This window comes from Botryllus schlosseri, chromosome 13, assembly GCF_051294905.1.
Source record: "Botryllus schlosseri isolate E-star chromosome 13, Bs_hap1, whole genome shotgun sequence".
Lineage (NCBI taxonomy): Eukaryota > Metazoa > Chordata > Ascidiacea > Stolidobranchia > Styelidae > Botryllus > Botryllus schlosseri.
This window is the reverse complement of record NC_137248.1, coordinates 7056174-7178069: the sequence shown is the minus strand read 5'-3', so window position 1 is coordinate 7178069 and position 121896 is coordinate 7056174. Positions and strand designations below refer to the sequence as shown.

Here is a 121896-nt window from a genome sequence, read left to right as displayed (position 1 = left end):
TCTGGTGAAAGGAGATAGTTGAGCTGACATGCGACTCCGCAGTTCATAATCACTTTGAGGAAGTTGGTTTTGAGAGTTTCTGGACAGCAAACTTTTGACTTTATATCATCGCTCTTATCGGTCTAATTATGGTAAGATCTCCAAATATAGCTACGCGGTATTTGTTACTGTTAAGACCGAAGGATCAGGAAATGATAGAAGTTGACAGAGGATTACATTGTTCATTCGCAGGAATTGCACCCCAAACGAAGGATATAGTCGAAAGGAAGCAGCGGTATCAGCTATCCCGCCGTACATGTCTTCAACACGGCTATGTGACGTATCCGCGTCGTCAATTCCGCGCCAACCGCTTCGTTGCCTGGACGAATCCAGATCGTTGGTTTAGGTTAGGCCTAAATGTGGCCGTTAATTGTGGCCACGATATATTCGCAGCCAGTCTCCTCGGTCCTTACTATACCATAGGCAAGGGGCCGGGAACCTATGGCTCGCGAGCGATATATCGCTCTTTTGTTGACATAATATGGCTCTTTGATAAATTACAAATTCGCTTCTTATTTATCAACAGTGCGGATTTTCTTTGTGTAAATTTCCAAAACGGTGGAATTATCATCTTTTTGGTAACCGAGACAAGTATCTGTAGCGTAAAAAAGTGGCATATCAGCGGTTAGGGGTTCGGAAGTACCAATTTCGAAATCTAAAAATTTGTGCCAAATATAGTACGGTAATGAAAAATCCTAATTTCAGGTAGCTTGCTCGCTACGCCGCTAGAATGCACGGTCGTAGGTATAGCGCAAGGTTATGTTACCGCCGAAGAATTTGAAAATTTAGTGGCAAACTCAACCAAATGATATCAGTTAACAACTGGTCTTCCCCGCTGATTTTTTTCCGATTTCGAGCAGTTGATTGAACAGCGCGTCACCGCCAGTAAAATATATGGATACCCGCGCGCGTGGTGCACGAATTCACGAACCCTGCATCTAGGATAAAGTGTCAGGTGCTCAATTGTCATTATTCATTGCGCCAGATGCTTAATCAGCGCATCAGTGTTTACGCAGAAAATATGGTGCATATACGACAAATCCCATGCAGTTAACTTTGTTTTTTCTACTTCAATGACGTCACTGGTCGCGATTATGGCGTACGACTTGACATCGATGTATGGCTCTCTGGGAGTTGCAATTAAAAATATGGGATCAATAGGGCTCTTTTTTCCGAAAATATTACCAACCCCTGCCATAAGATCGAAATTCCAGAAGACTAAATAATTGTTAATTTAATAATTGTCTGGATCATTGCGAGATCACGTTGACTGTATTTGTTGTAATCATCGTACATGGAACATAGGATTAAGTCGAAAACTGGAAATCTCAATGAGTTGCGCGCGTAAGAATTTATAGTGAGTGCAATTGTATGCTATCAACAGAATGTATTATATCCCCGCAGGATGGTAGCTTAGGCAATTGACTAGTGACCACTGAGTCATATCGCAAGAGCGAAGCTAATACGTACTACGATATCGAATCCGATCAATTCGAATATGCCATATCGTAAAATCGCACTATCCGATTTATCTCCCTTCGACGACTTTTACAACCATGCAAACAGACATATTTTTGTACACTTTCGGAAACCAGGAAAGATATTGTAGAGAGAATAAATTATACTATATTATGTGATTCAATTCATTGGCAACAACTAGCTTTCTTATAAAACATGGACGCTTCGCTAGCTACAGGTTTTTTACACTATATGTACAGCCCAAATGTACGTTTGTACAACGTTCACGATCTCAAACAAGACATCCAAGCCTGACGAAAAGTGAATACAGCCGGCTCACAGAGCGCAGGGCGTCACCCCCACTCTGTTTGCTACGACCGAAACATCGACCAGAGCAAACACAGACGCCGAGTAAATTTTTCAGCATTTGTATAACCTTCAATATCGTATACGAGAGAGAACTGATAGCTCTGGATAAAGCATGGAGTTCAATCCGGCGACCATAAATGCCGATCAAATAGGAGCGATTTCAGCATTATATTTTGAGCAATGTAATCGGTATAATCTGACTACAATATATATTTTAAAGTTCGACACTAGTTTTATAAGTGTATTCGTATTGCGAAATTATTGGATATGGTGACAGTTTGATCATTTGAGGTGTCCTGACTCGAAGAATGCCAGGTTCTATAGTTTAGACTCGATTTTAGTGTGCTTCTGGTGTCCTCACAAAATAGTTTTCAAATTTTCGGTATTACGGCAAGAGCAGCTTTCACTTAATGCCAGTTTGAGGAAGGTTGGGTCACCAGCCCATTAGCCAGTGAGCTATAACATACTCCCAATGGCTTGGTCGACAAATCAGTCATCCTCTACAGGCGACAGATTGATATGTGCCTCACCCAGTGTTTTTCAATGCAGGGTTATGTTCCATCAGCAGAACTAATCAATGAGTAATTATATCCGTTACATATATAACACTTTAATGTAAATAGCGTTATCCATACTGGAAGTTAGAATATATATTCTAACATATCTTCCCTTACATAGACGACATTCAGGAATACAGTTAACAACCAACAAACATGAGCCAACCATGTTTATACTTGCGCAAGGTGCATTCGGAGATAAAGCTCGGCTCTACGCGGCCCCAATTCGAGATTTCAGTTGCTGCATTCGAACGATAAACATGCACATTGAATCATGTTGGTCGTACAAATGTTTGATATTGACCGTTCATAAATACATTGAACAAATATTTATTAATGACCATCAACATACATCGATGTAGCGCGACCTTCAGTAACGTTCAACGCAACCAAGTCAATATACCAACAAAAACTGACCGTGTGACGGAAAAATGTGGTTGTTACTGCCATATTGAATCATACACGCCGCCGATTTTTGAGAAATTAGTTGGTAATCATAACAATTTCACCGCTCATTCGAAAGGAATTTGTGTATTTCAAAAGTTGATAATAGTTGTCGTAACAGAAGCGTTCCTTCGATATCAGCCGCGAATGTTTGCCTGCGATGATGATCACTAAAAGTAAACCGAAGGGATTTGTAGGACGCGTCGGTGCGGTGCGGTGTGCTTACATACGACGACGAGACGCAAACAAACGATCAATAGTATAGTACATGGGCAATTGGGCATAGTGACATTATTCCCGTGTCCGTAAATCCCGGATTTGTAGGTTAACTAAATTGTATTTTTACACTGATGTCTTCCATAATGGAAGATATGCGATGAGTATACAGCCCATTGGAAGAATATCATCGATATCCGGCATGCTCATAAAAAACGAACAGTGTGAGAGGACATACGCACGTAGGCTACATTATACGGAATAGGTTATTTTGCGGTTATAACGATACCTTTATATATTTCAATGATATACACTTGATTGCAGATACCGCAGCTTCTACCTTCAACCAAGCCAGTGCAAATTGCACTCGAGAATCTATTTTGTTGCGGCATATCCCCTATATCAGCCGTGGGACTGCGGAGATTTTTTAATGCTGCGTGCCACATCATTTGAATAATATTTCATGCAGGGCTAATTTTTATAAATTTACACTTCAACATCACGCAGGAAGTAACAACATGATACGGGGTAACCGATTTTTTACTGGAAGGAGATGTAATCGAGATGTTATCAAGTCACAGATTAAAATAAGTTGCTGAATGTGTGACAATACGCATGGTGGCACGGACGTTTGAAGTCACCTATCGTTTGTTGGAGATAATATGATTATAAATCACCAATATGTCATTTATAGAAGCATTCATATGTCATATTGTATACTTTCGAACTCAATTCAAGCAATGTCGCTCAGACAGTGGTTGCCCAATTGTCAAAATCCATTGGTGAAACACCACAACAGTAACCCCGAGAGCTTCTTCGCAATCTAGAAGTCCACCAAGCAAGATTTGTAATGTCATGCGAGTAACAACATTGCAAACTATGTTGCCAAAACTATAATAGGCTCGCATCATAGAAGCAGTAGCTAAGGCACTTCAATGTAATTAGTAATGACCCAATGTAGTATGTTTGATGAAATTCCAATCATAATAAACCATACGATAAAGCCATAAAGTTGAATATACTCGCGACATTATTGTGGGGTTCTTTTGAGAAGACCTAATGGTAAGTTGGTAAGTTACTTGGCATCACTCACACAAGACGAAACTGAATTAAAATTAGGTTTGTCGCGACGGAAGGTCATCTGGATTGGCGTTTCTTCCAAATAAGCATTATTTTCACTATGGGCTGCTTTCGGTCCGCTATCCGCAAGTTGAACACCTAAGTCCTAAAGCATACTTGTGTTAACTTTTTCGGTAGAACGAGAATCTTTCTAGTCAGGTTGTATCTTGTACGCGATCACCGCACGAAAGCGTAAAGTGTTATGCCCGTGTAATACGTTTCGAAATCATTGTTGCAATGAACGTCGTTAAGTCAGCGACAGAATCAGATAATGCCCAGTACATGTACATGAGGAAATGAGGGTGAAGGCACCATCGATCCACTTGGACGACAGAGATACCAAGGAAACGCAAGGTTATCTATTCAGCATCATCATTTCTTCTATACGCAATCCACGTGCGTGTGATGATTGCCAAGCAAGGAAGCCGCAGATACCAGTTTTAGGATAAGACTGTTTTCTGATCCAGCCGATGATTGAGCCCATGACCTACCGGGCAAGAAGTTGGATCTTCCATAATTACGCTATCTCGTCACATCGTCAAAAGGAACACGGATATAGTCTATAATAGACAAATCCAAATAACAATGAGTTCCCTCTTTTCAGAAACAGATAAAGTATACCGAGCGCAATAAAATACCATTAGCTGTAGCTATTTGACCACGAACTTATTCGAGTCATTGGAGATCTACCGTCCGAAATGAACGGAAGACTTTTCATTTTCGGAAGTTTACTGCTCTTAAGCTTGCACGAAATTGCCGATGGTAGAAAAAGAAGACGAAAATCACATACTAAGGACCTCTCCAGGAATTCGGTGTTATCAGATGACCCGCTTGTCAATATGCCAGTGCTGGCCGCAATAGGAAATTGCACATGCAAATGCTGCGGAGAAAAGAAGCTTGGTGAGAATTTCATAATACTTTTAAAATATCAGTAACCCGCACGAACTGATATATTATTTCATTAAAAACATGAAGAGTTGTGAGAAGTAAGCAGTTTAGTATACTTAGGTGTACGATTGTGGTTGTGGTCCTAATAATAAAGGCTTTTTGGTTTAACATGAATATTGCCATCATTTCATTACCCTTCATTGGCGGTGTCAGAAAACCTATCGCTACAAAGGAATGCAGCTTTCATGCGTCCCGCCACGGGATGCGCCTCATAACCACACGCAACATAAGCAAAAGTTCAACTTCCTCTTTTTTTGAAGTATTACAAAGTTTTGAACCTCCCTATACATAATTCTTGGACACGCTGCGTGACCGCATTAACCATTTCAATATTTAAAAAAATATCAACTGATGCAATGTCTCCTTATGTTTTGCAGAGGAGAAAACACTATGCGGAAATGATATCATCGTCGCTGTCGACAGCAGTGCTTGTTTTAGGGACCACCATCGGCGAATGAAGCAATTCCTTCAAAAGATGGTTAAGGAGATCCACGGGAGAGACGACTTCCAGTTTGGTGTAAACAATACCCGACTGGCTATCATGCAGGTATGGCACAACACAGTGGTAGATGACTATTAATACAATTCAAATGCATGAGTCATGATGTCAATGTACAAAAATATGCGGGTATACCCAGACAATATCTAGGTCAGCGGTTCTCAACTGGGGGTCCGCGAAGCAATTTCAGGGGGTCCGCGAGACCTCTAAATTTTTAGAATGGTTGATAACCTAATTTTTATTTTATTTTTTTTAATTTGAGAAAGCATGAGGCAGTTTCGCACCACAACTGCTAAAACCTCATGACTCATATCATCATAATAATCGTCTGACATGAACTATCGTAGTGTCGAAATTCATTTTCATTGCCAATTTTCCAATAACCTGCTAATAGAAACATATTGCTGTTTAGAGACGCTTTGTTGGGGTTTATGGAAAAAATAAAAATATGGAGATAGTAACGTCAATCAGGGTGATTTCGTAATGTCTGCGAAACCTTCTCGATTTGAAGTTGTCAGTCTTATCAAATTAGTGAACAGTGGCTTGAAATAAAAATTTCCAAAGCATTTCCCTAATTTGTCCCATTGCCGGAATTGAAACCTCGCCACCAAACCCATTATATCCTCTAATATACAGAACCACTATTTGAACAGCTTCTTGGAGGTACAGAACTTCAATATACCATTGAATAGTATATTCATATTGAAATGAACCCGAATATTTTCGGCTGACATTCGTCATAAATTGGACAATGATATACCAGCTCTTAAAGCTTGGCTATCAGATTTGGTACATTCTTATTGCGGATGCCCTATCGACAAGGCTGGTTTTTTGATGAACAAGGAGTGTTTCGTTGCTATCAAAGCATCACGCTTCAACCCCGTCATTCATATCACCAGTTATATTGGTATGCAGCCTTGTCTTGTTAATGTTTAATTGTTCATGGTCGAAAATGTTTCCTCGTAAATATATATATGTAAACCCAAACAGAACAAGTCGTTTCATGACAGTCTTTCTCAGGTTGGAAAACTTGGATCCATTCTTTGGCGCATAAAATTTGTCTATACTTTTAGATTAGGATTTCACTTTGACGGTAGAAACTCTCTGCGGGTCGATCAAAATGCCGTCGCGGGCCGAATCCGACCCGCGGCCCGTATGTTGCCCGTCCCTGCGCTAGATGCTGGGCGTGATATGTTCATAAAATATATGTTTTCTCAATTTCGTGCCATAAATGTTGCGACCACACCAAAAGTATCTTCGGAAGCGTTATGCGTTAATATTGCATTAGCCTCCATCTATCTTTGCGGAAATGGTTTCCGGCACTCCTCGTTCATATCAAAACGAAGACGCGGATTTTCAAGATACGACCACGTACTTCAAGAAATACAGCAGCAAAATTAATAAAATAATAAAAGGCTACCAATTTCTACATAAATAGCATCATGTTATTTCAAGAATAATTATTATTTTGCTGTTTATCACAAGCCTACAGTTCATATTTGCACAAAACAGATGAAGGTTGCACCATAATAGAGTTAAAATTTAAGTAAAACTTGAGGGGGTCCGCGAGAGTCCGTGACGGTCAAAAGGGGTCCGCGAAGCCAAAAAGGTTGAGAACCACTGATCTAGGTCTTGTGGTACGTTTGATATTCAAAAAGCACATACTTTTGTCATCTAATAATGAACAAACTGCCACTGATTTCAATCCACATAGAGCAAGTCTGATACCATTACCACCGCACTCAGTGTGATCGGCTACCATGACCATGATTTTGGAAAATGTTTGGATAAAATGACATGGGGTTAGAGTACCAAAAAGGCCAAGTAACATTATTGGGTCGTCTCACATTCCCAACAGGCAATATTGTGTAGGGCGCAGCGGTAAAGATTTATAATTTACCGCAATCATTTGGCATGCAGTAATATATCGCTGTCAACGCGGGCTACAATTACTAAACCGATTGCAGATATAAATCAATTCCGATTGGCAAACTCGGAACATTCTATTTTAAATTTATATGTCAGGATTACAGCGTCGAAGGGGAAGACCCTAACACAAAGATTCCGAATCAACAACTGCTCGAGAATGCGTTTATTAGCGTCACCGTTTATATTTTTAGTATCTGGAAAGTCTTCCTATGAATTTGAATATTGCAAACCTTCACAGTTCAGCAGTACGCAAGTGTTTCCCGTGTCATTGAACGCTTTCGAGAATTACCAGAACCCACCTGACAGCAGAGAGCTGAAGGACGAAATTAGTGAGAAAATTGAACAACTTGCCTTTCTCGGGCAAGGAGCCTATTTGCATAAGGGTAAGTACAGTGTTGATACCTATTACCTATGTTTCATAGAACATGAATGAATGCAATTACACAACTTCAGTGTCTTGACTCTGTCACCCTAGTAAAAATTAGGGTAATTCGACGACTCAAAAACGAAGTACCATTCTAACACTGAGGAGCACCTGAAACATTGATTTCGTCAGCCTTAGTACCCAAAATCGCTTAGAGCGTCATGACTCACAAAATTTTGTCTCCATTATGGTTGTCCATATTTTTGAAAATGCAAAAGGTTAAGTTTATTTTCGATTAATTTGAAAATTCAAACCTAAATATCACCCCCTTGCGGTTTACAGCTGACCCTATCGTAGTTTTTATTTCTCTGAATACATTTGAAAAATCTATTTTGAAGTCACCATATCGTATCGGGGATTTCCTAATGTCTCTGTGACCAACTCTAATGATATTTTCTAAATTATATCATTAATTCACTATTCGAATGTCAATTAGTTGCCATTATAGTTCGGTGTACATGTACAGTACATATCTTTGGGACCACGGCAATGACATCGACTACGGTACTCCAACAATATTCTGCTACACGAGACTATCATATTACGAATGCAATTCCGGAATACCAACGCCAGATTAAGACTTGGGGTCAATTTCGCATGATTTTGTTGGTCTGCAGCGACCGGGGCATCAAACTATTTTCATCCAGTGCACGTCAGCATTATAGCTGTCCCCAAGTGACCAGCAGGTCTGATTTTCCTTTCAATTCAAGCATTAAAATCACACTTTGGAATCGCAAAAATCAAATACTCTCGATTCAGAATCCAAAAAATCCAGGCGTTAGATTTTGCTCAGTCATTATTATTAATGATAACATAATATCGCAAATTGTATTAGGAAATGAAAATATGCTAGGAAAACTGTTTCACCACAGCACTTTTGAAACGTAATCCATTATTAAATCTGTTCGCATTAGCTCTGGACGCCACATACGACCACTTCGTCGAGGCGTTCCCTCGTCCTTTCGATCATATCAACGGGAAGAGAATGAACAGGGTGCGTATAGCTTCCACTGTATAAACGTAAAGTCCCTTTATTTTCTATCATTCTACTTAAAGACAGTGATAGTGCTAACTAACGGCAAGAGTCACCCGGATGTTTCGACTGATGACGTACAGGCATCTTGGAGACGTCTACGGGATAACGGAATCAAAGTTCTGCCGGTTTCTGTAACTAGACAGTGCTAGTACGTATAACAAGTTTTACAAGTTTCAGAATAATAGATATGCAAGCGCGGCTCGTGATTGTTGTCGCGGTGAAGCAGCTCCCGCTGCGACAACATGAAATTTGATATCGTGCAAGCTTACGCCATAAGCAACTCGTGTGATCCGAATTATTTGTCCTAGTTTTTATTATCCAAAAGTGTGGTTAGAATTTCCGAAGTGGTGCGACTATACCACAGCGATGATTTGACATGTAAAAATCATTTTCCGTTGTTTAGATTAAAAATACTCCGTACAATTATTAATAATAAATTCTTGTAAGTAGAATAAATGTCCAAATAAGAACCGATTCCACGGGCAACGATAGAACGTCCCAAGGAATCATATGGCATCTCCATATGCTCGATAGCACGAATGCAGAGATTGGCGACTGAACAAATTGTTCAGATACCCACGCGGAAACATAGATTTGAAGTACTGGATTTGATTTCGATAGTATTTCCAGTATTGCAGCAAACAATACGTTCATATTGTCATATTCCACTGGAAGCTTTTCGACTGGCTCTCTTCAGCAGTGAACGCCAGTAAATGAGGTTAACCAAGTTCGAAATATAGAAAGAATTTTGTCGTTGTGACGTAATAATGACAAGTACACAAGTCGCGAACGGCAGTAAACAGTGCACGGTTACGGTACAGCACACACGAAATCAGCTGTAAAACAGCCGAATGACAAAACAACACTAATGGAAGACGTATTGTTTGCTGCAATATTGAAGTTCTGTACTTCGAAAAGCCTATTTCCAATATTGAATATAATTCGCGATATCACATTCGGAATTGGCTTGAACTGAACATATAGAACTACTAATGTTTCTAAGCAGGTGACGGAAAGAGTGGATTTGATTTGGAGTTGGTGTTAGTTGAGTCCTGGATTCGGATTAGAATTTTCCATCGAGAACATGATTTGAGTTGATCCACTCATAATTAGAAGAGAGAGTATAATCATCAGGTGTTCGGTCGGCATCAAATAGAACAAGAGCTGCTCCGGGAATCGGAGACAGGTTTCATGTGCCGTACACTTGTTTCATTAAGCAAGATTGACACAGATCGTGCTTTTGGGACACGTTCTCAATGTGGTGCGGTCAGTATTAACGAAAGTCTATGAAATTCCCAGTAGCCCACTTTGGCTATCGCACTGCCATCAGTAGCCGCCGAAAGTGTCCGTTAGGTTTCGCTACCGCGTCTGACCTCAGCGATGCAGCGCGTCCGAGCCGCCCCGTAAATTTATTATTACACGCGCATCGAGCTCGGAGAAAGGGTTGCCCTTGACTCATGCCCTAAGGCTTGAATCAGAACATACAAAGGCCACGAATTCTGCCATTGGCAAACAGTTGTTGGATAATCCTGTTTGTGCGAAAACTTTTCGAAGAGATTTCACGTCTTCACTTGTGTCGTGTGCCTTGATTGGGGTCGACTTTTACCAACATACCAACAGAAGGAGTTCGTGTACTATCTAAAATAAGTAAATCGAGCTTATTCAGCGAACTCTTCGCCCCGATTATTCAAAATTACAAGACGGTGGCGTCATAGTTGGTGGTATGATTGTTTATATGCAATGTTGCTGATGATTAGGCCTACCCCTGACGAGTTTCAGCCTAAAATATTCGTGTTTACTTCAATATGAATAAGCAAAGCATTCACAAAAGGCGTGGCGCGTGTTTCTATATAACTACGCCTGGCTATCTGGCATGAATGTGTTGTACAACATTACTACAGTCGCATAATGGCCTAACTAATCTAACGCAAATATAATCCTTGCAAACAAGATAATCATCAAAGCCGGACATTATTCAAAGTATTTTAGTACCACTCACATATAGCCGCCGTGTAAATAGCATAGTACGGTCACTAGGGCTCTTCAAAAATGACTTTTTTTCTCAAATCGTACTGGCTACTTGATAAAATTGTTAGGTTACCTAATTTAAGCCTACACACAAAATTTGGTTCAATTCCAGCCAGTAACCGCTTTGCTACAGGAGAAGTAAGTTTCTATTTATTATATAAAAATAAATAACAAAAAATTTGAAGATTTTCTGTTCACCCGATGAAAGTGTTAAGCTGTCTATAGAAACGATGCTCACCAAATTTGGTTCAATTCCAACCAGTGGAAGCGGAGTTATTGCCGTCGAAAAATTTCGATTTGAATAAAATAGTATTTACGGTGACCGATTCTTTGTTTATTTATTATAGTTGTGCTCACCGTAAATACTATTTTATTCAAATCCAAATTTTTCGACGGCAATAACTCCGCTTCCACTGGTTGGAATTGAACCAAATTTGGTGAGCATCGTTTCTATAGACAGCCTAACACTTTCATGGGGTGAACAGAAAATTTTCATATTTTTTGTTATTTATTTTTATATAATAAATAGAAACTTACTTCCCCTGTAGCAAAGCGGTTACTGGCTGGAATTGAACCAAATTTTGTGTGTAGGCTTAAATTAGGTAACCTGACAATTTTATCAAGTAGCCAGTACGATTTGAGAAAAAAAGTCATTTTTGAAGAGCCCTAACGGTCACTCCCAGCACTGCGTGATTAATGATCATTCCAAGCCACGAAGTAAGCACTGGGAGTGATCGACTGCACTGCATCCTCGAGTGTCGAGAAATGACAGTCGTTCACGTCCCATACAGCTCAGAGACACGATCCACTATTGCGCACACCCAATGGCCAATACAAAGAGCACCCACGTAACAATACATTTCCTTTCGTAGCACTCAATCTTCTGAGTGGGAGGAGGGGTTATGTCCAGATGTAGAAATCCTGAAAATTCTTGGCGAAGATGCGTATTCCAACGGCGAAGATTTCTTACCAATGAGATCAAGTGGAACGGTATCTACGGTAGTAACAGAGGCAACGGTAAGCAATCGCGTCAATGCAGAGATGCATGGCATATTAAATGGTATTTTTATTATGGAAGTATTTTAAATTTGATATAATTGTTAACCGGTTCAACAACGACATCAGAATCACTACAATTATCCCCACACAATTTCATAAAACTAAGTTTCCATATCACAAGGTATACAAATATGCAGTGGGTAAAAGAAAGCAATATCGAGACTCAGAATAACTCTGCGATACACGCTGCAATATATAAATTAGCGACCGTGCACACACCTTGGTATACTCGTAACTTCAATTAGCGATGCTCTGCCTCAAGTGATGAGTAGATAGTTATCTCATAAGGCTCCAAATTACTGGTGCGTTATGAGTATAAGATGCGAAACGATACCCAACGGTTCATTTATGTTTATGGAATTGCCAGCAATAGCAATATTTTTTAAAATGACTGCCCCAGAAAAACTGGCGCAATCCCGTATTACTTGGCGTAGTCAATGCATTAATACACTGCCAAAACGATCTCAACTGAAATGCGCGAAAACGGCAATTGCTGTAGCTATATTGAATTTATTGTGGTGAATAATAGGGTCATGCGTTGGTCATAGTCAGGTGTGTTAGGTAGACCTGAATCATCTGGTTTTTTCAATTTTTCGTGGAATTCAACCATTTGTATAGCATTTTATAATTCGAACTGGAGTAAGCCTACCCGCTATACACATTCGGGATTGCCAGAGTCGAAGTTTTGAAATTGCGAGACTCGTTTCAAATATTCCTATAACTCATATTATCATCAGCCAACCGTTTGACTTTATCACTCACCAAATCGTGAAACTTCTTTTGCAGAAAGTAAGTTGATGCGGATTCGGAAACTAAAGGATGGGTTCGAATATTTTCGTTTTGAATTAATATATGACAGTTTAATGAATTGCGCTCATGCAGTATATTTAATTTTAGTACCTTTCAATGAGAACGCGCTATAGGCTGATAACTTTTTTAAATGCTGCCCTTTTCTGAATACAGTTTCCTCTTCGAAATTGAATCCATATTAAGTCGAGGTACAGCCAACGGAAGGGATTGATCGCTCTTCAAGGGCATACAGATGACTGGGTATTTCTATTTATATGTTACGGGTGAAAATACTAGCCCATAGACATCGACATTAATAGCGAGTAGAATACAGTCTATATGGGTATAGGGCGAATTGATTGATAAAGTGATAATATATCATCTAGCTAGCAAGACGACGTCCAGTCTCATTCTGCGGACTATTGCTATTTCACATTGGTATGGGAATCATGAAGTATAGCCAATATGTCATAACGTATGCATTGATTTTGTAAGTTGACAAATCGTATGGATATATGATTTCTTCTAGTGTCAAAGTGAAGTTAATTCTGCGAGAGTTGACCCATGCAACACATGCAACTGTAGCTGTGAGGTAATACACATACCATATTGAGATTCGATACTTTAAGATTAACAAAATTCCGATTCGCAGCTTCCGGTTGGTCCCAGGGGGCGTCCTGGACCGGGCGGCGTAAAGGGAGATACTATCCAGGTTAGTATATATGACAGAGATATGAGACAACAGAACGATTATTAAGCATACCAGATATCAATTTTATACATATCAAGATAGATCTATAGTATTATCGTTGATTTTAAGGGGGTGAAAGGAGACCTTGGGCCGAAAGGTAAAGATGGAGATGAAGGGCCGCGGGGACGTCAGGTGAGATGACCTATAAACTGAATCACTAGATATAACAAGTTTATCACCAATCCTATACATACATACAATTGCCCTATATGATGAAAGCACTGATGATATTCAACTAATATACTGTTCCTTTGTAGGGTATTGCAGGACTTAAGGTATACGAATGATGATGACGTAAATCTGTAAACCATCTCAACGTGAAGTGACATTTTACAGGGCGGTAAAGGGGACGTAGGTCCGCAAGGAATTAAGGTAATAGGGAACGAATTTGATATAGTGCTGTAACTGGTGCGCATAAGTTTATCGCTATCTTTCAGGGAGACGTCGGGCCTGAAGGAGTCGATGGAGTTAGGGTAAGCAATCACACATCTAACTATAGGATTTATTCAAAGGAATAGCTGGAAGAGATTTCTGTCATATTCTAGCAGTAATATTGCAAATGTAATCCATCGTAATAGATTACTCGATGCGAGTTGAAATATATGCGTCAAATAAATTGGGTTAAAACATTACTTGGAAATGCTAATAAATTACCCAGTAACAAGGAATCCAAGCTTATTTCTGCGTATAGTCGACTTCGAGTAACATAGATTTGGTGGAGTTTCAATAAAACTATAATATCCCGATCAATTACAGGGCGCTACTGGAGAACCAGGAGAACGGGGTCCTGTCGTAAGTTGAAATATCTAAATAGCAATACAGAAATAGAAAAGAGTTCTCAATTTTCAGGGTGAAGTTGGACCCGAGGGGCCACCGGGCAACAGGGGAGAAAAGGTAGCAGTCCTGCAAATATCTAAGACATTGTATGATAAGGATTTATTTGCAGGGATCGACCGGAGACAAAGGTGAAATTGGAGAATGGGGGGAAACCGGTGATCAAGTAGATATTCATGTCATTGTTTCTTATGGCGCACTTTCAAAGTTAAGTTTGACAGGGATTAAAAGGCGATACTGGAGATGACGGAAACATTGTTAGTATACCTATGAGTGTATGTTATCTTGTGAAACACGTCTAATTTATGAACTTATTTTTCCAGGGTCCTGAAGGTCCACCAGGTCCCAAGGGTAGCCCCGGAATCGGAATCAAGGTGAGATCACCATATAATATAGAACGTGTAGACCTATTTATAAATATTTTCTAGATGTATAAATATGACGTAGGCAATGTAGCAGTTCCAGACTGCGATGTTGCCACTTTACAATAATAAAGTTACTTTCCGAGAAGACAATAAGGGCGTAGCTTGATCTTACATTTTTGTGATGGCAAGGCCCATTTTGATATCACCGATTTTATCGCGTTTTTGGCCTGTCGTTTAGGTCGTGGCTTGCAATCACGGAGTTGTAGTCAAACGACACTCCGAATGCACAAGTATAAATGGCATTGTACCCCCCTAACCAATCATCATTCTTATGATTACTCCTATGGTAATCGCCCAAACAGGGTACGGACTTTGCGTAACGTGGCTTCTGAAATCCCGCATAACTCTTGTATGGCCGTTCGCGGTTCCACACACCTCGCAAAACACAATCATCTAATCCCCGCATCCACGAACTCAGTTTGCGTGATTGTTTTTTTCCCACTATGTCGAGGAATGAATATAGCTGTGATAACGAAACGATTATTATGGGCCAGTGTCAAATAATTCTTAACGTAATTTCGGTAAATGGGATTGGCTACTACATAAAGTGGAGAAATGATTTTTATTATGCAAGCTACGCGTATGTCTCGAACATACTGAAATTGAGATGTCAGAACATTCAATCCAATGATACCATCAGTTCACGCAACTCTTCCATTATGTCCATAGGGATATATATATATATCCCTGATTATGTCCAACGATTTCAAGGCCGGCATTTTAGGCCGACTCCAAAGATTAATGAGCTGTGCTAAATCCTCAACGCATTACGATTCGTTGTGGTATAGTGCACTATAGGAAATCTGATATTCGATAATATTAAATTTCAATTATGGGTATTTTAATTTTACAATTATACGACCTGCAGAAGTACCTTAAATCTACACCAAAAACACTTCCGTCCGAGTTTAATGCACACCATTTTCAACGCAATACGACTTATAACCCTGCTGGACCACTTGGTTACTTCAGCATACGTCCAGTTCTTAAATAATCGAAATTATTTTCGTTGTTGTAAGCCGTAGGTTATCATCATAGGCGTAGCCGGGGGACAATAGACATCATTCCACCCCCACCCCTTTCGACTTGTACATTTTAACTCCATGCGTGTCCCTACCTCTCATCAGAGTCGGCTGAAAAGCTTGATGCAGCCTACACAAATCCGATAATATGAATATATGTTTTGAGGGACGAACAACATAAGAAGTATAACTAAACTTTCACTTAGCCTACGATTTTCCAAATAGCTCTCTGTCCAAGCTCAGAATGCTCCTGTGGCTCACTGGTTGAGAACCCCTGAGCTTGATAGATGACATAAAAATTCGCGATGATTCTACTAACATCAGTGAAAGCAAATTAGACAACGAGTGACAGCAATATATTTTCACCGACGACGTTAAAAGTCGTTCACTGGAACTGATCAGTATCGATATGCCAATAAAATGATTCTTCGGATGTATACGTAACAGTGCCAACACCTCACGTAACATACACATTTTGAACTCGATGATATTGGTATTGATAGACGTCAAAGTTGTGCACAGGAATGGAACGAAATACATGACGATAAAATGCGCCTATTAGAATAAGTATGCCTGGATAATGTTGTTGTCTTTGAAGTGAACCCTGTTGATATTAAGAACTTGGTAAATAAAGCGAATCCATAGTGTACATCAGTGGTCGGGAACCTATGGCTCGCGAGTCATATATGGCTTTTTTGGGTATAAGATATGGCTCTTTGCCGAATATTTATTTTTGTACTGAATTGATCAATATTGCAGCAATTTGATTAGCAAATTTCCATCACGGCGAAAATGATTATTCTCGTGGCAGTATAAGCATGTCTCTTAGAAATAGAGACAACGCTGTCTTCGGGTTTCGGGGCTCGTACCTCCTCTTTTCAAACTTCTTAAATATAGGTTACTGTCGCGCAGGCGACCAATATCACTCGCAAATTTGATGTATCCGGCTCGAAATTTTGGATTGGACGACACGTGCATTGATCAAAGAATATAGCAGACATGACGACGCCCATGTAAAAACGCAGTTTTCAAATACACATTGTCTTCCTGATTTACGGCGCGAAATGAACTGTGGACGTGATATTCACAATTACAAACAACCCAATAGCTATACACGTTCTTGATTGCTAAGTAGCGCTGTGGTACCGGTGATAAAATGCAACGCTGCGCAACGTTGTATAGGTTACTGTCGAATACATTGAGAATTGAGAAGTCGATCAGTATTTAGATTTTCGGAATCAGTGCGACAGTTACATTCGATTGATATCAGTTTTCATAAACTCTAAGCTGTTTATGACGATGTGCGTTATCTATGGTGAGGTCTGGCCCGTGTGTGCCTTTTACCTCTCATCTCGCGGCTCATTTTCTAATAATATATGCAAATTGTGTGATTTGGGAAAAAAATTCATGAACAATTGAACATCGATAGAAAATACCAGTACTTGAAGGTTTCGTTATTCTCTTTGACTTATCCTGACGACAGGTGAGGCACTGCCTCACTTGCCTCCCCTGACCCCATGCCACTGATGTATACAGCTAGGTGTGGGTAGGCATATACTGCTGTAGAGACCATGTTTGGCTCCACCTACGCATGTGATCATGGATTCTCGCATTTAAAAGGAGCATCACGACGAACCTACGATATCGTAACTTAAATTTCGCGTGCTCAACTCAGGCAACCAGCACGAGTTTTACGGAGAAAATGTGACGCACGCGACGAATCCCATGTAGTGAATTCAAATAAGTGGTACTATGACGTTACGAATTTTCAATTGTGACGTAACTGTTGATTGACATGTATGGCTCTTTGGAAGTTAAAATGAAAAAATAGGGCCAATATGGCTCTTCGGACAAAAAAGGTTCCCGACCACGGGTGTAGGCTACATTATAGTCATCAATTTAATACAGATAAGATATTATGTATTTTTATCTTAAGGGATCTATTGGAGACGCGGGCGAAAAGGGAGTTCGGGTAATCTTTTATGCTATTTATGTTATAGCATCACTTCTCTAATGAAGCTATTTTATAGGGAGATGATGGGGAAATTGGCGAACCAGGATCTGAGGTAATCCTCTGCGAATTTCCGCAAAGGCAGTATATATCTTATCGATTACGTTTAATCCATGACAGGGCCCCAAGGGAAGAAGGGGATTATGTGGAAAGCCTGGTCCGGCTGGTCCTGAGGTAATATATTCCGTCATAGAAACAAGCTTTGGCGTTATTATAAATTTTTATTCAGATTTCTACATTTTATATCGAGTTAGTAGAGCTAATAAGCTATATATGTTTGCACATTTTACTTCAGGGTGAGCTGGGAGCGCCGGGGATTGATGGAGCAGCTGGAAGAATTGTGAAGTGCCGAACACTAGCAAGCCCGACGCGCGAGTATATCTAAATTTTCTCTTACAGGGTGCAACTGGCATTCGGGGACCCCAAGGTGCACAAGGTGCTCCAGGAATGAAAGGTGCAAAAGGAGAACTGGGGAGGGATGGGGAAGTAGGTGCGAACGGGCCGCGCGGTCCGGTTGGCAGCCGAGGTGATCAGGTATATTTGAGCGCAGTAGCTTAATATACATCTTCAACGCAAGTAGAAATGGTACGAATACCTGAAGTTTCGGTTTGCCTGAACACGAAATTTTATATATAAGGTTACTTGCGAACACGACGTCATGTGACGTCACAAAGCGAATTCAGCCACTTTTTTTCCTTTCAGTCTGTGCCGCTATCAGTAGCAGCAAACTTTTGAGCTCGCGGGCCGCATTGATCATCTGAATCCATTCGCGGGCCGCACTATATAAGATTGGGATCATAATCCAAAACGCAATATTGATATTTGATTATATAGTGAGGACACGGAGATAATATATGTGTGCTTATTTAAAACAAACCAGACATAGCTTTGATGATATCGTACACGCGTCAGAAACATATAGTGGCAAGATTTCATAGGCTGCCGACCCTTTTTTCGGAAACTTTGCCCCTATTTAGGCCTCCTTTTGTCCGATTCAATGATTGTTCCATGACGTAACCTTGCGTCCCAATCTAATTTAAATTTTCGCTACGCCCATGGGGTAGCTTTGTGGCTGAAACTCCTTCCAGTGTTCCTAGTTCTAAATGCCCTAAACCTGCATTAATGTAGGTATATATTTAAAACTGTGATTGTTTCGTGCCAGGCGTGAATTCACAATAGTAAAACCCATTTTCACCATGTGCGTGGAATGACAGTCTGGGAGATCTTGTCAAATAACGCCTACTTGAAAATACATTAATGCCCCTAATATTGATGCTGCGGCCCCCGACGCTATCAAAAACTAGGAATTTGGCCCGCGAGCACATTTGAGTTTAAGACCTCTACTTTATTTGATGGGACATTGCCGACTGACATCCACACATATCGTAAAAAATCGATGTTCTATTGTAATATCCCGATCTGGCACGAAAAGATCACATTCCGAAAAATTTGAATAATTTTTTTTTTACTTCGCATAATTGGTCAAAATGAGGGGATATAGACAACATGCCAGAATACGAATCCATCATGACATCATGAAATTAAGTCACTAAACCTTCTAGCGGCACCTCCGAATAAATTCAGGTCACAAATATCGAAATGGAATAATCAGGTGCGAGGCGTAATGGTGACCAATCTCGATACGATAAAAACCACTCTTCAACATATTTTATAGCTACAGTTCCAATATGAGATTTCTGTTTTCACACCTACGCCTTTAATCTAATGGCATATCAGATTTATAGCGCAGTGGCTTTTTTAACCTGGTATTTTGACGAGTAATCGGTTCAATGGAAACAATGGACCACCGGACATCATTGCATGATGCTAAGTGTGATGTTAGATGACCGGCCATGTTCCAAAAAACGTTTACAGAAAAAACAAAAACCCTTATTCTGCTCATACAGAGAACGAATCTACCTAAGGGACACGCGAATCGTTTTTTATAAGCGCATCACTGAAATAATTAAAACTGGATTGTCCTATCTGAAATCACACTAGTGATCCGAATTATGTCAATCTCGTTGAGGATTTCTGTGATGTTTAGCAGTTGCAACCTTTCAACCTGCGGGGGACCTTGAGATCGGGATGTCGCGCCAGAACTTAAACATAAAAAAGATATAGGATGTATATACCTTAGAAAAGTGGTTCTCAAACTTTTTAAGACACGCCACCCCACCCCCTTATCATGCTGGTAAGAGAGTTCGCTCCCCCCTTATCGTGATATCACAAAACGCAACCAGGATGCTAGCAAACCTAGCGGATAGTTATATGGCATGGAAAGTTACGACTGTGGATGAGAGATTTTCAAATTTTAAATTCAGATTAAAAATACAGAGCAACAAGTATTGATGGATGTAGATCGCGCGCATCTTCAGATGCTTTCACCCCCTCCCCCCCCCCACCCCCCCACCCCCCCCCCCCCACCCCACCCCCAGGGGGGTGCGCCCTCGGCTTGAGAACCACTGCCTTAGAATCATCATGGCGAAATATAAAAATTTAATCAAGTCCCAGCATTAATTCGATTTCTAGTACGCATTTTATCAATATTTTAAATAATTTTCTTTAGACTCTCGCGGGCCGCGCAGAACGGTGTGGAGGGCCGCATGCGGCCCGCGGGCCGTAGTTTGCCCACCCCTGGTATAAAGTATTCCCGTAGTCATAATCAGGGCACATTTGACGTCAATCGAAATAGCGGTTGTTACATTATCAGTAATGACAAACTCAGACACAAAGCCACGAAAGAAGCTCATGATCTCAATGTAGCCTCTTTCCGAGCCAAGTACGCAGAGATGACGGAGACGAGTCTAAATATTCCGGAACTGGAATAATGGGTTATGCGAAGTGAAATTCACGATAGCTAATAAAATGCTCCATTATTATGCTAGATCTAACTTAAATCACCGTGATGCGAAGTTAAAATTCAAGGAATTGTCATCAGACGCATGTCCAGATTACTTGCAGCTCTGGTATTTGACAATAAATGTCTACAGTGCAGAATCCTCCAGGGTTCACATACTGTGAACGGAACGTTCGCACTATCCATACGCATAAGCATTGTCGGATATTCGAAATCATTTTTTTTTTAAATATAGAATCATTGTGCGTCATTTTTCTCTGTAAGTCCGTTTTTATGGGAGAATTATAATATATAACACTAAATAATCTGACATCTTACAGGGTAGGACAGGACCGCCGGGACAGAACGGCTTGGACTCGCAAGTTCGCGGACCCACAGGGCGGGAAGGTCCGAGAGGTCCTAAGGTAAATTGAGAAAGTCCTCGGTAATCATCGACAGAAACTATTATTATATCACCAGGGTCTACGCGGACTCCATGGGCCCGATGGATTTGATGGATTGCAAGGAAGTCCTGGACAACAAGGGCTGAGGGTGAGTAACAAATATACCGGTAAATCAGTTCGTCCTATTTAGATGATCGAATTATACATGAAGAAATAATGGTGATTACCAGCGTTCGCCGATCTCGGTATTGTTTCACCGGTTTCCCTTTTCTAATCAATGAAGATAAAGAGTCTTTCGGCCTATACCGGGTGCACGGTCAGTGGTCGGCAATCTGCATTATGATTTGACTGAACGTTTATGCCGGATGCCCCGACCGCAACACGACAAATTCGCCCTGGATAGGTCGGTTTTACTCACCATTGGCTGAGTTCTGGGGATCCATCGACGGGATGCAAACCCATGTTCTCCGGTTTGCGATACCAGCCATTTCAAAATTAATTCTCAGTTATTCTGTCCCTTGGACCAACATTATTGACAGATTTTCTCACAAAACCTGTGTTTTCTCTGCATGCTGCACTTTAAAGCAATGCCGTGCGCGATCGACAAGCAGCTATATAACTGAATATCCGAAAATCACGGAAGTTTCTTTAAAAGCCCATAATCTTCACTGAATTTACACAACGCATCAAGCAATAGACATAATTTCACCGATGTGCACATTACTATTTTGACAGGGTCAGTATGGAGTAAAAGGGGAGCAAGGAACGGTTAATCTTGATTTATTGCGTCCAGCTCTGGTTGAAATAATAAGGGAACTTCTTCCTGGAGGTACTTTCAGATGATACTTGGCGACTAACCGCACGACTACATAGTATTCTTGTAGGCTGCATCGTAAAGTCTATATGACTCCCCTGTCTCCTGTAATATATAGTAAGTCAGTTTCAGTTTACCGCGAGATTAATTAAATTCACAAGGCTGCTAGAAATGCGAAAGGTACAACAATGCGGTAACTATATGTCTTGCAATACCTATTTATCTTGCGGCACTGTTCAGCATTCCCAATGGCACCGCGAATGAGAACCACCACCGTGTATAGTAATAGCAATTTACCGTATTGCATAACATGCATAATGCTACTATTCATGTAACTTAGCAACACGTCTATTTGTATTTTCAGACTGCGGTAAGCTCGTTTTTGACTCAAAGTCGTGTTTGCGAATGATCTGTACGTCAGCAAGAATGGGATGGATGTACCAAGAATTTCCCAAATGTCACTGGATGATTTTACAGCTTTACATAGTCATAGTTAGTTTGGTGCAGGGTTGGGCAAACAACCGCCCGCGGGCCGCATGCGACCCGCAACACCGTTTTGTGCGGCCGTGAAAGTAGCAAGAAACGTGTTAAAAACATTAACAAAATGAGTATTAAAAAATTCAATTACTGCAGAGACTTGAATAATTTTTTTTCATATATTTCAACTTGATAATTATAAGATATATGCGCGATAGCCCGACCCCAGAGCCCACGCATTTTGAAAGGTTTCAACTACTAAACATCACAGAAAATGATTACGGAACGACAGTTCGGATCACGAGTGTGATTTTAGATTGGCCACAGAAAGTTCATCAAGTTTATTACAGTGCTGTACTGCGAAAACCGATTCGCGTGTGTGTTAGGTATTGATTTCTTCTCTGTATGTGTGGAAGTATTTATATTGATATTGATATTATCTGTAGAAGGGTGTCTGAAGCTAACATGGTTATGGTTATGATACAGTCAACATTGTGTGTCCAGGAGTTAAACCAAAAGTAGATTCAGCAAATCTATGAAAAGATCGCTGTTCACAGATTCAAATTCCCATCCTGTTCTAAGAATTGGAACAACCGACTTTCATCCCTAGTTTTGACAAATGGATTATTGAGGTCTACCAGCTTACAAAACCTCGTCAATGCTTCTGATCATGTTCTTCACCACATAATCAAATATCAATATAGCGTTTTGTTTTATAATCCCGGTGTTATATAGTTCGGCCTGCGAATGGATTCATATGTTGAATGCGGCCCGCGAGCTAGAAAGTTTGTCAACCCCTGGTTTGGAGGCATAGCAACCGTCAAATGAAACATTTCTGCTTGTGTGCGCACGCATACGTCCCGACTGGTTACAGATATAACTTGCGTGTTAAGCAAATCCATATATGCCTAGAGCTGTAGTATAGGCTATATTTTGTTTTCTAACCTGACAGGAATCCATACGAACGATAGTAAAAACATCTTGAAATTGAGATTAATATATACATCCGGATAACATGACCCTGTTGAAGGAGTAGTGACGATAGTACCCTCTGTTTCCCTTGAAAATTTGAACACCAAATAATGAAATGGAGGATATTACTCAAAGTGAGCTGAATGAGCCCATATTTCTGCTGGCGCGCGGGCTTGCCTGAAATTGCCTTTTCAATTCATCGTATGTACTATTCTGTTTTACATGACGAATTTAGCGACAGGACCTGATGATATAGCGGACGTCTGCCAAGAAAGCCCCATCGACCTCGTGTTTCTAATCGACGGAAGCGATTCGATCGACCGTGACGATTTCAAAGAAGTGCAAAACTGGATTCTGAAAACAGTGGACGGCTTCAACCCCGGGAGCCGGCGGCAAAAGCTTCAAGTCGACGTAGTGCAATTCTCCGAACAAGTCAAAACTGAAGTACCCCAAGTAGTGGTTGTTGAATCGTCAGAAGAAATTAGACCCGCCGTAGAAGGCATCGATCAGATGCGTTCCGGTACGAAAACATACAACGGACTGAGATACATTAACGACGTTATCACCCCGACCACACGAGACAACTCTTACAAAATCTTGGTGACCATGAGCGACGGAGACGCGAGCGAAGAGCCAGATCAAGGGGCAATTGATTTGGCCCGAAGCAATTTCGATTTGATGCTGGCTGTCGGTATCGGAGACAAGGTGAATGAAGATCAACTTCAAGATTTCGCTTACAAGACAAATCTGATTTCCGTGGATGAATTCGCCTCCCTCAGCGGTGCTATTGAGGAGATTGTAGAAGCAACTTGTCGACACATTGGAGAAAACGAAAAAGGTAACTGACTTCTGAAAAGAACTAGCGGCAACACGAGTCAGAGTCCGAGACGCGACCCAATAAAATAAATACTTAATTAATTATTCTAATTTTATACTCGTTACACTCCACCAAGTGAAGACACCACATGTATAAACATAATGGATATTGCTCGACGTGAGTAAATACATAAAATCACCAAATTAGGCATAACATTTTAATTATCACACAGTCTCCAAAGTGGCGGAATGCGTGTCAATTAAACTTACAACATTTTCAAGCATCCATCAAATTTGGATATCGACAACACGAAGGCGTTTAGTGAATTGTTCAACTAAATTTAAATAACAATAGAAAACATTGCCTATGTATATTAGTATATCCCGATAATCATTCATGTAATTTTATTGAATTCACTGCGATTTTCGGACTTTCAAAGTCGAACTGTACATATCCAATAAGATTCGCATCATGACTATATAGCAGTATGAGGGGTCTTTTGTGATTGAACGCCAATTTATAAGCATCGAGTAATTGATTAATCATATACATGGCTAATTAATTCATCGCCGACCGCTGTATTTATTTATACCCAAGCCATGACCATGATCACATACCCATCGTCATCACATTATTTGGAAATCTGACTGATCAAGCGATACATGCAATGTCAACAAAATCCAAAGATCCGAAACTTTTTGTTGCTCAGTTGTATTTTACTTCCAGAGGAATCGGAGTCGTCCTCTGGAGAGGAGGATAGCGATGACTGGTCGGACTATATTGACCTGGGGGAGGAAGAAGATACAGAACTGCCTTAAATTAGTCTTGTGAGGTTTTGCCCGCGGCATTAGGCGCATCCACATGGATACGCCGTTCCAAGTCTAAAGAGCCTTACACAACTATATCTAGTGCATATTTACAAGAAGTGGCATTTCCCGCATTCACTCGTGTGTATGATATACTATTGCGTTAAGTTTTTTCCAAATTGAGTTGACATAACTTCTTACAATTAATGTTCACGAACCGCCTCAAACAATAGATGTATTATGAGCAAGCTATACCAAACCTACAGTCTCCACTAGCCTTATTTAAGTGGTCAAAAGTACATATACGATATATTATAATACTGATGTTTGATCTAATGACTGTAGATGCGTCGTTGCTCTTGTTATAAAGCATTGGTACATATATTACAAATCATTTCCATTCTAAGAAGCGCTATTTGCAGGTTCGTGTATACAACAAATAGGCATGATGCGGTTGAAATTGGTGATCTACGGTTAGAATAAAACTAGACAGATTGATCAAAACTGCGTACAAATAGGTGGTTTTGACATGCAAATCTTTTTTCACTATGAGCGGGTATATTATATATAGGTTACACGTTACAGTTCATGTGCTCTGAAAATAATAAATGATGCTCGGAAAGTACTCTCTGCGTTCTTATTCTGAAAGCGTTGGCTATTAGAAAGACCGCGTTCTAAATACTATACGTGGTATCTACACTGAAGAAAAGGCACCCTTCTTACCGCAATAGTCTAAGTATCGAATCTTATGCCCAAATGCAAGGTTATTCAAAGTATGTATTTTGAAATCTTATGACGATTAAGGCTTTGCAAAATATAGTACCAAAATCGTTAAATCGAGTATACCATATGTACAGGAAGAAAGACCTAGCAAACATGTTTAAACCTTTGATACTAACACAAAAACCGAAAATATTTACCATTTGATAACGAATAATTAAGATACGATATCATCTGAAAATTCGATGTGTCAAACACAACATCTTCATAGATTTCGTGCTGATGTACGATTGCACAAAGCATATGCGAAGAAACTTAGATGCTGTGGCATGGCGAATCAAAGTTCCGACTTCCGAGGGACCCCAGGCAGAACGAAATACTCTTACGAAAAGATATTCCTCTTAAAAATGATACTATAATATAGTCCAATATGGTCGTAGTTTCGAGATTACAAATGACGACTATCACAACTTGATTTAATTCCAGTAGGCTACTCAAATCCTCCCGCCCAGCCTGCCGTAATTGCGACTCAGCGACGGCTTACCGACAAGGTAGCGTAATGGTGAAGCGTTCGGCTTCTTGATTGGCAGGTCGTGGGTTCGATCCCCGGCCGGGTCAGACCAAAGACATGATTAGTAACACTGGTGTCTATGACTTCCCTGCTTGGTGCTCATGCATTACTGGGATAGCATGGAGGGGCGGTGCAAGACTTAGAAAGCCGTAAAGGCTATATCTGCACTTCCTTGTCCAGCGGCATATGCACATTAGGGCTCTTCAAAAATGACTTTTTTTCTCAAATCGTACTGGCTACTTGATAAAATGGTTAGGTTATCTAATTTAAGCCTACACACAAAATTTGGATCAATTCCAGCCAGAAACCGCTTTGCTACTGGAGAAGAAAGTTTATATTTATTATATAAAAATAAATAATAAAAAATTTGCTGTTCACCCCATGAAAGTGTTAGGCTGTCTATAGAAACGATGCTCACCAAATTTGGTTCAATTCCAACCAGTGGAAGCGGGGATATTGCCGTCGAACAAATTTGGATTTGAATTAAATAGTATTTACGGTGAGCACAGCTATAATAAATAAACAAAAAATCGGTCACCGTAAATACTATTTTATTCAAATCCAAATTTTTCGACGGCAATAACTCTGCTTCCACTGGTTGGAATTGAACCAAATTTGGTGAGCATCGTTTCTATAGACCGCCTAACACTTTCATGGGGTGAATAGAAAATTTCAAATTTTGTATTTAGTTTTATATAATAAATAGAAACTTTCTTCTCCTGTAGCAAAGCGGTTACTGGTTGGAATTGATCCAAATTTTGAGTGTAGGCTTAAATTAGGTAACCTAACAATGTTATCAAGTAGCCAGTACGATTTGTGAAAAAAGTCATTTTTGAAGAGCCCTAATGCACATCATGCACTCATGGTATGCATATGCACAGATCGTGTCTATGTGTATCATGGGTCGGTGTATATGCCGCAAAAAGACATCAAGAACAAAAAAACTACGTCCTTTCCTTTCCTTATGATATGTGGTCTGTATGAGTCACTTGGCCTTGCGCTGATACATGTCAGATTGTCAGTGCATTCGGGTGGGACAAAATCCTCGGGCTGCAACTAGAGAAAATATTCGTCGCATGGGGGCAACATTAAGGGATCGGCAATTAGGCATATCATCTATTCTTCTCCGCCACCCGAGGTTGTAGCTGGTTTTACCGGGGTTTTCTGTTTTGTCTAGACATGATACGTAACAAACCTCGTGACTCCCCGCCTACTGTCAATGTTTTCCCGAGATGACATTTTGGTCGAGTATGTTATTTATGCATTCATGCAAGTAAAACGTATTAATCAGCGGAATACACCCATTCCTGTCTAGGTTCAACATATTCGTATGAACCTGTGCTTCCTTTAATGAACATAATCAACCGACGGCCGGCTTCTACAATTAGAACCGCTCCTGTGCAAGGTACTTGACAACAAAACAGTGATGGCTCAGGACACCGCAATGGCTGTCCGCGACGTGAAATCCCCAAACAGTCAATTGAACATGGATATTTGGCATACAGGCAGTCCATTATGACTGTGCGCTGGGATGAGGTCGTATCCATACGTATTCGTAGTGCAGCCGTGAATAGCAGAGATCTTGAACACCCATGCCACATTGGTATACATGGGCAATGCGATGATCCACATTTTGTACTATAGTACCTAAGTGTTTATAATGTAGACTTGCAAATATCGTTCACCTCGAGCTATTACCGTATTTTGTTTCCATGCTGACCTTCAGTTGAGTGAACTAATAGCTGTAGATGATAAATATACACAGAAAAAAGGGTTAACAAACTAATAGATCATCAATATCATACGGTAAAATGCAGCACTCAAGTTAAAATAATGGTGTGCAGTGTAAAAATGAAATACGAATGCAAGGTAAAAATCAAAACGTAACACACTGTCGAAAAATTAGAATAAAAAAAACGAGCGACTGGCTTTTCATACGGAGTGCCCATGAAAGAGAATATGGAGTTATTGGCCCTCACTCTGGAAAGTAATCAATCCAAAGGACGATCCACAAATCGCTTTCAGATGCTTTTCGGTAAGCATCAATATTAATGGTCCCAAAGTAAAACACCGAATATCATTTCTTTCAAGGTCGCAGAACGCAATAACGAATTACGAGACGCACTTAACAGGATCGGACGACAGTTCGCTAATAGCTTATTACAGAGAGTAATATCTATATCTCATAGGGCAATCCAGATGTAGTTCTCCCAGTAGGTTTTACAAGAACAGATACAGAGTTTGATTTGCGTTTTATTCTTCTATATCACTTGAGAAATCATTGGATAATTGGATACATGGAATCGGGTGAGCTTTGATATTACTATTAAATCGACGGTATGACGTAATTTTGGCATCCACCCAGCACTATGATTAGAGAAAAGCTACAAGTTGTTTTGGTTCAGTATTTATAATCGATACGTATCTCGTTATCTGCATATGCTTACAGTTACACGGGTGCAGGAACAAAGTATTATACCAAGAACTGGCTGCGAAGACTTAGAGTAACTTATCGATAATTAGGGTACTTTTCGAGTTCGAAGGAAAATGTTGTGAATCCTACTAAGCCCTATCAGTTCGGCTTTGTTCAGTGAATGGCATATTGACTAATGGCCATCAACCCATTTTTTATTGACAGGAAACACTGTGATGATTGTCATCGCAGCATTGTCAGTAGCTTGGATCCAAGTGTTCAAAGTGTCAGCAACGGTTGAACGTTGCCAACAAAATAACTCTGACGCTAATTTCGTGAACAACGGGTGAGTCGAGTATACCCGTGCAAGCAATCATGCACGCAGCTAAGTGGTTGAAAAGCTGTACCAGTGTACCAGCTACGTAACAATGGATCTGTGACATCATGTCATTCTCAGTAAAGTGCCTAAAAAGCAATGCCTACCAGCCTTTCCAAATTTTGATTCTGCCTACGCCTAATCAGTAGGTATCTGATTATAATTATAACCGAATTAGGGTGAATGACGCAATCAGACGATGCATTCCCGATGTGTTTGGAATGCTAAATTTCAAAGTTGCTGACCAGGGTTGAGAGTTATATTTGGTCATAACCTGGTCTGTTTGCATACTGCACATAATCTTACATATTACCTATATGCTTAATCGCTTATATACTAGGCCTACATATAAGCATGCATGATATGGTTCTACTTTTATGTGACAACAACAATATTTCAACGGTTACAGGTACGAAGGTATCGTCATACGCATTGCAGAAGATGTCCCAGAAGATTACACATTGGTAAACGACCTACAAAAGCTTCTGGTGAACATGTCCGAGACTTTATTCTACGCCACAAAGTAATGAATTATTTGATTTCACAAGCATTCCTCTGATTATATTCCACGATAGTGCGAATTCTACCATACCGACGATCGTTGCACAGAGCCGGTAGCTTGTGTGATATTAATCGCATAAATTGGATTTTACATCTAGGCGCAGAGCGTTTATAAGGCAAGTGGACGTGTTACTTCCCCGCTCATGGGGTAAGCCTCCAAATGAAATGTCGAACATCACAAAATATGCCACCACGGCATTCTCCGGCGTCAAGGGCGACATCAAAGTTTACCACCGCTCTCCCAAGTATAAACCCATACTGCAAATGGAGGTAGCAATGTTTTTGATAGACGTTTCCATAAACAGATCTGAAGACGAGGAGATATTCTGGACTCCTGGAGATGACGTGGCCTACATAGACCCGCCTTACGTAATCAAACCCACGCCGTGCGGATACGCGGGACAGTATTTAAGACTCACTCCCGAGTTCATACGCTTCGTCAACGACAAGAGCGTGACGGACGTCTACGGTGACCAGGGCAAAATAATGCTGAGACAATGGGCGAAACTGCGTTGGGGGGTTTACGACGAAATTCCACCTGACGGACTAAAATCCCATTTTTATCGCCATACTGATCTGACAATAAGCCCTGTATCGTGTTCACGAGCGATTCCAGGTTAGATTCTCTTATGATGATAATTACGAACCATGTAAGTAACAGCGTCGTTTGAAGTTTGGAAATGCATAACGTATTTAGATAATGACAGTATATATAGATTATTATTGATTGCTTCATTCATTTAGAATAACCCCATACATGATAAGAAGATATATATATAGGAGCTTATTGGAGCTTTTCATTTAGTGATCTTTTGATAATTATATTTGAAATTTGGATATTGGCAGGCATTCGGGGTGTTTTATTCTTTCGTGCCTCACTTGCAAGGTGTACAATTGTACATTATTCATATTCTACCGCACATCACATCCAATATGTCAGAGAAAACCAGTAGCCAACTCCGATTTGACGCAATATCACAGCGGATAGCATCACAACAATACCGAGGTCTACTGAATGGACTGTATAAATTGGTTGTCCATTATGACATTGTTTTTAGCGATATTATCTTACTATGTAAAACCTGGCCTTCCGTTGCATCAATATTAAAACTAACCCGAGCGAAATATTGGATGTGCTGCTGTTTATAAATACTTAATGATATTTTCGCAGGTAAAAGAATTAATTCCGGAAAATTAACGAGGCACTGCTCCTCGGAAGAAGCGCTTCAGGATCAAGAATGTGTCTTTGAACCAAGCCAGACCACTGCCGACGGGAATACATTCGCTTCGTTAATGCATAGGTTGAACATTATGGTAGTGAACACCATAATAGTACTGTTTATGGAAATATTGTGCTATTTTCTAGGTCTGACAGACACTATATTCAACATTTCTGCGACAATGCGAACTCGGAAATACCGGTCGAGATGCAACACAATGACGAGGCTCCTACGATTCATAATCTACATTGCCAAGGTTGAGTACATTATAGAGCTACTAATGAGCGAGTCGATCAGACAAGACGATGGCATAGTATGATCGTATGATACACCAAGTTGCGGTAAAAAGATTATATGTTTGCACTGACATGCGTTTCATACAACATTCAAAAGACGAGGAGTCACATTTAGGCAGGAAACTATACAATCACCAATACCTACCGAGAGGCGGTGGTGCGAAAATCAACTGCTATAAGATTTGATTCTACTAACAGACAGTATAGCAGGTAGGGTTGCATTTAAATCAAAAACCAATTTAAAACAAACATTTTTAATACGAGACCCTAATTTAAAACATGTTTTTTTTAATCCATGGCGTCACTAATATTCTATTGTGACGTCATAGTGGATTTGCATTGACAATTGTAAATATAGCTTCTTTGACAAAATAGTTGTACTATTAATGTCGAACCGACTATTTTGAGGGTTCCAACCATCCCATATTGATATATACGTCGGCTATATCGGGTGGTAATTGTTCGCATAAGCTCACACAACATGTTTTTTGTAAAGTATTCAAACAATTATGGCATAATTTTACAACTTGAAACAAACATTTTTCAACGCCTTTATTTAAAACACTGTTTAAACATGTTTCAAATAAAGTGTTTTAAAAAACCGTCTGTTTTAAATGCAATCCTAATAGCAGGGGTGTCAAACTCGTGGCCAGTTACATCGTTTCAACAGGCTATCAAGAGGATTGGCAGTTTCAAAATATCAAGTTCAAGAACGCCTGAGCGATACTATACCGTGCCTCAAGTGCTCATGGACTTGTTTGTACCTGTGATATGATCTTCATACGTTACACCTTTAATATTTCTGGCCTGGCAAAAGCAGCCAATATGTTTACGTGGCCCCCAGCGCTACGCAATGATTACATCATACACTAAAATCAGGAGAACTTGCCAGTTCATGCTAGAAAGAACCACGAATATAAAATCGAAGCACAAACTTTATGAACATCCCACTGGGGAGTTGTATGCCATATGAATAACAAACAATAAATAATTTCGACAGGAAAAAGCATTTGGGAAGTAATGAGAGAACACGCCGACTTCAAGCAAGGAAACAACCCTTCTCTGCCAGAGGATTATTTTTTGCCTCCGGTTCAAATCAACTTAATCCGAAACCCAGTAAGGTACGAAGATTGAACAGATATGCACGATTTCAGGACACAACGTCCGTGCGACTATACCGTAAATCTTACATATTGTGTTACCTATAGGGAAATAATATATTATGAGAAGTGATGAAAAGGAAATCATCAATATTCTCAATCTCTCCAATATTAAGGAACTATATATTATTACACTGCCGCGTGTCTTCCAGCTAATGATAGATGTATTTTGTCATAAAATGTTTGCTTCTTCTCAGTAGATCGATCGACTGACTATGTTGGCATTGCATTACAGACGCATTGTGATGGTTCTCGACACATCAACAAGTATGAGAAAATTTGAGCGTCTGACACTACTTCGACAAGCGGCAAGTCAGTTCATTGATACCGTCCCTGAAAAATCCTGGATCGGTATCGTTTCCTTCAACGTGTAAGTAGCATTTTGAAACATTGGGCCGGTTGTTATTTCGTGGGCTATCATCAAAGCGATAATGCGCCGGTGCTGCTGGCATCAGTCCAATATATTGCAGTTCGAAAACTATATCCGTATATTTATTTTAGGGAAGCTCAGGTTTTGTCGACACTGACTGAGATCAATTCAGACGAAGATCGCACATTGCTAAAGAAACGATTGCCTTCCCTTACATCACAAGGTAGGTATATACTTATGTAATTCCATCGTTAGCCTCAAACGCAATCTATAACATCCCAGGGAAGCGATAGAGGAAGGCTAATCTGAAAATAAAAGCACGTAAAAGTTCGTTCCATATTTATATCCCATCCGTTTCCATCCGGTCACACTATCCTGTTTCACTATGTAAAGCTGGCCTACGCCAAGTAAATGGCAGTGTCGAATGTTACTATCGAACGGAAACTCCCGTTTTCCCATTGTTAGGCCACGCTTGACTACTTCTAGACATTTTGGTCAATCGCAGCAATTAGCCGTTGGTGAGATGCCATATCACACTTATAGACACTAGACTAGGGTTACCATATTTTGGAAATCTGAAAAGAGGACACTTTTTCACAAAATTTTCAAACTTGCCAAACCGGAGGAAAATCCGGAAAAAGTGGTAAATTTTTCGGTTGACTAAAAAAAGGTCAACTTCACGGCCCAGTGCCCAAAATACAGTTTTCCTTCCACATTATCAGGTGGTTGACTAAAAAAAGGCAAACTTTCCGGCTCAGCTCCCGAAATACCCGCCTGGGCGTTACTTCGGCGCCGATTTACGGCATCTCAGTCGAATTTCGCCGTCAATTTGACCAAAATTCTCAAAAAAGAAGACAAAATCTCAAAAAAGAGGACAGAAGGGCGTCCTCCGATGACACTTACAAAAAAGAGGACGCATCCTCTTAAAAGAGGACGTATGGTAACCCTCCACTAGATTTTGATGACGAAATTACCAATAAAATCATTTAGTGGTCATCTTTTGACTTGCTACAACGTTAGATCCTAGTCACATTCGGCAATGGCAGTTAATATGGCACAATGATTGAGTACTCAAATCCGAGTTGGGTATCAATTGTAATGTTTCGAGTCTAGCAGTACGAATTGATATTTTTGAGTACCGAGATTCTACGCCCTTCACACTGAGCTATTTATCAACGAGAACTATAGTTTTTACGTGAAAGCCTCGAAAACTAGATGGACAGTCAAAAACATGTTGCACAGGCCCATGAATATTCATGTAAACGACATCCCTGTCTAGTGATCTACCCGTAGCATATGATCACAACGCACATTGAAATAGTCAGCCTTGGTCAAGAAAGACAAATTTCATTTTGATGAATTGATGATTTTGATACTGGCTGTCATTATTTTCTTCGTGACAGCAAAACTGGAACATTTATTAGAACTTTATCATCATTAATACTGCTCTGACGTCGGGGTCTGGGCTCTTTCACAAATTCCAAATTTACCACTTGGTTCGTTGCTTATTTTACAATATTGATTAGTGCGGGCGTTACATAGGCCAAAAATATCCCAAAATGTCAACAAAAGATCACGAAAGACGTGACATTTTGACCGAAAAGACGGGTATTTCGGATGTCGGGTGTGAAAATGACCTTTTTTGGTCAGCACCAATCACATAAGGTGAAAGCGGGTAATTCGGGAGTCAAATCGAAAAAAACGATATCTTTTGTACTGATAATTAGCTGTGAAAATTTAAATGTCAAGTCAAAGTCAAACACATTTACTGGTTCAATATAGTAACTTTTGCAGCCTGTGAAAAGTGTCCTCCTTTCGAGTTCCCAAAATATTGTAACCTTAGTGTTGTGGCTCTTTTGAAATTATAATTTAAAATTCAGGCTCAGTATGGCTCTTTTTTCGAAAAAGTTTCCCGACCCCTGTAACACACGGTACTCGAATATTGCACTCGACTTGAAGCTTAATATGCTTGACTCAAGTCAAATCACTAGGGTACTCGATTTCGCACAGCCCTATATTTTCAATACAATCCTAACCACGCAAGAAACAGTGAATTGTTGAATGCAAGATGGCACAGATCAGAAATCCACAATTTGGACTTTTGCTACAGGTACCAGCATCGGCAGCGGCATCAGAAAAGGTCTGCAGCTCCTCGAGAGAACATCATCGAAGTATATGTCAGGACCGGGCGGCACTCTCCTGGTGCTAAGCGATGGAAAGGAACATAACAGACCAAAGATCACCGACGTCATGAATAACGTAAATATATACGTACATCAATACATTTACTGTATGGTGCCAACTGCACAGTACAGGCATCTGCAAGACTATATTTCAGTAACTACCGTATATTGAGTTCCGTAACTCCAAGAGTCTCCTCAATTTCAGTAACAGTGAAACCAGAATAGAAGACATGACTGTATTAGTGAAAGGCCTCCAGTTATGATTTAGAAGAGCTACGATTGAATAAGCATTGTAGATAACATGCGTAGATACAGTCCATTAGATGACAAATTGAGGCACCAAATCATTAACGGAGAGAGGTAAAATTTAACCTCACAATCACGAGGACCACGCTCAACTATACACGAGTAGTTCATGAAGCTCTCGCGACTTAACGAACCAAAGCATTTTTCGGACTTGAGACAGACGCTTACCTTGATAGCAATGCTCATTGCCCTTAAGACAATATAAAATGTTTAGATCCTGGAATCTGGCGTCCGGATAAATACCATCGCATTCGGCAGTCAAGTCTCCGCCGATCTTGAAACGTTGGCAACCGCCACAGGAGGATCGTCTTATTTCGCTAGTTCCGGAGATTTCGCAAACAACAACGAGCTTCGAGCGGCATTTCTTGCCACAATCGAAAACGATGAAGGTATGTCACATTGGCAATGTCATATTTAACACAAAACCAAAACCGAAGAGAGGCAATATCGAATGATATGAAGCTTCGCCGTGAATTTGTCATCTGAGGCATCGTTTCGTTTTCGTTTCATGTGATGGATTGTATATAACTAAATATGTAAACTGTAGGGAGAAAATATATTGTGGCACTCCCTTGTAAGCTTCCTATGAGCATTTCAACTGTGTGTGGCATTTGAGGGATATAGTGAACGATTGTCTTCCAGATGGCACTATAATGGTTTCGAGCGCATCTATCAGAATTCAGCCGGGAACGACCTCCGGCCACGTGTTTATCATTGACGAAAAAATCGGGAGGCAAACCCGCATTACCGTGCTCTACACGAATTCTGTGGCACCAAAGGTAGGCTTACAGCATGGGCGAAGATATATAATATATCATTGTGTATAAAATATTGCAAAAGGTTGGCTTGCAAAGGCCGGAAGGCGTTATCGTGTGGGAAGATGATATTGACGCAAATGTCACCGACCCATCGATCCAATTTTCGTGGGATGGGGAATTTTCAACAAAAGTAATCAAATACGACGAGGATATGGAGGTATTGTCTGAAAGCATTGTAGTATTGATCAGTAGCCAATACTATACATCTTCCACTGACGAAAGACGAATGTATGCATGGATTTGACTTTATGAATACATTCAAACATGCCCTTATCTCATTCAAGAAGTTTACAGAGCGTACACATGTACAGTAGGTTACACGTACACTGTACATTTGTACAGTGATTGAAGGAACCATGCAGGTGCAATTACGATTACATACGGTGAGTACATGGCGATTTATTGCCGAATAATTACAGACAGGCGAGTGGAAGGTGGTCATCGCAAACCCTGCACTCCTAGACCCGATGACAGTCGACATAACCGTATTCTCGAGGCCAACAAGCAACAACGAAGGCTTGGTACTATCACCAGCGCTCTTGTGCAGACAAATCAATTTTACGGGCAGCGAGAACATCGTCATTTACGCACACCTGGGACTGGGTAAGTGCCGCCTTTTAAAATCAATACTTCACACCTTTTAAACCTCCAAAGTAATTGCAATTATGAATTTACACCGACAGACGCGTGATTAATAATGGAAGCATCGCGAAGTCCGGAACATCAACAGCTTTAACACTTTTCATAAATATTGAATAAAAGACGTACCGCACTTCTCTAGAACTTTCAACGACCGGACGGCTGCACAACGTTACGTAACTAACACCTTATAAACATATTGTTTGTCGTCAGTTACAAAATGTCTATGCGTTAACACTCCTAAGAGACGCATGGTACTATTCGATTTTCTGCAATAGCCAATGAATTCAGTTGGCTCCCTACAGTAGTCTTAAAGCATGTATTATGTCGATGAAGAATTTTATTACAAATGTATGCTATCTATTAGAGCAGTGATTCTCAACCGGGGGTCCGCGAAGCATTTTCAGGGGGTCCGCGAGACCTTTTTGTAAAGTGATTGATAACCTAATAAGTAATAATTTAAATTAGTGGAAGCTTGATAAAGTTTCGTTTCACAATTGCTAAAACTGGAGGACTCGCATTTATTAGAATGGTCGTCTGAGATAAAATATCCTACAGTGCAAACTCATTTTAATTGCCAAATTGCCAATAGCATATTAATACAAACATATTGCTGCTTAGGACCGTTTCGTTGGGGTCGTTTAAAATGGAAATTCCTGATTTTTTCACATACTCTATGTCCCAATGAAGGGATTGAAACCTCGCCATGAAATCAATTTTCTACTGTGATATAGGCCTACGTAACCACTATTCCAATATAATTTCAAGATGAGAAGCCAGATAGAAATGACTAGGCTGAACGTTATTAAAAACTGTTTCTCAATTTCGGTTCCATATATGCTGTGAACGTAGAAAAGGGTGTCGTCGGAAGTTGTTCGCGTGAATATTACATTCGTCAGCCCCTACTTTACGGAAATATTTTCGGCACTCGTTCACATCAAATCGAAGACGCTGATTTTGAAGACATTAAATGCAGCAGCAAAAATCGCTTCGAAATAATAAAAGTCTATACCCAATTTCTACATATAATATGATGTTATTTTCACGAAAATTCATTTTGTGACTGTTTGTCACTAGCCCACAGTTTATATTTGCACAGGACAAATGACGGTTGTTCTAAAATTGAGCTAATTTTGAACGAAAACTTGAGCGGGTCCGCGCGGTCCGTGACAGTCCAAAAGAGGTCCGCGAAGACAAAAATGTTGAGAACCACTGTATTAGAGATTTGCATAAATATTTTCGACAGTCATGGGATGTTACTGAGAACAGTTGCGAAGTATAGCCATACAGGAAGTCACTGGTCAATAATGAAGTACTATTACTTTTTCGAGGTACTAAAGTGTAGGTTGTGCCTACTTGCACTATTTAGTCAAGTGGTTATGATATTAGACTAAAACAGTTACTCCTACGCGAACTATATATACCTTTGACGATAATTTCACACCTTTCCCTTTCTACTTTCATCCGAAGTAGTTTGACATGTAATGAAATCGCTATTACTACTTGAGCAGCAACACTGACTACTTTGACCTCTGAGTACCGCATCGTACCGCAATATCCCAACTGAAACATGACTACTTGGGCATTGGTTCTTATATGAAGAAGCGCATGATGAAAAATTGTGATGTGAGACATTGTCAGAATGAAACAATACGGTGCAGCAGTGTACAGGTACACACACAACTTCAGTGTTGCCAGCCAACAACTGCTGCTATTAAACGCTCTTCATCCATTCTTGGCAAGCCACTTAGTAGGGAGAGACACATACTACTCGAGAATGTAGGAAAGTATCTGACGTTGTACGACAACAAATTGCAATTATTTCTACCATAATGCGTGATGTATCTACTGGTATTCTTCATAGGTCCGGATTTCGTTGAAAGAAAGTTTTTTTTCATGTAAAAATTTGTCAGTTTTGAAGTCAAAAAGTTTTTTCTGGCCTAACTACTTCGTAAAGACAGACAGTTCCTACGAGAAATTAAGATAAGTAGTACAATTCTAACATTCTGTGCGAAAACACCTAATTTACATACACGAGGGCAAAACTTTTTCAAAATTAAGTTAAGGTCGATAAATGTCAAAATTTGATTTTTTAGGTCAGAATCTTCCGTTTTTAGGTAAAAAAAATCGCCCAACCTATTATATATAGATACGACTTCAAATTACAGGTGAATTCGCCGTGATCGATGCCGAAGTTCAGGCAACTGTGACAAGACCTTTGACGCGGTCTGGTACGTACGATACGTCTTCGCTAGCTTTAAAGGACGACGGCAGAGGAGCAGATGTGATAGCTAACGATGGCGTTTATTCCGGATATTTCACCAGTTTCACTCTGGAAGGACGATACAACGTGAAGGTATAAAGGAGTGATCCACAAACAGCGTCCACTATAGAGTGTCGCCACAGATTTCGAGATTTGCCGCCAGTCTTTTTGGAATTTTGGAAAATAACCGTATAAATATTTAAAATATGGCGTGCAGACAAGCATCTGTGACATTAAAGCGCTATAACCGCCTCAATAGCTGATAAATAAACACATGTTTGTCAACATTCCAACCTCGATACAGTCGTATATGTTCGTATAAACAAGCAAGAAAATCCATCGCAATAACACGTGAAAATAAAATTTTAAATCAACTTTTCTTCTGCTAAAGATTGGAAACCATTGGTATAAAGTGTTTGTGTACAATTCTGTAGAAACGAATCGTTTAATTTTACACCACAGGTCAACGCCTCTAGCACTGGAATGGCACGGATTGCTCCAAACTACATCTTGGGCATTGGCCGCCTCAGGGAACCTTCCATTACAATAGACACAAAGAATATGACCTCGACCAGGTATCATGATAGCCCATTGGTAAATTTAATATCGATACAACGCTACGTATGCGTTCTAGTCGAACCAACGTTGCCGGAAAGTCGCGGCGGAGACGATCCATAAAATTTGGATTTCTGCGCCCGTTCAGTAGAGGAAGTACACAGCAGAAGGAATTCATCGTCGAAACGGCAAAAGCGATCGTGTGTCAGGCAGGGTATGAAACGCCGAATCAATGATCGTCGTATTATGTTTCCTGAATATTTGACATGGTCCACACTGCACAAGATCAAGTCACATTACGATTGGTCACCGGAACAGTAAGGCATCCATATAACCTTCATCTAATCACTTCATGAGATGGCCAGAAAAATTGGGAAAAAAGTATATATTTTTATTAAATAAATCCAGAACTTTTTCTCTTATAGCAATGTCACTGTAGGTTGGAATGGAGCCAAAATTGGTGTTCAGCGATTTTTAGGTAACCGAACAATTTGATCAAGAAACCAGTAAAATTTGAAAAAAGCGTTATTTTTAACAGGCCTACTGGGTATCTGCCATCTCTAGGCTACAGCTATATCTTCGATATACTGTAATACTAATGATGATTTCTAACATAGTGCCCCAACGCTGATAATTTGCCGTTATATGTTTGAAATATACTGATGGTCATCAGACATACAGTGCTCACTATTTATAATCCATCATGTAGGTCGTGAGAAGTAAACGAGAATCCTAAAGAATTCTAAAGAATTCTACGAGTATAATTTTAATAATATTTACATCGTTTATTTTCAGTTATGACCACTTCCAAGACAGTTGCTACAAGCATGTCAGTTTTCCGCTTAAAACTGCCAAAGAAGCTGCCGCATTATGCGAGGCAGAAGGAGGGTATCCCGCAATAGCCAATTCACATCAAGAATATAATTACTTGCTTGCGAGTGTGAGTGGAAGTGACACTTGGTTTGGAGGCGTGGATGAGGTCAGTATTCCAATCATGACCTTTAGGAATAGTGGATAATTATAGCAAATGATGGTTTCCAGTCGCTGACTATTGATGGATCGATCCCGCACGTGCGGATTAAAAGACGGGCGGAGGATGAAGATTTGATAGCATTGGCGAATGTATTTGCGACTGAATCCTTAAGCGACGAATTTCGAAAAGTCATCGCGTCCTTTGAACCAGATTTAAAAGGTCTTAGCCGTAAAGAAATAAACGGGTACGTGAAAGAGTACACGTCGAAATATCAGACTTCTCTGAGATCGTAATTTGCCAAAAGGGCTTTCCTATACCTTTCGTGTTAATTGATTTACACGCAGGAACGTAACTGCCGCACCCAAACCTCCCAATTAAAGGGGCCGGGCTCGAAGGTGCTCAAAATTATATCGTGTAAATTAACATAAATTATGAAGTATTTCTTTAGAAAATTATGCAACATTTTCAAATTTTTCTCGCGCTGGGCGCGATTTCATGTTGACAAATTTCACGATTATTGGGTACCCTTACCCCAACAAAAAAATAAGCATGATTTATAGAAATGAGCCCTTGGGCGTCAGCCATTACCGCGCCACGACGCACCAAGACACATGAAGTTATAGGCCATGTAACATGCGACTCCGAGACGTGTGCCAGAACGATCAGCAGCAAGAAGACCTTAGCCGAAAATGACTGCCCTGGTGGTGACCGAAAACTTCGATATAGGCCTATATACATATATGTTAAAATGTCCATAGGCGCCTAAATGGCTGTCGCCGAATGTTTCTGTCCTGGCGATCTGAACCGCACACGACAAATGCCAACCAGCAGGAAAAAATTATCACCCAGTAAAGAAATATCGATTTGAAATCGTGTGCGTATTTTATTTTAGTAAGTTTGGGCGATTTCAATATCTTTTGACATAGCAGATAGGAGGTCACAAAATAGCATCATGTGACGAAGTCATTGTATCAACGGGCCTGCCCGAAGATGTTTAACTATTATTTAGGGGCCCTACATTTTCCAAGACACCTCACTCAGCTGTATTACCGGTAAATCTGAATACGCGAACAGAGAGAGGATGAAAAATTGATAGCAATACATATGCAATTTCCGATCATATTGACCGATTCAATCATGAATTATAAAAAATGTTCGGCGATATCACCCGACTCACAAAACAGTAGACACAGTGTAGCTAATAAGTAGCGGCAAAAAGCGTATATCCTGAGAGGGGGGTCTGGGGGGATAAGCCCCCAGAAGTTTGGTTTATCACCCTATTGGGGGCCCAAGACCAACGGTTTGTGGGGAAGGTGACGATGTGCTGTTACGGTCCTGTTTACATGCATTTATTTTCCCAGTGCTGAGAGGAATGTAATTCAATAGCTTACCGATCCTATATAGTATACACTTTCCTTAGTAATATCACGCTTGTATCACACTGCAATTTTATCCTCGATGTAAGACAATATAAATCTTACATGAGCAGTATATTCATACGTATGGTACAATGTCTTACAGGATTATACGAAGACTAGGCATCACATCGGAATCGCAAATTGAGTGGCTGAAACAGAGTAAACTCAATTCCTACTACCCGAACTCTGTTACAACAGTACGTCCATTTTAATGATACATGTAAGTCTAGGTCTACACATATTGACATTCATTTTCTTTGACAACTCAACAGCCCCTTATTTACGCCGCACGGAGAAAGCGAAAATCCAATGAGAGTCGGGAAGAGAGTGCTATCACGGATTCAAACGCCGGGAGATCATCAACCGCCACAACAACTATCCTTTCACATAACGTGACCCTGGCGCTGGCAATGAAGGAGCCTGACGTAATAAAACCGCAAGGATTATACCGCAGCGCACTAACATACAACTTTTCGCTGCAGAAAGTGGAGTTCGATGCGAGTGGAAACGAGGCGCAGGAGTGCTCGTGGATTTTCGATGGAAATGTATTTAGCACGTCCAGTGAAGCTTGTCGCAGACTCAAAACATTCTTCTGTGAACGCCCAAGTAAGAACCCGATTAATCATGATGACTAGGAAACTATAGCGTTTTAAAGATTATAACGGGAAAGTTTCAGACAGCCCCCGCAGTCTGATCCATTAATCCGGCCGAAAAGAAAACATTTCAATCATAAATATGTCATCGCCGAACGGACCGAAATGGCTTCTTGATCGGTAGATCATGGATTCAATTTCCGACCGGGTCATACCACAGACCTAAGCAGTAAAACGGGTATCCGTGCAGCGTTTCCGGTATAGCATGGAGGGGTAGTGCAAGACTTAGAAAGCCTTACGAGACTATTTCTGCACCTTTCTAGTCCAGCGGCAAATGCACATCATGCACTCATAGCATGCATATGCCCAGATCGTTTGTATGTATGTATCATGTATATTAGGGTTGTCCAAAATTTGGAAAATCTCAAGAATGATGGGTATCAATGTCTCATTCTATAGATTATTGATAAAAAACAACAATGAGCCTGGAATAAGCTCACAGGAACGTCGTTAAGATTTGTCGCAAAGCGTTTGAAAGTAGCTACCGACGAGTGGGCGTGCTAGCGACCATAGAACGGAATCAAGACTAGTAATCACGAAATCACGGCTCTCGATTGGCTAATCAGCTATGCTTCAGTGATCACGACGGCAGTGGCTTGCTGATCAGTTGTTAAAGGAGTCTACTAACGGCGGTGATTCTGTAAGCGCATTGTAGGTTGGTTGGCAGATAATGATTTAAGATTGATTCAGGACATGTTGAGTGACTAGATACTTGATGATGAACAAACAACAGCTACTTCACACAAACTTAAAGCATGACTGGCTTACTGTGAAGGAAACCGCCGTAGCCTACATATCTGTTTTGACCGATGGATAGCACATAACCTGCGAAGAAATATTGCAAAGGCGCTTATGCAAGTAGTGAACGAATTTCTTGTTTCAGAAGGGATGCATCATCATTGAATACAAATATAAAACTTAGCAATGACACTATACTTTGTCTGATCTTATTAGGTTCCAGTCGTGGTATATTTGAAGTCTTGAATGCCCTAAGGATTGGCTGAATCAGCCGTATATGCTGGGGACTGTCAAAGTCGTCAGTGATGCCGCACAAAGAGTTAAAAGGTATAAGCACAGAATATGCTATAGCTATAGCATTGCTATTATGCCCATTAAAAAGACAGTTTCATTGTATAGCTTAACTTAGCCTTAGAGAATTGCAGGCATGACAGAGGTGAAACGGCGAATGATTGTGCTCTTTGAGAACTAGATATAAATCCAAGAAATACCTAGTTATGGTTGCAAATACGCCAGACTGGGCGTAAGTAAAGTATATTAGTCATCGCAAACTGGTACAGCACACCATACGTGAGATGGATGCCGCACAAAATCTTATCTGCTCAGAAGATGTTATATTGGCCGACCATATAGCTTAGTGGAACCACGAAGAAATGTAACTATCGCACTGCCTCATTGCATTTTAAGCTCGTTTTACATTCCAGCATTTGTAGTGTTACAGCCGGTAATGATTCAAGATTTCTTCAGGACATGCTAAGATGTACTGTATTTTTGCTGGTCATACCAGCAATCCAGCATAGTCTGTGCTTACCTCTACACCTCTTTCTACGACCTCATTGACGACTTTGTCAACACTTACGAGTGAATTCATTTTGCTGTAAGAGTTTAATAAGTCCCCAGCATAAAACTGATTCAGCCAATCCTTAGAGCATTCAAGACTTGAGTTATACAGCACGACTGAAGCCTAATAAGATCAGACCAAGTAGTGTCATTGTTAAGCTTTATATTTGTATTCAACTATGATGCATCTCTTCTGAGACAAGAAATTCGATCGCCTCTTGCATAAGCGCCTTTGCAATATTTCTCCGCATGTTCTGTGCTATCCATCGGTCAAAACAGACATGTGTAGGCTACGGCGGTTTCCTTCACAGTAAGCCAGTCATGCTTTAAGTTTGTGTGAAGTAGCTGTTGTTTGTTCATCATCAAGTATCTAGTCACTCAACATGTCCTGAATCAATCTTAAATCATTATCTGCCAACCAACCTACAATGCGCTTACAGAACACCGCCGTTAGTAGACTCCTTTAACAACTGATCAGCAAGCCACTACCGTCGTGATCACTGAAGCATAGCCGATTAGCCAATCGAGAGCCGTGATTTCGTGATTACTAGTCTTGTTGCCGTTCTATGGTCGCTAGCACGCCCACTCGTCGGTAGCTACTTTCAAACGCTTTGCGACAAATCTTAACGACGTTCCTGTGAGCTTATTCCAGGCTCATTGTTGTTTTTTATCAATAATCTATAGAATGAGACATTGATACCCATCATTCTTGAGATTTTCCAAATTTTGGACAACCCTAATGTATATGTATATTGTACATGTATGTGTAGTGTATCACGAGTCGGTTTATATGCCGCTAAATCATCAAGGACAAAAATATAAATCGTCCTATCGTACTATCCTAATTTTGCTGGTGACTAGTAAGTACAAAACTGGTTAATCAATTCTGAAGTTATTAACAAACATCCAGTACGCGAGATGTCCTCGTATGCCTGCACAGTGGTGCCTACTAGGGATGGTGTGAACATCTAAAAGGTTCAGGTTCGTGTGAACACGAACCTTTTTGAAAGGTTCTGTGTGAAGTGAACACGAACGTGAACCTCATGACGTCACGTGACGTCATATTGCAATTCCAACCCTACATTTCAGTGGAGTGATAGCCTATATTAATGTACATGATACCTAGCGACGACTCGGGACACATAATGCCACAATGCTGAAGTACATATTGACGTTTTAAACGTCGCCAAATGTATCAACTGGGGCAATCAAATGATAAAATAATCCCATAAAATCAAAATCTTCCGTCGTTTTGCCAGCAATTTCGACGAGGACTTGCAAGGGAATACAAGGTTACGCCTTAACGGCCTATAGGCCAGACGGACAATGTATTCGGCGTCTGAGTATTTCTACGCTGATATTGAGCAGAGTGAAAATGTGTCTATGTACTTGCTAACGATATTACCCCTGTAACAAGTTACACACCAGTAGCCAACACCCCAATCGCACGGATTTGGTTTTTATGATACAATAAACAGATACATATGAAATCAAGATTGACCCCGTACGCCTGCTAGATCTTTTTACAGCAGACAACGCTGTAAATTTCATTGATTGGTTGAATAAGCATCATTGCGGATCAAGCTCACAGCAGAGAGTCAATAAATATTCACAAACGAAAAGCTGGATATTTCGCGCAAACTTTTGTAACAAAGCAAGTAATATTCTTGAGATTGTCAAGGTGCATGCTTGTCTAGTGCCAGCGCCATGCATACAGTGGCCCGCAGTTGAAATGCAATAAATTTCAACCACAGATGTTATAATGAAGTTAAAATTGTAACATATGAAAAAGGTTCACACAGCAGAACCTACCAAGGTTCGTTTGTGAACGTCAACCTCTAAATTTCCGAGGTTCACACACAGAACGCGAGCGTGAACCTTACGTTCACACCATCCCTAGTGCATACTATACAGGCCCACCATGACCATACATTGTAAAGTGTAAGTGCGCGGTGCTGCTTTTCAGAGAAAGACATTGTTCCTCCATCTCGGATCAACGACTTCCGGCTTACCCAGAACCCGAATAACTCCCAACTCGTAAATTTCTCGTGGACAGCACCGGGCGATGACGGCACAATTGGCACAGGTATCGAATAATAGGTGATATCAACATAAGTCACAATAATACAGTAATTTTACAAATTTTCGCACATGCCTCCGGTTTCGTATGTGTACGTAGAATCATTACATTTTTTGTTTTATTAGCAACGAGGTACGAAATCCGAAGCCTGCGCACTTCCAAGGCCAGAATACTTCAAAATAATTTCAAGCTAGGCGACGAAATTCTATCCGGAGCCATTCTTGAAGGAGCGGTGTTAAGTCCTAAAAATAGTGGGGCAGAGGAGGAGCTAGTAGTGAACCAAAGTAGATCATCCGGTACGTGAATGTCGAATCTATACACTCATTTCAAAATACTCACAATGACTGATGATTTCTTTGAAGTCTACATTCATGTAAGCATACACCCCCTTATCAGTTAAAAAACTACAAAATCTATTTGACTTCAATAAAGTTGTACCACATGAAATCCCAGGTTTTGCGGGATTCCGGGAAAAGATTCTTCACGGAATTCAAGCAGTATTTCCGTATCGAAAATCCATTGCTTCAGTGAGTCCTTGGACTAATCCTCTCATAAGTATCACAAATGCCGCTATAAAGTGCCACAAAGCTTAACAGTGGAGAATCGAGGTCGGGATAATCAGATAAAAACCCGGCCGGGTTCAGGATCAATGCGGTAGTAATTTAAACACATCTCGATTGTTAAGCCTGGATTCATCGGCACAAGAGCAAATCCGCAAATACGGTTTACACAAATTGATATATTCACAAGCCTGTTCAACGTTCAGTCATGGGTTTCCAATTCCACACAATATGACCAGATAAATACTATATTAATTACTAAAAATTCTCCGCCGCTTCGTATACAATTTACGATTTCACAGCACAGGAAACGTCAAGTTTCTAGTGTAATGGCCAGTCGTGGGGCATCGGTCCATGATAAATCCCTAACCGTTCATTTTCAGAATGTCCGCCGCATGCAGCAGTAGATGTAATATTGTTTGTACCTAAAAGACTCACGTCGCAAAAACAGTCATTGCCAACAGAGCGGGATGGATATGAAATGTTACTGACAAGCCTGCTGGATAGGGTCAAGATTTGTGAGTAAATGAATCGCGTGCAATTTTGGAACACACGAAGTACCAAATATATATTGCTAACCAGCTGAATACGAAGTTCAAATAACGATTGTCGTTTACGATGGCGGAGCTGGAAATGTCGTTATTCAGGACTCCATTGACAGAACAAAGATTAGAAAAGCAGCACTCAATTTCGGAGATGATTCCCTTCAAGGTCAGAGAATTAACGATGCTATCTAGGGATGGTGTGAACCTCTGAAAGGTTCAGGTTCGTGTGAACGCGAACCTTTTTGAAAGGTTCTGTGTGAACGCGAACGTGAACCTCATGACGTCACGTGACGTCATGCTAATTCCAACCCTACATTTTTGTGAAGTGATAGCCTATATTAATGTACACGATATCTAGCGACGACTCGGGCCACATAATGCCACAATGCTGAAGTACATATTAACAATTTCAACGTCGCCAAATGTATCAACCGGGCAATCAAATGATATAATAATCCTGTAAAATCAATGTCTTCCGTCGCCCAGCCAACAATTTCAACTTACCAGGGAATACAAGCTTACGCCTTAACTGTCGAGGCCAGACCGGACAATCTATTCGGCGTCTGAGTATTGCTACGTTGATATTGAGCAGAGTGTAAAACGGGTTTCTATATTTGCTACCGATATTACTCCATTAACAAGTTATGCAGCAGTAGCCAGCACCCCAATCGCACGGATTTGTTTTTTGTTTTATTTCAATAAACATATGAAATCAAGATTAACACCGTATGTCTGCTAGATTTTTTACATCAGACAACGATATCAATTTCATTGATTGGTTGAATAAGCATCGTTCACTGACTACCTAAATGTAGTGTATTTCACTCTTGGTGTTGTGTGATTGCTGGTCAACAGCAGGGATTCACAAAATAACAAAGCAACTAAAATTTTTGAGATTGTCAAGGTGGATGCTCGTTTAGTGTTTATTCTTTTATGGTGCCAGTGCCATGCATATATTGGCCCGCAGTTGAAATGCAATAAATTTCAATCAAAGATGTTATAATGAAGTGAAAATTGTAATGTATGAAAAAGGTTCACAGTGCAGAACCTACCAAGGTTCGTTTGTGAACGTGAAACTCTAAATTACTGAGGTTCACACACAGAACGCGAACGTGAACCTCACGTTCACACCATCCCTAATATACGCTGTCAAGGCGAATATATACGCTGTCAAGGCGAATATGGTGTCTATAATAAAATACCTTTATTCAAGGGAATTTGACATCAATTTTCGAAGAATTGCCAAATGCGGGTAGAGCGCGGTCCCCTAAACTATGTGTTATGATTTTATCCAATGAAGAATTGATAACTATTCCCGCACTCAAGACAGGAATCCAGTTCGTGAATGTTGTAGTTATTGGCGTTTCGATTTCCGAATCCAAGTACGCTTTTTTACCTCATTTTTGTGAAAGTATAGCCTATATCATTGAGCTTTTTGTCGAAACAGATTGGTCTCCAGCAGTGTCCGCGAACCCACATGCGAAAACGCGGTTTTTGTAAACGATTGGCGGGAGATCAATTCATCCGTGTCTGATATAGTCGAACAAATATGCAGGGCACGGACAGACGAGTATCAGGTATGCTTTTACAAAAACTTTTGCCACCATAAATACTACTTCAAAAATGATGGAAATTTCAAATTCGCTTTTTGCACTGAAATAATCAAATTTGGTGGGCAACAAGGTAAATTTGATAACAAATAGTGTTTACCAGCTCTATTACAGATGAATAAAATGAAATTTCATTTAAATCTGTCTACTGGGACATCTCAAATTTCGATATTTTGATCGTTAGATAACAACACGATAACTTTCTATCATTAAAGGCGTGGGGCATCATCGCTGTCGACGATGAGGGTCTTGAAGGCAGTGTCAGCAACATCATTTCATCGGTGATTAGGAATCAGGCAGACCATGTAACTTGCCCGATGGAGGAAGCTACGGTAAGTGTTGAAAGGTTACAAAAACGGTGATCAATAAACAAAGATCATTTGCGTCAGATATCGTACTCGATGATTTGCAGATCACTCCACTTCGCAATGCACAATGCACATGCACATGCACATACATAGGTCACAATTCATTAGCAATACTCCCTACTCTGTACAAAAGGTAATACAGGCCTATCACATGATGAATGCCTATAATTTTATTTGCGATAGAATCGTCGCTCAAATTTGTATAGTTACCTGGTGAATATCTCCGCCACAATGCACGGGCCACCGCGTCACCGATGAACAACCAATGACTGTTACGCAAGCAGATGAACGTGTAACAAAAATTATGATCTACTTCATAAGCCCCCTTTACAGTTAAATGCTGTGAAAATCTGCTGCACGATGTAAAAGAATATTCTTTCAAACCCTAGCGAAGCATCAACGCTTTCGGGAGATTTCCAGCCACTAATATTTTCCATTCTTACGGTACATTTCAAAGAAATTGCCAGCAGTCGCCGAAGGAAGCTCCTCTGTACTGGGCATTGCGATAGGCGTACCGTTAGCAGTGATAGCGGCAATCATCGGGTCCATAATGCTTTTCGGTCAAATTCGAAAATACAAACGCAAACTGGACTTGGAAAAACGACGGAAAAAAGAGGCGGTAAGTACGATACTCAAATTTACGATCATTTGTAGTAAAGGTCATGTAATCTAATACGTACGGACATTAGCAACAAGTGATCCCCAACACACGGCCCCCGAGGTAGTATTTTGCGGCCCGTGATCTGATTGGAGTTTTTGGGGAAAGCTTCGTAAAGCATTTTGAAATGCTAAAATTGATTGCAGTTTAAAAATCTTGTTGTTGTCGTTCAAAATAAGCTACTGTCTTGTGCCAAACATCACTATTCCTCGTTAGCTGACACAGCTTCGCGATGGCAATAGCATTCCATGGAGTGAGAATTAGCTGATATGAATGGGCATATTGCCTAGGCGTTCAATGGCCCATAAATTGCTGAGACCGGGAAGCTTAGAAAACGACTTGAAGCTTCGACACAAGATCACGCTTTGCGAGGATATAGTTTTCCAGCAAGTACCGTATCTGTTGCTAACCCTAATATCGATTCTTTATTCGCTGAAAAGTGTTGTCGGGTATCGTGTGCAGCTCATAGTTCAAACTAGAATGAAAGTGACGATCATGATATTTTTTGTTTCATTAAAATAGTATTTCTTTTCTGGCCCGCGATAAACCGCATGTCGTACTGACGTAATGGTATTAAAACGTGGCTGTCAAAGTGTGTTGCCTATTTTATCTCGATATAGAATTCATGCGGAACGCGACCTCTACGAATTTTGAAAAAGTAGCCCGTGACCCGTTTTGAATTGGCGACCCCTTATTTACAAGATACTATAGAGCAGATAAGTACACGACAGCTTATACTTGGGCGTAGACACGCTGCGTGCCGAATTACGGCGCACATCTGAAGGTTTCAGTTTTTGGTCATGTTTTGCCTAGAAAAATCTCGGTCTGTATGACGATTTTTAATTCTAGCAATGGAAAGACATCGAGAATGTTGGCACTTCCCGAGACAGTCAATTTCCATTAATTCGGTCGCGAGCCCGTAAGAGCGGGCTTTGTACTGTACTGCACTATATTTGTGGACACGACGGCTATAGGCAAATGCCGGCCGATAGAAATGTTCCAAATCCCCCTGCCTCAAAGTTGACTAAAATTTTAACTATTGTTAACACAGACTCAAGCCTGGCAATTTATTTTCAGGAAGAGAGCGGTCAACGAGACAGGTAAGCTCATGCGGATTCAAGGCTTGTTTTGCATTTATAGTATTCATTCAAGTGCATATAATGTAGGGTGCAACCTTTAGGTACAATAGCATAAAATAACCTGTGAGTTGAATGTAAAAACAATTCCCTGTTGGGACCGGGACCCCGCAATTGCAACAGATTAGAGCCCAGAAAGGTGTTTGATCACTGGTTGGTGGTTATATAGCCTACATATGTCGATCTCCTATATAGTATTCAAGTTATCAGGCCCCTACGCATAGAATTCCTCGAGGATATATCAAGCACTATGCATTTTAGAATGGAGCCTGGAACCCCGTTTCAAGTTCTCGTAACGACCTTTCAGAATTCACACCCTGATTTTGTAATATCCGTCACCGTCAGTTCAATTAAATAGTCCGCGACATGGAATCTAAATGATTGATTATGCATATATTTCTCGCCTCCTATATCAGCCATCTTTCCTATTTTCCTGAATTGAAACGATCGCAGGATAACTCGCTTCAACCCGAGATGAAATTATTGAAATACCATTTTACCCTGTCTAATTTATAATTTTACTCGAAATAACAAGATGCTGAAGGAATCGCTTAGGGATATGGGCAGCCAGTTATAAACATTGACAACCGAGAATGACAAATAATTGACATATCAACTATCCCTTAACCCGCTGTCACCCGCTGGCAACTCCACGCATCCACAGTGTCACGCCCGTGTATGATTCACCCGGATCGTAGGCGCCGATCTACCCCATCATGGAACCATGCGCACGCACACCAGACGCACACTAATACCATTGATATCGAAATCAAGGTATAGCTCTGATCGTGTAATGTCTATGTGTATGAGAGGTATTGATATTTATTTCTGTACAGCGAACCTTACCAATTCTTGTTAACTGCACTATTGAGTAAAATCGGCTACTTTCCATCACAGGACAAGAGGGGTGTTTACTAAATCAAACAAGACCGCTCCGATCGCATGAAGACACCGAGCAAGCGGACAGTATCGAGCAATCAAATAACACAAATGGAACTTCTTGCAAACTATATCCGACCAGGGACCCCCTCCCAAGCTTCGCAAAGTCATTGACTTGACGTGGCCGTTATAGATCAGTGGTAACTGTGTATTCATTTGTACTATGCACATCGGCTCTCCAGTTTATTGGTCATACTATACGACTTACCGCTGAACATGCAGCTTCGATTCGAGTGTAAGAGCTGAGTACCACCGATCTTCGGGATTCAAAGTTTTAAATCAACAAGAATCATCGTTTCGATACTTTCCTCCCAGCCTTGAATCGTCGATGGACGGTGTCACAGCATCCGAAAGATGTATCATAACGCATACGTATGTTCAATGTTGATGGTTCGTGGAATTGACATTGCTGTAGCGGCGATCGACCAGTTTCATTTCCATTCAGCGCTACAGTGTAGTTTGTGTGCGATTCTGACCTTTTCACGTCTTGCATATTGTAACAATGGTTCTCGAATACTCGGGTCAGGTTCAAGTACCGGCTCAGTCAAGCACCTGATTTTGCCTAAATCGATTTTAGAATCGCATACCCTCCGTGGACCGTGATTCGAATAAGCTACATAATTTTTCTATTCGCATTTATTCCCGTTTCACCTTTTGATTCTTGTATTATTGAATGCGAGTAATAACGCACAACTGTCCAACTGTCGCCCGCACCGAAGCGTATCATTTCTCTATCATTAAATGCTCATGCTCATTGGCGACAATCCGTTTGTGAGGGTCAAGCAAGGAGCTAGGTATGGTGTGAACCTCTGAAAGGTTCAGATTCTTGTGAACGCGAACGTGAACCTCGTGACGTCACGTAACGTCATATTGCTCATTCCAACCCTACATTTCAGTGATTGATATACTAACGTACGTACGTACGTACACGATAGCGACAACTCGGCCCAGATTATGACACAGTATTGAAGAACATACCGACTCTTCAACGGTCGCCAAATGTATCAACTGAAGCAATCAAATGATATAATAACCCCATAAAATCAATCTTCCGTCGCTTTGCGAACAATTTCGACGAGGAGTAAGCTTACGCCGTAACGGTCTACGCCAGAGGTCTCAAACACGCGGCCCGCGGGCCGCATGCGGCCCGCGAGATCATTTTGTGGGGCCCGCGAAGACATTTTGGAATTTCAAGTATTCGACAATATATTCAAGTATCATATATCTTTTTTAGATTTAAGAACTTAAAGTTCACTCTAAAACTACTACAAAACCGGAAATCTAAACAATTAGGCTACTTCACTATCACATCACTTCTAAAATCTACCATGCGGTGGAAGATCGCTTTTTCGTCACATTTCAGGTTCATGCTGATAAAACATTATTCATTGATGACTCGTGACTGAAAATCGTGATTTTGTTTGGTGCGACCTGTCGATTTTGGATTAACTGGGTGATAAACTGAAAATTACTCGAGTTGAGTAGGGCCAAAAGTTAAAATCTGAGAAGGACATGCGTCCCGGAATAGTGACTTGGTAATCCTACGGACGCAACAATCTATGACACTGCCATGGGGAAGAGTAATATTTCAAAAGCCCGTAGCTTGCGTTGCCCAAGGTATATAGATATCTAATCAGGTCTGTATGGAAAACATTGGTATTCTGTAGCCCCCGTGACGTATATTTGGTTACATCCTTGGTGTTGTTTGTTCTCTTTATCCATTTTATTATCGGGGGCGACTAAGGTAGTGGTACGTTCCACAGCTGTACCACCAATGGATTCTTCGGCGATTCGTCATTTCTATTCCAGGGGTTCTTAACTAGGGGTCCGTAGCCCCTTCGTGGTACGAAGCACCACATCAGGGGGTACGAGATGCATTATGGAAATAGGCCTGTATGCTGTGGAATATTTTCTGAGCCAATTTATTCAACTGGTAAATATTCTTTGCGCTACTCGCGATTTCATGTGAATGGGCTTTCTGATTTTTATATAGGTACCATCAGAAATTATGTTGAAATTATACAGGGGGCACGGGAAATCTATTTTATTCAAATATTTGAAAATGTGATTTTTTCGTGCCAAGCGTGAATAGTATAACAGTAAATTACATTTTTCATGATATTTGTGGAAGCCTGGCTGCAAGGTGCCGTCAAATAAGGCCTACTTGGATATTATACATTGAATACCCCTATTATAATAGGGCTGCGGCCCGCGGCGACATCAAAATTAGGAAATTGGCCCGCGAACCCATTTGAGTTTGAGACCTCTGGTCTACGCCATACCGGACATTGTTTTCGGCGTCTGAGTATTACTACATTGATATTGAGCAGAGCGTAGAACGGTCTTCTCCATACTTGATTCCGATATCATCCCATTAACAAGGTATACACAGGAGTAGCCAAAACCCCAATCACACGGATTTGGTTTTTATGATACAATAAACACATCAAATCAAGATGGAACCCATACACTTGTTAGATTTTTTACATTAATCTACGATGTATTCCATTGATTGGTTGAATAAGCATCATTCACTGACCATACCTACATACATGTATATCGTATTTAGCTCTTGATGTGTGATTGCGGGTGGAGCTCACAGCAGAGTCCCTAAACATTCACGAACTTAAACTGGATATTTCGAGCAAACTTTCGTAACAAAGCAAGTGAAACTTTCGAGACCGTCAAGGTGCATGTTCGTTCAGTGTTTGATTTTTTATGCTGCCAGCGCCATCCATGGAGTGGCCCGAAGATGAAATGCAAAGAATTTCAACCTAAGAGGCTATGACGTGGAAAAATGTAATATACTTAAGTTTAAAATGTTTGTGAACGTGAACCCCTAAAATTTTCAAGGTTCACACACAGAACACAAACGTGAACCATTAGCTCGGATCTATATAGACCTGTATATACAATAGGAGTCTTATTCTAGTTTCGGAATAATATATGTATTTAATATATGAGCTTGTTCATTAGTCTACGATGGAACATTATCGCAATTACAATTTCCTGGAGGCTCCGTTTTTATTTTTGATGTGTCTGAGCTAACATCTAAGCAGACAAATGTATTGCGTTTCTGTGCGAGACGCATGAGAGACTGCTTTTCGGATCGGTACGCAATATCTTTCATAGACTCTGGCCGAACACATGGCCAAGTACGCGGCGCTGGCTATAACCGACCTCAAGCATGCAATATCACAACATATTCACTATGGAATATAGATTTTAGATACGCGGTGAGATACGAAGCTTCGCGATTACTTTCGAAGTTCTCATTCGAGCAACAGAAAACATTCAACACCCCGAACAATTTCTTCCAACTCGTCACACATTAACCTTATATCTGACAACCGAAGTTCATCAAGGCAGCGCAACGGGAGACGACAGAAATGAAACTTTATGTAAACACATATATCTCATCAATTTTGAAACCAATGCACCATCAATCTCCAAGTAATAATCGTTCACACACGCTTCTCGTCGCTACCACCGCTGATATCACGAAACGTAGCGCGAAATCCAATCAATATAGGACGAAATCGAGGTGTAAACCCCCGGACGATTAGGCAGGCCACAACCCCTTCCCCAGCTAGTAATTCCAACCTGGTACCATCTTCGTTCTCGCGGGTGCTGGCAAACCAGTGGCCCGCCGCTATCTCCCTAAAGGAGGACAACAACTCAGTTCAACATGTGTATGTGTCCCGGACATGGTTGGAAGATGCGCTGGTTATCCGTGCGAAAATCGTAAGCAATGAAGCAATGTGATATATACAAGAGTGTTTGAAATATTGTCACTAACGTATACGCCAAGTCTCCAAGTCTAAATCATGCAATTAGGAATAAGCGATGTGCAAGACAACATACCGAGTATCCGCAGGCTGCACCTACCTGACATGCATCGACGTTTCCTTGCAAGTGCCCCGCACATATCATATCATCCGTGACCCGAGTTCCGTACACGTACGGCTTCGTACAGGTCTCATGAGTTATCAGTCGAACCTTTGCTTCTTGCATGACATTCGGTCTTTTACCTTAACACGTAGCAAATTTTATGAAGCGAATGCATGCATCTGTTTAACTGGCACATAGTCAAGATTCTGAAGAGTCACTAGATATTTGGCAGGACTATACCCGATCAGATATACATTTTTATGACGGGAATAAGTATCTGTATTTAATGGTCATACAGTCAAGATACGGAAGACAAATGACAGCCATTACTACTTTACTACATCCACCCCGTATCTCTAGTCTTTGCTTTTCAATACTGCAGAATAATACAAATAAATCAGGGGATCTACATCTATAGCAAAGAACCAAGAACAACAATTGTGCTAGTTCTGATCCCATACGGGGTAGAGTAGAAACTACTTAAGGGGAGCTGTAAACGACGATGGCGATTTTATGAGAGGTGCTGCTTCTTCAGATCTACATATGTGACAAAGAACAAGTGATGACATTTGTTTTAGTGCAGAGCTCGCACAAGCTCAAAACTATGTTCACGAAGTCGGAACCAGTAACGGTTATTTTGGGGACGTGTTTTCACGAAGTTGGAACCAGTAACGGTTATTTTTGGGGCGGTGTTACGAAACTCCCAACACAGTTGGTAATGTTATAATTACACGCAGACAAACGGATTCGGCGACTCGCCACATTTCAACAGGTGATATTACTAGACCAATCCCGCTTCCTCACCCATCTGATCAACGCCGAAACCCGTCACAAAGCATTCCGGTTCTTCGGTGACATTACGCAACCAATCCGAAAGAGATGGCAAGCATACGAGGTTCACTCCGAGTCCCAACTGTAAAAATTCGTAGATGGCCGAAATAATCATATATAACAGACTGGTGCAGATACGATCGTTGACACCGTGTTGGGCAAAGTAGTTAGCCATGCTGCTGCTTCTGCTTCAGTAGAAGTAAAGGAACACCGCAGAATTCTCAATTATAAGCAGGAGCATAATGTCAGAGATGTCAAAGCTACTTCAGGTTTTAGCGGAAGAAAATGGACCGTCTTGGGAGTGCCCAAGTCGGTCGTTTCTAAAAGTAGATTTGATGGAGGGGTTCGCATACTCTTCAGAAGTTTATCGAAGGTAGCCGCTATTGGAATGGCGCTTTCAATAAATCAATCACTCGTCAGGATTATATTTTCATCTGCTCGAGACATACGCACAATGTACAATGCGATGTAATGAACAGGTATAGGGGCATGCCGAACGACCAACCCAGTCGGAGACGCTTGAACTGACATCCACCTCGACTCAGTGCCCGATGTCACAGTCTTCTTCGATGTTATTCTTTCTTCGTCGGTTTTTTAGAAGCTATTTTTTGCTCTTCATCTTTGTGACCAACGCCAAATGACAAATGAGACAATACAATTAGGCATAATCTTCGAAAATATCATCAGTTACCGTGATATCATTTGATGCGGTCATGATGATTCAACTCGTAAGAGTCGCTGCTATGTTATCATAAACTACTTCCTACTTTTTAATATGTAAAGTGTGCGAACGACAAGAAGAAGTCTTAATTGCTGAACAGATAATAATTACCATGGCTTCCTTCTTCAGTTTCAGCAACGCGATATCGTTTCGGTGACTGGATTCCTCGTAATATTCATGAATGATAGTTTCGCCGACACCTACGTACTGCTCACTTTCATCAATCCTTCTTCTAGACGTGTGACTCCGTCCCAACCCCACAAAGTAATCCGTCGGCTTGTATTTCCTATAGCGGCGCGACCACCGTGCTAATTAAGCATCCAGACGCTCGATAACAACACGGTAAACCCTCTCACTTTTTATGAAAGCAATGAGCAGCAGACAGTACCCAGTCCGACTTGATAAGCGATCCGCCACAGAACGGTATGTTCCAGCTTGGTCTAAAAACTTGTACCTAAATTGAGAACTCGACTTGATTCGCGCATTTCCAACAAGTGACAATGAATTACTATTAGGACTAGGACACAACGATTAGAACGCTCGCATCCTGGCGTGGTGAGATAACATACTGGTATGATCCACAGCTGCAACACTGATGGGTTGAGGGCTCGAGCCCGACCAAGATCGTCTCCAAAACCCCTACTCAAGGGCGGAGAAGTTAGCTGATCAGGATGAATGCTAATCGTGTGATTAAATACTTTGCTAACCCGCGACGCACGAAGTTGGAAAAGCTTAAGCGCGATAATTAGTCATGGTGTCCCGAGTTTTCAATCAGTGACGTTACCTGTTGCATCATAATGCGAAAACGCGTTATTGGCTGTCAAGTCAGTTGTAAATTTATTGAATGAAACAGCACCCTGCACATAAAGCCACTGTAAAAGGTAGAATTATCATCGCGAAATGACAGTTGTGTCCACTTATTACGATTCAGAACGTATCAATATAGAATATTGATATCGCTCTGCAATGGTGGGTACATATTTGTTGATTGTTTAGTGAAGCCATTACCTAGGAGACAACCTGCACGCTCATTATCGGAAATATTTGCAGTTGCACGTAGGAATGGTACGCAGTGCACGCAGTTTCTATAAACAACTAGATATCTATAGTTTGTTAAATCATTAGATTAAAACTGTCCCGGTTTGTTAAATCATGAGATAAAACTAACTTTTTGCGCTACGATCAAGCGGTTTCCCTCATCCTAGGTTGATAAATCCTGACGAACGCGATAATCGACTTCATAGCTAATCCAACTTGATTATCTCCACCCTCAGTGTAGGGGATTTAGCTAAGCTCCTCCCCGCACACGTGATCCGCGTAAGCCATGTCTTAAAAAATCCTATAAGTGGGCTGTGGTACAAGTCGGTATTATGGGGAATCTAAATAAAAAGAATATCGGTCTGGTGTAAAATGACCAATGTAGTCGAAAATATAAGGAGTATAGAACTAACACACATTCGAATGATTGAGTAATGCGAGTCATTTCTTCCGACTAACGGAGATATGCGCCCTTCACACCAAGATATATTTTATCTTATATTGTTTTAGTAATTTCTTCCCACTTTCGAAGCCTCGAAACTTGGGTTGCTCGTTAACTAATCATCTGAAACATATCTCACGCGCGTGCGCTGTGCTGACAAAGTCTACGCTCACAGGAATCTGTGTGCCGTGCACAAAAAAAAATCCACCTGTCGTTCGAAAAAAAAAACCATCACTATATCTATCGCACTGATGTTCATCAGACCAAATTAACCATTCTGATGTACAACCTTCCATCACTAATTTGCAATCAGTAATTCGTAATCAGACGAAGCGCCACCATCTCTTTTGGTAGCAAATATATTCAAATGCGATAAAAAAAATAACTCGGGAGTCCGTCGCAGCATACGTCAATGTTTCGCCAAAATTCGGGGAAATCGAGAGTAGAGCCAAAGTGATGACCTGTTTTTTACTCGACACCACACATTACCGGAAAATGCGGGTGAATCGGGAGTCCAGCAGTGGCAACCCTATGTTACGCACTCTTGTCCAAGGGACCGCGCAGTGAGTTGGTGAGTTTGCGCAGACTCGTACTAGATTTTCCCCCTGCCTTTATATTACCTGCCACGGCCATTCGTGAAGCTGTGCGTTCCTGCCACCTACAACCCGTGCTACTGGCACCTCGAACTCTCTCGTACCACATCCGGTAGACTCCTCCGCAATGCATGGATATTTCTTCCCGCAGCTTTTCGTCTGAACCGTTTCACCCGAACACTGACCGGATAGACACCTGACAAGAGTTCGTTGACTTCAACGATTTAAATATAGGTCCCTTGGTCTGCGGTTATACTTGCGTGTTCTGATCTTTTCCCCGTCGCATTCGGAACTGCATGGCGACCATTCGCCCCACCCACTCCAATCGAACGTGCCAGTGGAGTTACTTGCCGATTCACGATAGTCCACGTAGTTCGACCCTAGACAAGACATGGATTTCACTTAATATCTTTTACCGCACTGTGAGCCCTCTCCATGAGTGAAAATATCAAAAAAGCCAAGATACAGCAACAATATTGACCGGAAATATTAGAACTAGGTATTATTTTCTACACGATTCGGGTGATTCGGTGAATTGATGCCGTAATATGTATTGCGAACAGTGCAATGCAAATCGCCGAAAAATAGCTTCAGACATGACACCTAGAAACAAACGATGCATATTTCAATTCGAAAAGTGTTGGAGCCTGTCATAATTTTTTTAGAAATCATCAACAAGAAGGCTAGAAGTCAAGAAATGATTGATGAGAAGAAGTACGTAGTCCTTAACTGACTATATTTAAGCCTACCCCAGCATATATATATGCACATTGCACTCACGCAATATTTACTGTAGGCCTATAGTAGGCCTATTCTACTGCGTAAAGAACTTTCATATGCTGAAGGAAAGAAGGAGAATGATATTCATATAATTGAACTGGGCTTTACCGGGCAGCGCCTACAATTATAGCTGGATTGCCATCGGCATGCTGCTGGCATAATTCGTGCCTTGTTCAACCCATAAGTTGGATATATATATGCGACAACGATTGATATCAGGAAATTATACCTCTTTAACCCTGCACTTATAAACCAGGCTCGATTTTTAGACCCTACACATCATTACCACATCTGTCTTCGTCAGAGTTATCCCCGCAATCGTTTTCCCCGTCACACAACCAATGCCAAGGTACGCAAAATGAGAAATGTTTGCAAATGTACTGATCCTCTCCACATCTATCAGACCCTGTAATATTGACTTGTTGCAGCGCGGTGCAGCACGGAAACTATTGTGACTGAGCTCACGATGACCACACAATTCCTCGCTTTCATCGTAATGATTAGGGCAATCAAGTATTGCATCACACTGCCACTCTGCTGGGAGGCAAGGACATGAAACTTCCGAGACCCGCGCTCCATCGCAACACGAAAAATGTGCATTATCGCATCTCGGTTCTGTTGAAGGATGCAGCAAGATAACTTTGTGATCTTGCCAAAATAGAGAGAATACACTTACTGCAATAGTGTTCATCCAATCCATACCGGCAATCTGCAACTCCGTCGCACACACGGCTTATCGGAATGAGAAATCCCACCGGGTAATCTGTACGAATAATCAAATTGAGTTGTTTAATAGCCTTAAAATCCTCTCTAAGTTAATAGCTGTGGTGAGCTTGATCCTAGGATTGATCGACTGAATTAAGATAATAACGTGGCGTATGCCAAGACAACACTCACCATAAACGCACTCGAAACAGTCAATTTCATCAGATGCGTCGGTACAATCTATAACACCGTTGCATACCCAGTTCTTCCTCAAACACGAATGGTCCCAGTAGCAGTAAAATTCGTCCGGACCGCATGTTCCCGTGGTAACCTATTTTTCACAGTACACAAGTGTTGAATGGTGGGTATCAGGAATTATTAAACTATGCTAACGCGCGTAATAATATACTGATTGTGATTATACTCACCTCCGGATGACTTCTCTGATTTTGGTCGGTAGTTCCATTACTTTCAAGAGGATCTGGCCCCGTGGAAACGAGATCATGCTGGGTTATATTGGCCAGCGCCCTATGGTTCTCGATAAAATTAAGAAGCAAGGAAATTTCTTTCTTCTCGTCTGAAAATGTTAGCGCCTATTATTTACGCTATTCAGTGCACGAGTACGAGTCTGTCATGAATGACTAGCACTTGTATATTGAACAAATGATGTTGCGGTACATACCTTCGCTAACGTCTGACGTGACAGGATACATGCAATGAACTGTCAGTAGAAAGGAAACAAAGGTGAAAGAAAATCGCGACTCGGACATGATCAGGCGATAACACAGTCACGTAATAAACATTTGAGTTGGAACGGGCTGTCGTGTGCTGAGCTGATTACGTTCAGTGAGATGGAACGGGTTGTGGCCTATGGCTCAGCAGTACATCGTGTTACAATGATGGTGAACATAACTGCACTGTATAATTGGATAGCTTAGCTTACTCTGCCAGAGTATCTTTTCTTGGAAAACATTCACATTGTTCACTGTTCAGTTCCCAACCGTTAAATCGAACGATTACAATTTCGCGTTAGTTAAATATTCGTTTAACGCACAGTTTCCTATTTGACTTACATTTTATTGTCATGAATGTGATAAAGACTATTTTCAAGTTTAATGGTTTTAATAGCTATGGTCTTCTGAGGTGATGCCTTGGTACATAACATAAACAATTTCGTAACCATTCTGAAGCAAGGTTGTGACCTGCGACGAACAATTTATTCATGATTCGACATCAGCAGTAGGCTATCCTGATGCCTAGTCGTCAATCAGATCATGTATGTTGAATGTAAATGCTGATATAGCTTATACCTTACATTCCGTCGCTGTTATGAAGTTCAGTTCGCGTTAATGAAAGCTCTTCGTCATCTAATCCAACGAGTTTCTTAGCCCCGGGCAATCTTCCCAGAGGAGACAATCTGGTTTGACTTGTCGATCAAAATCAGAGGAACGTTTCGCACAGCGTCATAGCCGGACCCGTCATAATATCTTATAGTAAGATGAAACAGACCGGCGTGTGAACTTTTTATAGCTGGTCAGTGGGAACAGGGTGGTTTATTTCAGCTTGCAGAATTCTTCTTGTTAAACATATAACAGTGATTGATCACCTTGTGCAGCAAAATTGTGATGTATTTCCAGTTTTAAAATAGTCGGTGAATAGGTTATAGGTTGAGAGCATGGCTGGTTTGATTCCTCAGCGGCTAATTTCATCAACGGCCACGGGGCCAATCGCAAGAACTCAAGGTTATCAGGTAAGTGAGACATTTTCCAACATTTTCCAACTCCCTCGCAGTCTTAGGCTAGCGTTCCATGAAAGCGTATTTTCTGCTCCAAATCAACTCTGTTGAAATGACTAATCCAAGGACACTTTCAATTATAGTTGAACAACTGATCATCCTATTATAGAAATTAAACATGGAACGGCAACGACCGATTTTGCAGCTTCGTTCCGCTTCGCTGAGGCTGGAGTGGGGAATTGTTTTACGTAAGCGACTGTAGGATTTCTGGCAATCCAAAAGCTATCTTCCCGAGCGCAGAAATTATTGAATCTGGTCTTGATGGAAAGCTACTGTTGCACCGATTCCGAAAATATAAATTAAAATAATGATCAGGCACTGATCCAACTAGAATCTGTACTCCAAGTCTGAAATATCGGCATTGTTCAGAACAATCGGGTAACGGCAACACAATGGCCATAACAATGACCCTTTGTGACTCTTCGATTGTTCGAACAATGCCAATATTTCAGATTGGAGGACGGATTCTAGGTGGATCAGTGCCTGATCATTATTTTAATTTATATTTCCGGAATCGGTGCAACAGTAGCTTTCGATCAAGACCAGATTCAATAATTTCTACGCTCGGGAAGATAGCTTTTGGATTGCCAGAAATCCTACAGTCGCTTACGCAAAACAATTCCCCACTCCAGCCTCGGCGAAGCGGAACGAAGCTGCAAAATCGGTCGTTGCCGTTCCAAGTTTAATTTCTATAATCCTATCAACTATAATAGCATAGGTGGCTGACCTTTTCGGCCAAAGGGCCACATGACCAGGACTACATCGTCATGCAGCGTTTTTACGGTCGACGGTCATCATCATGAGAACACCCATTCCGTACCAATGATCTATATGCGTACTATAGCGTACTATAGGATTCCAATCATTCCATGTCATGTACGTCGGCTATATCGGATGAAAATCGTCCGTAGGCTCATACTACATGTTCTTTGGAAAGTATTTGGCATAATTATACAACTTTAAAAAAACAACATTTTTTTAAAGACCTTTGTTGAAAACATGTTTTAAACAACGTGATATGTCTAGATATGTCTATCGTACTAGCTCATTGATGCAACTCCTCATTCTGCTCTGAACAGCTTTTCAAATCCTCAAGCCACAATGGATCAGTAATGAGCGGATTGGATAGTCTGAGGAGTGACGGAATATTGTGTGACGTGACCCTTATGGCCGAAGAGAAGAGCTTTCCAGCGCATAAAAATGTCCTGTCGTCCTGTAGCGCTTACCTCAAAAACCTATTCAGCTCCGATGGGGGCCTCACGCGAGATCACGAGGTGAGCATTTTACTTCTATTTCATCATAATCGATCATCAAATGTCAAATGTTTTTATCCTGTGAAGGTGGTTGAAGTTCGCGGCGTTAGCTCAGAAGGCCTGAATCACGTGATCAATTTTGTTTACACCTCCGAGTTGGAATTAACAATGACTAACGTGCAACAAGTACTTGCCGCCGCAGGCCACTTACAATTGAAAGAAATATTGAATTTTTGCAAGGTAAAATATTTTCACGCTGTTCAAAATTGGATTATAGATTTCGATCATTGATTGGGTCCTTTAGGGTGACCAAATATTGTATTTCAGTCGTTTCTTATGACGGAAATATCCGTCTACAACTGCGTCAACATCATTCACATTGCGGAACACTACGAGTTGAACGGAGTAGAAGATAAGGTCTATTCATTTATTGCTGAACATCTGAATGAGCTTGTCAAGACTGAGGAACTGCAGGTATCAAGTTGGCTGGAGTCCCACCACTCCCATCCTATTCATAGATATTCGTTTTAAAACATTCCAGAAACTGAATATCAATAATATGTCATTCTTACTGGATTCCTACTCTCTGAAAAACGTTTCAGAGCTTGAACTATTTGAAGCTGCAAGGCAATGGCTGCTCTTTGACTCTGACCGGTAAGTTATTGAGTCGCCGTTTGCCAAAGCCATGTATGTAGGCATTATTTACTTGGATTTAGATATAAGTGTGTGCGTCAGTTGATGGAGAAAATACATTTCCCGCTTATTCCCCCGCGGGATCTTCTTCGATATGTGAATTTCGTGGACTTCATGCGATTGGAATGCAATTATTTATTGTTAGAAGCATCTAACTACCACATGCTGCCGCACTCACAGCCAGTTTTACAATCTGTGCGCACTCAAGTAAGTAACGATTCATTCATTTCGCATAACACCGCAAAGCGCGGAGTTTCGAAAACTATCGAGTCCTAGTAAATTCGGTCCTGCACGTTTCCGTTCCATCAAGATTGAGCGATATGTTGGTCTGAATATAGGCCTAGTTGTCGCACTCACCCTCTATTTGGACTTCATTTCTCAGGCCGTCCAATCCATTGCGTTTATACAATTACGGCTTAGCACGCCATTATTATATTATTTTATAATACTAAAAAGGAATTGTGGTGCTTATCTCCGCAAACGGTCAGGGACACCACGTGCATGGTTTCAAGTGCTTTGTAAGTCAATGATGAAATCATGAGCAACACAAGCCTCTGCGCATTTTAGGTTAGATCAACTGACCAACGAATGGTCATAGTCGGCGGGGTGGACCAACACGACAGAGTATCGAATCAGTTGCTTGCAATCAACGAGGACATGTCCAAGTCCGAATTCTTGCCTCCCATGCACGAAGGTCTGTGCAGCCATTGCGTGGTCATTCTGAACAATTTCTTGTACGTTCTTGGAGGGCAGAATCTCTTTGATGAAAGAGGAACGACGGCCGTCAACACAGTAATCAGATATGATCCACGGTTAGTATGTGTTGTTGTCATTGTTGTTGGTTTTGTGATATTCATGGTGTTTTTTGGCCACAATGGTCATTTACACCAGGCCGGTATTTTTTATTATGATTCCATAGTTGTCGTATTGTACCACGGCCCTCTTCCAGGCTTTTTCAAGACACCACTTATGCGGATCAAGTTAGTGTGATGATATGTAAGTCCGAAAACGAGAGACGAGACGGATATCATTTCTCACGTGTTGATCTCTCTACTATCTATTTCAGAGGTCTCAAACACGCGGCCCGCGGGCCGCATGCGGCCCTCGAGAACATTTTGTGCGGCCCGCGACGGCATTATGAAATTTCAAGTATTCGACAATATGGTCAAGTGCCACATCTCTTTTAGATATAAAAATTCGAAGTTCACTCTGAAACTACTATAAAAACCACTGAAATTTCCACGAACTACTCTATCACATCACTTTTAAAAGCTACCATGCGGTAGAAGATCAGCTATTACATTTCTAGTTCATGATGATAAAACTTGACCCATTGCTGATTTGTGATTGAAAATTCAGATTTGGTTTGGTGCGACCTTTCGTAAAATTACTCGATTTCGGATTGACTGGGTGATTAAGAAATAAAACGGACTCGAGTTGAGTCGGGCAACCGTTAAAATTACACAAGGACTTGCGACTCGGAACGGTGACTTGGTAATCCTACGGACGCAACAATCTATGAAACTATCATGGGGAATAGTGATATATCAAAAGGTGGTAGCTTTCGTTGCGTATGGTATCTAGCTATTTTATCAGGTCAGTATGGCAACCATCGGTATTGTGAGACCCCTGTGACGTATAGTTGTAACATGCTGCTGGGTGTTGTTTGTTTTCTTTATCTATGTTATTACTGGTGACGAGTAAGTTAGTAGTACGCTCCACAGCTGTAACACCAATGAATTCATCGACGATTGGACGTTTCTATTCCAGGGGCTCTTAACCAGGGTCCGTAGACCCTTCGGGGTACGAAGCCCCACATCAGGGAGATGCATTGTGGAATTAGGCCTATATGCTGTGGAATATTTCTTGGCCAATTTATTCAACACTGGAAAATGGTCTTCGCGCTACGCGCGATTTTATGTGAATGTGCTTTCTGATTTTATTATAGGTAGGTATGTAGGCCCTACCATTAGAAATTGTGTTGAAAATGAACAGGGGCTACGAGAAATCTTATTGGAAGCACGAGGGATACGATCGCTAAAGTTCAGAAACAATGCTATTACTATAGCTCAATAATGATTATGTTTAAGTTGTTATTGACATGTTCCAGTAATAATCGGAGGCAAAATCTAATGCTGATTCATTTGACTTTGGCAATGACAGTAACAATAGCATACTTATCACGAATACATCAAAAACAGGATTGGGCTACACCGCTCAAATGCTCTGATATCAGATCAATCTACAGTAGATTTTAAAATGGTCTGCATAAAATTTTGGCACGTCAAAGGTCCACTAGCTGCAATATTACAACCCGACAGTTTGACAATGTCATGATGCATCCTCTCACATGATGTCTATAACTCATTATTTTAACAAATTATGCCCGGCACAAAACAATTTTAATAAAATATTTGAAAATGTGATTTCTTCCGTGTCAAGCGTGAATAGTACAATAATTACTAAATTATATTTTCACGATATTTGTGGAATGCCTGTCCGCAAGCTTCCGTCAAACAACAGCTATATACTTGGAAATTATACATTGAATAACCCTATTATTGATGCTGCGGCCCGCGGCGTCATCAAAAACTGGAAATTGGCCCGTGAGCACATTTGAGTTTGAGACCTCTGATCTATTTCATTCGAAAACGAGAGACCTAACGGATACCATTTCTCTCTTGCCGATCTCTCTGCGATAAATTTTATCGTAAAAACGAGAGATGTGGACGACACCAATTTATTTCTGTCGACATCTATATAGTATACTATCAACTTATTGTCCTTATCGTCTGTATGGCCTGGCCATGGCCAGTGGCCAGTCATCGAATTCACAACATCTAGTGGTAGGGCAATACAAAGATTAATAAATCATCAAAATAATACAAGAGTCATTATCGCCAAATATTGTACTGGGGCAAAATGCCGAGTAGCTAAGCTCCATTAACCCCTAATACCTAGCTACCTAACTTGTTGTCTCTTATAATAGGTTCAATATATGGATGAGAATATCGACGATGAACGACAAGCGAGCTGGATTTACGTCCAGCGTCGTTGACAACCGGATTTACGCGTTGGGAGGAGTGAACAGCGCTGGTCGGCTGTCTTCGATGGAATGCTATTCTTTGGAAGATGATAAATGGAGATACGTGGCGTCAGTACAGACCGGACTTTGCGACCACGCTCAAGCAGTCTACGGGAATTTGATTTATATTAGCGGCGGATTCAAGGAAGGCAGATTCAGCAACCAACTCCTAGCTTACAGCCCAAGGTGACGTTATACAAGTTCTTTAAACGAAACACAACTTGACAGTCGGGAATCCACGTTATGAGCAATTTTCCGGCCATTTGAACTCTTTGGAATCCATCTGCGAGCACTGAAAGCACGTATTTCCGCCATCTTGTTTCTCAAAATCGCCCACTGGGGGATGATATCGTCTAGATTGGGAACCACTGGGTTAGACTATCCGATAGCTTCAACGACCCCAGGTGAAAATGAGTTTCCCGTCCCTTCCACAATCCAACAAAAATTTAAAATGAATGTTGGATATTCGAATGATGTAATATATATTTAGACACGACACATGGCATGAACGATCATCGATGCACTACGCGCGTGGATGGCATGCGATGGTTTCATATGGAGACAATATTTTGGTGACCGGTGGAAACAGCGGTCTCACTAAAAGGGTCGACATACATGGTACGACACCAGTTTGATTACCAAACGTTCTGGACTGTACACAATATTTTCAACTTCTAGAAACTGAGATATACAATGGACTTACTGACCAATGGACGCTTGCTGCCCCGCTACCGATGCCGCATAGCGAAGGCGGCTGTGAGATATACGAAGGAAAGCTTTATCTTGTCGGTGGGTACAGCTGGGCCCAACAGAAATGCCTTAGTACAATCCAAAGATATGATCCTACAAAAGACGAATGGGAGAATGCTGGTAAGGCCTTCCATGACATATTATAATGTTCGTTATTGAAATTTATGATAAGCTTAATGTAAATGCGATATATTCCGTATGTGCTTAAGCTTGTACGTATGTATTTAGGTAATCTACCAATTGAACTCTCTGGTGTTCGACTAACGCTTGTGACGATACCATATTCCGTGTCGCCACGCAATGGTCTCGTGTCTGGAGGTCACGTACCACAATCATGGCCGCCTAAACAGGTTTGATATATTCATTCCGCTTATATATTGCTGCATGTCAATACGGGTTTCGCTTGCGCAGGACCCGCGACTTATGATGGGCGGTATGGTCGGTATGCCGCTGATGGGAATGATGGGAATGCCGCCTGGAGGCTTCCCAGGTAATCCAGGATCATCTTATCATCCGGGAATGCAACCAGTGTCCGGATTCATGGACCCGGCAGCGATGCAGGATATGAGGGAGGCGATGGCAAATATGAACTTGAATGGTGAACATGGCGGGTGAGATGTATGCTCATCACACTTCACCATTTCTGGCAAATTGTTCATAACCATTTCCAAAAATATGTATAGGCACAATCAGACTTGGACAACTAGAAAATTTTCAGCTTTTCCCAATTAGATTAGAATTATAATTAGAACTACATAATTTTTGCAAATTAGATTAGAATTAGAATTATTTGGGAAGAAGTTGGCAAGAAACTTGGGAATAGAATGAAATTGTGAATGAGAAATAAATAGGCCACTGCTAAATCAAGCTCAGTTCATATGAAATCACAGTGCGTTCCCCTAACCACGAGAATGGTGAACGTTGTACACCACGCTTGGCTCGTTTTGCACTCACCAGGGGTCACCAAGATGCGGCCGGCGATCTGATTTGTGATTTTGAAAGAACGTGAAGTAAAGCATTTTGAAATACTGAAATTGATTTTAGTTTCAAATTAGTATTATTGTTGTTGTTGTTTCAAAATAAGCTATTCGCCTGTGCCCAACAACACTAAACCGCACTAGCTGAAACGACCTCGGCCAATTACTAACGCATGCTATTATTCGTCACAATTACTACCATGATTGTAAGTACGGTGTAAGAGTAAGAAATGCGATAGTGGCTTGACACTGGATTTCCCTGCGCCAGAGGGATATTCTTGTTAACTCGCTGTAAAATGCCGCGGACTACGAGATATTTTCAGGAAAACAATAAATTAGATTAGAATTAGAATTAGAATTAGAAAATAGGACCATTTCACAAATTAGATTAGAATTAGAATTAGAGCATCGAGACATTTCGCATATTAGATTAGAATTAGATTACTCACATTTCGCTCTAATTTAGTGAAATTAGGAAACTAGAATTATCTAGTTGTCCAAGCCTGGGCATAATATCCCGTCTTCATCTTCATGCATGCGTCGATGTTTGAATTCGGCCTTAAGGAGCTAGGTAATATATGTGAGCTTCTCCAAACACTACACCCATTTCAAAACTACCATTGCAGAATAACCGTCTTTCATTTCCTCGTACATCCAAAACCGTCCGTATAACATTATAGCTGTCCGTTTCAGATTCGGCATGCCACCACAAATGAATAGATCAGATTCGCTAAAAGGGAGAGGCAATCCGTCGTTTGCTCCTCCATTCGACGGAATGAGAGATCCAAGACTGTCCAGTATGGATAGTCAGTCATTCTACAAGTAAGATCATGATGTCACAGAAGCTGATCAATATTTAGATCTCCTATTTAAGGATGTCAGTGGGTCGTAAGGTTATGGCTGATTTTCAGATATATACGGGTCACAGTCATCAGTACCGTCAGTGCCTGGAATTAGAAATGAATTAAACAAATCATCATCAAGCCGGTTGAATTATAGAAACAGTACGGACTCCTTAATTTTGTTTTCGGAATTTCCAGGGTATCAAACCAATTTCGTCGTGCTATTTCATATCACTAATGATAATATAGCGATAATATAAAATTCAATGCAATACTTGCATTCACACGACAGACTTCGCGTATGAGACCCCGATTTTAAATTTGTCCATTTCACCTTCAGTCGCCCGCGAACAGCGAGTGCGGACGAGAGCGTAACGAGAAACATCCTGCTCGCAAAGTCCGGTACCGATCCAGGAGACCTCGCGTTTGGCAAGTCCAACTCTCTCGCTCGCTCTACCGGATCCAGCGGCAAGTCCGGCAAGAGCGCCAGCTTTCGTGAACCAGTCGAAGAACCCGAATATCCTAGCGATGGTTCGAATGTGAACAGTAGAAGAATATCAAATGCCCATCAAGACGAGAGTGATGTCGATGAGAGCACGATTCGAGCATACCGGTAAAGGAACCGCAGTGAAACACAACATCTGATCGGTTGGATCATCGCCCGTTTCATTGTCGTCATACTGTTTTTGTGGATAACAAACGCTAGCCTCGATGATGTTGATGTTACTTTGATGGACGATGCGGTTTAACCTTAACACCATCTGCCCAAGCTACCAAATAGACCATTTATGACCCGAGAGTCCGTGACTCTACAGTTCAAATTATCGTGACAATACCTTTACAGTGTGCTGTCCGGTCAGAGCCAGTATAGCAGACAGTTTATTGGCACGATGAATGTGGTTATCTAAATAAAAATTGCTATGAATCTTACTTTTACGCCGCGGTTCAGTCTGTACATTCCTCATATGCACTTTCTATTCGCATTTGTGATGCTTGAGTATATATTGTCTCTATATTGAACATAGTCTGTAGTTGATGTCACACCTACACTTTGATTTGATATAATTTCTTGTTGCCCGATCGCGACATTGAATATACTGAAATACGATCGTATAAATGTTTCTGATTTATGTGCTGGAAGTACGATTCATGTGCTGGAAGTACGGGATATAGAGATTGATTACGTTCTTTCAATAGATATTGTCTCCATAACCAAATTGAGAGGTATGCCAGTGAGCCACTAATCCTACAAATAAATGAAACAATGAAAAGTTTTAAGACCCTTATGCGTCCATCTGATTACATTCTCTGTGGTATGAAATATTCAACACGAACGTATTAATTGATGATAAATGCGAACCTCAAGTTGGTAACGTGATACGAAGCAATCAATGATCATGTGGGGCAAATATGGCATCTGCTGAGAGCGCCAGACAATTAAGTAAATGAAATCGATATCGACAATAAAACCACGAAAAAAATCTCACAAAGAAACTTTGTTTCGGAACAGATGGTGCATAGCTTTCGTCATCGTCATAATAATTAAGATTGACCGATAGCAGGAAGGCCACTGTGTACCTAGCTACCATGGCATCGAGTATATTGCAGCTGTAGTTAGAGCATGGCAACGAAACTGGGTAAAAATCAGAATAAAAGTATGTAGACCTAAGTCAGATGGATGTGCAACTGATAAATCGCTACTCAAAAGATTTGGTGTTCTAAACATAGAAGATATGAGGAATCTAGAAATTGCCAAGTATATGTATTAGTTCCATTGCGGTCATTGTCCCTCAAATTTCAACGACTACTTCACCTTGGAGTCAAAAGCGCACAAGTACGGCACACGCGCGTCAACGAAGAACAACTACCATATGATCAGGACGACGCAGGCGCGGCGCGATCCCGCGGGCCGCGTGTTGGTGACCCCTGATCTCAAAGACTACTCCAAGTCGTTTCGACACCTTTCTATCTTTTCATTGTATCGCAGTTTTGTGGTGTTTTGAAATGATGAAAATATTATTAAAACTGATTGATTGATTGATTTTGAAACACCAAGATCCGAAGGTCAATGTGCCGTGTACAGTGCATAACATCATACTTTACCCAGTAATTATATGTCTAATGCTACCCGAAGATGGAGTTAGGGGATCGAGATAATATCTCATGATGTATGGAGTAATTCGGGTGCAAGCACTGTTGAATACGCAAAGTTCATCAATCGTGACGTAGATCTTATGTATTCGCCATTGACGTTTCGGGCTTGCGTGTTGTGTATTACCATCTGTATGTTATGGTCGCGCAGCGATTGGATTATAAAATTTCTCGGGTGGGATTTTGTTGCAGTTGTTCATATAAATACCGATACAGCCAACGCGCAGGTATTATCGTTGACAATTGACATCTCTATCGTACTCTTGCAGAGTCACATAATATCGCCATTAGAATTCCTTACTTTCGCATGTCATTAACCGGTGGACAGGCCATTTCGCTGTGCATTTTTTCGCAGCGCGTTTCCGAAAGTTCATGAAAAATGGATATCCACGCGACGAATAGGGAAAAATAAGTGATAAACAAAATGAGATGCCACGGTACGACAGCGAACCGTGCTGTTGCGAACGAAACCCGCTTTCGAAAATAAAGTCGAATGTATTTCATGCTATCAAATTATCAGTTTAGGTATTATCTGCATATATTATAGAAAACTATCAAACAAAGAGTATAGCTATGAAGACCGGGCATATTTTAGTGTTTTTTCTGGGATCATTCATAAAAGGTGAGAAAATGACTGTTCTGTTAGTAATTACAGGTATGAAAATCTGCGCAACAGTAGTAAGAAAATGATTAAAGAAATCCAAAACATTTATAAACACGTGATTATTTATAAGAAATTTAAATAAAGTTAAAATATAAAATTAAGTTTAAATTTATATTAAAATTATAAGTTACTTATTGATCGTTCGCGATTATTGTATCCCCGGTACTGGAACTTATCTCATCGAATAAAGAATGGGGAATGCAAGAAAGCGTTTACGTTTCTTTTACTTCAGTGATGTAGTTACTGGCCAGGCGAGAAAGGCACCTTTTCACCTCCAGAGTTTCGACTTGAACTTCTGTTTATCGCGTCACAATGCACGTTAGACGTCACATCATTGTCATACGCCCCGCCCAAATTTTTATGCTGGATACGCGCATGCGTTAACTATATACTGTTAACTATACCGTAATACATCATACATATCATTTCAGCAAGTGGCGACCCTATCGAAGCTCAATTGCTGTCGGACTTATTTTACAATTACACGCCGATGGAGAGGCCTATCAATCAACACAGAAATGCACTGAAAGTCAATTTGAAGCTGACTATACAACAGATAATTGACATCGTGAGTTTTCGTGTCTTTTGTTAAATGTAACTTTCACTACTGATTATGCTATACATTACGTAGCACTCTCTGTATTAAATCATATCAAAGCCTATACGTAGTTCACACATCTGCGTATACTTCATCATAAGCTCATGTATCGGGATCGAATTTAATGATCACCAACATTATTAACAAAGGATAGACAATTACTTGGGCGCTATTCGAATAATTCTCACTCCCTCGACTGTCTCTTTATCTCAGTCTCTCCTCTCTCACACGCCATCGCTATCATTTCATTCCATTATTCAATAATTTCGCGACAGCAAGTTACATGATTCGTAACATTGGTACTTTCGATTTCAGTGATTTGCATCACTTTGTTCAAGTTCATTTCGTAACAGTTATTTTCTCTTGTTCGCGTCGCTGTAATAACGGTGTAAATACAGGACGAAAAGAATCAGATAATGAAAGCTAACGGTTGGATGGACATGACGTGGAACAACTACAGGATGAATTGGATCCCCGAACATTACGATAATCTAACCAAAGTTAGAATTCCATACGATAGGTATGATATGAAATACGATTCGTAATTGATTGAATCGTCAATATGCGCAATTTCGACTGTAAATATTTTCCGCAGGTTTTGTAGTAGTAAAATTAGCTTCCTGCAAGCATTGTCAGTGAGGGGGTTGCCCTACATTTGAGAATGCTGCACAATGAAAACGACACTTTATCATGTTACTTTATAACCTCAAAACTAACCTTACCCTAGTAATTAACCTATCCCAACCCTAACATAACCCTAAATGTAACCCTAACCTTACCCTAGTAATTAACCTATCCCAACCCTAACATAACCCTAAATGTAACCCTAACCTAACCACAACCCCCATGCTCATGTGTCTCATATGCTCAATGCTCCTATGTCCACGGACCCAGCAAATGGTTCGCAACTTTAAAATAGCTATTATTGGAGTGACTTCATGTGATTCCATTCGACCATTATGTGAAGATCACCATGAGGTACATTGTGGTATAGTGTATATTATTTATCAGCAATGTTTGGAGTCACATTTTTAATGAATTATGCAACTTATTCGTTGACATTGTTGGACAATTTCTGGCTATGTAACGAAATTCATAATTCCATTCAACTTGTTTTTGCAGAATTTGGGTGCCTGACCTTCTGCTGTACAACAGCGCCAGCGAAAGATTCGACCCGTTCATCCATACGCACATCACTGTTGACCACAAAGGAAATAACCTGTACGTGCCACCAGGTCAGAAACTACTTTGATTCCGTTCAAAGTATTATAGCGACGAAGTCGAATGCTTCCGTTTCCATGCAGATATACATACGGTCAATACAATATCAACTAATTTTTCCATTTCATCATTATATATAGAGCTAAATAACTATTTCCATGTCGAAATTAATTTTATTATTGCCGAGTTACTGCGATTATGGCGTCTGGGATCACAATCATTAGTTCCAAGGGAAAAATTTTCACCTATACTTGTACCGTTGTCGCATTTCTAAATCATATCTGTATTTCAGCTCTTTTCGAGTCAACTTGTAAAATTGACGTGAGCAACTTTCCATTCGACCGTCAGAATTGCAGCCTCAAATTTGGGATATGGACTTATACCGGAGAATTGGTAAGACTGCGATATATGGCTTATAGTCAACCATCTACCCTATATCTACTATATATATCCATGCCATATCCATACCTGAATCATGAGAACTTTTTTATGGGCCGACAGACCATGTGAATCGTGCATGCATGTCCCAACGCGATTCGATACAAAATAATTAGGTAACGTACCATCAGACGTACACGCCTCTATGTCTTGTATAGTGCATATGTTGCTTTCAACAAAGACATACTGTAAATATAATGATATGATAACAATATTAGATCAAGTCTCGAGTTTCGATATACCGAGTTCGTGCGGGGCCTAGGATAGCCTATTCATCGTATCGTAGGCCACGGCTGGTGTATTATTCTACATTTCGTTTAATAAGCTTACCTCGTCGAAATGTCACATTTGACTTGATATGAACTTTCCCCCATTTTAGTTTCCGAATACTCATCGAATATGTGCATGAAAACACATATGATTATCTACTTTCCATCGTGATGGGCATTGAGAGCATTATAGTCACACACCGTAAAACGTTTAACTCGTCCATAGTATAAACTAAATGCATTACCTTTATTCACAAAAGGTGAATATCCTGCATCCCAGTACCAAGATAATTAATTTTTTATGAATGCATTTTGGCTCACCGTGAAACTCATTTTGCATGTTGCATATGGCCTATTGTTGCAGGTCGACTTACAATTTGAAAAGGGAAACGGAACAGATATCACTGAATACATGCCTAACGGTGAATGGAAACTGATAAGTATTGACGCTCAGCGACACTACATAGAGTAAGTTTTATACTCGGCAATTACATCTCACAGGGTATTAATATTGGAAGTATATACACGACGGACAATGCGTGAAATTGCTACAGTTTATGCTTACTGCATTGCTCAAGAAGCCTGTGGTAAACGTGATAGATTTTTTCTTTGACAGCTACAAGTGTTGTCCGGACAAGTTCGTGGATATCACTTTCTACATATGCCTTGAGCGCAGAAGCATGTTTTACATCATCAATCTCGTGCTACCCTGTATTCTCAATTCCTTGTTGACACTACTAACATTCATCCTCCCCGCACAAGCTGGAGAGAAAATAACATTGTGTAAGAATCAGTTCAGTTGAAGCATCGCTCAATGTACGCTCATTGACAGCAACTTTTTAGCAATCACGGTGCTGCTGGCTCAAATCGTTTTTATGCTTCTTGTAATGGAATCTATGCCGGCGACGTCAGATGCCACGCCATTAATCAGTGAGTATTTCCGTCTTAGCAAAGACCCGGTGGTCGTTATATCTGATTAGCGCAGTAATGCTGGATTTTTCACCTTCACACCACAGGCAAATACTTCACGTTCAGCTTATTCTATGTGTGCGCGTCTGTCGGAGGAACGGTAGTCGTACTGTCACTTCATTATTTTGTGCCAGAGATGTGGGGACCGATGTCACCTGCGGTCAGTAATTACATTATTAACGTCCTCCTGCGCTACATAATTTCATCACACGCGCGAGTTTTGTGTAGATGAGGAAATTGTGGCTTGAGTTTCTGCCGAAACTGCTGCATTTCAAGAAGCACGAGAACGGGACGTACATGGTTGCTGAAGATCCGTCGCAGAAATTGAAATGTCTCTGTAATTATGACATTAGGAAGGATCGGTATGAAGACGAGAAGCGATCTTCTCAGCAGCCTAACTATCAAGGTAGATTGAGTTGCCAGTAAAGACCGTCTCGTACCGGAATGGGTCTCTATACTAGTTGCTGACGATTACCCCTGACGAGTGTCAGCCGAAAATATTCGTGTTCATTCCAATATGATTATACTATTCAATTGCATATCGAAATGGGTCGCCAGAACAAGGTTGAAAGTATAGCCGGGTTTCTAAGATTTTCGTGGGGGGTTTGGAGTTATAGAAACAAACATTGTCGCGATTGAAACGGACGAACGTTCTCCAAATGCTTGCTAAATTTTTATGCGATATGTATAAGTGTCGGTGAAACATTGCAAACATCGTGTCGAAAAAAAGATTTGCTGACCTATCATTTCCAGTGTTGATCTCGTACACTCTTTACCAGGTCCGAAACTGCCGCACCCCAAACTTCAATTGGGGGGGCGAGCTCGAAGGGGCCCAAAATTATTTCGTAAATAAACATAAATTATAGAGTCTTTTTTGAAAATTTATGCAACTATTTCAAAAAAAATTTCGCGCTGCGATCGATTTAATGTTGTCAAACATCTTGATTATAGGGTGCCCTTCCCAACAAAATACCCATAATTAGCAGGAATGGGCTCTTCGGCGCCGGCCATTTCCGCATCAAGAAGTTATATGAAGTTAAAGACCATGAAAACACAACCTATGACTCGCAGTTATATCGCGGCTATAAATCCTACATATTATTGCGACCTTTGCGACCTACCTTCTTTATACGTCCTTACGCGCATGCATTATCTATGGATTGAAGTGTTGTATTTTATTTCTTGGTGTAAGTCAGAGGTATATATGTTCTCGTGTATCGTGTATCACGGGTGTATATTCGCACCCGTACATCACGGGGTGGTACACGGGTGTGAATATACACTTTTTCGCTAAGAGATGTATACCATAACTATATAAAAAAAATGTGTCGATTGCGCATGTGCTGCGAAATATCGCGTACCACACGAAACTCAAATAAGCGTTGATTGTGAATTTTTCGATTTTTAAATCCCAGATATACGGATGCTTCGCAATGTCCATCGTCATCTGAGATACGTAGCGCACAAGTTTGCGTCCGACGAGAAATGGGAATTTGCGAGGTTGGAATGGCAGTTTGCGGCCAGCGTTCTCGACAGGTTTGTTATCAGGAAATTACCCAACACCGTTTCGATCATTATCTGGCACTTTTTCAGTCCATACAGTACATGGTTTTCTTAAGCATAAACTGGGAATCGTAATTCATACGAATAGAGTTATAGTCGTTGGAACTAAGTTTAGATACTTATACAAACCAAAGTGGTTGATCTTTCTCTCTTTATTTCAGGCTTTGCTTTTACTTCTTCACGGTCATGGTCTTTATCGCCACCCTATCAACATTGTTCGCCGTACCCTCAATCAACAAGGGATTTTATCCGCCAACGGTAGAGGGTTACACATAAGCATTACTCGACGCTCTTATCTCATTGTGATTTATTAAATAAATAATAAAAATGAAAAGTTTTGTTCGAGCAGACAAAAATCAATTGTTGACCATTCCCTTGTGAGACGGGGTTAGCAATTCATAACGGTGTCAAGATATGAAATGTCTCGACAAAGAGATGTCTTAATAAGCACGAGGTAAACAAAGGGGGCGTACACAATTAAATGTCCGTAAATAGGTAAACAATGAAAAACTCAACACAAAGAATGGCTGTAGAAAATTTTGGTTAATGAAATATCTGGAATATGTTGCAATCTATTGGGGCTTCTTTCAATTGCGTCATGACTTTCGCGTATATTCAGAGAGTATAGGCTAACCATCGCATAGAAATCTCATGATCATTATCGCACACTATAATTTACGTTGAGCCCGATTTGGGATCACAAAAGTCAATTGCCAACTTTATTCTGTTCGAGGTATATGCATTAGCCCAATCGATATCGATCCTGGCAGAGCAGTACTGGCAGTACAGTACATACCACATATGGCAAGTAAAGTGATTAAAAAGGTGTTGAAAAACATTAATAACCACTGCTTACCATGCGCATGAAAAATATGGAGCCGATATATATAAATATATATAAACTACGGCAGGTCGATAGTTTGTATCACAATTTCAGACCGTCAAAAATCACGTCTGCTACAATTCCAGAGCAACACAGCCCGAAATCACATGTAATCACAATTGAGTGACAAAGTATGTTACTATGTGACTTCAAAATAGTCAATGAACCATTCAGGTAAGAAGCAAAGCGAAATGTTTGCAGTGAAACAAAAAATATCCAAGATTATTGGGCTCCGGATTAGTAACGACATGAAAGCGCGGTGTTGTTGTGACCCGACTCAAAGACCTCATTTTGAAGTTAGGACAACGGAGGGATCGCCTTCAACCCTATGACTGCCCAGTGCCCACGTAGAACTGATGATGGTACGAATATGCATTACATGGAGACATCACTAATTCCAAACTATATCCACTTGAGTAAAACCTATACTTGAGTACTCCGATATAATGGACCACCTCTGAGTATAAATAATTGACTATCTCAGCGAATAAAGCGGACATCGCTGTCGGATTTTGAAGATATTTTGGCAAAGGTGTGCTTCTAATCTAGTAGGTCACGATTTCATTCGATTATTAGTTTTGTGATATTATTATTCATCTTCACAATTTCTTGTCCATGATCGGATACTTATTCCGTCCACTCGACGTCGAACACGATGTATTGCGGGACCAGACACGCCGAACTTGGCGTCTCGCTCGCATTTTACGCATCGGAGTTCAACACTCCTATAGCAGCAACGATAAAAGTCAGGGCATCAATCCGATATGTTGACGCCCTTCGCAAACGGCGTGTCGTGCTTATCCGGGTCGAATTCAATCAAAGAGATATCGGGAGTTGCGATTTTCATCCAGTCGTTAAAGCTTTTCAGAAAACTGTCAACTTTTTTGTCGACCCGCACGCAGTCCTTTATGTGCATGGCTTTCTTGCTCTCCAGCGGAGTCTGTTTTTTCACCACCATCGACTCGAGGATGTGCCGACGCTGGAACGTGTTTAGAGACTGATTGCTTCTTCTGCTCGCGGCGCTGAGATTCCTAGGTTTCTTCTCTGAAATGGGAAATGGTCAAGTTCATTTCAAGCGGTAGCTTGTAACTGCATGTAATTTGGTTATTGGACAGCATCACTTATCCCATCCAGAATGTGCTAATCATTACAATGACAGTCAACGCCTTTACACTCCTGGAATATTTCATTAATGTTCTGTGTTGTAGTTCTCGGTTATTTTTAACCGAATACGTACTCGTTAACGTTTATTTTGTATAATTACTACCGTATCTTGCTTGTTCAAGTAGTACTTGATTAAGTAGTACAAGTACGCAAATAGTTCTTGTGTACCCCAAAAAGTATTAGTACTACTTTGTTACTGATCTCCTCCGACCCCTCGTACATTATTATCTCTCAACAGTGCAAAAGCATCGACCTTGTTTTACACACTCACCTGCCAGTCTTATATGATATTCGCTTAAATTTGAACCAGTAGCCCCGAATTGTAACTCTATAGGAGTCCAGCTCCATCTGCCGCTAGCAGAGTGATTTCAACTGTCGGGGCAGTGCAAGAACCACGTTCTAATCACAATTTGGGTAGAGGAGAAATATAGCAGCATGTTACAATTCTATACGACTGTACGTATAACTGATCACTTGATCAGGTTAGGGATAACTCACCAAAGGTACCCGCATACAAGGTGGGATGCTCTCCTTCCGTATTATTCGTGTCCTCCTCTAGAATATCCGGTTGGGCTGTCAGTGGAGGTCCTATTCCGTCTCGGTCGTTTTGAGGCTGCGTTCTACCTCTGAATTACGAACGATTGTCGGCTAATTATGCAATCGACTCGTATACATAGTCAGTTAGTCACTTTTATGCCATAGCGAAAGGAAATGCGATATTGGCGAGGGCATGAGGTGATATATAGCAGGGATTATCAAAGATTCCTTATATGCGTATCTGCTCCGACTTTGAGGATACAAAATTCTAGGTGACCTCGCGATAGTTATACAAAATTGATATTATTCATGAATAGTTGATTGGCATACAACTACATAGTATTAGTCAAATTATACAGGACGTAACGGAGCAGCAACGTTACGACTACAAAACCAGTCTACCAATTATTTGACTACCATAATCATACTATTTCGGAGCCCAAGATGAGATCGTGACATTCACTTTGAAAAGCAATGGAAAGTAAAATGTATCTAAACATTGAAAGCAACAAGAAATGCAATAATGAAGAAATTTAATACATGTTGATAAACTATAAACATAGCTTTAAATAGGTTCCTTGTGGTACAGAATTTGAATATTGCAACGAACAACACATTCATATTGCCAATTTATTCACTATAAGCTTTTCAACTGACCCTCGTCGGTAGTGGCCGTCAGTATAATACGGAGATTGCAATTTGCAATTCGAAATGTAAAGATGAAATAGGTAGTGTGACGTAAGAATGGTATAACAACAACAACGAGAGATTTCACAAAACGAGAGCGTTAAGCAAAAATGCAATTAGTGCAATACAAATACAATACTGCAATACAAATAAGCTATAATATATAGCCAGAGACGCAACACTAATAAAATACACGGAGAGAATAGAGTAGGTCCTTTTGCCGACAAATAATCGGTTGCTCGAGTTTTATTATAGTCGATTGAAGAACCTTTAAATGGAACAGACTACGTCCACGAGCAAGAATTGAAAATCTGTTATCGTTATACGATTTTGCACACTCTGGATGCGTAAGAAGGTGCTGATCTATTGCAGAGTTACATGCCATGGTCTGGTCACAGTCGCGCAAGAAAGGGTTACTGGTCTGCGATTGACTGTCTGAAATAGCATTGACGTCAGGTTTTCTAATCTGCTTGGGCACATGTTGGTTGATTCTTTGTTGCAAACGAAGTGAAGTACGTCCCACATACCGACTCAGTGGCACGCATAATTGTAAATAATACTACTCTGTTTTGTGGCAGGTAGTACATCCTTCTGTGTTGCAGGAAAGAGAGATTACGTGGTGAAAACAATCCTAGGTTGTACCCACATGAAACACTGACTAACAGACGACATGATTTGCTTCTCAAATCTACCAGAAACTTTACCAATCCATGGTAAATGTAAATAGACTGGATATTTACTGCATAGCATAACATAGCTTTGTACCAGTAAACTGGGTATTTCCCGTGGACTATATGCATCTTTTATATACTGTAGTAAATGCTAATGAATCCCATTACATTAATCCAAGGCTAAGCTTAGATGCTGGTTCATGAAACAAGTTTAGCAACCGTTTGTATTCAGGCAATAAATGCAGGTAGTCTAATACGATGCTCGAAGAAAATCCTGGGATTCGCCTTTATAAAGTAGAATGCAGTTATGACGGAACAGGCTACTTGTTTACAGTTTACATCAAATGTCAATTTATATCCTATGATACAGTGGTTCTTAAACTGGGGGCCTGATTTAATCTAACGTGAGCGCGAAACCTTCTGAAAGCAAGTATAGTATACATTCTTGAACTCGGAACGAGTCTGACTTGTGCTGGACCTTTGACGTGTTCTATCTCATTTTGTTTGTCATCGTTGCGTCGTACCATCCGTACATACCCAGGACCGTATAACTGACACACCCCAAACCCACCAATTGGCGAGGCGAGCTCGAAGGGGGCCCAATATTAAATGGTATGTTTAGTACGTTTGGGCAATTTCAATATCTTTTGACATAGCAGACAGGAGATCGCGAAATAGTATCAGGTAACGAAGTCATTATTAACGGGTTTTGCCCGAAGATGTTAATTGTTATTTACGGGCCCCGCGGCCACATTACCGGTAAATCTGATTACGTGAGCAGAGAGGATAACAAAATTGATAGCAATATATATGCAATTCCCGATCGGCGATCATATTGACCGATTCCATCGTGAATTAAATAAAATTTTCGCGCTGGGTGGGTTTAGTCGAAATGAGCTGACTGATTAAACCGGTGGTTCTCCAACTGGAGGCGCCCCATTGGGGGCGTGAAAGCATCTGAAGGGGGCGCGAAGCTGCGGTCAACTGAAAAAAATCGCACTGCGCGCGATTTATAGTTATTTCTCTGTGTATAGTCCGAATTTCGTAGTTGAGAATTCTCTCATCGACAGTCACTCATAACCTTCCATGCCATGAAACTGTCCGTTTGGATTGCTAGCATTCAGGTTGCATTTTGTGATATGAGGATAAGGGGGCGCGAAATTCTTCAGTATCATGAAGGGGGGCGTGTCTGAAAAAGTTAGAGAACTACTGGACGAAACAGTAGGCCTACAACAAATCTCGCCGATAAGCAGCGGCCAAAACGTACGTACACTCGTACAGTCTGATGGGGCTTGGCCCCGCAGAAGTTTAGTTTATCATCCTATAGGTGGCCCAAAACCAACGTTTTGGGGCCTGGGTGCCTGATGAAGTGCTGTTTGGGTCCTGCATATACCCGCTATAGACTACCACGCTTGATTTTAACTGATACCGTATTTCGGTCCCGCCAGAAAATAACTCTGCTTTAGACAAAACAAACAACGATTCTTATGCACTATTAGTTTAGCGATAAGGGGGGATGAACTGGACACGAAATATTTTCTATTGTCAAGTGGGGGCGTCTCAAAAAGTTTAAGAATAACTGCTGTAACAGATTACCTAAAATCGGATTATTTGTATACACCACAAAATACAAACCAATGTTTATTGTATATAGGAATAGGCATAATATCCATACTACGACGATAAGTGACATCACACCTGTTACTACTCTTTTGTCCCAACAAAACATTACTTCCAGTCTCCGGGCCTGCTGTCGAAGGCGGAGGCGGTAGGTTACTGTAACAATCACACACGTCATATTACGCTGGCACACCCCTACTCGGAATGATATTATACCAACCTGGGGTCACGTGACGGTCTTCTAGGACCTTGATCAGTCCACGTTACACGAAAACTGGGCGGGGCGTCATTTTGTACCGGTACATCTTCTGCTGTCGGCGCGGGGTTATTGTACAAGATCTCTGCCTGACTTAGGCGACCTCTTGACGGCTGACATGTACAAGAGACACGATAAACAATCTCGATTGGTATATAAACGGGATACATGATGAAAGATACAACAGGTTGCTATGCGGCATGATACATAATATACATAATTCCAAAGTAAAGATTTATCACTTTGCCAAAAGATGCTATCGGAATTGTCATGTGTAATAGTAAATAGATGTCGAGGGTTTACGCAAACGATACTACAGCAACCAGAATATGTGATCCATTACCTTTGTGAGTTTAAATTTAGAGCGATCCATTGAAATAACATTATTATGATATTACCGTCCAAACTATATATGAGGCAATATCAATTCCAGCGTTGCGTCTTCATTGACTAAATATCCTTCTTATCGTCGCTTTGTAAATCAAACAGGGTATATCTGACGTGCATTGACATGTTAACAAAAGTAAGGGTCCGCTGTATTACTAATCAACCAATCCAACTATCTGTGCAATATGCATGTGATCAATAACGTCTAAATTCTTATTGCTGCAAAAATATCACGAGGATGCCCGACCAATTATATCTTGATATCTCTGATCTAGCATTCATTGGCGAACTTCATTACACCGATCATAACTATGACTGGAAGCAGTATGGTAATGGCGTGACGGGCGTGACGGAATGCATATTGACACCGGTCGGATGATTGTACCATCAAAATATTGTCTGGTATATAAGTCCTAACTAATATACGGTAAAATATTATTAATGTGTGCGTCTGTTCACTTACCGATCTTGGGGTACCGCGATCCATTGAAGCTACGGAGGCTGGAAGGCTCAATTTGCGGGCGGTAGGCGAAACCATATGATGTCGTTCGGAATTTGGAATTCCTTTTTGATCGTAACCTGTATTTTCTCTGACGCCCTTGAGCCAAAGTTTCGTTTCTGTTATTTCCTGCTTAACCTGACGAATCGATCGCATGTGCTCCCCTTCTATCAATCTTATAGTTGCACGCAGACGCTTGTTCTCCCTAAAATTGATACTGAATGCCTTCTGAACCCGGAACGAGCTCATGGTCGCCGGGCCACCAACTCCTTTCGACATGACTGCAGCGAGTTTCGTAAACTATAGCGTAGCAATGGGAAGAGTATATTTGTTGAATATATAGATCCCCGGAATCAGTCAACACCCTATTGTATACAATACATACACAACAGATATTCCGTGTGGAACCGAAGTTAATCCGACAACCTGCCACTACGATGCGCCTATCGTCAGGTACAATACGCTAAAATATGTGTGTAATGTATCCACAATATGAGAAGCATAACAGGGCCACGATGCTATCTACCGATATCTATCAGAACTCATACATGTTTGGTCAGCGGTATCGTATTTCATTGGATGACAATAACGCGGGCTTAATAACGCGACGACTGCTACAACATGATATCTACGTTGGTTATTTCATTGTTCGTAAGCGTGCAGCCCATTCATTACTAAACTGAAACGGTTTAAGCTTTTAATACGAACGAGCGCCAATTGCTACGTAGCAATCAATTTGTTGTAGGACTTGTGCCTTCATTACGAGATGATAGCGGAGACAAACACATGAGTTTACTTTTAAAAGCTATGCCAAGTGACGACTGCCCACCAAAATGAAGAGCATTCCCTGGAAATTAATCGGTAGAACACCTAACAAAGATGTCAATCCAAACAAAGGAAACAAAAATTATATCAGCCTATTGGTGTTTAATTCTGCCCGTTTGATATGATTTGTGGGAATCGCAATATTTAGGAACATCCCGATCAAAAAAGCATAGGAAACCCTGTTATACTGGAATCCTCAAAGTATCAATTTTGGCGATTCTGAATCGACTTAGGGTTACCATATTTTGGAATCGGGAAAGGATGACACTTTTTCAAACTTACAATTCCGGAGGGAAATCTTGAAAATATGGTAAATTTTTCCCACTTCGTGGTCGGCTGACTGAAAAAAAAGGTCAACTTTTCGGCTCAGCTCCCGAAATAGCCGCCAGAACGTTACATCAGTGCTGATTTACTGTATCTCAGTCGAATTTCAACATATATTTAACAAAAATTCTCAAAAAAGAGAACAAAATCTCAAAAAGGAGGACATTTAGGCGTCCTCGGAGGACATTTTAAAAACCTGAAAAAGGAGGACAAATCCTCATGTAGGAGAACCTATTATGTTTTTAGACTGATAGAACGGGTTGCCAAATAATAACACTACTCGTCCTGCCATCTGACATTCTGTTTTTCTGCGGCAGGGTATAGGCCTACGTTACGTTCGGCGTATACCAGTTCAGGGGTTCTTGAACTTTGGGCGTGGAAGAGGGCGGCAAACCATTGTCGACAATGCGTATAAAATCAACCACAAACTGGAGCGATCTAGCAGTAGGCTACAGTGCTGGCAAAATAAATCTTTACACAAAAAAAACTACATATAAAATCTGAACAAGCTCGTAATAGCTTATCGTTCCCTCCAAAAGCATCGCGTCGCCACCAGATTTAGTAGCCTTCACCATCAGCTACTGTCTGGCACGTCAACGCAAAGCCCTTGCTCTGCCTGTCGAACGTTGTTTTACAGCTAGCTGAGTCGTAATAAGGTCGCTGAAATCTAATATTTATCCTTATTTGGAATTTTCGGCTACTTGTAAAATTTATTCATAAACTAGAGCAGGGGTGGGCAAACTACGACCCGCGGGCCGCATGCGGCCCTCCACACCGTTCTGTGCGGCCCGCGAGAGTCTACAGAAACTCATTAAAAATATTGATGAAATGCGTACTAAAAATCCAATTAATGCAGGGATTTGATTTTCAAATCTTTTTCTTAGTATATTTAACCATGATCATTCTATAAGGCAGTGGTTGTCAAACTACGGGGCACACCCCCCTGGGGGCGTGAAAGCGTCTGAAGGGGGGCGCGAAGCTGAGATCACCTGAAAAATATTTTCGCGCTCGGCGCGATTTCCTTTCCATTCATGATTATTGCTCTATAATTAGTCTGAAATTCGTATTTAAAAATCTCTCATCCAGTCATAACCTTCCGTGCCATTAAACTATCCGTTAGGTTTGCTAGCATCCTGTTGCGTTTTGTGATATGACGATAAGGGGGCGAGAAATCGTTTACCATCATAAGGGGGGCGCGTCTTGCAAAGTTTGAGAACCACTGTTCTAAGGTAAATGCTTTCTATAATATTTTATTAGTATATGTTACATTATATGTTTAATTTGCGGCGCGACTGCCGGACTCTCGAAGCCCACGCAGTTTGAAAGGTTTCAACTGCTAAACATCACAGAAATCCTAAACGAGCTTGACATAATTCGGATCACGAGTGTGATTTCAAATTGGCCACTCCAGTTTTAATTAGTTCAGTGATGTGCTTATAAAAAACGAATCGCGCGTGTCTTAGGTAGATTCGTTCTCTGCATGCGTAGAATTAGGGTTCATGTAGTAGAAGCGTGTTTGAAGCTAACATGGTTATGGTGCTGTCAGCATCGTGTGTCCTGGAACTGAACCAAAAGTGGAATTAGTAAATCTATGAGCAGCATTCTGTTCATAGATTTACTAATTTACTAATTTAATTTACTAAATTTCAATCCTGTTCAAGGAATCGGGACAACCGACTTTCATCTCTATAGTTTGACAAATTGATTGTTGAGGTCGACCAGCCTATGAAATCTCGCCACTGTTTCTGCGTGTGTACAATATCATCAAAGCGATGTTTGGATTGTTTTAAATAAGCATATATATTATCTCCATGTCCTCAGTATATAATCAAATACCAATGTTGCGTTTTGGTTTATGATGCCAATTTTATATCGTGCGGCCCGCGAATGGATTCAGATGTTCAATGCGGCCCGCGAGCTCAAAAGTTTGCCCACCCCTGCTAGAGTGATTCGAAAGAAGGTGCAAAGTAATGACGAATATCTTGCTTGGACTTTGTAAGACAAGGGATGTTATGTTACTGAGATATTGGGGTATCAAGTGTGGCAAAGCTGGTAGGCCTACCTCATATACCTGGGGTCTATTACGAATCGTCCTGGTTGCAACGCTTCAAAAACTTACCGTTCTTGGCGAAGTGGCCAGAGCCTGACTCCTATTGAGAATCATCATGTGCGTCAATAAGACCGCCGACCGTTTTAATTGGTTAATATTGTCTCTCCCCAGACCTCAATATCTCTGGAGACTCTGGCTACAACAAACACGAATTTGAACACGAGCAAATTCGAGACATGATGATTTTCTTTCATTTGCACCTTCTTTCGACCGGTCTAGTTTTTGAATGGATTTTGCAAGCTGTTCAAACTTTGTATAAATGAACCAGACATGGGGTAATCGCGATTAGTAATCGTAATCGATTACGACGATTACAGCATTTTCAAGTAATCGTAATTGCAATCGATTACATTCGAAAAAATCCCGAAGTAATCGTAATCGTAATCGACTACTTCCCATATCTAATCGATTTCTTTGGGAAAGAACGATTACTTTTTATTTTTACAAGGACTATGACATTAACTGAACATTCGTGAACAACGAACAGAGATTATATTATTATTAGTGATAGCACAAACGTCTGATTTTCAAACGCCACCGCTCATCATTATTACGTCAGAAGTATCAGCTTTGCTAGTTATTGCGTAAGAAGTATCCACACATATAGTAAATAGATATTTTTGTTGTGCAATGTACTTTGTACATTGTAGTGTAATTGTGAGAACCAGGCATATCTAGTCTGGATATCCCTGGTGAGATCACCCGCAGTGCTGTATATCAGGTTATAAATACACTCCAGACGCCACTACCTCACAGTAGCATAATAATCACCACTGTACGTATAGTTTCAAATTGTAACTTATGTATTGATGTTTGGTTATGCTTAGTTAAACGCAGTTTGACCGTTGTTGCTTGGCGATTAGTAGGCCTATGTAGCACGTACGTACACCGGACAAAGATTTTAAATTTTGTACTCATCAAATAAAACATTTCGATTTCCACAACGAAGCATTAAAAATCAACAGCTACAGCTACAGATATATATATATTGCCGTTTCTCGCAACGGCAGCTTGCAGTATCTGTATTAAGTGGAAGGCAGAAATTTATGTTCACTTTATGTTATTTTCATATGACTCTACTTGAAACGGGCGCCAATCGTTATCCCGCAATTCGTAGCTCAACATTTGAAACTATAGCCATCTGCTTATACACTATGTTAACGTGGGTTGTGGCTAGAATCAGGACCAAAACAGCAATTCGATTGACTTCTAGACAGATTGACTTCTAGAGCTGGGGGCACGTAATTCATAAATATACCATCTGTTATGTTGCTATAATTACTTCATTGTATGTTGTTAATTCGTGACCTCCAGTCTGTTATATTATCAAATGATATTGTAGTCGTTCAAACGTAGCAAATTAAAAGAAGAACTTTCGTGAGACACAGGGCCGTAACAGCACTTCGTCAGCCCCAAAAAACATTGGTCTTGGGCCTCCATATGCTGATAAACCGGACTTCTGGGAGGCTTTATTTCATGATTCAATCGGTCAATATGATTGGGAATTGCATATATATTGCTATGAATTTTTATCCTCTCTCTGCTCACGTAATCACATTTACCGGCAGAGCAGAGTGAGGTGTGTTTGAAAAGGTAGGACCACTGAATAATTATTAAACATCTTCGGGCGTATACCCGTAGGCAGGAACGAAACAGCGCTTCGTCCGGCCCCCCAAAAGACTTGGGTCTTGGGCTCCCGTATAGGGTGATAAACCGACCACCATCACGTTGTTCGCTTTTGCCACGAAATTATCTGTAGGCTACTATTTAGTGAGCAAGCGCGAAGCGCGACATTTTTCGATAGGTCATGATAAAATCGGTCAATAAGATCGGGAATTGCATATATATTGCCCTCAATTTCTTGTCCTCTCTGCTCGCGTAATCAGATTTACTATCAGAGCTGAGTGAGGTGTCTTGGAAACTGTAGGGCCCGTAAATAATAATCAAACATCTTCGGGCGGGCGGACCCGTTGGTATGACTTCGTTGCATGATGTTATTTCGTGACCTCCCGACTGCTATATCAAAAAATAAATAATCGCATAAACGTACTTAACTAAAAGACGCACACGATTTCAAATTGGTATTTCTTCACTGGCAGATAATTTTTCCCTGTGGGATGGTATTTGTCTTGTGAGGTTCAGATTGCCAAGACAGGAACATTCGGCGCCAGTCATTTAGGCGCCCATGGACAATCAAATCTATATGTATTTTGTATATATAACGAAGTTTTCGGTCAGCATAAGGGCAGTCCTTTTCGGCCAAGGTTTTCTCGCTGCCGATCGTTCTGGCACACTTTTTGGAGTCGCATGTTACATGGCCTAAAACTTTATGTCTTGGTGCATCGTGGCGCGGTAATGGTCAACGCCGATATGCCCATTTCTATATATCTTGCGTATTTTTTCTTTTTGGAAGAGTACCCAATAATCGAGATATTTGGCAATTTGAAATCGCGCCCAGCGCTAAAAAATTTTTGAAAATGCTGCCTGAATTTTCAAAAACTACTCTATAATTTATGTTAATTCACGAAATAATTTTGGGCCCCCTTCGAGCTCCGGCCCGCCCAATTGGGGGGTTTGGGGTGCGGCAGTTACGGTCTTGGTGAGACACACACACAAGTAGTCATGTCTTTATTTCTCTGTGGGTGCCCCGGATTGCATTTCTATTGTTAATTAAATCTCTCGAAAATACTCTATAATTTATGCTAATTCACGAAATACTTTTGAGTCCCCTTCGAGCTCGCTGCCCACCCTAGGTTGGGGTGCGGTAATCATTGACCTGGCAAGAATGCAAATCGTTGGGTGCGATAAATCGTCCCCTAAAAAGCTGGGCAATTGGTACATTCTGACGTAACAAGCAAATGACGCATCATTTAGGAATAAAGTTGTTATCTCAGTAGGCCTTGTCATCGCAATACATCACAATATTGTGTTCCAATATATCTTTTAAGATTAGTTCTAAGAAGCAAAATAAATGTAATCGGGAGTAATCGTGATTACTTTTCCAATGTAATCGTAATCGTAATCTACTACTTCCTGGTTTTGCTGTAATCGTAATCGTAAACGTAATCGCGACATTCAGAAGTAATCGTAATCGCAATCGATTACATTCATGAAGTAATCACCCCATGTCTGAAATGAACAACATTGTGCGATTTCACTGACCTTACTATTTAGGAAGCTGCCTTCAAAGCGACCTTACGCACGCGGAGCAACGTCCTAAGAAAGTATATAGCCAGACAGTAGCGTGTGACGTACAATGAGCGTTGTGGGGAAGCGAGGCTTCTCTCGGGATCAGTGATCTACGAGCTCGTCCAAATTTTAAATGTAAGTTCATTTTGTGCCTTCTGAAAGTAGAGATTTTGCCGATACTGTATTTAAAGCATATATTTATAGCATTTCTGGTCACAATTTCATGGTTACGTTATAAACGTGGACACAAGAAAGTGTTCGTATTTTAGGCCACGAAAACATGGTAATTGGTAACCCTATAAGCGGCCTCCATCCCACTATGCTTCAGATTAAATTCAGAAAAAATACGATGTAGCCACTAGGGATGGTGTGACCTCTGAAAGGTTCAGGTTCGTGTGAGCGCGAACCTTTTTCAAAGGTTCTGTGTAAATGCGAACCTCATGACGTCACGTGACGTAACATTGCTAATTTCAACCCTACATTTCAGTGACGTGATAGCCTATTTTAATGTACACGATACCTAGCGACGACTCGGGCCCCATAATGCCACAATGCTGAATTATATATTGATGTTTTAAACGTCGACAAATGTATGAACTGGACAATCAAATGGTATAATAATTCCATAAAATTAATATATTCCGTCGCTTTGCCAGCAATTTCGATGAGGACTTAGGAATGACGAGGGAATATAAGCTTACGCCTTAACGGTATAGGCTAGACCAGACAATGTATAGTCAGCGTCTGAGTATTGCTACGCTGCTATTGAGTAGTGTAAAACGGGTTTCTATACTAGCTAGCGGCTTACCCCATTAACATGTTATTCAGCAGTAGTAAGTAGGGTTACCATATTTTGGAAATCTGAAAAAAGGACACTTTTTCAAAATTTTCAGACTGGCAATACCGGAGGAAAATCCTGAAAAAATGGTAAATTCTTTCCACTTCGTGGTCGGTTGACTCAAACAAAAGGACTCGAGTCAAAACTATAAAAGTGAGATTGACTTGTGACTCGGGGCCTTGTGACTTGGTTACAACCCTGGAGTTCACAGTCCACATATGCCTGGTTTAACGGAGTATATTGGTATAACGCCATTTTAATAATATTCAATAGGGAGTGTTGTGGACTTACTTAATTCCCTGAAGTGAAAACCCGATAAGACCTTTGTGCAGGGCCGTAACTGCCGCACCCCAAACCCCCCAATTGGGGGGGGGCCGAGCTCGAAGGGGGCCCGAAATTATTTCGTGAATTAGCATAAATTATAGAGTATTTTTTGAAAATTTAAGCAACTTTATCAAAAAATTTTCGCGCTGGGCGCGATTTCAAGTTGCCAAGTATCTTGAATATTGGTTACTCTTCCCACAAGAAAAAATACGCAAGATTTATAGAAATGGGCATATCAGCATCGGCCATTACCTCGCCACAACGCACCAAGACGTGTAAAGTTTTAGGCCATGTTACATGCGACTGCAAGAAGTGTGCCAGAACGATTGGCAGCGAGAAAACCTTGGCCGAAAAGGACTGCCCTTATGCTGACCGAAAACTTCGTTATATATACAAAATACATGTGGGTTTAATAGTCCATAGGCGCCTAAATGACTGGCACCTAAATGTTCCTGTCTGGACAATCTAAACCTCACAAGACAAATACCACCCCGCAGGGAAAAATTATATGCCAGTGAAGAAATACCCATTTGAAATCGTGGGATCTTTTAGTTTAGTACGATTTGGCGATTGTATATTTTTGATATAGCAGACAGGAGGTCACGAAATAACATCATGTAACGAAGTCATACCAACGGGTCCAGCACCTGCCCGAAGATGTTTAATTATTATTTACGGGCTCTACATTTTCCAAGACAACACCTGACTCAGCTCTCCCAGTAAATCTGATTACGTGAGCAACTGAGTGTAGAGGACAAGAAATTGATAGCAATATATATGCAATTCCCGATCTTGTTGACCGATTTTATCTTGAATTATCGAAAATTTTCGCGCTTCGCGCTGGCTTACTACGCAATACATCTATACTTTCGTGGCAAAGTGAGCAACGTGGTGGCGGCCTGGAGGGTCGGTTTATCACCCTATGTGAACCAAAGACTCCAGTTTTTTTGGGGCCTGACGAAGTGCTGTTTCGTTCCTGCCAACGGGTATACAATACATCCGGAGATGTTTATTTATTATTGAGGGGTCCTACCCTTTCAAACACACCTGACTCTGCTCTACCGGTAAATCTGATTACGTGAACAGAGAAAGGATAAAAATTGATAGCGATATATATGCAATCCCTGATCATATTGCCCGATTCAGTCATGAATTATAGAAATTTTTCGCGCTTCGCGCGTTTAGGCGATAAAAACTGACTCACTAAACGGACACCCAATATAGACGATAAGCAGCGGTAAACAACGTACAGCCTGAGGGGGGTCTGGGGGGCGAAGTGCTGTTACGGCCCTGCCTTTGTGAGTCGTATATTTTGTCGTGTGAACGAAGATAATAATTTGGCATGTACTCTCTCGTGGCTATGAGAGACGGTCATTCATTCATGATTATTTCGCTGATTCGGAAGTCGATTGTATTGCCGTACGTGATTCAATAAAGTTACAAGTCGTGGAGACAGAAACAAAATATATTCGTCAGTGTGATCCATCGAATACGTGTGCAATAGACAGGCTTCGTGGTACGTCAGCCAACAAGGCCGTACGGCGTGGTTACGCCGGTCGTCGAACGCAAGGGAACACGCAGCGAATCGTAACCGCAACCTTCTGGAGTCAATAATACATCTTGGAGTCAGATATACAATTATAACAACTACAAACATTCGCTCTGCGTTATACCTGGCAAACCATATTGAAATATTAGTCACATAGTCAGGCTTACAGACGCAAGCATTACAAATTGAATGAAGCTTCTCAATTCCGCGTGCTGCCCGGGTTGCTACAGCACCTACTGATTTGCCACAAGTTTTACGATGGAAGCCGTTGCTACCATCTCTAGGGGAGATTAAGCCTTATTACAATTAGGTCCCGCGTAATATCCCACTGTCACTTCCATTTAATTATCCTTGGCATCTATTATCCTCTCCATGCGGGAGAGAAGTAGCCTACACAGAACCATACACTTTACTGGAAGTACACTATACATAATACACAACACATATACCTGATGCCAACAGACGAAAGAAATACCTTTATTGCAAAAACACAAGGTACCACAGACAATATCCCACATCAGCAAAAACACTACATATAAAATGAAATCACGCAGCGGAGTTTACACGCCGACAGTCACCAACAACACTACTACGTATGACCAGGACCACACAAAAAATGTCCAACCCATCAATCCACGATCTTAATGGTGAAAGTATCGCGTAGCAAACAATAGCTACAATGCGTAAGAACAGGCAAAAAAATTTTGCAGAACGATTAAAGAAACCTTGAGTAGCAGCAGATCACAGGTTAGCAACACAAATAAGCATGAAAAGCATAATGGAACACAATGAATATTAGTCAAGTTATTTGCAGCAAAAAATACATAGTGATCATGATTCAAGTTAACCTTGGTGAGCGCACCCAGCCGGCTTTTAGCAGCCGAAGCTCAAGCTCCCTGCATCACTTGCACGAAAACATCGGGAATGGTCAGACTCCACCGTTTGGGATTGGCATCATCTTCTCTTGCAACGCAGGCCTGTACGAATTTTCCGTCACACTGCTGCATCATCTCCACAAATTCTGCAGGCCAGTCATCGACATTCACAGGCGGGGTGATCACTGTTTCAAGAATTGAACAAGATTCAAAGTTTGTGCAGACTAATACTCAGGTAGTGAAATCATCTTCAAAATATATCTTTTTTCAATATAGTTTTCAATATGGATTTGCAAGTTATGTGCTTTCAATATGGAGTTGTCTGTCATAAGATCAATCACTACACGCTTTCGGCATCGTACCCACTGCCTAATTTTACCTAAAAACGGTCTTAAAAAATCAATAATTCGCTTGTAACTTTTTTCTGTTTATTTTTCAGACAAAGTTCTGGGGAAGTGAGATAGAAACATGTTGCTTCCGAATCTTTTAGGCCCAAAATCAGCATTGTAGTGTAAGCGGTGATCAATATATAGCGAAATTAGCCATTTTTGACTTGTTCGGTGAAATTGCATGACCACTGGAGGGTGCACGAGCCCAAAATTATTACAGAAATTATTTTTTTGATATTTGGCACGAAATATCAAGTGTCAATTTAGAAATTCAAAATTTTCCATTTTTCACTTTCACACGAGTAATATATCATTGAATTCAGAATTTCAACGCCTAACCAACTACTCCGCGAAGCCAGACGAGAGCAAGGCAACCGAGCGTGTATATAATTAAGAAGACAAGATAACCTTGTTGCAAAAATGGACAAGTTTTGGTTACTTCCTGATACAGTACACATCATATGTCAAGTGTGAATAAGTACGTGCCATTCACTGCGACAGAGATATCTTCTTTCAAACAAGCCATGACTGACCATCTCACCGCTTTTGCTCAACTTATTCGATCGACACTATCAATACATGGTAGAGCATTTCACCGTAAATACGCCCAAGACATATCTAAATTTCCCAACCAAGTATTTACTACACGGTTGACACAAATAGTGAAATAAAAATACGCCGGGACTCATGATAAATAATTTCGTATCGGTTCAGGATGACTTTCAACAAAACTATCTTCATGCGGCGTAAGATCAGTACCGCTTGGGACTTCTTACACCGGAAATTCAAGAAATGAAGTAGCATCAACTTACTCGTTATTTTGACCCCAAACATGCCAGGTGCCCCTGGGCGGGCTTCCGCTTTTTCAGCGTCCACTCTCTTAGCCTCAGGCGCCACAGAATCGGGCAACGCATCGTGCGAAGTCGCGCATTTGTCTCCATCGATTGTATCATTTCTTTTAGCAAAAGCTTGTTGAATCAAATATTCACCGACATCAGTCCCATCTTCCAAAAGCAGGCTAATCTCGAAGACATCATCCGCGCCCCGCCCAATAAACTTTGCCTTGCCAAGCCGCTCGATCAGATATTTCATCACGGCAATTGCATCTTCAGACCAAACGCCATCGATAGGACAGCATCCGTGCAGACTGCATTTTACGGCTTGAGATTCCATTAGAGAGTATTCATTCGGCATATTCGTAACATTCCCGCGTGGCACAACCTCTGAATTCCCATAGTCCACAAACCAAACGGTGAAGGAATCGTCCTTGTCGTCGGCAATGATTTCCGCACGATACACCTGACCGTCTGAAGAGCGTGCCAGGCAATATTCACCGACACCGCCGGATACCAGCATCTCAATCTCGGCGGTGCCATCGTTGAGTTCCGACAGCTTTATAAGGACGGCTTTCAGCTCGTCGGTGATCAATTGGCAGTAAAATTCACTAGGATCGATAGCATGAACCATGATAACATCTCCAGTTTCGCCCACGGTGGGTGACACCGGAATTATCCGTTGTACGATGTGTTCATCCGGAGTTTTCGATGTATCATTTACATTGATTATGGAATTTGAAGATCCTGTTTCGTGACGTTCACCAGTTGACGTAACGACACCCACCTCAATATCGGGTTTCTCACACTTGTTATCTTCAACCTTCTCGCTAGGCAAGAGTTTGGCAAGTTGATGCTGCACAAATAGATCAGTCAACGCAACTCCATCATCGGCGGCATATATATCCAACAAGGTACTATCTCCGTCTACGTTAAATCCGCGCACAACAGCAGCAATCTCATTGCTCATTATCGATTGCATGGCGCGTACACATTCGGAGATACTGTCGCTGTCAATCGGAGAATACCGATGCAGCCTGCCTTCCATGCCTTGAATCGGCATTTTAGAGTAATTTTCGTGAAGAATTCTCACATCATCGCAGCTGACATCCTCAACGTTTCCAAAATCCAGAAAAATAACTTTAAAAGCCTTAGCATCCGGCATCGCTTCCGAGACCTTTGCACGGTACCACCTCTCGTCAAGACGGTATCTTGCTGCGTAGACACCTCCAATCTGGATAGTACCGGGTGCTTTCGCGTCCTGCTTCGAATAGTATGAAGTCATTTCGTCACAGAATTTGTTGAATTCCGCAAAGCTGCCGGGGAGTATCTGAAACGTGAATTTCTCGGGGCTGACAACATTGGTGATTGCTATTCTCACATCTTTTCCTGCGATTAGGATCTCCGAGATTGGCAGTGTTGGCAATGCTACTGGAGGTGAAACCGTATTACTTTCTGAAGCAGACTTGCACTTTGGAGAAAGTACAGGATTTGCAATGGAATCTTGTACAGGTTCGTGATTTACTAATACCTCGGGATTTTTCTTGGGAGATACTGACTTCGGAGACGCAGCAGGTGTTGTTTTAGTCACTCGCTCTGGGGTTGATACCATTTCAGCATTACCCAAAGATTCCCTCGATGAAGGAGATGACAGTTCACAATCATCGCGCAAATTATCGACACACCAGTTAACAGTCATCCATGTACCTTCTACGGATACATATATCGTGACCGGATTAAGTCCGCTTTCTTTCGTTTCGTCGATCTCCATAGTCATGACTTCGTTTTCGCAATTCTTCAGCAGGTTTCCGCTTTCGATGTTGTAATCCGTATCTCCGAGCGTACAGCCCTTTAACTTGCAAGGAATAGCTTTCGGCGGAACGAAATATTTGCTGTCCATGGGAAGTTTGCGAAGATTCTTAGCATGTACGATCTTTGTGCGACCATCGTCCAAGAGAAACAGCCTAATTTTATCTTCCTTCGTTGCAAGAATCCTACCGCGATGACACATATTGGTGGTGTCGTCGAAGTACGCACAAAGCATATCCTTTTTGTAAGGTTCAGGGCTGATATTCGGCGAGCACGCCTCTTTCAAAGACGATTGCATCGCACACAGGATCTCCTTATCCGATTCGAGGCGAACATACAGCTCCTCCACGCTCTTAACGTGTGTCACAACGCCGTTGAATTTACCTTTCGGAATGACGATGGGTTGAATCTCCAAATCGGGACGCTTTTGCGATGCTTTGGGTTGAAATTTCTTGAATACAGACAGCAACTTCGGCGATGACTTTACAATCTGCGGGTTATCCGAGAGCGAGTTCGCGTCGCCAGCTCCAGACTTCGGCACAGCACCGAGTGACATGCGAGTCGTAAGGACAGACGTTGTCGTGGACGCTGAAGGAGGAATATTCACATTATGATTTGTAATGTCAATCTGGTCTGTTTGCTTTTCATCGGGACATATGTTCTCCTTTCCAGAGTTCGGAATTGGATCTTGCTTCTCGTTCACCACGTCGTCACCTACAAGCAAATCATTGAGAAAAGATAATTTTCCCGCAACAAGCCCGTACATTTCGACATGAGCAACAGCCGCTACCATTTTAAAAACCTTAATCTTCACGACAGGGTCCGACAGTGATTCCGTGAAAAAATCACGGATCTTAGATGGAGGAACGCAATCACCTACGAGTAGTTTGCACCGGACCGTGCGCATCGGAACAGCGGCGTAACCGGGCGTGAGAATCCTCAAATCACACATTTGCACGTTCTCAAAATTTCCAAAGTCAACATACCAAACCCTACAAGTCGACGCATCTTCAGAGACGTCCTCAACAAAGACGCGGTACCAAACTGCGTCCGTCGAAAATGGACAGGCGTAAAAGCAACCTGGTTTTACAACAGACGGGACTTCGCCGTGCCCGTCCGTATAATACTTGTGAAGCGTGTCTAACTCCGCATAATCGGGATTGTGACCACTTGTCAGGCAAACGATCAACCCGCTGTCTTCCAAATCGAGAAGTTGAACTTCCACATTGCTCCCGGCTTTGAGGGGGGAGGGAATTTCCACAGGCATGGATCGCGAAACAGATCCGTTCGATTTTGTGGGCGACACGGCCACACAAGATTTTAATTGCTGTGAAATTTCCTTAACAAAAGCCGAGTCAACCTCAACGTGCATGCCTTCGCTGCAATTACTTGCACGGTCTGGCGACTTGATTTTAGTGTTTTCGGCGACAGCCTGCTCGCTTTTGCACACCTTCTTATGCCTCAGCCAGTCCTCTTTTTGACAGCTGGAACCGCAGTAATGCACCGAGTTACATACACTACAAGCAGTGTTGCACATTTTACCGCATGTGTTACAAGCGTAAAGCGTGGACTTGGGCGCTTTATTTTGAACGGCGTTAGCAACGGGCCTTCTCAATCTCTCATCCGCTCTCTTCGCGCTATGGTCGATATTCCTTTCCACTAACTCGGACAAGTTGATTTTCGAGGCGTCAAAATCACGAGCCCCTTCTTGCTTGCTCTTTTTTGAATGCATTGCTTTTATTGTGTGCACGCCGACTTTGAAATTCCCAAACATTTCTACGGCTTTGAAAGCCTCGAGAGGTTTGGCGTATTCGATAAAGCCAGCCCGGGCGATGTACGAGCCTTTACGATCGAGTATATTAGCGTTTGTCACTTCACCGCACCGGCTGAATAAGTTGCGTAAGCCGGCGAGGGGCATGTCAGGAGGTATGCCTGTCACGTAGAGAGTGTGAGATCCGCTCATCGTGGTCACTCAATGTAAGGTATATTCCTACAAAATAGCGGTCTGAAAAACGAAATGAAGTACATACAAGGAGAGGAATGTTGGTGGCGGAAAAATTGGCAAGCGCACACATAACCACACCTCAGATTTGTTCGAAGCAGCTTCATTCGAGCGAGAGTTGTACTTGCACTGATGTCGGAAAAAAAATCGTTTCATGGAATCGTATTATAACTGGGGTTGAGCAAAATCAAATACGGTAATTCGATTTCGAGTAGAGCATCAAGCTTTTATAGCTTGTCCTTTCTATATTATTTTTTGTTTCTTCTCATTCAGCATGAATGTCTCATATTTACATTTTCTAGGCAGAGGTAGGCGTGTAGTTTGGAAGATTACTTCAAATTGTTTCCGCACTTTCAACTTTTTTCAATTTATCACAATCTTATTGTGTTTTGAAATGAAAATAATAACACAACCAACCAGAACCTGCTCCGAGTTGAGTATATGAGTAGGCCTACCATTCATTATGACAGAATAACAGTAACAATGACTTGGAAAGTTCAACTACGGTATGTGTTTTTCAGTCGTCATAAAGAAAATGATGTTGTTTGTACGAGTATTGATGTCATTCTTTTTTGTGTTTTGCATGATATAATACAATCGAGGTTTCTAGGCTCTTACAACCGTAGCAAAATATCAATATAGTATTTCTCGTTGACAAAAAACTCAGTGCCAAGAGCCTATAGATTGCTTACTTTAAAAAATCTATTCTTACTACTAAACTCAAATCATGACCGTACAATTTTCGAATCGGTGTGCTCAGCCGTAATTATAGCAGAACTGCAAAATCACCCTAGGCCCAGGCTGGGTAAAGTTTTTTTATAAGTTGGTTTCATTGATGCCTCTCCCTGTCATCGCAAACGTGGAGGTCATTGGGATTGAGCAAAATCGAGTACCGGTACCAGTGTTTGGCAATAATTGATTGTGACGTCATAAGAGAGTGGATGAATTGCCATTTCTGCCACTCCGAGTAGCTTCTTACTATACATGTTTTGGATGCTGTGATACGACAACTTAACGTTTCAAGGCTTCCAGGTTGGAAAAAACATTTCAGTGGAAAGCGACGTAAAATTTCAGCACTCGAAAATTATATCTCTAACTTTCCGACTCGGAAGTCTCGAATCATTACAATTAATAGGGCTGTAGCTGACTTGATAATCTCCCGATCTCTTCGCTACAGCCTGGGTTCTAAATTGAAATATATTTTGCTTTGTATTCATGTATCATGTATTTTCATGGAACCGAATGAATTCTCTCTCCTTAATACTTAGTTCGAATTTCATTAGCCTACGGTACTCGAATCATTGAGCGTATGAGCCCAACAGACCATTGCGGCATCAGCTATTATACGAAGAATTTCAAGCACTCAGGTTCAAGTTTATCATACTGAAACATCCTTACTGTAGTGGGCATGTTTTTTATACTAATTCTAGTTTAAAATGTCTCGTGTAGCCAATCACTCAAGCTATATAAACTGCTATACGTAAACTAAATGTTACCTAACCCTAACAAGGCTAACCATAATAATACGAAACTGTCTCGAATTAAAAAAGCAGGTGAAGCGCTCAAACGGGTTCGCGTTGCTATCTGGAGGCTTCCTGAACGAATTATTAGTAGGCATTAGGTTCAAGTCCAAGCTAACGTTGACCGACAATATGCATCCTCTGAGTTCAGAGAATGAATTCATAAAAACTGCATACCGGCGTCCAGTAAGCAAGCTGCTGCCCCTTGAAGCATGAAGTACGGCGTGTAGATCACGTGCAAAAAGATAAACGATGCTCCAGATCCGGATTTGGATGCGACTCATCACCTAGCGGATGAAAGACGGAAAACTTTTAGTGCCCAGGAGAGAGAGGGGACGAGCAGCTGAGCATGTATTTGGATTTGAAATAACCAGATTTGAAGATTTCACCCCCATTTATGGGATTGGTCTGGGGAGATAGCGTAGCGGTGAGCGTCGACACCATTCAACCAGGCGACTCGGGCGATTCCCGCCGTCGGAGGTTATTCTGAGCTCCTCGTCCACCGTGTCGACAGCGACAAAAAAAATCCTAGAAAAAAATACCCGATAAAGAAATAGCTTCTAAAACGGACTGACGAAAAAAGAATAACATCGAAGAAGACTGTGACATCGGGTACTATGACGAGGTGGATGCCAGTTCAAGAGACCCCAACGGCAGAGGTGGTCAAAGTAGTCAAGAAAGCTACTCAAGTAGAAGTAGAAGTAGAGACGAAAAAATCTACTCAAGTACGAGTAGAAGTACTTCTTTCATGAGCAACCTAAAACTACTTGAAGTAGAAGTAGAATTAACTGACTTTAAATCTACTCAAGTAAGTAAGTAGTTGTGAAAACGATCGTAATTCGTTCGCATGGACTGTCTAAAGCTGCAAATGGAGCAATGCGGTAGGTGTAGATAGCTTGATTCATATTGATGCATCCCAGGAGGTATCAATTTTTGACAGAATAATCAGTCGTCCGCATCATGGGCTGTAAATGATAGTATTGATATGGAAATGCGATACTAATCCTTTGTTTACTCGAACACCTCGTTTAGAGAATATCATGGCATGGCCCCCTCCCCCATATTATAGGACCCCTAGTTCAGTCGAAGAGCAATACGGAGAAGCTGTCTCGGATACGGCTTTAACACGTTGCGCGATTAGTATACGTTAATTAAAAATATTGCAGGTCGTGAAAAGCCATATAGTCTATAGCTATATTTTCGGAAAATACAAGGCATTAATACACTTGCTTGTATACTCCAACATGTATGTTCTCCTGACAAAAGAACTGAAACTATAATTAGAACTTAACGTATAATACTCGTGTTTGATAGAAAAATACAAATACTACTTCTGAAAAGCGGAAAATATATTTCACGTCTTTTGTCCAGAAAGTTTCAACGGTGGTCTGCTAAAACAGGTCCAAAGTTTAAAAAGTCACCAAGTCCACTTTTTCAGATTAGGACATGTCATAGACTGCTAGGTATAATAGGTAGTTGCTAGATTGCGAAACGACAGTTTCAAACGTTATGGGTACCATACTTACTGTCAGTGGCGGCTCGTCCTATAGGGCAACTGGGGCATTGCCCCACCTAAAATTCTGTTCAATAACAATTTAACCATTTATAGACGCACAGCAATCAATATATACCGAGATCACAGCGAAACCCGCGTTCTTCTTGTGCTTTCGCTTGCAAACGCCCATACATAGCGAAGTCTCTGCGAAAATCGAATTCTCTTCTGTGTTTTCGCTTTGTGAATGCCTAGCCGGGGCTTGCCCCGGTAGCGCTCATAACAAGCTTTCACTATCTATTCTCTCAAAGCCGCGCACAATAAAGAAACAGTGATTTACTCTCTCCTATTCGTAAAATGGCCGAGCTACCGGGGCAAATATGCTTGCTCGCCCGTAAGTTGTGATGTAACAATCGTATCTATATCTGAACTCGGTTACCGTAATATGCGTTGAGTCGACTTTTGATGGAATAGGTCGATTTTGACGGTGTTTCGCACCATGATATTTCTTGAAACTTGGTATGATATGTCGTGAAGGTAGTATTTAACACTGCTCCAAGTTTCAGGCTTGCTACTTAAAGATAATGGTAGTAATTCCGTTTCCGAAGTTCAGTGTGTGCTGATCTATCATGTACATAGTGTAACCGCTTGGCTCCGGAGCCATATTGACTCCGGACTATCTGGTTGCAAGACCAGTCATGCGTAGGGTAACATGCGGTATTGAAAAGAGGAAGTGATTGGAGTTAGTCTTTTGTATGTAGTTGGATTGGAGTTGGGTTCGGTATGGAGTTGGTCTTGGAGTATCTTTGTGTGGAGTTGTTACTGTGTTAAGTCTTGGATTGGATTGGAAGTATTGATGTGTTTATTGTGCCTGCCTTTGTTGTAATATATCCGTCGAATCTGCAATGTGTCTCTGGATCCAGTCGAACCTGAAGTAATATAGCCGCATTCAGTTAGATAGCGAAGACTACGACCGAACGGCTACAAATGGCGAGCACGCACCCTGATGCTGGATCCGGTATAGAGATGCCGCTTGCAGTAGGAGACGGATGCGGTGGACAGTTATTGAAGAGGAAAGAAGAAGTTGCACTTGCACGGTTTTTTAACAAGTTAGCAAAAGGAATGCTCGGGAAGGAAGCACGACAAATTTTGAAGTTATTGGACACTCGTGCTGTTGGAAAAATAGATAATGTGGCACGTGGTGGCTTGGAACATGTGTCGGTATGCTCGTCTGTTGGAAACTCTGTTGTTGATGTGACCTTGGAAGAGGAGGAGTTTGAAAAACCACATGTAGAGGAAATCGTTCATGATATGTTGGCATGTGAAAGTAAAATGGATTCGGTTTCTGCGCCGGTTGTTGAATATATTGGATCAGGGATGGTAGTCTTGGTACCATTGAAGTCGTGTGATGAGATAGTTGATGATAATAATGATGATGATGATTGTCAAGGTGAAGAAGGAGGTGTGATGGAGGAACAATTGACTGAGGATTGTGGAGGTGAAAGTGCTGCAGTGGCTTCGTCAATTGGAAACAAGGGCTTGGTTGGTAGAGAAGTAAACGTCTGGGATGTACCTGGAACTTTCGAGTCGTTGGTATACTGTGAGCTGGCCATTGAACGTTTCAATGTGAATATAAAGGAGCCGTCACACCGTAAAGCTTTTACTTCGAGAGATGTTCGAATGAGATGGTGGTACATTGGGATTTGACAGCGGACTTGGACTTCGCCCCTGATATTGAGATGTTTGAACTGTTATATTGATTTGATAATGAACTGCGATTGTTGATGGGTATTGACACCTCGTGTTTTTGTTTGTTGTTGGCTTGGTTTTTGGCGCACGGTGTTATGTTGTGGGAAACTGTCTGTCGCAAATAGTTGCTTTTACGTTGTTGGTGGATTGAGTATGTTGTTTTGTATTTTGACAGTTGAGTGAACTTTTGAAGATATTGGGATGGCTGTCTTTACGTTGTTGGAGGATATTATGAAATTTTGTATTACTGGCGGTTGTAGGACGTTGTAACTGGTTTTGCATGATCATATTTCTTTGTACATATTCTTGCCACTTTTATACTTATTTTTTATTTGTGCTCCCTCTTGTCGCTTGTGAGTGATCTTTACTACTAGATCACTCAACTTGGGAACGGGGATGTGTAACCGCTTGGCTCCGGAGCCATATTGACTCCGGACTATCTGGTTGCAAGACCAGTCATGCGTAGGGTAACATGCGGTATTGAAAAGAGGAAGTGATTGGAGTTAGTCTTTTGTATGTAGTTGGATTGGAGTTGGGTTCGGTATGGAGTTGGTCTTGGAGTATCTTTGTGTGGAGTTGTTACTGTGTTAAGTCTTGGATTGGATTGGAAGTATTGATGTGTTTATTGTGCCTGCCTTTGTTGTAATATATCCGTCGAATCTGCAATGTGTCTCTGGATCCAGTCGAACCTGAAGTAATATAGCCGCATTCAGTTAGATAGCGAAGACTACGACCGAACGGCTACAATAGTAAAGCAAACAGATTTTACTCAAAAGCCGGTATTGGTCTCCATTGATTTTGACGATGTTCTATACCGAGATCGGTCATGACATTTGGCACGATAAGTGTTAGTATCGACCGCTGTAACAAGTTTTAAGTTTGTCACTGAACTATGTGGGTGGTAATTTCGTTTCCAAAGTCGAGTAAGAGCTGACTCTTCATTTATCGCCAACAAATTTACGCAAAAGCCGTTATTGGTCTCTATTGATTTCAACGATGTTCCGTACCTAGATCTGTCATGAGCTTTCGCACGGTATGTCTGGATTTTAGTATCGAACACGGTGCCAAGTCTTAAAGTTGACACTCAATGATTGAGGCAGTTATTTCGTTTTCGAGGTCGAGTATGGTAGAGATGCGCGTTGATCTGATACTTAGCCTACCTACGTCATTGCGGATCTCGCGCAATAGCCGGTGTCGGTCTGTGCTAATCTATAGTCTGCGTTCCATAACGAGATCGGTGATGATATTTCCAATGGTATATCTCGATGATCGCATGAAACAGCTGACCAAGATTCTCGGTTTGCATTCAAATATTCACATAATTTTATGTTCGCCAATGTCCATTTCACTGTGAAATTGTGGCCTTCAAACCATTTGCTTACAATCCCCTGTCAAATGCGATAGCTATTTCATTTTCGATGTCGGCTAACAGCTGATCATTCGATCAGCCTATTCCTCGATCTATTTTACTCAAAGTTCGGTGTTCGTCTGTTTGTATTGATTTTGACAGTGTACCATACCGGAATGGGTTATGAGATTGCGTATGCTACTTCTCGATGATTTCTTGTAACAGTATACTAAGTTACGGCTTTTATTCGTGTATTTATTGATTAGTATATTTTCCAACGGCGATTTCGCAGCAGACTTATAGACTGTAAGCCGTATGTGTTGTGTCACAGTCTCCAGTTTCAAGGCCAAAATGTCCTATGATGTTCCGAGACCGAAGTTCCGAGGCTGCTGTCCTTAGTTCTTCAAAGACCATTCAAATTGATGTTCTGGATTCAATATGACAGGCCCAATCTATGAGATAACAATTGCGTATGTGTCCGAACTCGTTGACCTTTCCAGTTAGGCTTACGCAATCTCTCGAGTTCTAGTCATTGGAATGAGTCAGGTCAAGTCAAGTGCGAACATGAATCGTATTGAATCTTTGCTCCGTACGTAGTTTACGCAGTTGACTTTAGAGCGAAAATGAGAGGTCTAGAAGTTGTCCAGTCTATTGATCCAATCGTACGCCGTGTGCCTCCCCTTTGGTTGCCTATTATCACCTGGTCGTAACCAGAGATGGCCACAGTCCGGTTCAGGAGCCGGAGCAGGATTTCAATGTTTTTTTACCTGGCCGGACTGGATCCGGATTTTGAATTTGGGGTGACGGTCGGATTTTAGCCGGATTTTTTTGTTGTGATATGATTAATTAGCATTGTTCTGGCAGGATTTTTTCGGATTCCGAACTGGACATTCACCAGCCGGATTTCTTTGGACTATGAATTTCCAATTGCCAGCCGGATCCGGATAGATTCGGATCCCGAAATTTTGGAATCCGCCCATCTCTGGTCGTAACCACCAGCTCAGTGGTCGTAACACACCAGGATCGTGTACGAAACACTTTCGGACGGGCTTAGAAAAATTAGGGTCTATCGATTTGCGTAATCTATAACTATACCATGAAATCATAATGCATGCTACTAAGGATGACCTGATACTTGATTCGTGGCATAGGGACGATTCTTAGTTCACGTACATTTTGTAAAATAATCCTTTGGTAAAAAATAAATGAATAAAACATTTGTTACCACACTTCAAGTCACGGCTCACCGGCAAACCTCTCGCGGCACCTACGTTAAAATCACTGTTGTCGGGAAATTCATGTGAGCATCATAAAGTTACTTTTTTACGCTGGAAAACGCCATTGTGACGTCATGTTGATAAAAGTCGCTCGCAGCCCTTGCCTCACCACCCGATATTGTCACGAGCCGCCACTGCTTACTGTGATGAAATATTTGATATAGGCGACAATGCAGTGTGAACGGAACCACGCAACCCGTGATACTTTTGTAAAAACATATTTGTCACTCCATATCTATTGTGCGCGAAACGCAACGAAAATTCTGGGTGTTACAGGAATTCTATGAAAATTAAATGTTGGTACTACGTGAAAACATCCCCGAAATTCCTTAGGCTATCTTTCTTATTGGGAGATTAAACTACTTCTACTTGACAAACTGAAAATAGCGAAAAGTAAGTAAGTAGGTTACAAAATATTACGAAGTAGAAGTAGAAGTAGCAAAAATAAGATATACCTGAGTAAGTACCGGAAGTAGAGGAAAACTACTTGAGTACTTCGAAAAAGTAGAAGTACTTCGTTACTGACCACCTCTGCCCAACGGGTTGGTCGTTCTGCACCCCCTATTCTTTTCGGATTTGGACTTCACTATTGGAAATATATCGCGCATGAATCGTGCCCGATGACCACTCGACTAACTAACTATCTATTACATTGGTCAACACCAGAGGTGGTCAGTAACGAAGTACTTCTACTTTTTCGAAGTACTCAAGTAGTTTTCCTCTACTTCCAATACTTACTCAAGTAGATATGATTTTCTCTACTTCTACATCTACTTCGTAATATTTGGTAATCTACTTACTTACTTTTCGCTATTTTCAGTTTGTCAAGTAGAAGTAGTTCAATCTTCCAATCAGGAAGATAGCCTTAGGAATTTCGGGGCTGTTTTCACGGAGTATCAACATTTAATTTTCATAAAAGTTGAGTAAAGCCCAGAATTTTCGTCGCGCTTCGCGCGCAGTGGATACGGGGTATAGTATCATTTCACGAAAGTATCGATGAATATAATTTAGGTAGCGGGTTCGCGTGGCTCCGTTCACACATGGATATCCAGAAATAAATATCTAGATATTTCCGCGTTCACACCACATTATCGCCGTTCGCCCATATGAAATAATTCATCACAGTATATATGGCTCATTATAACCTTTGAAACTGATGTTTCGCAATCTAGAATTAACTTGTCATATCGTAATCGAGCATGTCCATTGTCCATGGAGCGTTCTAACCTGGAAAAGTGGACTCTGACTTTTTTCAGCTTTACACCTGTTTTAGCATACCACGTCTGAAACTTTCTGGACTAAAGGCATGAAAAACGTGCTCCGCTTTTATAAGTAGTATTTTAGTACGTTTCATTTTCAATTCCCAGTATCATATACTTTGAGTTATAGCCTAATTAATATCAGTTCTTTTGTCTGGATAACATCCTAGCCTATACAACTTCTCCGTATTGCTCTTCGACTAAACTACGGACCCTATAATATGGGGGATGGCGCCATACCATGCTATTTTCTAAAACGTGCTGTTCGAGGAAACAGAGGATAAGTATCGCAATTCCATATCAATCCTATCATTTTCATCCCATGATGTGGACGAATGCTTATGCTATCGAAAATTGGATACCTGCTGGTATGCATCAATATGAATCAAGCTCGTCACCTTTCGCATAGCTTAATTTGCACCTTTTTACAATCCATGTGAACGAATTAGGACGTTTTCACAATACTTACTTACTTGAGTACTTTTAAAGTCAGTCAATTCTACTTCTACTTCAAGTAGTTTTAGGGTGCTTATGAAAGAAGTACTTCTACTCGTACTTGAGTAGACTTTTTCGTCACTACTTCTACTTCTACTTGAGTAGCTTTCTTGACTACTTTGACCACCTCTGGTTAACACACATTTCGGTGCTAAGACAGTTTCAACGGAACGAAAAGTGCTAAAAATACGCAAATGTTGACATAGGTAAAATCCTCTTCGTACACTACGGATATTTGTACACCACGGTTTTAGGGTATTTTTATGTCGCTGAATCCAAAATGATATTAGTTTTTCCGAATTGTCTCTGTTCTTTGAGATTGTCACGGTGGTTTATTTCGTTATGGCTCACCCTTCGCCACCTCGAGCACTTTGCGGTGCACGTGCATTTATATGTGGAGTGACGCGATGGAGGTCGTCTGTTTTGATGTTGTTGTTGTACTGGTTTGCTGATATTTGTTATTCTATTATGTTGTCAGGGTTTCGAGATATTTTTTAACGTCATCAAATAATAGATTCATCCATTTGGTGTTCTTGTTTGGTGTCAGTTGGGAAACAGAAGAAAGCCAGCTTAATACAATCGTCGACATTTTTGGAGACGACAGAGATATTCCATATTTCTGTTTGGAAAAGTGCTAAAAATATGCAAATTTTGTCATTGCTAAATTCTGTTTATGTACTAAAACTTCGATGAGTTCACATCTGTCACATATGGGTGTGCAAGTGCATACAGTATTCTTCTATTTCTGATACGATCTCGTTAAAGACGCAATCGTTAACACAGGGAGCCTTCTATACGCGAGTTCTGTTTCATGTGAAAATCAAGCAAAAACTATAAAAATTATGCGATATTAGTAGTAAACAACATATTTTTGTGTGGCCAGTAGCCACCCTTTCTTCACCGAGTCATTAGTGCGCGCTCGGCTCTCCCACAAGCAGATACAACATGGACATTTGTATAATCGCTTTGTTGGCCGAGCAACAAATTTACATTTTCAAGTCTACACAGATTGGTGATAGTCATAATCCAATTTCTGTGATAGGCCTACCGTTTAATGCAGTGGTAGCCTACACTTCTTTTAGTTTTGTTGAGTGGCCAATTTGGAGACATGCATATATGTTACAATTATGTATCAATACATATTTCTAACTTCTTTTCGAACTGTCTATAAATAAGCGCTTCTATTGAGGTCTATATTGTGAAACTTCCATATTGAGCAGAAGCCCATCAATGTCTTTGGAGTAAAAAAGCTCATTCTACTGGCTAAACTGATGTAAGTCTTTCTCTCTTGTACGGTAAAATGTTATTCAAGTTCCAGTTCCAGGGCATTTTTTGTCTTTGAGTCGGGTACTCCCTCAGAGTGAGTTACGGTTCACCGAGAAGATTTTAAATCTGCGTAATCACAAGTATTCTACTTAAGACGATTAAATAAGATAAATAATTAATAAATAAATAAAAAATAGAGAGATCTCAAAAAATAAAGCCAATTCAGAGAAACCGATGTCATTTCAGCCGCCCAAAACTACCCAGAAACCAATAAAATATCTTAGGAACTAAAAATTTTTTTTATATTGTTGACCGGTGTTATTATATGTGCTGTAAGCTATTCGGGATCAAATCAAGGATGCTATAACAACCAACGGTTTCGAGCCCCCAAAAATATATACCGAATCCACGTCTGCGTGTGGTAATACGGTGATGTTTGTTGCATTGAGTTATTTTTATTGCATTGTGCGATGAGTAAATCAAATAAAAATATGGTAATGAAGCGAGAGCTCCGTTTATTGCGAGCGAAAAGAGTAACTGACCGTAAACGCATCAACATGCATGCATTATAGAAAGGGACGCGGTAGCATTCACAAATTGCTAATCAAATAATTAACACGATCGACGAGCGCGCCTTGTAGAGCCGCTACAGTAGAAACATTTGCTCATATTGAAATTAGTTCACTAAAACATAGGAATAAGTGCACCCTGTTGTTAATGTTTTAACATCAATGTACTTCAAACAAAGCAACCCTTATGTATACCGTACATGTGAGGTTGTGGATCACACTCACAACAATACTAAACTATGTCATCATTTTGGTACGATGAACAAATATTCTGAAGATTGAATTTGTAGCTCTCAAATATAAGGATATGTAGTTATTCATTATGGCCATGTACCTTCAAAGCATCTCTATTGTACTAATGTTTCGCTCTCAAAAGTGGTACACTGCCTTTTTCTCCCATTTATACACTCTGCACGCTACCTAGTTCGAGACATTTTGTCGAAAATCACCCTGATGGCGTGACGGAAGTGTGAGGACAATTTTTGATCTAAAAATACGCTCATAGAAGATCTAGTTATTAATTTCACATGAATTAAGCTAAAGCATTGCGTTTGTGAAAACATGTTGCAAACGTCCATGGTATATATGTCGAAGAAATTCGGGTTTGATAAATTTTATCGATTGTAAATTTGCAACGAAAACTCAGGAATGTATAAAACTAGTATTCTATAATATGGTCACATAATTTTATGAGAACTACTACACCATCTGTTGTGGCATAATTTTTCTTCAGCGCTCCCACCCCCCCCCCCCCCCCCCCCCCCCCTGAACCCAGTGGCGTAGGAGCATATGCTGCCGCCAAAATTTTGAAATGGTTCCAATCTTTTCAATTATATTAACCGGAAATCTTGTTGTGTTGACTAAAAAAGGTCATCACTTCGCCTCGACGCCGCATTACCCACCTTTTTAAGTACTTCTGTAGTGTTGAATAAAAAAGAAAAGTCATCACCTCACATTTTACCGCCCTCTGACAGACTGACGCAGAGCCATAAGCGCAAAGTGGCTGCTACGCCACTGCCTGAGCCCAGCAGCTCCGAAAATTGAAATAGCCACCTGAGGGCGCTGAAGTCAAGGTTAAGAACCAGTGATCTATCTAACTACATTGATATGTGATACAAAAGAAAATTATAGTCCAGAATTATCTAATGGTAACATTTACGTTCGATGCACCAATATAAAAATATATGACGATGCCAAACAGACCTGGTGGCTAGTGCCGCGAACTGTACTGGCCACTTCTTCGCGTTCACGTATTCTGCTAAATACTGACTTTCTGAACAATCACCAGCAGTAATTATAATGACATCTCCTACTTCTCAGTCCCCTCATCTGACCCTGAAAGCTACCAAATATGAACTCTGAAGTTTCATATATATAGATTTATTTTTGTCAACAGAAATATGAATATGATAAAGTGGCGTATCGTGGTATTGCATTCCCGATGGTAGTTTAATAGTTTCCAATAAGCAGCTATATCTAATATAGTTGAGTTTAAGGGGAGTTTCCCCGTGTCACGGATGGGGTTAATTTGCGAGTCAGGCCGGGCAGCATTTCACGGTACGCCACTGATATGAGCACCAATAGAAGAAGAGTACAAAGAGATAGTCATCGCAACTAACAAGAATAAAAAAGTTGAAATATTACGTAAGAAAACGGAATAAGACACGGTAGATATGAAAGGAAAGCGCGTTTACGGAGCAAAATACAGAAACTTGTGTGTCGACATGAGGTTTTATTCGGACGCGTATATAGTTGGCGAACAAACGTCGTTCCAGCAGGCTTCCTCGTTTCAGAACTTCATCGTAAAAACGAGCATTACCATACCTTGAAAGAGTTGGCACATTCAGCTTAGTACCGGGGCAAGGATAGCCTACCGTGTCAAGTATGACATCCCACAATACAGGTTCCGCATGTGCTTCATTGTAGTGTGCATCATTTAGCTTGAGGTGTCATTGATTATATTATTATGTCAAGTGCACTATAGTTGTTATCGTGTATACCAAAGTACGGTGTGCCTGTAGGCTACACTTATTTGTTGATGCTATGACTTGGTCATGGATTGGTCATGGTTTAATATGTTGTTTAGACCGTTTGGGCAGTTCAGCGGAGATGCTTCATTACCATGGTTTGGTATTTCCGACCATTCTCATTTGGTAATCAAAACCAATACGCATTACACAATACTAATACAGTAAGAATTCATATGGCTCCACCCAGTCCAAACGCTTCGTCCTCGACTGGCCGTCACACTATTGTCACATTCGATGTACCGCGTCATCCACTGGCAGCATATCGAAGTACAAGTTCGCATTCACGTTTCGTCATGTAAGTGCAGTTATCCGCATTCAAACGTGAAGCTAGGGGCGTCAGAACTGCCGCCTTGTTGCGTGTTTCATCTTTTAACTGACAAACGTCCCTTGTGCTGTTATCAGCTCCACGAGGTTAAATATCCGAAGATTATCGAAAGCCCTGTTAAAAAAGAGATGAGATTATGAATTTTCTGCTTACATAGTACATTATGCCGTAGCCATTCATTTCATGTTATGCTAGGGCAAGATAGCGCCAATAAAAGTGAAATCAAACTTTGTGCAAACAGCCGGAGACCCGTTCCAGCCGGAAACCGGGTAGAACTAGTCCTCAGGTCAGGCCTTCTTAATAAACATTGTACGCTATTACAAGTTGGCGCGGCAGTCCACTTGAAACGTCACAGTAAACAATTTAATCTACGTTTAACATGCCTACCGATCGCGCCACATTTTGTATACTCGGGTTTGCGAGGTGAATTCAAGTTATTCCTCGTTTAAATTCGGTAGACTATAGACTGGTATCGTCAGAGCAAATATTTTTAAATCCACCGACAAAGGCGGAATCTTTGTCGAAAGGGACAATACCGATACTTTGAGGAATATTCACATTCAGATCGAGACATGTCAATATCATTGCACAGCACAGGTGGGACACCGCACATAATAATAACAGGGCGTAAGCATACGATACGACGTACATGTTGAATTGCATTTCAGATTTATCAGATCGTACCACAAGCGGTGTTTTTTCAACCAGATATTATAGTATTCCGGTATAGTGGTGTGCCGTCTTTTGATAATTGAGATGCAGTGACTTTTGTACCCGTAAAGGGCATACTTTCTATAATTTAAATCGCAAACTAGAGATTGAGAAACCAAAGAACGTGCCATTAGCATGAGCATGAGCTGAGCAATGAGCACCCAACCATAGGACACTATGATCCAACATCGGACATATTACATCAAATTCACGAACAGCGAAAAAAACCTTTAGCGTCCTGAAAATAGGCCTACATGCGAAATTGCTACGTAGATAACGTACCTAATGCCAGCAGATTAACTTTTGAAGTTAAAGCGGAACACCCTGCCTCCGTCCATACGATAATCCTGGTTTCCCCATTGCTGTCAATTTCGCAACGCATTCCGCCACATTCATCCGTCAGAAAATCCGAACCTGTTGCGAAACGTCCACGTATCACGATAACGAACGCGGGATAGTTATCATAACAAGCGTGTTTTTCACGAGAACTAGCGCAAATACCGGATACACGGACGGGGAAACTTCTTGATGTAGTATGAAAACATGTCCAACGGCGTGAAACGACTTATCACAGGTTACAGACTTCAGTCAACTTCAGTGACCAAGACACTCAATAATTTTATCATCATTCCATGCGAATCATGACTTTCAAGTTCAAAACAGGCGGCAGCAGTTTAGGTAAAATCTTACCTGGTGGATAAGTGACTCCTTGATGATTGCATGGTTGCAAGCCACCCTTTGTTATCGTCGCCGTGACCGTACCTGAATTGAATATGACACCGATTAGTCCACGAATTCCGTTGAAGTAACTATTAGCTACACACAATTTCAAAGTGTCCCAGTAACGAAACAAGGTTAAATTTAGCGTGCCGACACCGCCAATTACGTGGCGCGTGAGTTACGCCGACAATTTGACGTATACAAAGACGCTCCCGTACGCGGTAATTAAAACAACAATCTGCGGACATTTAACACGAAAAGGTGACGAAACCTTAATTGATGAAGGTTGGGAGAAACGCGCGTGTTCGCAGGGATATCGATATCGAGATATATGCGCATGACGCAGATTTTAGGTGTGGGCATTCGTGCAACGATAATAATTTCCGCGATAGCCTTGACAGCGCATAGCGCTTGTATTTATATTTGTAATCGGAGTTTTGAGTTTTGAAAGGTAAGGTTGAGCACACTTGCGCATCATACACCAATATTGAAATAAACTCATAGATATTTCTCAGTGACCGAATGTAACGCCGATGTCGCCACAATCATCGTAAGATCGCAGTCAGTTGTCGAAGACTTTGCAGCAGGAATGTGGCAAAAGCACCGTAGGCTTGCTGACTATGCCCTCGTGTGTGGCGTGATTTTAAGAATTACTCCGATCACAGACAGCCAGATACTTGCAAGCCTGCTCATCAGCCACCAATACACGAGTGCGCTTATCCGTAATAATTATGTTTTCGAGAATTGTCAACAGTATGACGCGATCAATTTACAGGATAATGGTGCAATCGCTGTATTCTTCATTGCTTATCTTTAAAATCTTCGCCTGCGCGGGCGCGCTGCCATCATATCTCCTCGGGCTGTTTTCGATTATTACGGATCGAGTTTATAAGACGCGCGTGAAGAAATGCCCAAATTCGGAGTCGATTTATCTTAGAAGCCGCAAATTCTAAAATCGGAAAGGCGCTAATGCGGTATCGGGCGGTTGAGAAAGTTATCTTTGAAAACTGACACGTCATGTATGATAATCAGAGCAGCGACTGCGGTATCATACAGGATAATTTCCCCGGTTACTTATAACTGTAATTTCCAGAGGTGGGCAGTAACGAAGTAGCTCTACTTTTACGAAGTACTCAATGTAGGTATCGACTATTACTTCCGTTAAGTACTCAAGAGGTTGTGTATTTTAGAATTCCAGGTCACTTCCAGTTCTGCTTGAGCAGTTTTTAAGGCAAAACCGCTTTGAATTTGGAAAAGTCGAAACTAATTTTGGGATAAGTCCGCATCACTTTTACATGCGAAACCGCCATGAGAATCGCAGGAAATAGTCATCGCATAGTAGATTCTGAATATATTTTCTAAGATTGTACCTATTCGTCGCGTCCTTAGTCACCATGCGTCAGTCACAAAGATGCATCCCATAATTTCGAAAGTGCCCGCCTCCTAGTAACTACTAAAGGTATGCCGACTCGCGACCAAATTTTTTTGAAACTATTTGAGTATTTGTCATACCCTTTACTTTATACTCCTACTTGTAATTGACTAGAATTTACGGGGTTTATTTCTACTTCTGCGGGAGTAGCAACGCTGGCTAACTTTGACCAATTTCCACATTGAAATATGCACGAGGGCAATCTCAAATATTGGTGCCGCGGCAAACAGAAAATTGGGGAAAAGAAAGAGAATTGTAAGCGGTCCAACCGACCTGCGCACGACGCCTCGTCCGTGTTATCGCCGCAGTCGTCGTGACCGTTACAAGACAGTGTCGCGTTGATGCATACGCCGTTGTTGCATTGGAACTGTTCCGCGCCGCAGTTACTGGACGACCGCGTGGTTGCTTGGAACGGCGAGGCCGTAATCGAACCTCTCACAGTCGATGAGAAACTGCTTTTCGTCGTGACTGAAACAAGCCGACGGACTTGTTAATTTTTACGTATTGAGTGGACGGGACAGTGGACAATGGACATGAATGCGTCATAACCGCGTTTCGATAGCGACACACACAAATGGGGCTTTTACGTGACATTAGGCACTAGCCAGTGCTTATTGCAGAGCATAAAGTCATTTACGTTAAGTTTATAGTCAGTAGATCACATATATCACCGCTGTATTGAATATTATTAGTCGATATACCCAGAGCTGGTTCAAAGTAGCCCGCTCCGGTACTCAATTAACGTCGTACATTTCTACTCAATTACAGGAAGTAGCTATTTTCAAGACGCGTTAAAACTGCTACATGTGAAAGTTTAAAATGAAGGTCGAACAGTACTCCGGTAGGTAGTTCCGCAGGGTGCATCTCAGCCACTAACGCAACATGAATAAAGGCACCGCTAATAGGTGCGATTTTACAGCTCAGTTTTTTTGTTAATTTCACTCACAAAAGTTGTGCAAACATACGAAAACCCGCTTTAGGACTTGAAAAGTGACGATATTTCGTTACTGGACGGCCACATGACGTACCTACATCATTTCTCCGCATCAAATTAATAAAAACACAATCCCGTTATGTGTTTACAATAGGGTTACCATGTTTTCGAATCTCTAAAGGAGGGCACGTTTGACAAATCAAATAAAAAAACTCATCACTCCGGAATCCCAGATCGCCCGCATTTGACCTATAGTTTAGTGCTGTTGACTAAAAGAGGCCATTTTTCGGATTTTACCCCCGCGTGCCCCGTCGTCTATCTTTTAGGCCAAAATTTCACGTCTTTCGTGGTCTTCGTGGCCATTTTAGGTTACTAATGTGGATAAATTGACAAAATGGAGAACACTTGGGCGAAGGGAGGATATTTATTCAAAATTGGAGGACGTATGGTAACCCTAGTTTACAATACTTATGATATCTGACACCGCAAGCCGAATCGCTATATAGACTCACTTATGCTGGGCGATGTATCAGGACAGTTTGCTTCGTCAATGCCGTCAGAGCATTGCTCAAATCCGTCGCATACCATATCGGCAAAGTAGCAAAGGCCGTCGCCGCACGTGTATTCAAGGCAATCATCGCCTCCTCCTCCGTAGTAGTCGAATTCAGTCGTAGTCACCATGGACACAGTAGGTACTGAAATAATGTAAATGTAAGCGTCGCTATAGCTCTCCAGTCTCCACTGTCAAGCAACTAGCTTGCGATCGCTGTACGTACCGACGCAGTTATCTTCGTCTGACCCGTCTGTGCAATCAATGTTCCCGTTGCAAACGAAATTTGTCGGCACGCACGACACTTTGTCGGCGCACGCAAATAGATTCTCAGCGCAAGTCGCGTTTTGACCTGTAGCAAATACACGCATTACGAATAATAAACGCGCAAGCGCAGCGGCCGGCAATGCGTCATGTAACGCGCAGAGAACGTAACCGACGTGGCTATGACGTTACAATGACGATGAACCCGCAATATTACAACTATAAATTCCGGCGAATTTCTCGACTGAATCGAAGCAACTAGGCCTAAAATTTTCCATCTTAATTGCTTCTTGTACTTCTACTTAGTAACATATGACACCCATTTACAGTATTTATATGCAGTTATACAGGAGTGTAGTATGTTATTTTCATTACATATTATAAATGGCCTAGCGTAAACTTGAACTTGTCTCGGTCTTGTGGACCAAAAAGCCAATAGATATGATAAGCGTCACTCTCTTCATTGTTTTTATCCATCACATAATAATAACTTGAGTACCAACGATGACTAATTTGCACACCTTTGTACCTTTGCAGGTCACTCAATCTATTTAGCACGGGGAAATTTGAAAACTTCCATGTTATGATATTGCTCATTACCATGCCGAAGGTTACACGCGACCGAAATCACAGCAGCATCTCAACAAATCAGTATGACTTGTTTATGTTGATATTTTTCCGAAGCAGCTAGTGCAGTAGTACACGACGTAAGTTACGGATGGTTAAATCGAGGCTGTTAAGTTTTTAAATTCTCATATTATTTCGATGAAATGGGATATCGAATGCAAGAGGTCGTTGGCAGCGTATAGATGGCTTCCGGGCCGCAGTGGGAATTTGGCCACCCCTGGTCTAAAAGCTAATCGCATGTACGAACCTGTGCAATTCGTCTCGTCAGATCCGTCGTCACAATCGTCGCGGCCGTCGCATATTAAGTTTAGTCCGAGGCATGTTCCGTCACTGCATTGATGCTCATAGCATTCGTAGTCGTAATCGGTGTAGTCTACAACAGAATGTGTAAGCAATGATATTATAAAACAGCTAACCGTCTCTATAGCCGATTGAAATCAACTGCACTGTGTCCGTACATAAAGTCGTATGCTTGAAAAATAAACAAGTACCTGTACAGTTGAATTCATCACGACCATCGCCACAATCCTCCATATCGTCGCAGAGTAGCGTCAGTTTAATGCACTCCCCGGCTGAGCATTCAAACTCATCGATTTGGCAACCGTCATAGTCCATGTCTGTTTCAAGAAGTTGAATTAAGAATGATGTATTTATATGTACAGTACATAGTGGATTACTTTGATTGGAAGGCGCGTGACAGGTGTTTTGTGTGATTTCACTGTCGGTAAAGAGGTCGGGATCTGCTAATTGACGCGATATCAACAATGTCTGAATGCGTCCTTAAACGCCCAGTCGATCCTTGTTTTTATAGCGGTTAATGTGAAATCAGGCGTGAATATCTTGAACTTTACACGTTTTCGAGAAGAGCCTTTCAACAAAAGCGCTGATAACTTAGGGTCAAATCACTCACGCGGTGATCCCTTTGTTGATTTAGGCAGCCCATTACCCAAAAGGAGAAGGTAATCGCGCGTTTCACCGTATCAGTACACAAGCGGAGTCTCGAGTTTTACCAGTTCAGAAGCAAAACGTTGAAACTGCTGAACAGGCAGTTTAAAGTTACAGTCATCTCACCAATGTCTTACTTGAATCGACAAACGCAACTAAATGTTCATAGAATGATACTCACAGCAAGGGGAGAAACAAGTGTGGAAATATCTGTAATAGCTGACAAGTTTCTAGTCACAAATATCCGTATATGGCCATATTGTACATGGAATGTATAACAATGGCATAGTTGCCCGATGGTCACAGCTCATGTGAAATATGTCCTGGTTGCTTGTAATGTACGGAGTAATTGGTATTTTTTATTTGACTAATAGTCGTGAATGAATAGTGATTAACAATCAAATATTCTCACTCGTACTGACTATACTCTGTACTACACAATGTCAGTACCGGTAAGGATTTACGCCCGGAAGCATACATCCGTTCGTGGCGAAGCACAATCGAACAAACAAATGACAGCGACATACATCATCACAACAACATGCATGACTGAATGTGACCTCAGCTGATATTCAGCGGAGTCCTATTTGATGAGCCACGGTGAGGAAAATTCCGATAGGTATTCGGGCAAACAATGAAATTCCAGTGGGCGATGTCTAGACATGATCTCGATCATAAATGGAACCATATATGTCCATTGTCGATTTGCCATACGATAAATATTTTTGTTTTCTACGCTAATCCGTTTCCCTATCAAAATTTTATCACGCAGTAACAACAGAATCTGTACAATATATTGTCTAGTCAAACTTCTGGAAGTTCAACTTAACTTACAATACAGTATTGTCACTCACTTACTTTACAAGTAAGAAATCGACATTTTCCCGAAGTTATCCAATAAGAAATGCTAGCCTCGGTTTGGAAAAAGTAAAGTCCGGGTCTATATCACACGGAATAGAGGATCTGACCTTAACGGGTCGTTTGCAGTAGGTGTTTACCGCAACGATAGCATCTCTGATTTGATGGCGATACTGCGGGCATGGTTGTACGGGCTTATCGGTACGGGCCTCGATGACAGGTAATCTAACATCTTTTCGCACCGAAACGGTGTACAAGACGTTTGCCTGCGGCGGCTTTTAAGACTGTATTATTCGTATGGTGTATTTCGGATATCTAGCAACTGAATGCGAGGTACTCGTAACAAAAAAAGGTATTTAGCAACATAAGAATACAAGTTAATCCTACCTAATGCATTTGTCGTTGTATTCGTTTGTGACGTAGTGTTATTGATGCTGTTTGCTACCTTGTTTTCATCTTTAGCTTCAACAACGATTAGGCTCTTTACCTGTAAAAATAAACGAACTTGAGTGTGACTGAACGCCAGCTAAACGTAGTATCCTACAAAGTACAAATAACCGACATCTGAATGATAACATCTGGGACGATTGAGCAATGAGTATGGCAATCATATTTGATGACCATCCATTTATGATTGATTTCATCTGATTGTTCAAGTAGAATATACATTAGGGCTCTTCAAAAATGACTTTGAAAATGACGTCGAAAAATTTGGATTTGAATAAAATAGTATTTACGGTGAGCACAACTATAATAAATAAACAAAGAATCGGTCACCGTAAATACTATTTTATTCAAATCCAAATTTTTCGACGGCAATAACTCCGCTTCCACTGGTTGGAATTGAACCAAATTTGGTGAGCATCGTTTCTATAGACAGCTTAACACTTTCATAGGGTGAACAGCAAATTTTCAAATTTTTTGTTATTTATTTTTATATAATAAATAGAAACTTACTTCTCCTGTAGCAAAGCGGTTACTGGCTGGAATTGAACCAAATTTTGTGTGTAGGCTTAAATTAGGTAACCTAACAATTTTATCAAGTAGCCAGTACGATTTGAGAAAAAAAGTCATTTTTGAAGAGCCCTAATATACATATCGTGATATGCGGTAACATTGCAGACGACAATCTGCATGTACTGTACGTCTAATGTACATGTCACTAAGTTAGTACATACCAAATTGTTTGTGTTAAACACATGGCTATATGAATATATAGTATGACATCATGACTTAAGCTTTTACAGGATTTGTGAGTCTAGTTTCTCGTGAAATAATTACATTGCATCAGTCTTAGCCAGGGATATCTAGACTACCTAGTCTAGATATCCCTGCTCTTAGCAAGCCAAAATAGCCAACTAACAGTGATATCGATACTAATGTATACAAATACGAGGAGTATTTGCATATGTGTATAGCAGATACGTTTG

The 121896-nt window shown here is 41.0% G+C and overlaps 9 protein-coding genes and 1 long non-coding RNA gene across 13 annotated transcripts in view; 5 read left to right on the top strand and 5 right to left on the bottom strand.

Annotated features, from left to right (window-relative positions):
* Positions 1-4900: 4900 nt before the first annotated feature.
* On the top strand, positions 4901-22717 carry LOC145454241 (uncharacterized). Its single transcript, XM_080332240.1, has 27 exons — positions 4901-5102; positions 5528-5697; positions 7817-7961; positions 8917-8996; positions 9059-9186; positions 11939-12083; positions 12912-12914; positions 13444-13506; positions 13567-13626; positions 13735-13797; positions 13923-13940; positions 14002-14037; positions 14103-14138; positions 14422-14457; positions 14515-14559; positions 14612-14665; positions 14721-14756; positions 14823-14873; positions 17883-17918; positions 17977-18012; positions 18078-18131; positions 18253-18297; positions 18357-18491; positions 21138-21221; positions 21277-21348; positions 21936-22029; positions 22379-22717. Exons 1-27 carry the CDS (start codon positions 4901-4903, stop codon positions 22582-22584), a joined length of 2133 nt encoding a protein of 710 aa, XP_080188366.1. The 3' UTR covers positions 22585-22717.
* An 823-nt stretch (positions 22718-23540) lies between these two features.
* On the top strand, positions 23541-25711 carry LOC145454249 (collagen alpha-1(XXI) chain-like). The gene is made up of 2 exons (XM_080332250.1): positions 23541-24301; positions 25007-25711. Exons 1-2 carry the CDS (start codon positions 23686-23688, stop codon positions 25096-25098), a joined length of 708 nt encoding a protein of 235 aa, XP_080188376.1. The 5' UTR covers positions 23541-23685; the 3' UTR covers positions 25099-25711.
* Positions 25712-28471: 2760 nt separating this feature from the next.
* Positions 28472-53109, top strand: LOC145453960 (uncharacterized). Its single transcript, XM_080331923.1, has 33 exons — positions 28472-28684; positions 29016-29136; positions 29576-29689; positions 29826-29972; positions 30033-30343; positions 30899-31028; positions 31094-31203; positions 32244-32364; positions 32639-32773; positions 32905-32996; positions 34884-35032; positions 35477-35651; positions 35905-36041; positions 36103-36237; positions 36500-36683; positions 38888-39075; positions 39445-39557; positions 39617-39751; positions 40333-40516; positions 40579-40754; positions 42032-42125; positions 42201-42353; positions 42411-42534; positions 46126-46245; positions 46365-46535; positions 47183-47317; positions 47382-47510; positions 48558-48726; positions 48792-48921; positions 49170-49286; positions 49780-49941; positions 51058-51080; positions 52014-53109. The coding sequence occupies exons 1-33, from the start codon at positions 28675-28677 to the stop codon at positions 52060-52062; spliced, it is 4443 nt and encodes a 1480-aa protein (XP_080188049.1). The 5' UTR covers positions 28472-28674; the 3' UTR covers positions 52063-53109.
* Positions 53110-55434: 2325 nt separating this feature from the next.
* Positions 55435-61894, bottom strand: LOC145454095 (uncharacterized). Of its 2 annotated transcripts, XM_080332116.1 has the most exons (13): positions 61739-61894; positions 61485-61633; positions 61249-61387; positions 61028-61114; positions 60817-60966; positions 60638-60757; positions 59828-59951; positions 59599-59767; positions 57855-57952; positions 57610-57784; positions 56751-56859; positions 55944-56086; positions 55435-55715 (listed from the first exon to the last, which is right to left on the bottom strand). In XM_080332116.1, the coding sequence occupies exons 1-13, from the start codon at positions 61824-61826 to the stop codon at positions 55554-55556; spliced, it is 1713 nt and encodes a 570-aa protein (XP_080188242.1). In that variant the 5' UTR covers positions 61827-61894; the 3' UTR covers positions 55435-55553. The 2 variants fall into 2 exon arrangements, with proteins under 2 accessions (XP_080188242.1, XP_080188243.1); XM_080332117.1 differs by lacking the exon at positions 55435-55715 and having other exon boundaries at positions 55990-56125.
* LOC145454096 (uncharacterized) lies at positions 56445-56739 on the bottom strand. Its single transcript, XR_013920040.1, has 2 exons — positions 56592-56739; positions 56445-56548 (listed from the first exon to the last, which is right to left on the bottom strand). It is a non-coding gene; the product is annotated as an uncharacterized LOC145454096 (long non-coding RNA).
* A 757-nt stretch (positions 61895-62651) lies between the features above and the next one.
* LOC145454093 (kelch-like protein 9) lies at positions 62652-71568 on the top strand. Its single transcript, XM_080332114.1, has 14 exons — positions 62652-62806; positions 63931-64125; positions 64192-64344; positions 64432-64578; positions 64646-64758; positions 64821-65004; positions 65365-65609; positions 67787-68068; positions 68373-68500; positions 68561-68752; positions 68861-68982; positions 69044-69243; positions 70303-70431; positions 70792-71568. Exons 1-14 carry the CDS (start codon positions 62732-62734, stop codon positions 71066-71068), a joined length of 2442 nt encoding a protein of 813 aa, XP_080188240.1. The 5' UTR covers positions 62652-62731; the 3' UTR covers positions 71069-71568.
* Positions 71569-72782: 1214 nt separating this feature from the next.
* LOC145454568 (acetylcholine receptor subunit alpha-type acr-16-like) lies at positions 72783-78853 on the top strand. The gene is made up of 12 exons (XM_080332561.1): positions 72783-73224; positions 73698-73834; positions 74263-74384; positions 74987-75099; positions 75378-75478; positions 76157-76260; positions 76409-76575; positions 76636-76722; positions 76809-76921; positions 76990-77167; positions 78177-78297; positions 78486-78853. Exons 1-12 carry the CDS (start codon positions 73176-73178, stop codon positions 78598-78600), a joined length of 1407 nt encoding a protein of 468 aa, XP_080188687.1. The 5' UTR covers positions 72783-73175; the 3' UTR covers positions 78601-78853.
* A 688-nt stretch (positions 78854-79541) lies between these two features.
* LOC145454570 (uncharacterized) lies at positions 79542-85966 on the bottom strand. 2 transcript variants are annotated; one of them, XM_080332562.1, is made up of 5 exons: positions 84993-85940; positions 84107-84255; positions 83965-84042; positions 80870-80997; positions 79542-80251 (listed from the first exon to the last, which is right to left on the bottom strand). In XM_080332562.1, the coding sequence occupies exons 1-5, from the start codon at positions 85305-85307 to the stop codon at positions 79962-79964; spliced, it is 960 nt and encodes a 319-aa protein (XP_080188688.1). In that variant the 5' UTR covers positions 85308-85940; the 3' UTR covers positions 79542-79961. The 2 variants fall into 2 exon arrangements, with proteins under 2 accessions (XP_080188688.1, XP_080188689.1); XM_080332563.1 differs by lacking the exon at positions 83965-84042 and having other exon boundaries at positions 84993-85966.
* An 8682-nt stretch (positions 85967-94648) lies between these two features.
* On the bottom strand, positions 94649-100177 carry LOC145454104 (tudor domain-containing protein 1-like). The gene is made up of 2 exons (XM_080332123.1): positions 96264-100177; positions 94649-95247 (listed from the first exon to the last, which is right to left on the bottom strand). The coding sequence occupies exons 1-2, from the start codon at positions 100054-100056 to the stop codon at positions 95075-95077; spliced, it is 3966 nt and encodes a 1321-aa protein (XP_080188249.1). The 5' UTR covers positions 100057-100177; the 3' UTR covers positions 94649-95074.
* A 12257-nt stretch (positions 100178-112434) lies between these two features.
* Positions 112435-121896, bottom strand: part of LOC145453549 (uncharacterized) — a 10848-nt gene continuing 1386 nt past the window's right edge. Inside the window, exons 2-10 of one of the 2 annotated variants that reach the window (XM_080331515.1) lie at positions 120854-120953; positions 119155-119280; positions 118911-119036; positions 117999-118124; positions 117735-117917; positions 116562-116756; positions 114827-114898; positions 114419-114550; positions 112435-113539 (exon numbers count right to left, since the gene is read on the bottom strand). In XM_080331515.1, the coding sequence (XP_080187641.1) occupies positions 113499-113539; positions 114419-114550; positions 114827-114898; positions 116562-116756; positions 117735-117917; positions 117999-118124; positions 118911-119036; positions 119155-119280; positions 120854-120953 (1101 nt within the window). In that variant the 3' untranslated portion in view covers positions 112435-113498. The remainder of the gene's footprint in view (positions 113540-114418; positions 114551-114826; positions 114899-116561; positions 116757-117734; positions 117918-117998; positions 118125-118910; positions 119037-119154; positions 119281-120853; positions 120954-121896) is intronic. The other variant, XM_080331516.1, reaches the window with a different exon arrangement.

What these genes read in the sequence shown, in the direction of transcription:
- LOC145454241 (XM_080332240.1), top strand. Translation starts at nt 4,901, where the DNA reads ATGAACGGAAGACTTTTCATTTTCGGAAGTTTACTGCTCTTAAGCTTG. An exon ending in AAGGAGTCGATGGAGTTAGG is followed by an intron (nt 14,139 to 14,421) that starts GTAAGCAATCAC and finishes GATCAATTACAG; the next exon opens with GGCGCTACTGGAGAACCAGG. An exon ending in CGGGCAACAGGGGAGAAAAG is followed by an intron (nt 14,560 to 14,611) that starts GTAGCAGTCCTG and finishes ATTTATTTGCAG; the next exon opens with GGATCGACCGGAGACAAAGG.
- LOC145454249 (XM_080332250.1), top strand. Translation starts at nt 23,686, where the DNA reads ATGACGAATTTAGCGACAGGACCTGATGATATAGCGGACGTCTGCCAA. An exon ending in CATTGGAGAAAACGAAAAAG is followed by an intron (nt 24,302 to 25,006) that starts GTAACTGACTTC and finishes TTTTACTTCCAG; the next exon opens with AGGAATCGGAGTCGTCCTCT.
- LOC145453960 (XM_080331923.1), top strand. An exon ending in ATTCTTCTGTGAACGCCCAA is followed by an intron (nt 42,535 to 46,125) that starts GTAAGAACCCGA and finishes GCTGCTTTTCAG; the next exon opens with AGAAAGACATTGTTCCTCCA. An exon ending in GAACCAAAGTAGATCATCCG is followed by an intron (nt 46,536 to 47,182) that starts GTACGTGAATGT and finishes GTTCATTTTCAG; the next exon opens with AATGTCCGCCGCATGCAGCA.
- LOC145454095 (XM_080332116.1), bottom strand. Translation starts at nt 61,826, where the DNA reads ATGTCCGAGTCGCGATTTTCTTTCACCTTTGTTTCCTTTCTACTGACA. An exon ending in CTGTTTCGAGTGCGTTTATG is followed by an intron (nt 61,115 to 61,248) that starts GTGAGTGTTGTC and finishes TTATTCGTACAG; the next exon opens with ATTACCCGGTGGGATTTCTC. An exon ending in ATTGGATGAACACTATTGCA is followed by an intron (nt 60,967 to 61,027) that starts GTAAGTGTATTC and finishes ATCCTTCAACAG; the next exon opens with AACCGAGATGCGATAATGCA.
- LOC145454093 (XM_080332114.1), top strand. Translation starts at nt 62,732, where the DNA reads ATGGCTGGTTTGATTCCTCAGCGGCTAATTTCATCAACGGCCACGGGG. An exon ending in CTCCTAGCTTACAGCCCAAG is followed by an intron (nt 68,069 to 68,372) that starts GTGACGTTATAC and finishes ATATATATTTAG; the next exon opens with ACACGACACATGGCATGAAC. An exon ending in TTGAATGGTGAACATGGCGG is followed by an intron (nt 69,244 to 70,302) that starts GTGAGATGTATG and finishes TGTCCGTTTCAG; the next exon opens with ATTCGGCATGCCACCACAAA.
- LOC145454568 (XM_080332561.1), top strand. Translation starts at nt 73,176, where the DNA reads ATGAAGACCGGGCATATTTTAGTGTTTTTTCTGGGATCATTCATAAAA. An exon ending in TCTGGGATCATTCATAAAAG is followed by an intron (nt 73,225 to 73,697) that starts GTGAGAAAATGA and finishes ATATCATTTCAG; the next exon opens with CAAGTGGCGACCCTATCGAA. An exon ending in GCTCAGCGACACTACATAGA is followed by an intron (nt 76,261 to 76,408) that starts GTAAGTTTTATA and finishes TTTCTTTGACAG; the next exon opens with CTACAAGTGTTGTCCGGACA.
- LOC145454570 (XM_080332562.1), bottom strand. Translation starts at nt 85,307, where the DNA reads ATGTCGAAAGGAGTTGGTGGCCCGGCGACCATGAGCTCGTTCCGGGTT. An exon ending in GGACAAAAGAGTAGTAACAG is followed by an intron (nt 80,998 to 83,964) that starts GTGTGATGTCAC and finishes TTCGTAATTCAG; the next exon opens with AGGTAGAACGCAGCCTCAAA. An exon ending in CTTGTATGCGGGTACCTTTG is followed by an intron (nt 80,252 to 80,869) that starts GTGAGTTATCCC and finishes TTCCCATTTCAG; the next exon opens with AGAAGAAACCTAGGAATCTC.
- LOC145454104 (XM_080332123.1), bottom strand. Translation starts at nt 100,056, where the DNA reads ATGAGCGGATCTCACACTCTCTACGTGACAGGCATACCTCCTGACATG. An exon ending in GTTTGGGGTCAAAATAACGA is followed by an intron (nt 95,248 to 96,263) that starts GTAAGTTGATGC and finishes TTCTTGAAACAG; the next exon opens with TGATCACCCCGCCTGTGAAT.